This window comes from Chelonia mydas, chromosome 7 (assembly GCF_015237465.2).
Source record: "Chelonia mydas isolate rCheMyd1 chromosome 7, rCheMyd1.pri.v2, whole genome shotgun sequence".
In the NCBI taxonomy this organism is placed as follows: domain Eukaryota; kingdom Metazoa; phylum Chordata; order Testudines; family Cheloniidae; genus Chelonia; species Chelonia mydas.
In genome coordinates, this window is record NC_057853.1 from 977,444 (window position 1) to 1,084,077 (window position 106,634).

At 47.9% G+C, this 106,634-nt stretch overlaps 1 protein-coding gene across 5 annotated transcripts; it reads right to left on the reverse strand.

Moving 5' to 3' along the window:
• Positions 1 to 32,062: 32,062 nt before the first annotated feature.
• Positions 32,063 to 76,783, reverse strand: IHO1 (interactor of HORMAD1 1). 5 transcript variants are annotated; one of them, XM_043551870.1, is made up of 8 exons: positions 76,717 to 76,783; positions 59,260 to 59,328; positions 50,351 to 50,525; positions 45,285 to 45,442; positions 40,958 to 41,006; positions 39,681 to 39,768; positions 37,052 to 37,155; positions 32,063 to 32,202 (listed from the first exon to the last, which is right to left on the reverse strand). In XM_043551870.1, the coding sequence occupies exons 2-8, from the start codon at positions 59,313 to 59,315 to the stop codon at positions 32,143 to 32,145; spliced, it is 690 nt and encodes a 229-aa protein (XP_043407805.1). In that variant the 5' UTR covers positions 59,316 to 59,328; positions 76,717 to 76,783; the 3' UTR covers positions 32,063 to 32,142. The 5 variants fall into 5 exon arrangements, with proteins under 5 accessions (XP_043407805.1, XP_037759980.1, XP_043407803.1 ...); XM_037904052.2 differs by lacking the exon at positions 32,063 to 32,202 and adding an exon at positions 33,544 to 36,217; XM_043551868.1 differs by lacking the exons at positions 32,063 to 32,202; positions 50,351 to 50,525 and adding exons at positions 33,544 to 36,217; positions 58,417 to 58,514 and having other exon boundaries at positions 76,717 to 76,772.
• Between the last annotated feature and the right edge of the window lie 29,851 nt (positions 76,784 to 106,634).

A 106,634-nucleotide genomic window follows, 5' to 3' on the forward strand; every position in this document is an offset into this window, starting at 1 on the left:
TGCACAGAGGACCAGCTGGCGAACAGGGCTCCTGAGCGGCTGCTTGAGCCTTTCCTCTCACAGCCCAGCGAGCAGGACGGGTGCCCGTGGTGCCGAATGACAGAACTCTCATTCAGAGGCCCGCAGAGCTGGCGTTGCTTTCCTGCGGGCAGCGTGGGGGGACGCTCTGCTCCCTGTGCGTGTCCCGGCTCCGTCCCTCCAGGTGCCAGGCAACGTTACAGGGCTACCCGGAGTCCCACGTCCCAGACCCACGAGCTATGGAGGCAGAGTCCAGCAGGTGGAGCTGCTGGTGCAAGTCTCGCTCAATGCGCCAGCCGGCTGAGCGGTTATTACTTCACAGGTACATTCCAGTAGCACTCAGAGGCCCCCCCAGATCAGGGACGGGCAGTGGTTAGTGGGGTGCACCCCTGGCACCAGGTCTCTGCCCTGAGCAGACTGCAGTCTAAGACGGTCGGTAGCTCTCAACTTTCACACTCCAACAGTGGGTCAGCCTCGCCGATGGGGCAGCAGGCATGAGTGAGGATCAGACACGGCATGCTGGTGGGAGACATGTGGGCCACGCTCCCAAGGGGTTGGCTTAGCACTGGGGTTATCGATTAACAGTCCCAGGCCAGAAGGGAGCCCCGTGATCATCGAAGCTGGCCCCCTAGAGCAGATCTGTTAGGAAAACCTCCAGTCATGATTTTAAAATTGCCAGCGATGGAGAATCCACCACGAGCTCCTGTAAATTGTGCCAGTGGTTAGTTACTCACACTGTTCAAAATGTACGTCTGATTGCCAGTCTGAATGGGGTTCTACCTCTCTGCTGGACTGAAGAACCCATTCTCCCACATTTGTTCCCTGTGTAGGCACTTGCTGACCGTAACCTAATTGCCCCGGAACCTTCCCTTTGTTATGCTAAATAGCCTGAGCTCCAGCAGTCTCTCACCGTCAGGTAGCTTTTCTCATCCGTTCATTAGTCTCATGACTCTTCTGTGAACCCTCCCCAGTGCGTCAACAGCCTTCTGAACTGCGGGAACCAGAGCTCGCCCCAGGATTCCAGCAGCAGTCGCCCCAGCCCCAAGTACAGAGGGGAAAGCTCCAGCTCGAGATTGCCCTGGTCCTGCAGCCCAGGCTCCGCATGAGCTCTTTGGGCCACTGGGCACTCATGTTCAGCTGATTCTCTGCCTCTCAAAGGCCTGCCCTTGTGTGGGTGCCAATCAGGGGCTAGAAGCACTAGCCCTCTGCCTTGCTCTGGCCTTTCACGCACAGCGCGCACTGTTAAACAGGCTCAGTCCAGCAGCCCCACAAGGCAGGCTACAGACCCCTTCATTCATGCACTGATCCCCATGCCGGTGCAGCTCTGAGCGAGGCTGCTGCCGGCCAGACCGCCGTACGAGCATGCCTTCCCGGGGCTCACGGCTAGTTTCCAGGGAGGCCCCCTGTGACAGAATCACAGGTCTGATGCTCTGGAACTGCTCGGTATGAAGCCAGCCAGGACTCTGGGTAGCGTGCTCCCCTCAGGGCACTCTTTCCAGGACAAAAACCCTCCTTGGCTACAGCCTTCCCAGTCTGACCTTGGAGCATTCAGCATCCCTGTTCCCACCGCACCCTTCCCCTTGGTGGGGGCAGCCAGAGGGCCCTGCGCCCCAACTCCGCAGTCAGACGTGACTCTCAGCCAGCGCTGTAAAGCAGAAGGGTTTATGGGTCAACAGGAACACAGCGTCGCACAAAGCTTGTTAGCTCAGAAGTCAGTGACTTGCAGCAAAGTCCATCTTGGGGGGACCCCAGGCCAGACGCCCTGGACTCCCTGCTCCGAGTCCCAAACAGGAGACTGCCCAACTTCCAGTGACCCGACTTCAGACACCCCCATTGCCCCTCCTCCTGGTCTTTGTCTCACTTCCCTAACAAAGTGTCACCTGGTCACACCCCCTCCTCGGTCTCAGGTTACAAAGGGCATCGGCCATCGCCTACATGCAGGCAGCTAGAGCCGTGTCACCTGCCCCCGAGGGTCTCAGCAAAAGTCACACACCCTTATCCCCAATGCCTAGGCATTGGTGCAGTGCACAGGGAAACTGAGGCACCCACAGCATTTATGCAAAACAGTACGACTCACATACGACGTCACAAGGGGAACCCCTCACTTTGTCACACCAGCTGAGCCCTACTGGCACTCAGCCAGGCCCTCCTGCAGCTCCCCAGGCTGTGTGGGGTCACGGCCACCTTCCCAGAGCGCAGGCACCCACACTGAGCACTGCCAACCCCCAACCTTCCCAAATCATGGCTCAGAGCCCGGAAATGAGACTGGCCCCAAAGTCACGAGCTTTCAAACAAACTGATAGCCTCCTTTGGGCTAACCTCCTCTCCTCCCCAATGCCTGGGTGACAATGGCATTGGGGCTGGCTTCCCAAAAGTATCGGGAATGAGGCAGTTGTGGCCTGTGTCACGGGGGATCTCGCCAGGGACTGGCCCGAGGTCAGGCCCCGTTGGGCCAGGCGCTGTACAAACACTGGCTCGGAGGGGGTGAGGCTGCAATGCAGGAGCTGGATATGACGCACCAAACTCTTCTCAGCCAGGGGCCACCGAACTTCTGTCAGCTGGGAGCAGCCTTTAGCCCTTGCTGCACTGGGCAGGCTCCACACTGGTGCCCTCCTGGGGAAGGTACCACCCCGCGCCGGCCGGTGCCCAGCTCTGCCGTCACACCGTGGAGAATGAGGCTGCTGCTGAAAAGAACATCGGATGGCATCAATGTTCTGACCCTGTGGAGCTGTCCCACGTGGGGTCCCCTGTTCTCTTGCCACACTTGTCTACGCTGAGGTGAAAGACGTGCGGCTGGCCCGGGCTCACAGGCTTGGGCTGCAGGGCTATATAATTGCAGGGTAGTCGTTGGGGCTCAGGCTGGAGCTCAGGCTCCAGGGCCCCCAAAGGAGGGACAGTCTGAGAAGCCAGGCTCCAGCCCGAGCCCCAACACCTACACAGCAATTGTATAGCCCTGCAGCCCAAGCCCCACAAGCCCGAGCCAGCTGCAGATATTGCATGGCTGTGTAGATGTACATGTAACATCCTGCACCCTTCTTCATGGGCTCTAACTGTCACGGGGCCCCCGGGCGATGCTCTGGAACTGCTCCCGATGAAGCCGGGCAGGACTCTGGGGAAGTCTCCTTTCTGGGAGCAGCCTGTCTGCAGGACACACAGCTCACCCGGCTTCCACCTTCCTGGGTCTGACCTCGGAGCATTCAGCATCCTCTGCCCCTCTGTGCGCTTCCCCCAGTGAGTCCGCCCAGGCGGGGTCCTGGGGCAGCCAGAGGGTCCTGCCCCCCAACTCCGCAGTCAGACGCGACTCTCAGCCAGCCGGGAAAACAGAAGGTTTATTAGACGATAGGAACATGGTCTAACACAGAGCTTGTAGGTGCAGAGAACAGGACCCCTCAGCCGGGTCCATTTTGGGGCAGTGAGCAGTGACCCAGACAACCTCGTCTGGCCTTCACTCCATGTCTCCAGCCAGCCCCAAACTGAAACTCCCTCCAGCCCCTCCTCCTCTGGGCTTTGCCCCTTTCCCGGGCCAGGAGGTCACCTGACTCCTTTGTTCTCCAACCCTTCAGCTCTCACCTTGCAGGGGGGAAGAGCCCAGGCCATCAGCTGCCGGGAGACAGAGTGTCGGCCATTTATGTACCCTGGCCCTTTGCTCTGCAACAATTACACCCCCTTATCCCACCACCTAGAGACTTAAGAACTGCCTAGGGGAAACTGAGGCACCCCCACAGTATTCAGAGGAAACATTAAGAACAGTCCCGCTTCGTCACACTAACACTCTCAGTCTGTTCCACCCTGTTCTGAGAGTAACCGAATACAAAGAGTACAAGTCCAACAATAAAACAAATCTTAGCGGACACCCAAATCCTCTGCTAAACACGATGTTTGCACTATAAAATCATCTCCACACTAAAGGTGAGTCTACACTGGCAGAGTGACAGCACCGGCAGGTACAGCGCCGCTCAGAGCGCGCTGACGGGACACCGCTGTGGTGTGTTCACACTGGCAGCTGCCTCACAATAGCCTGTTCACACTTCGGGGCGGTGCACTCTGGGCAGCTGTCCCACAGAGCAGCTCTGCCGCTTCTGCCGCTAAGCCTTGTGGGAAGGCGGAGGGGGTCACCGGGCACCCTGCGTCCTGTCCCATTGCCCCGTGATGCATCGCTTCGCATCCCAGCAATCCCTGGGCCTCCGTCCGCATTTGGCGCCATCTTTCAACGGCCTGTGTACCGCGCCCTCTGCCTCTTCAGGCTGCGGGAATGGATCCCGCACTGCTGACCAATCTGCTGCCAGCTCTCACGAACACATCTGTGACTTGACTTGAACTGGGACCATATAGAACATCGTTGCAACCAAGGTCCCGTAGTGGCACTAAGTCTTGTATAAAGGGGGTCAAATAAGGTGTCTCAGACAAGGTGATGGTTGGCTGGTTAGGATGATGCTGTCTGTGTGTGGGTATCATTTTTATAGTTAAAGTTATGAATATTGGCTCTGTCCTGTCTGTATTTCAAACTTGTGCTCTGCTTCTGGGGGACACCCCAGACACGTTGGGGTCAGCTCTGCCTAGCCTGCTGGACGGCCCGTTAAGGACCATCAGCGACACAACTGACCCATGGAGAGAAGGCAGACACGCCTGGGGACTCGGCCAGGCGTGCAGGGACCTGCCTAGGGACAGAACTCTGAGGTGTTTCCAGGCCATGGGATGGGCAGCTTGTCCTTGGGACACAGAAAGCAGAGACCACACGGCAAGAGACTTTCAAAAGCTGCTGCAGCTCCTCCAGCTGGTCTTCAGTCCTGCTTCTGACCTCCGGAGGGACTTGGCGACCCTGAAGCTTTGACCCAAGGACTGAAAGACCCATCCCAGCTGGGGATGTTCTCCAGAGACTGGATTTGAACCTGCCGTTTATTCCATCCCTCCTGCAAGCCTGACCCAAGAACTTTGCCGTCACTGGACGTCATTGATTCCATTGAACCCGTTCTAGCTCTCGTCTCTGTCTTTTCCGTTTATGAACAAACCTTTAGATTTTAGACTCCAAGGGATTGGCAGCAGCGTGATTGGTGGGTAAGATCTGATTTGTGTATTGACCGGGGTCTGGGGCTTGGTCCTTTGGGATCGAGGGAACTGTTTTTCTTTTACTGGGGTATTGGTTTTCATAACCATCTGTCCCCATAACGAGTGGCCCTGGTGGGGATACTGGGAAACTGGGGTGTCTAAGGGAATTGCTCGTGTGACTTGGGGTTATCCAGTGGGGTGAGACCAAAGTCTGCTCTGTTTGGCTGGTTTGGTTTGCCTTGGTGGGCACAGAAACCCCAGCCCTGGGCTGTAACTGCCCTGCTTGAAGCAATGTGTCCTGAATTGGCACCTCTCCGTTGGGTCCTGCCAGAACCAGCATCATTACAACATCACGAGTGGCAGTGGAGTTATTCCTTAAACTACAAAGGCAAGAGGAGTTCGACATTGCTCTCGCCATGTGTACTAGCTACGACAGGAGATTGCTTGTGGCAGTCATGGAAGTGCTGACCACGGTGGAACGCTGCTTTTGGGCTCGGGAAACAAGCACTGCATGGTGGGATCACGTCGTGATGCACGTCTGGGATGACGAGCAGTGGCTGCAGAACCTTCGCATGAGGAAAGCCACATTCATGGGACTGCGTGAGGAGCTCGCCCAGCCCTGCAGTGCAAGGCCAGGAGAATGAGAGCTGCCCGGCCATTGGAGAAGCACGTGGCGATTGCACTGTGGAAGCTGGCGACTCCCGACTGCTACCGATCGGTTGCTAACCAGTTCAGAGTGGGAAAGTCGACAACTGGACTCATGTTGACAGAAGTGTGCAGGGCCATTAATCGTATCCTGCGCTGAAAGACTGTGACTCTGGGCAACGTGCGTGACACTGTGGCTGGCTTTGCACAAATGGGCTTCCCTAACTGCGGAGGGGTGATAGGTGGCATGCATATTCCAATTCTGGCACCAGACCACCTAGCCACCAAGTACATTAACTGCAAGGGGTATTTCTCTATGGTTCTCCAGGTGCTTTTGGATCACTGTGGGCATTTCATTAACATTAACGCAGGCTGGCCCAGAAAGGTGCAGGATGCACGCATCTTTCGGAACACTGGCCTGTTCAGGAAGCTGCAAGCTGGGACTTTCTTCCTGGACCAGAAGGTCAGCGTAGGGGAAGTCGAAATGCCCACTGTGATCCTGAGAGACCCTGCCTACCCCTTAATGCCATGGCTTATGAAGCCATACAGGGGCACCTTGACAGCAGCAAGGAGCAGTTCAACAACAGGCTGAGCAAGTGCAGAATGACTGTGGAGTGTGCTTTTGGCTGTTTAAAGGCCTGCTGGTGCTGCCTATATGGGAGGCTGGACCTGGCCAATGACAATATTCCTACAATTATAGCCGCATGCTGTACGCTCCATAATATTTGTGAAGTGAAGGGTGAAAGCTTCACTCAGGGCTGGACCGCAGAGGCTCAGGGCTTGGAGGCTGAATTTGAACAGCCAGAAGACAGGGCTATTAGAGGGGTGCAGTGCTGGGCCATAAGGATCAGCGCTGCAATTGAGCAGTTTCTGAGCACTCAGTGGCGTGGCCGTGTGCTCACCTCGGGAGTTAGAGCGCAGAACACTGCTTTACTGCCCAAAAACCTGCCAGTGCAGACAGGGCCTCACTCTTCACCTCCACGGGTCAGTAGCAGGGTTTGAACTCCTGGCCTTCAGTGCCACAGCAGAGAGCTCGTCCAGTGCATGAGTAATGGGTGGGAGAAAGCATGCGATATCCTGTGTGGCCCAGCCCACACCAGATACAGCCCACACCAGTGGCTTACACATGTGTTTGCAAGTCAGCAGTGGGACACTGAGGGCAGGGCTACGCTTGCAGATGTAGAGTTAAAGCAGCCTTCGGAGAGCGCAGTAGGGAAAGCGCTGCAGCCTGTCCACACTGACAGCTGCAAGCGCACGGGCGTGGCCACATGGGTGGCACTTGCAGCAGCATTGGGAGTCGTGCATTATGGGCAGCTATCCCAGCATGCAATTGACTGCAACGTGCTTTTCAAATGGGGGGGGAGGTGGGGTGGAGCGGAGTGTGTTGTGTGTAGGTGGGGGGAGAGAGAGTGGGTTTCTGGGGGGCTGAGAACATGTCAGCATGCTGTCTGGTAAATTCAGACAGCAGCAGACGCCCCCGCCCCTCTCTCTCTCACACACAGCATTCCACACGAATGGTTGCTTTGTCTCGGTGCCGGCTGTCAGAAACGGAGCTTTCAAAGGGCATATCCGCACTCCTAGGCGAGTTCAAAACAATGAGAACAGTGGTTTAGGGGATTATGGGACGTTTCCACAGGCTGATCGCAGTGCAGTAATGTTCACACTGACACCTGGGCGTTTCAGCCACTACGCAGCAAGTGTTAATCTTCTCGCCGAGGTGGAGTACCAGGCGTGCTCTACGTGCCTTGCCAGTGTGGACGGGGAGTGAGCTAGGGCACCCGGGGCTGCTTTAATGTGCTCTAACTCGCAAGTGTAGCCAAGCCCTGGGTAGCAGGATTCTGTTCCCGGTGCTGGGACCAGATTGTGGTGGTTACAGACAACAGAGTGAAATGTTAACAACCCCCTGGTTTGGGCCATCTGAGAGACTGAGACTCCCAGCTGGAAGAGTGAGAGTCTCCGCAGCGCTCTTAGCGTCCAAGCCATAGCAGACCCCACCTCCGATTGTGGTTTAACTGCTAACGGGTGATTTACAGAAGCTCCTGCTTTGCGATCTGCCACACAGTCTGACAGACTGTATAGCGACGTGGAGGAGACGTGGCTCCGGTAAGCTGGAGCCCTGGGCTCTGTGCCCAGCTCTGGCTGAGGTGACCTGGCACGAGCTCTTATCTGTGACACTGATGAATGACGGGGAGCCACTTCGCCACGAATAGTCCCTGGAAACGTGCTAAATACTTCTGCTAAACAAGGGTTGCACCGGGCGTTACTGGCAACAGGCTGAGGCCAGGTCTACACTACAGACCCCCGTTGGTGTAACGGTGTCACTCAGAGGTGTGAAAGATCCGCACAGTTACACCAACCAGCCCCTCCCCCATGCAGACGGCTTGACATCGGCGGCGGAGCGTCCCCAGGGACACGGCTCCCGCCTCGCGCCCAGGTGGCTGGCCGCACCGGTGGGAGAAGCTGTCCCCATTGGCATAGGGGCATCTTCCCGGCAGCAGTGCAGCTGACCAGGGCAGGGGTTTAAGTGTACACAAGCGAGTTGTATGGGCCCGTGGTGCCCGGGCTCCAGCAAATTCAGGGCTGGGTCTCCCCGCAGCCCCCTCCACCAAGCGTCTCCTCCCCCGGGCGTCCCTGCCCGCCCCGGGCGGCTGCCCCTGCAGCTCCACCCTGCGCTCCTCGCCGGGGACAGGCTCAGGCGGCGGCTGCCCCTGCAGAGGGAGGCGGGGAGGGGGCGCAGGGCAGCCCCCCACCCCAGCAGGCAACTTGTGGCTGGACCTCCTGAGCAGCAGCCTGGGGGGGCCTGGATGAGTGTCGTGCCGGGGGGGCCAGGATGGGGGTCCCTCTCCCTGTCCCCCTCCCTCAGAGCTTGCTGCTGCCGGTGGGAGAGGGCTGGGGGGATTCCCCCTCTCTGTACCCCCCACCCCAGCCCCGGGGCAGTCTGCCTGCTGCACCCCAAACTCCTCATCCCCGGCCCAGCCCCACACCCCCTCTCACACCCCCACCCCCTGTTCCAGCCCTGAGCCTGCACCCAGCACCCAAACCCCCTCCCAGAGCGAGAGACAGGTGTGTGTGTGGGGGGGGGGCAGGATGGGATGGGGGACTTGGACCTGTTCTGGGCACCACCAAAAATTATACAAACCTGCCGCCCCTGCTCACAGGAAGTTTCCCACAGTGGACGCAGAGCTCTGTGTGGCTCAACAGCTCGTCGCTCTTGCCCACGGAAGTTGGTCCAATAAAAGACATTCCCTCCCCCACCTTGTGTGTCTAATATCCTGGGACTGACATGGCCACAGCAACTCTGCAGAGTTCCCCCAAGGTCTGCGACCTTGGCTGTGAAGGGCACAAAAATAGCCTCGGGGATCATAGGACTGGCAGGGACCTTGAGAGATCTCTAGTCCAGTCCCCTGCACTCATGGCAGGACTAAGTATTATCTAGACCATCCCTGACAGGTGTTTGTCTCACTTGCTCTTAAAAATCTCCAATGATGGAGATTCTACAACCTCCCTGGGCAATTTATTCCAGTGCTTAACCACCCTGACAGGTAGGAAGTTTTTCCTAATGTCCAACCTAAACCGCCCTTCCTGCAATTTAAGCCCATTGCTTCTTGTCCTAGCCTCAGAGGTTAACGAGAACAATTTACCTCCCTCCTCCTTGTAAAAAACTTTTATGTACTTGTTTCAGAGTAACAGCCGTGTTAGTCTGTATTCGGAAAAAGAAAAGGAGTACTTGTGGCACCTTAGAGACTAACCAATTTATTTGAGCATAAGCTACAGCTCACTTCATCGGATGCATACGATGAAGTGAGCTGTAGCTCACAAAAGCTCATATGCTCAAATAAATTGGTTAGTCTCTAAGGTCCCACAAGTACTCCTTTTCTTTTTATGTACTTGAAAACTGTTATCACGTCCCCTCTGTCTTCTCTTCTCCAGACTAAACAAACCAAATTTTTTTATCCTTCCCTCATAGGTCATGTTTTCTAGACCTTTAATCATTTTTGTTGCTCTTGTCTGGACTTTCTCCAATTTGTCCACATCTTTCCTGAAATGTGGTGCCCAGCACTGGACACAATACTCCAGCTGAGGCATAATCACCGCGGAGTAGAGTTGTCATAAATATAAAGGGAAGGGTAAACACCTTTAAAATCCCTCCTGGCCAGAGGCCAAAAAGAAACAGCCAAATGCCGTTCAGTGGACCGAAGAGTGTCAGAAGGCCTTTAACCAGCTTAAAGCGACACTCACGTCTGACCCTGTGCTAAGGGCCCCAGACTTTGACAAACCATTCCTAGTAATCACAGATGCGTCCGAGCGTGGTGTGGGAGCAGTTTTAATGCAGGAAGGACTGGATCAAGAATTCCACCCTGTCGTGTTTCTCAGCAAGAAGCTGTCTGAGAGGGAAAGCAACTGGTCAGTCAGTGAAAAAGAATGTTACGCCATTGTCTACGCTCTGGAAAAGCTACGCCCATATGTTTGCGGACGGCGTTTCCACCTGCAAACCGACCATGCTGTGCTTCATACCGCCACGGGAAATAACAAAAATCTTATTTGGTGGAGTTTAGCTCTCCAAGATTTTGATTTCGACATCCAACACATTTCAGGAGCGTCTAACAAAGTGGCTGATGCACTCTCCCGTGAAAGTTTCCCAGAATCAACTGGTTAAAATCGTCCTTGAGATGTGGAAAATATTGTTAGTCTTTATGTACTTGGTAGTATATTTAGAGGTGCAAGTGTCTTATTAACTCTGTTTTCTCCTAGAGCTCCAGGAAGAAATCACAGCCAGCGTTTCACCCTAGCTGTGATTTGAGGGGTGTGTCACAAATATAAAGGGAAGGGTAAACACCTTTAAAATCCAGAGGATTTTAAACCTGGCCAGAGGAAAAACCCTTTCACCTGTAAAGGATTAAGAAGCTAGGATAACCTCGCTGGCACCTGACCAAAATGACCAATGAGGAGACAAGGGACTTTAAAAGCTGGAGGGGGCGAGAAACAAAGGTTCTCTCTGTCTGTGTGATGTTTTGCCAGGAACAGAAAGGGAATGGAGTCTTAGAACTTAGTAAGTAATCTAGCTAGATATGCGTTAGATTCTGTTTTGTTTAAATGGCTGAGAAAATAAGCTGTGCTGAATGGAAGGTATATTCCTGGTTTTGTGTCTTTTTGTAACTTAAGGTTTTGTCTAGAGGGATTCTCTATGTTTTGAATCTAATTACCCTGGAAGGTATTTACCAGCCTGATTTTACAGAGGTGATTCTTTTACTTTTTCTTCAGTTAAAATTCTTCTTTTAAGAACCTGATTGCTTTTTTCATTGTTCTTAAGATCCAAGGTTTTGGGTCTGTGTTCACCTATGCAAATTGGTGAGAATCATAGAATATCTGGGTTGGAAGGGACCTCAGGAGGTCATCGAGTCCAACCCCCTGCTCAAAGCAGGACCAATCCCCAATTTTTGCCCCAGATCCCTAAATGGCCCCCTCAAGGATTGAACTCATAACCCTGGGTTTAGCAGGCCAATGCTCAAACCACTGAGCTATCCCACCCCCCCCAGGGGTGATTTTTATCAAAGATTTTTATCAAGCCTTCCCCAGGAAAGGGGGTGTAAGGTTTGGGGAGGATTTTGGGGGGGAAAGACATTTCCAAGCGGGCTCTTTCCCTGTTAGATGCTTGGTGGTCGCAGCAATAAAGTCCAAAGGCAAAAGGTAAAATAGTTTGTACCTTGGGGAAGTTTTAACCTAAGCTGGTAAAAATAAGCTTAGGGGGTTTTCATGCAGGTCCCCACATCTGTACCCTAGAGTTCAGAATGGGGAAGGAACCTTGACAAGAGTGGAAGAATTACTTCTCGTGTCTTGCTTACAATACTCCTGCTGATACATCCCAGAATGATGCTTGCTTTTTTTGCAACAGCGTTACACTGTTGACTCATATTTAGCTTGTGATCCACTATGACTCCCAGATCCCTTTCCGCAGTACTCCTTCCTAGGCAGTCATTTCCCATTTTGTATGTGTGCAACTGATTGTTCCTTCCTAAATGGAGTACTTTGCATTTGTCCGTATTGAATTTCATCCTATTTACTTCAGACCATTTCTTCAGTTTGTCCAGATCATTTTGAATTTTAATCCTATTCTCCAAAGCACTTTGCAACCTCTCCCAGCTTGGTATTGTCCGCAAACTTTATAAGTGAACTTTCTGTGCCATTTTCTAAATCATTGATGAAGATATTGAACAGAACAGGACCCAGAACCGATCCCTGCAGGAGCCTACTCGTTATATCCTTCCAGCATGACTATGAGCCACTGATAACTACTCTCTGGGAATGATTTTCCAACCAGTTAGGCACAGACCTTATAGTAGCTCCATCCAGGTTGCATTTCCCTGGTTTGTTTATGAGAAGGTCATGCGAGACAGTATCAAAAGCCTTACTAAAGTCAAGATATACCACGTCTACCGCCTTCCCCCCTATCCACAAGACCCTGTCAAAGAAAGCTATCAGGTTGGTTTGACACAATTTGTTCTTGACAAATCCATGCTGACTGTTATTTATCACTTTATTATCTTCTAGTTCTTTGGAAATTGATTGCTTAATTATTTGCTCCATTATCTTTCCGGGTACAGAATTAAGCTGACTGGTCTGTAATTCCCTGGGTTGTCCTTATTTCCCTTTTTATAGATGGGCACTATATTTGCCCTTTTCCAGACTTTTGGAATGTCTCCCATCTTCCATGACTTTTCAAAGATAATCGCTAATGAGATTGAGATATCTGAGCCAAAGATAATGGCTCAGATATCTCCTCAGCCAGCTCCTTGAGTATTCTCAGATACATTTCATCAGGCCCTGGTGATTTGAAGACAGCTAACTTGTCTAAGTAATTTTTGACTTGTTCTTTCCCTATTTTAGACTCTGATCCTACCTCATTTTCACTGGCATTCGCTATGATGTCCAATCGCCACTAACCTTCTTGGTGAAATCTGAACAAGATAGAGCTTGTGGCGTAAGAGGCTTGCTGTTTGGTAGTGCACCTTCCACAAGGCTGCTGGTCAGTCTCTGTCTCTCTCAAATCTGGTGAAGACCACAGATTTTCACATCCCTGTGAGACAGTCCACAAATAAGGCCAAAGTCACAGTGCTTATGAGAGCTGGCAACCCTGATTAATGCGCTCCTGAAAACTGCCCTGGAGCATTGACTGCAGGGATTGACCCTGTCTGGGCAGCGGCAGGGGAGAGAGGAGCATAGCTGAGCAAAGCCCTTTCCATCTCTCATTTCTGTAGCCATGCCATGAGGTTCTCCTTGGCATCGGAAACGCGGGAGTGCTCTCCATTCCACAGGGCCCAGCCATGGGCCATGCACGTGGACGGGCAGCATGGCAATCAGTTCTGAGAGGCCGAAAAAGGAGGTAGAAGTGGCAAAGGCTAGACCCAGCCAGCAAAGAGAGCCCCACACCTAGGTTACTTTGCTGGGGGACATGCAGAACAATGCATAGATACACATCATTCATAGCATCATAGAATATTAGGGTTGGAAGGGACCTCAGGAGGTCATCTAGTCCAACCCCCTGCTCAAAGCAGGACCAATCCCCAACTAAATCATCCCAGCCAGGGCTTTGTCAAGCCGGGCCTTAAAAACCTCAAAGGAAGGAGATTCTACCACTTCCCTAGGTAACGCATTCCAGTGTTTCACCACCCTCCGAGTGAAAAAGTTTTTCCTAATATCCAACCTAAACCTCCCCCACTGCAACTTGAGACCATTACTCCTTGTTCTGTCATCTGCTACCACTGAGAACAGTCTAGATCCATCCTCTTTGGAACCCCCTTTCAGGTAGTTGAAAGCAGCTATCAAATCCCCCCTCATTCTTCTCTTCCGCAGACTAAACAATCCCAGTTCCCTCAGCCTCTCCTCATAAGTCATGTGTTCCAGCCCCCGAATCATTTTTGTTGCCCTCCGCTGGACTCTTTCCAATTTTTCCACATCCTTCTTGTAGTGTGGGGCCCAAAACTGGACACAGTACTCCAGATGAGGCCTCACCAATGTCGAATAGAGGGGAACGATCACATCCCTCGATCTGCTGGCAATGACCCTACTTATACATCCCAAAATGCCATTGGCCTTCTTGGCAACAAGGACACACTGTTGACTCATATCCAGCTTCTCGTCCACTGTCACTCCTAGGTCCTTTTCTGCCGAACGGCTGCCAAGCCATTCGGTCCCTAGTCTGTAGTGGTGCATGGGATTCTTCCGTCCTAGGTGCAGGACTCTGCACTTGTCCTTGCTGAACCTCATCAGATTTCTTTTGGCCCAATCCTCTAATTTGTCTAGCGCCCTCTGTCTCCTATCCCTACCCTCCAGCATATCTACCTCTCCTCCCAGTTTAGTGTCATGTGCAAACTTGCTGAGGGTGCAATCCACACCATCCTCCAGATCATTTATGAAGATATTGAACAAAACCGGCCCCAGGACTGACCCTTGGGGCACTCCACTTGAGCCATTGATCACTACCCGTTAAGCCCGACAATCTAGCCAACTTTCTATCCACCTTATAGTCCATTCATCCAGCCCATACTTCTTTAACTTGCTGGCAAGAATACTGTGGGAGACCGTGTCAAAAGCTTTGCTAGTCAAGGAACAACACGTCCACTGCTTTCCCCTCATCCACGGAGCCAGTTATCTCGTCAAAGAAGGCAATTAGATTAGTCAGGCATGACTTGCCCTTGGTGAACCAATGTTGCCTGTTCCTGATCACTTTCCTCTCTTCTAAGTGCTTCAGAATTGATTCCTTGAGGACCTGCTCCGTGATTTTTCCAGGGACTGAGGTGAGGCTGACTGGCCTGTAGTTCCCAGGATCCTCCTTCTTTCCTTTTTTAAAGACGGGCACTACATTAGCCTTTTTCCAGTCGTCCGGGACCTCCCCTGATTGCCAGGAGTTTTCAAAGATAATGGCCAACGGCTCTGCAATCACATCCGCCAACTCCTTTAGCACTCTCGGATGCAGCGCATCTGCAGCTGGGTGCCAGGCTGTTTGTAACCATGGAACAAGTTTAATTGAGCCCTCTGCAGTGAGAAATGAAGTTCACGCACTCCCACCCTTTGCAGACAGCTGCCTGCGTGCTTAGTAATCAATTGACAAACATTTGGGTCATCTCCAGTGATCCCTGCTAACAGCACAGCATTGAGTTGTCACTGGCCTGCTTTTCAGAGGCGCTGAGCAGGCCCAGCTCCCCCGGAGGACGGTGGGAATGACAGGTGCTCAGCTCTTCTGTCTTCTCTGCAGCAATTCACATTGTTTTTCCAGGTGTTCCACCTTCTCCCAGGACGCAGCCCCCTGGGCTTTGCAGGGACTGGTTTGTGTAGTCCTCTAGACTGGGACTGGATGGCCTCATACCAAGCACAGAACACCCTTGCTATAAAGAACCTGTCGGGTCCAAGCCTTTTGTTCATTATAGTGAAAAGACAATCAAAACGTCAGCCCCAGGCGGTGGGGGTGGGGTTGTCAGAGTGGGGGCTGGGATTCAGGGACCCGGTTCGGTTCATTACAGCCAAAGGGCACTATAGTGAAGGTGCACGGTAAGGCTCTAGCTTGTACTCTGGATTGCAAGGCAGAGTTTGGAGTCAGTTGCTGGGCTTTCCAGCACAGAGGCCGCGAGAACACGTGACCCAGGGGTTTCACCCCAGTGTGTAAGGGCAGGGGAGAAGAGGAAAAGTGGGAAATGGGGAAAAGCGGAGAAGTGGGAAAAGTTGGTAACATTTTCTTTACTTTCAATAGCAGAAAACTTTCTAAACCTGACAAACCTGACAAGGTTTCTTATTTTGTTTTCCTTTGTACAGACATTCTTAGCCCCCAAAATAACCGCACTGACATACATATTACCATGGAAACATAATACCAGTGTCACTTCAGCCGGCAATTAAACAATAGGCAAGTGAGGTCTCTGCAGATGCACGGCCCCAGTGAAGTTATCAGCTGCAGGTGTAGGTAGGAAGGAGGGCCAAACCTCAAAGTGATCCCACCCTGACCTCACAACGAGGTGCCCAGCAGGACCCCACCTCGGCAGCATTGCTGCTGCTAGTTACTAGCCCTCAGCCTCCCCTCTGACCCCCAAGATTCTGCCTTGTGTAACACCGACAGACCCCAGCCGCCAGTGAGTGGGATTGAACCTGGGATCTCTGGAGCTAAACGCAGGAGCCTCCACCGCATGAGCGAAGAGCCACATAGCGCAAAGCTCAGGCTGTAGCAGACCAGAGGGGTCAGGGCACCACTCCCAGGATGTGTGTGGGTTACACTTGCACCCTGACTCACCTCATGCACAGAGCCTCACAGGGCCACACCTTGGCAGGAGGGGAACGACTGCCAGCCCCACTGTGCTTAGCCACAGTGCCCCGCACAGGCAGCTGCAGCAAATGGGGCCAAAAAGCCGGAGGATGTGGACCTTAAAAAGCCCTCTCTGCTCACCGTCTGCCTGAGGGCAGCATTATGCCACTAGACTGACAAATAGGCACCACTGTTATTAGTCCAAAGCCTGGTGGTGAAGCCGTGTGAATAAACCTGGAGCTGAGCCCCACCAAACTCATCTCATACAGGGGCACCAAATCTCCATGAGATGGGACAGCTTGGAAGGCTAGTGAGCTGGGCGGGGTTCTGACTGGTGGCGTCGCGTGAAAGGCGACCTGTAGTGCATGAGCAAAAACTTCAAGCAGCCCGTCCGCCAAGAAGAGCTAGAGCTAATGTTGCACTTTCCAGAACCAGGCTGCTGTCTGGACAGAGGAGTCAATTGAATTAAGTCCTGACCTTTCTGGAGTGGCACAGGTACACAGGATACACGGGCAAAATGTTCCACATGCTACTCCATCTCCTTCAGACTCCCTCTGCCATCCAGTGCCCCACCTCTTCTTAAAGAGGGCACCTCCTTTAACCAAAGTGTAACAACAATAAAACAAATACTAATTCAACAGCCAAAGTCACTTCGAAACAGAATGTTCTGCAATACAAAATAATTCCACCAGTTACATTTATTCGACGGCTCCACGCTGATGTAAAAGTCGTACAGCTATATGTGCCCTCAAAGCATAAGAACCTAAGAACGGCCAGACTGGGTCAAAGCAACGGTCCATCTAGGCCAGTGTCCTGTCTCTGACAGAGACCAGTGCCAGAGCTTCAGAGGGTGTACAGGGGTGTACAGAACAAGGCAGCGGGAATGATCCACCAGGCTTCCCCTCCCGGCTTCTGGCAGTCAGAGTTTTAGCATGGCCTCAAGCATGGTGTTGCATCCCTGACTATCTTGGGGAATACCCATCGAGGGACCTGTCTTCCATGAACTTATCTAGTTCTTTTTTGAACCTAGTTATACTTCTGGCCTTCACAACTTCCCCTGGCAGTGAGTTCCACAGGTTAATTGTATGTTGTAAGAAAAAGTGCTTCCTCTTCTTTGTATTCAACCTGCTGCCTATTAATTTCATCAGGTGATCCTTGGTTGTTGTATTGCAGGAAAGGGTAAATAGCATTTCTCTCTTCAATTAACACACCAGTCATGATTTTATAGACCCCTATCATATCTCCCCTTAGTCGTCTCTTTTCCAAGATGAACACTCCCAGTCTTATTTATTTTTCCTTGTGTGGAAGCTGTTGATCATCTTTGTTGCCATTCTCTGAACCATTTCCAGTTCCACTATATTCTTTTAGAGATGGAGTGACCAGAACCAGACACAGTATTTAAGGTCTGGATACACCATGGATTTATATAGTGGCATTATGATATTTTCTGCCTTATTTTCAATCCCCGTCCTAATAATTCCTTACATTCCGTTTGCCTTTTAACCACTGCTATGCACTTTACATTATCCACCTTGAATTTCATCTGCCAGTTTGTTGCCCAGTCACCCAGTTTTGTGAGATCCCTTTGTAGTTCTTTGCAGTCAGCTTTGGATTTAACTATTTTAAATAATTTTGTATCATCTGCAAATGTTGTCACTTCACTGGTCACTCCCTTTTCCAGATCATTAATGAATACACTGAACAGCACAAGTCGCAATGCAGATCCTTGGGGGATCTGCTGTTTACCTCTCTCTATATTGTGAAAACCAAACATCTATTCCTACCCTTTGTTTCCTGTATCTTTTAACCAGTTACTGATCCATGAGAGGACCATCCCTCCTGTCCCATGACTACATAGTTTCCTGAAGAGCCTTTGGTGAGGGACCTTGTCAGAGGGTTTCTGAAAATCCAAGTACACAATATTGATTGGATCACCTTTGTCCACATGCTTATTGACCCCCCTCACAGAATTCTAGTAGAATGGTGAAGCAGGATTTCCCTTTACAAAAGCCACGTTGACTTCCCTAACAAATTATGTTCATCTCTGTGTTTGACAATTCTGTTCTTTACTATAGTTTCTGCCAATTTTCCCAGTACTGAAGTTAGGCTCACTGGCTTGTTTCAGCAATAGGTTACATACCATAGTTAGTAGTTCTGCAACTTCATAGCTGGGTTCCTTCAGAACTCAGGTTGGATATTAGGAAAAACTTTTTCACTAGGAGGGTGGTGAAACACTGGAATGCGTTACCTAGGGAGGTGGTGCAATCTCCTTCCTTAGAGGTTTTTATGGTCAGGCTTGACAAAGCCCTGGCTGGGATGATTTAGTTGGGGTTTGGTCCTGCTTTGAGCAGGGGGTTGGACTAGGTGACCTCCTGAGGTCCCTTCCCACCCTGATATTCTATGATTCTATGATTCTTGTGTGAATCCCATCTGGGCCTGGTGACTTATTACTGTTTAATTTATCAGTTTGTTCTAACACCTCTTCTATTGGTCAGTACTTCAGATTTGTCTCCCCAAAAGGATAGGTCTGATGTAGGATCTCCCCCACATCCTCTGCAGTGCAGACCAATGCAACAAATTAATTTGGCTTCTCTGCAATGGCCTTGTCTTCCTTGAGTGCTCCTTTAGCATCCTGGCTGTCTAGTGGCCCCAGTGCCTGTTTGGCAGGCTTCCTGTTTCTGATGTGCTTAAAAACATTCTTACCCTTTTGTGCTGCATCTTTTCTTTAGCAAGTTGCTTCTTTCTTGGCCTGCTGTATTATCCTCTTACACTCAACCTGCCAGAGTTTGTGCTCCTTCTTACTATCCTCACTAGGATCTGACTTTCACATTTTAAAGGATGCCTTTTGCCCCAGTGGCATCTATTACTCTGCTGTTTAGCCACGGTGGCACTCCTTTGGTCCTCTTATTGTCTTTCCTGGTTTAGGGTACACATTTCATCTGATCCTATATTATGGCATTTGTAAATAGTCCCTATGCTGCTTGCAGGCATTTAACCCTTTTGACAGCTCCTTTTAATCTCTATCTAACAAGGATCCTCATCTCTGTCTAGTTAAATGGTACGGCGATGGGGTGCTTTGTCACCATCCTGGTCAGGGGGTCAGTAGCGTATTTCTGCTGCAATGCTCTTTATTAACACATCAAATTTCTATCCATAGATTCTGTGGTTCAGTTTGTTTGATATAAATTGTTTACCATATTTGACTCTCTGCTTTCTTTAACATAATGCCACTCCCCCACCAGCACACCCGACTCTGTCATTCCTGTATATATTATACCCTGGTATGACCACAGCCCACTGATTATCCTAATTCCACCAAGTTTCTGTGACACCTGCTAAGCCACCCTGACCTCACCAGCCCCCGCGCACTCAGGGGGCTGGGGGCAAGGAGGCACCTGTTCCAAGAGAGCCCCTGCTAGAGCAGCCACTTGCACCATCACACGTGTTGGAACGCTGGCCTTCCTGTTAAATATGCGCAGCCCGGCAGGACAGACCAGCCGAGTCGAGTCCCTTGGAAGCCAGGAGATCCAGACTACATTGCTACAGTACCTTCCAGGCACGAGTTCATCCTTTGCCCCTTCTACTATTCATGTCATCCCAAGTAGCGAAAGAGCTGGCCTCACATCCAGGGCATTTGATGCATGTACCCAGCACATCTCCACGCATCAGTGTTTAACACCAGCTTGAAAGGAAAGTTTGTGAGCTCTCATCTCCACCGTGAGAGCTTTATGGGGGCGTTATTTGCCCTGCCATGCTATCGCCCTTTCATTGACTCTGAAGCCGACAGGCCCTCTCCTCACATGCAGCAAACACCTGGTATTTAGCTCAGTGATCAGAATATGGCAGCTTAGGGCAGGGCTACGCCACAAGTGAAGGTAGAGGAGTAGTACGGGCAGACACACCTGGGCCAGCTCTCACCTAGCGAGCACGGATAACACTGAGGACATGGTGGCAGGGATTTCACTGCAGGCTAGCCAGCCTGTAACGGAGTGGGGCGTAGGTGGTCTGGCCTAGAAGACACAGCTGGCTGGGGTCTGCACATCAGGGATGGTACTCGCTGAGCAGCAGTTGGAGGAATCGCAAGAGCCAGGTTTGGTAAACAGCGAGGCTGGGCTCAGAGAGCGGGGCTCAGAGACAGCGCCAGGCCTGGCGCAGAGAGCAGGGCTCAGAGATAGTGCCAGGCCAGAGTCAGGGGCAGAGTCAGGCTGAGATCAGGAGACAAGGTGAGGTCTGAAGTCACAGCAGAGCAAAGTCTATGTGGTTACCCAAACAGCTTCCTGGGCTAATCCCTGGGGTTACATAGGGCGCTTGGCCAGAGGGCTGAAAGACACGGTCACCCTGGGGCTTGTGGGCGGCACGTCCTGACGGTGCCACTGTGGGGCTGCCCGTGGCTTGGTGGGAACACTAGCTGGCCCCTGACCCTTATGTGCCCCAATACCAGCCTGGCAGGGACCCAGGGTATGGGCGTGTACTCAGGCAACTAGCCCACAGCACAATGGCTATGTGACTTTTGTTACCTGTACTAGCTAAATGGGTATCTAGCTAGCATTGCGGGATAGACTAGATGACAGTGGTCCCTTCTAAAGCTACGGTTCTATGACTCTATGCCTCCCTGCACTACAATTACACCTTCATTGGTGGTGTAGACATACCCTTAATCCCTGTGCATTGACAAATGGCTAGGACCAGGGTATTGCTGTTATTATCTAAGAGGAATTTCCTACCAGCAAATGAATGAACTCTACGGACTGGTCCAGTTATAGCACAGACTTGCCTTTAATCCAAATTTTTTGCTAGTCCTGGCCTTTCCTACTACAGTGATTTCATAGGTTGTTCCATCCCACAGTTCAAGATCACTTACAGCTTGTCAACACAGGAGTGAAATAATTTTTAATCCTTTTAGAGAATACATGGAAATTGGGATCCCAAACTTGGAGCTTAACAGTTTTATATACTTTATTCCCAACTACAGCAATCCTTTCTTTGTTTGTAGTTAGGACAAGGTTACAGAGCTGTGGGAAGGGGGGAAAAGGATCTTCCTTTTGACTAGCCAAGAGATGCACAAGAGAAAAAAGAGTGAAACTGAACAACCAGACCAGAGAATTAAGGTTATAGGCTAGTTAGTTCAACCCCAGTCCTGGGCAAAATCATGGGAAGGCCGATCTGGGATGCACTCAGTAAAGAAATAGAAGCTGGCAGCATAATTAACGCCAGTCAACATGGTTTTATGGCGAATCGGTCTTGTTAAACAAACCTGATTCTTTCTGAAGAAGATTGCGCATTTGGCTGAGACAGGTAACGGTGGTGGCCTAACAGACATCTATGAAACACTGCACTTCGTTGCACGTGAGAGTCTGATTAAAAAATTAGCACTACTGAAAATCAGTTATAGCATCTATAAGATGGGTTAAAAACTGGTAAATGGATAGATCTCAAAAAAGTAATTGTAAATGGAGAATCATCATCCAACTGAGTATTTCTGGTGGGGTCCCAGAGGGATCTGTTCTCAGCGATGTGGTATTCAAAATCTTTATCAGTAATCTAGAAGAAATCTTTATCAATAATCTAGAAGAAAATATAAATTCATTGCTGGTAAAGTTTGGAGATGACACTAAAATTGGTGGAGTGGTAAATATTGTTGGGGACAGGCCAGTTACACAGACCAACCTGGTTTACTTGGTCATGTGGGCTCATTTGAACAAAATGCATTTTAACATAACGAAATGCAAGGTCATACATCAAAGAACAAAGAATGCAGGTCACACTTACAAAATGGGGGACTGTATCCTGGAAAGCAGTGACACTGAAAACAACCTAGGGATCATGGCAGATAACCAGCTGAACATGAGCCCCCAGGGCCATGCTGTTGATAAGGGTGCTAACTCCAGCCTGATATACATAAACAGGGGAATACCACATAGCAGTAGGGAGGTGGCATTACCACTGTATATGATATTAGTTAGACCATTACTGGAATACTATGTCTAATTCTGGTGTTCACACTTCCAAAAAGGAATCAGAAGAGAGCTAAAGGATTGATTCAAAGTCGGGAAAACAGGCATTCGAGTGCGAGACTTGAGACGCTTGATCCAGTTAGTTTATCCAGGAGAAATCTGAAAAGGAGGCAACTTGATCATGGTCAACAAGAATCTACATAGTGTGATAGACCCAGGCCAGTTGGGTACAGCAGAGTAGCCCTATTGGGATCCAGGAAGTGGGCGGGCAAAGCTCGCCCACCGCTAAAGGATCCCCCCCCAGCCTAAGGGGGAGATCCACAGGACCTGGAGGCCAAAAATTACGGGGGACAACTAATGAAAAACAGGGACGGGAGTGCGGTCAAAGGGTCAAAAGAAGGGAACCGGACGGGGACACCGAGCAGAGAACCCCAGACAGCGCCCACTGCTCCTCAAAGGCCTCAAGGGAGTCGGTGGACGCCGCCCAGAGGAACTCTGCCTGGAGGCGTGAACGGACGGAGGATCGGAAATAGGCCCCGCAGTCGCAGGAGACTCCATCGGCCAACCTCCTCACCCTGGTTTTATAGATGGCCACTTTAGCCAGGGCCAGGAGGAGGTTGACCAGGAGGTCCCGCGACTTAGTGGGGCCACGGACAGGGAGTGCGTAGATAAGAAGGTGAGGAGAAAAGTGCAACCAAAACTTTAATAAAATATCGGTGAGGAGCCGGAATAGGGGCTGCAACCTGGCGCACTCCAGATAGACGTGCGCCAGGGTTTCCCTCACGCCGCAAAAGGGGCAGGTGTCCGGGATTGGGGTAAACCGCGCCAAGTACACACCCGTGCTCACGGCCCCGTGGAGGAGCCGCCAACTGATATCCCCGGCGGGCCGCGGGACTAAGGTGGAATAGAGGCTGGCCCACCGGGGCTCCTCACCCTCTAGAGGTGGCAGGAGGTCCCGCCACTTTGTGTCAGGGCGGGACGCGAGGGTGAGGACATGAAGGGTGTGGAGCACGAGCGTGTAGAGATGTTGTTTTGGCGCGGTCTGGAACCGGACCGGCTGCAGCTCGTGCAGCCGGCTCACGGTGAAGGGGCGGTACAGCAGAGTAGCCCTATTGGGATCCAGGAAGTGGGCGGGCAAAGCTCGCCCACCGCTAAAGGATCCCCCCCCAGCCTAAGGGGGAGATCCACAGGACCTGGAGGCCAAAAAATTACGGGGGACAACTAATGAAAAACAGGGACGGGAGTGCGGTCAAAGGGTCAAAAGAAGGGAACCGGACGGGGACACCGAGCAGAGAACCCCAGACAGCGCCCACCGCTCCTCAAAGGCCTCAAGGGAGTCGGTGGACGCCGCCCAGAGGAACTCTGCCTGGAGGCGTGAACGGACGGAGGATCGGAAATAGGCCCCGCAGTCGCAGGAGACTCCATCGGCCAACCTCCTCACCCTGGTTTTATAGATGGCCACTTTAGCCAGGGCCAGGAGGAGGTTGACCAGGAGGTCCCGCGACTTAGTGGGGCCACGGACAGGGAGTGCGTAGATAAGAAGGTGAGGAGAAAAGTGCAACCAAAACTTTAATAAAATATCGGTGAGGAGCCGGAATAGGGGCTGCAACCTGGCGCACTCCAGATAGACGTGCGCCAGGGTTTCCCTCACGCCGCAAAAGGGGCAGGTGTCCGCGATTGGGGTGAACCGCGCCAAGTACACACCCGTGCTCACGGCCCCGTGGAGGAGCCGCCAACTGATATCCCCGGCGGGCCGCGGGACTAAGGTGGAATAGAGGCTGGCCCACCGGGGCTCCTCACCCTCTAGAGGTGGCAGGAGGTCCCGCCACTTTGTGTCAGGGCGGGACGCGAGGGTGAGGACATGAAGGGTGTGGAGCACGAGCGTGTAGAGATGTTGTTTTGGCGCGGTCTGGAACCGGACCGGCTGCAGCTCGTGCAGCCGGCTCACGGTGAAGGGGCGGTACAGCAGAGTAGCCCTATTGGGATCCAGGAAGTGGGCGGGCAAAGCTCGCCCACCGCTAAAGGATCCCCCCCCAGCCTAAGGGGGAGATCCACAGGACCTGGAGGCCAAAAAATTACGGGGGACAACTAATGAAAAACAGGGACGGGAGTGCGGTCAAAGGGTCAAAAGAAGGGAACCGGACGGGGACACCGAGCAGAGAACCCCAGACAGCGCCCACCGCTCCTCAAAGGCCTCAAGGGAGTCGGTGGACGCCGCCCAGAGGAACTCTGCCTGGAGGCGTGAACGGACGGAGGATCGGAAATAGGCCCCGCAGTCGCAGGAGACTCCATCGGCCAACCTCCTCACCCTGGTTTTATAGATGGCCACTTTAGCCAGGGCCAGGAGGAGGTTGACCAGGAGGTCCCGCGACTTAGTGGGGCCACGGACAGGGAGTGCGTAGATAAGAAGGTGAGGAGAAAAGTGCAACCAAAACTTTAATAAAATATCGGTGAGGAGCCGGAATAGGGGCTGCAACCTGGCGCACTCCAGATAGACGTGCGCCAGGGTTTCCCTCACGCCGCAAAAGGGGCAGGTGTCCGCGATTGGGGTGAACCGCGCCAAGTACACACCCGTGCTCACGGCCCCGTGGAGGAGCCGCCAACTGATATCCCCGGCGGGCCGCGGGACTAAGGTGGAATAGAGGCTGGCCCACCGGGGCTCCTCACCCTCTAGAGGTGGCAGGAGGTCCCGCCACTTTGTGTCAGGGCGGGACGCGAGGGTGAGGACATAAAGGGTGTGGAGCACGAGCGTGTAGAGATGTTGTTTTGGCGCGGTCTGGAACCGGACCGGCTGCAGCTCGTGCAGCCGGCTCACGGTGAAGGGGCGGTACAGCAGAGTAGCCCTATTGGGATCCAGGAAGTGGGCGGGCAAAGCTCGCCCACCGCTAAAGGATCCCCCCCCAGCCTAAGGGGGAGATCCACAGGACCTGGAGGCCAAAAAATTACGGGGGACAACTAATGAAAAACAGGGACGGGAGTGCGGTCAAAGGGTCAAAAGAAGGGAACCGGACGGGGACACCGAGCAGAGAACCCCAGACAGCGCCCACTGCTCCTCAAAGGCTTCAAGGGAGTCGGTGGACGCCGCCCAGAGGAACTCTGCCTGGAGGCGTGAACGGACGGAGGATCGGAAATAGGCCCCGCAGTCGCAGGAGACTCCATCGGCCAACCTCCTCACCCTGGTTTTATAGATGGCCACTTTAGCCATGGCCAGGAGGAGGTTGACCAGGAGGTCCCGCGACTTAGTGGGGCCACGGACAGGGAGTGCGTAGATAAGAAGGTGAGGAGAAAAGTGCAACCAAAACTTTAATAAAATATCGGTGAGGAGCCGGAATAGGGGCTGCAACCTGGTGCACTCCAGATAGACGTGCGCCAGGGTTTCCCTCACGCCGCAAAAGGGGCAGGTGTCCGGGATTGGGGTAAACCGCGCCAAGTACACACCCGTGCTCACGGCCCCGTGGAGGAGCCGCCAACTGATATCCCCGGCGGGCCGCGGGACTAAGGTGGAATAGAGGCTGGCCCACCGGGGCTCCTCACCCTCTAGAGGTGGCAGGAGGTCCCGCCACTTTGTGTCAGGGCGGGACGCGAGGGTGAGGACATGAAGGGTGTGGAGCACGAGCGTGTAGAGATGTTGTTTTGGCGCGGTCTGGAACCGGACCGGCTGCAGCTCGTGCAGCCGGCTCACGGTGAAGGGGCGGTACAGCAGAGTAGCCCTATTGGGATCCAGGAAGTGGGCGGGCAAAGCTCGCCCACCGCTAAAGGATCCCCCCCCAGCCTAAGGGGGAGATCCACAGGACCTGGAGGCCAAAAAATTACGGGGGACAACTAATGAAAAACAGGGACGGGAGTGCGGTCAAAGGGTCAAAAGAAGGGAACCGGACGGGGACACCGAGCAGAGAACCCCAGACAGCGCCCACTGCTCCTCAAAGGCCTCAAGGGAGTCGGTGGACGCCGCCCAGAGGAACTCTGCCTGGAGGCGTGAACGGACGGAGGATCGGAAATAGGCCCCGCAGTCGCAGGAGACTCCATCGGCCAACCTCCTCACCCTGGTTTTATAGATGGCCACTTTAGCCATGGCCAGGAGGAGGTTGACCAGGAGGTCCCGCGACTTAGTGGGGCCACGGACAGGGAGTGCGTAGATAAGAAGGTGAGGAGAAAAGTGCAACCAAAACTTTAATAAAATATCGGTGAGGAGCCGGAATAGGGGCTGCAACCTGGCGCACTCCAGATAGACGTGCGCCAGGGTTTCCCTCACGCCGCAAAAGGGGCAGGTGTCCGGGATTGGGGTAAACCGCGCCAAGTACACACCCGTGCTCACGGCCCCGTGGAGGAGCCGCCAACTGATATCCCCGGCGGGCCGCGGGACTAAGGTGGAATAGAGGCTGGCCCACCGGGGCTCCTCACCCTCTAGAGGTGGCAGGAGGTCCCGCCACTTTGTGTCAGGGCGGGACGCGAGGGTGAGGACATGAAGGGTGTGGAGCACGAGCGTGTAGAGATGTTGTTTTGGCGCGGTCTGGAACCGGACCGGCTGCAGCTCGTGCAGCCGGCTCACGGTGAAGGGGCGGTACAGCAGAGTAGCCCTATTGGGATCCAGGAAGTGGGCGGGCAAAGCTCGCCCACCGCTAAAGGATCCCCCCCCAGCCTAAGGGGGAGATCCACAGGACCTGGAGGCCAAAAAATTACGGGGGACAACTAATGAAAAACAGGGATGGGAGTGCGGTCAAAGGGTCAAAAGAAGGGAACCGGACGGGGACACCGAGCAGAGAACCCCAGACAGCGCCCACTGCTCCTCAAAGGCCTCAAGGGAGTCGGTGGACGCCGCCCAGAGGAACTCTGCCTGGAGGCGTGAACGGACGGAGGATCGGAAATAGGCCCCGCAGTCGCAGGAGACTCCATCGGCCAACCTCCTCACCCTGGTTTTATAGATGGCCACTTTAGCCAGGGCCAGGAGGAGGTTGACCAGGAGGTCCCGCGACTTAGTGGGGCCACGGACAGGGAGTGCGTAGATAAGAAGGTGAGGAGAAAAGTGCAACCAAAACTTTAATAAAATATCGGTGAGGAGCCGGAATAGGGGCTGCAACCTGGCGCACTCCAGATAGACGTGCGCCAGGGTTTCCCTCACGCCGCAAAAGGGGCAGGTGTCCGGGATTGGGGTAAACCGCGCCAAGTACACACCCGTGCTCACGGCCCCGTGGAGGAGCCGCCAACTGATATCCCCGGCGGGCCGCGGGACTAAGGTGGAATAGAGGCTGGCCCACCGGGGCTCCTCACCCTCTAGAGGTGGCAGGAGGTCCCGCCACTTTGTGTCAGGGCGGGACGCGAGGGTGAGGACATGAAGGGTGTGGAGCACGAGCGTGTAGAGATGTTGTTTTGGCGCGGTCTGGAACCGGACCGGCTGCAGCTCGTGCAGCCGGCTCACGGTGAAGGGGCGGTACAGCAGAGTAGCAGAAGGCAGATATACTGCCCACTGGATTAACAGTTTTCTGTTCCCTGACTGACCAGAGCAGGGGCTGCTCCAGACTAATGAGAATACCTGACTCCAATTAACCTGCAAAGAGTCAGGTGGGGCCATTAAGCTAATGTGACCACCTGACTCTAATTAAGGCCCCTCTGATAATATAAAAGGGCTCACTCCAGTCAGGTAGGGGGAACCAAGGAGAGGAAGTGCGGCTGAAGGGCTGGTTAATGAAGACACCCTCAAGTCATTGGTAAGGGAGCCCTAAGGTAAGGGTGAAGAAGGGAGAAGCAGGAGAGCTGTAGGGAAGTGGCCCAGGGAAATATAGCAACTCTGGCAGTAACAGATTGGCTGCCAACAGCTGCTACCATTAGGGTCCCTGGGCCGGAACCCGGAGTAGGGGGTGGGGCCGGGTTTCCCCAACCCACCACTACAGAAACACCTCCTGGGAGGGGAAAACAGGCCCCTGTCAGGACAGGAGGCTAAACTGTTTTGGCATGAGGCCGTAGGAGCAACAGAGACTGTGGGAACTCTCTCACCAACCTCCATAACTGGATGATGATGAAAAGGGCTCAGTAGACTGTATCCCTGGCCCTAGAGAGAGAAGGGCTACGTGGAGGGTTGCAGTGAGCCTCTGAAGGAGCATAAACCGCCTGGCAGCGCGGGACCCACGGGGACAAGGTCGGAGCTCTGCCACAACAGGAAAGATACTGAATAGTAAACAGCGGTTTAATCTAGCAGGAAAAGACATGAGGCGCTCCAGTGGCTGGGAGTTGTAGGTAGACAAATTCAGAATAGTAATAAAACCCAATTTTTTAACTGAAGGCAATTAAACCATTGGAACAATGTAGCAAGGAATATGGTGGATTCTCTGTAGCTTGAAATCTTTAAATCCACACTAGGTATCTTTCTAACTCTGACAGAAATTATGGTCTTGATGCCAGATTTACTAGGTGAGGTTCTCTGGCCTCTTACGTAGGAAGTCAGACTAGTGGATTATAATGGTCCCTTCTATTTTTAAAGATCTATGAATAAAGAAAGGGATTTAAAAGTGAGAGGAAAAAATAGTAATAAACTGAAACCTAGACACTGATCTGTATAGAAATCCAGACACTGAGGGCTGAGAAAAAAGGGGGGAAAACCCTAAGATTTGCGCAAAGAAGTCAAAAGTATAAAATGAATGTTGAATTACAAAGACGACAACAACAAAAACCCGAAACAAACAAAACCAGACTCTAAAGAAACTAAAACATAGAGGAAAAAGTGAAAAACAAGAGTGAAGAATCTCCAAGGCGCCACTGCTGTGCAAAGGAGGGTAAAAAACCCACCATAGTAGAAATCATAGAAACATAGGGCTGGAAGGACCGTAGTAGGTCATCTAGCCCCTGAACTGAAGCAGGACTAAGTATAAGCCTGTGTACACGCTGAATTTTAATGATTGGTTAAAAACCCATCTGAAGTTTTCATACTGCAGAATGTAGTGCGGGATAAAGCTGCCTTTCTGTGTTCTCAGCCAGCAAGTCCATGCAGCCTCAGCCCTGCAGCTCAGCAAAGCTGTCTGCCAACTCAACTGCAGCGATGCAACAGAAGGCACGTCAAGCAATTCGTTCCACCCATTCATGCCTCCTGGGGAAGACTCATTTCCAGCACGTAGATGAATGAAATGTCACATTCCAAGATGCAGAGCACTCTTCCTATCGCAAAACAGAGCCTTGTCTGAGTAGTGATAATGCTGACTGACTCGAAAGCTGGTCCAGTAAAAGATATTCCCTCACCCACCTGTCTCTCTCAGAAGAGCTAAGAAATATGAGGAACAAGAGGAGATCTTGGCCCCACCTACCTCCACCTCGCATTCCTGCTCTGTCCCTGTGACTGTTGTTGTTTGTATTGCCGTAGCACCTAGGATCCCGTCATGGATGGGCCAGGACTGCACTGGGCACTGTACAGACACAGAACAAAAGATGTTCCCTGCCCCAGGGAGCTTACAACTTACAGTATAGGCCAAGAGACAACAGATGGATGCAGACAGACTGACGGGAGAGTACAAGGAAACAATGAGACCTATTGGTCAGCATGACAGGTAGTGGTTTCAGCAACCAGTGGCCTAACCTCTGTCAAGCTTTTTGTAGGCCTCATGGCAAAGGAGAGTTTTTAGGAGGGACTTCAAGAAGGATTGCTGATGTTTATGGGGAGCTCCTCCCAGGTGTGAGGGGAGCAGGAGAGAAAGCACAAAGATTCTTGTTTGAAAATGTAATCAGTGGGAGATGGAGGTTGGCAGCATGGGCCTATCAGAAGCAGGCGTTGGCCTCTCAGTAGTAAATGAGAGGTGATAGGTCAAGAAGGGCTTTGAAAATGAAGACGAGTAGCTCATGTTTGATGTGACAGAAAGGTGGAGCCTGCGGAGGAGTGCAAAGAGAGGGGTGACATGGTCAAAGAGACAGGAACAGAGAATGGTCTTCGCAGCAGCATTCTCAATAGAGATGCGTGGGGCAAGGCTGCATTTGTCAAGGCCAGAGAGAGGAATGTTGCAGTAAGTGGGACACACGATGATGAGTTTTAGCTGTGTGGATGGATAGGAGAGGGCATCTGTCTGGCCAGGTCTGTGCTAAAAAGTTAGGTCGACCCAGCTAGGTCACTTAGGAGTGTGAAAAATCCACCCCCCTTGAGCTACACGGTTAAGTTGACCTAACCCCCAGTGCAAACAGCACTAGGTCGACAGGAATTCTTCCATCAGCCTAGCTACCGCCTCTCAGGGAGGTGAATTAATCACAGCAATGGGAGAGCCCCTCCTGTCGCTGTCCTGCAGAGGTGGGCAAACTACAGCCCAGGGGCCACTTCTGGCCCTCCAGACATTTTAATCCGGCCCTCGAGCTCCCACTGGGAAGCGAGGTCTGGGGTTTGCCCCGCTCCGGCGCTCCAGCCAGGGAGCGGGGTTGGGGTCTTGCCCCACTCCACAAGGGTCCCGGAAGCAGCAGCACATCCCCCTTCTGGCTCCTACGCGTAGGGGCAGTCAGGGGGCTCTGCACGCTGCCCCCACCCCAAGCGCCACCCCCGCAGCTCCCATTGGCCGGGAACCTCAGACAATGGGAGCTGCAAGGGCGGTGCCTGCGCACAGGGCAGTGCACAGAGCCACCTGGTCGCACCTCTGCCTAGGAGCTGGAGGAGGGACATGCTCCTGTTTCTGGGAGCTGCGTGAGGTAAGCTGTGGGAGGTGCCCAGGGCCTGCCCCCCAACCTCCTCCTGTGCCCCAACCCTCTGCCCCACCCCTGATCCTCCTCCCGTCCTCCGAACCCCTCGGTCCCAGACTGGAGCACCCTCCTGCACCCCCATTCCTTATCCCCAGCCCCACCCCAGAGCCTGCACCCCCAGCCGGAGCCCTCACCCCCTCGTGCACCCCAACCCCAATTCCATGAGCATTCATGGCCCATCGTACAATTTTCATACCCAGATGTGGCCCTTGGGCCAAAAAGTTTGCCCACCCCGGCTGTAGGGAGTGTCTCTACTGACACGCTACAGCAGTGCAGCTGCACCGTTTCTTCTGGAGACGGAGCTAAGGATCACTGGATCACCGGTTAAGTCACCCCAGAGTAACCCTAAACGGCAAAGCTGTGCCCAATTGACAGATTGGGGATCGGCGACGAGGCTAATTAACCTATTAGCCCAGAAAGCAGGGAAGGCCCAGGAAGGAAGCCCTCAGTGGGAGACAGTCACATTGGAAGTTTTTATAATGGGGATGGGGAGAGCCATTGAACCAAACTGCAAACCCTGTCTATGATGGAAACCACTTCAAGCCAGGGGGTGCTGCCACACCCCCAGAACCAGCACCCCTGGCAGGAGGACACAGACTGGCAGGCTTCTGAGAGTCAGAGCTAGGAGAGCTCTCTCTCAGGGGGAAGATCCCTTCTGTCTCCCCCCTCCGTGGCAGAGTGAGCTAAGAGGCACAGGTGCTGACTTTGTCATTTCCTCGGGGGTGCTCAACCCCCGCTCTGCCCCCACTCCACCCCTTCCCGCAAGACCCCCACCCCACCTCTTCCTGCCCTCCCCTGCCTCTTCCCACCCTTGCTCCGCCCCCTCACCCGCCGCTGTATGGCGCTGAACAGCTGATCGCAGCGGGCAGGAGGCGCTGGGGAGGGGGGAGGAGCTGATTGGCAGGGCCACCGGTGGGTGCTCCAGCCCCAGAGCACCCAGGGAGTCGGCACCTGTGCGTATGTGCAATTACAGAGCTGCACCCATCTGTAAGGGCAATGGGGAGAATGCTGTAAATAAACTGCACAAGGTGTTTGACGAGCTCTCCGAGCGCTTCGTGGCTAGAGAAGAGAAAGGAGCAGAAGGGCTCTCTTGGCTCTGACTCTCAGAAGCCTGCCAATCTCTCTCATCCCCTTCCCAATCTATCCACTAGGTACAGCTTTGCCCCTCAGGGTTATTCCAGGGAAGTTTAATTGGTGATCCAGCGATCACACTGCTGCACTGAGGAGTAAATTCCACCTCCAGGTGCTACCTCTGATTGAGCTGGAGCATCGCCCCAGTGGTGTGTGAGGCCCCGAGTTCATACCTAGTGTCTGACCTGCACCAGTGCTGAGCACTGAGGAGCTGTGATGTGAATACAGCAAGTGCTGTGTAACGCTCAGGACACTGAGGAATGCAGCAAACACCCTCGATGATACTCACATGGTTTATAAAATGGCTCCAATCTCATTTCCTCCTCCAGCTACTGCAGTAGCCTTCCAAGCATGGCATCACTTCTCCAGGGGGATTTTAAATGGGTGGGAGCACCATTGGGAGGCCAGTGGTGTCACCTGAGGGCATATACAATTTGAGTATTGTCTAGGGTATTTATTGCATTATAATGCCACACTACGCACCAGAAAAATCACATTGACTCCGCAACCTTAATGTTCCTTTAATCATCCAAAAGTTAGGAAATGCCAGAATTAAGTTCGCCTGTGCCACCTTAATCCAGCCGCTTTGTGTCTGTGCATATGATACTGTTTTGAATTACACGATCACATCCTATTTATCCCACCGGACCTCTGCCTCATTCGGTACCCAGGACGGACCGTGCTCACTGCATGAGGGAGAGCTTTGCAGTGTGTCTGTTAGCTAATGACCCTCTTCTGTTTTTCAGATCTTGGGTGTGTGGAGATGCTGCAGCAGCAGGTGGACAGCAATGGCAATCCCTGTGTGTTTCTCAGGAGAATCCCTGAGGCAGAAAGGAAATGTCTTAATCTATGTTATTACAGTTATATTTTATTGTCCTTCTTGGGCCCTTTTAATCTGGGTGTTAGGGGTACCCTGCAGAGCTGAGAGCACCTGAGTACTACCTCTGATGCTGCCATACCTGGAGGAGGAAGATGTTGAGATGGAGATGACTGCAGCTTGACAGATGATAGTCAATGCTCCAGGAGTCAAAGCATCCCTGAAGAGTGCAGAAGCATTGTGGGATTACACTGGGAAGGTCAACTGAATTAGTGCAGCTGCTAAGCTAACACTTGGTGTCCACAGTGGCACCGCAGCAATGAAGATTAACCTCTTGATTGAGCACCACGTCGGCCTTACTCAGAGTAAACTGAGCCCTGTGGTAGTGCGACTGTCCGTTGGGTAGCAACAGTGTCTGTGGATGTGTGCACTCTGCCCCGTCGGTGTGACCTCACACGTATGGTGTGTGCTAACCCACGCTGAGCGGAGGTTGCCATTTCATTTCTGTATAAAATGGTGCCCTCCGTGTAGTAACCTCGCCTGTAGGGTGCGTATGGCCGTGGGGTATGCATTCCCACCCCACTGCAGCACTCACACCTTGGAGACTCGCTTAATCTTTTGTGTTGCTGTCACTCTCTGAGACTTGTTAGTTCCTCAGAGGATGCTGCCACACTGATTGAAAATGTCACCTGTCACGTTCACCAAAGAGCATTAACACAGAATCTTACGTTACAGAGTTATAAAAAGTGATGTTATCCCTCTTCGTTAAATATCAGACAAGCTGAATAAAACTAATTAACCCAATTATATCCTCTGTAGGAGACAAACTAGCTAAACAGCATCTGCCTGTTAACCCACAGCAATACAAGCATATGAGCCTATCCCCTGAAATCATTACACAGAAATTTGACATTCATGAAGAAATGGACTTGATAATCAAGTAATAGATAAACAAGGTCTTTTTATTTTGGAATGACAAAGTGAGGCCATTTATATTCATGACAGCAGATCTCTTTCCTAAATATTGAAGTGTTCCATTTGTCAGAGCAAACCTGATTCTGTGACCAAATAGAATAAAATTACTTTAAGTGATCAGAACTTAAACTCGAGACTGGATGTCTTTCTAAAGGAGCTGCTGTAGTTCCATCAAGCTATGAGCTTGAGGGAAGATTCTCCAGGTGGAATTCTATGGCCTGTGTTATGCTGGAGCTCAGAACTGGTGACCCTAATGGTCCCTTCTGACCTTAAAATCTATGAATTTGAAATCACCATTAATCAGAAATACGTAAGTCTTTTAAACAAAAACAGACAGATCCAATGGTTTTTCTTGGCATCTTGTTTTATGGGTGCCACCTTTCTAGGCTTTTCTTTGAGGCCCTAATACACTAGAAACACATAAGATGAAGATCTTGATTAGCTAAGAGATGCAGATGAGAAAAAAATGAGACTGAAACTGAAGAAAGTGACCAGAGAAATAAGCCTGAAAGGAGAAGAAATGCTATATTTGGTGAACACAACAAGATACTAGGGTTCTTTTTTCACTCAAAAGGTACATTTACCCAGAATAGGGCAAAAGACTTAGGGCTAATCTTAACTGTGTGAAGTCAATCATAAGAACTCCCATTCGTTTCAGTGGGACCAGGATTCGGGCCCTTAGCCATCTGAACCACTCTAAAGAGAAAGAATGAAAAACTGGAATTAAAGCCCCAGGCCACAGACACTGTATTACATGTCTTTAAAAGTTTAAAATAGATTCCACTTCTAGATATAGTAACAATAGACTCAGCTGTGTTTCTGTGCCCATAGCCTGCTAGCAGTGTTCTCGCTAGTGGAAATTTAGGCAAGCATCACAGACCCTCTTCTGCTAAGCAAAGATGACAGCAATTAGAAAACAATGGCATTTCTGTTAAGAGCAGGGAGACACCAAAATATAAAAATAAAAAAAGAGCACGTCAGCTTGCCCAGTTGAATGGGAATCCTTGCCCCAGACCTCATTTCTGGACAGAATACAGCAACATATTATCATTTACAATACACAAAGCTTGCTAATGACATTCCAATGTAATTTAGGTATGAGTACATCCTGTATATTGCCAGAGGGGGCTGCCATGTGTATGAAAAAGACTTGTCCCTCCATACAAGGCTCCAAGGTGCCATATGCTCAGTTATGTGCAATGTCTAAAGAGTGACAGAACTTGAGAAATTAAAAAGCCAACAGACCTAAAGAAAAAATGGATTGAACTAGCCACACTTCTGTTATACATCGGGAAAATCAAACAGAAAATGTCAATCAGAATAATCACTATCAAAAACTAAGGAGCAAAATGTTGTATTCTTTTGCTGGGCAGGGGCGAAAGAAAGACTTGACTTATTAGAAGCCATGGTGCTTGGGAGACTGAACCAGCTCATCTGGTTTTCACCCTTTATGTTACTCTCCCAGGGAGAGCAATCCCAGAAACAGAGAGTCCGTTTGGTATTGCAAATATCCTCTCTCCTCTTATTTTCCAATATTTCCTTCCTCTTGGCTGCAAGCCATTCCAGGTTTTCATGGGAGTGGAGCTCCGGCAAGGAGTTTTCTTTCTTTCTGTGTTGGGCCCTGCTTAGCTTTTGGTGACTGGGAGCTGAAGACCCTGGGCCAGAGTTCTCTGAATGAAGCATAACTGTATCTGTGGGAGAGTAATTTTTTCTGGAATCCTCCGACTCCATCCATCTGCTGGTCATTTTTTTTTTCAGACCACTGTCAGGACACTTGGAAAGGTCTCCTTTTTTCTTAGCAACGTACATTCGTTTCCTCACTGTTAATTTACTCCGGCGGGGTTTTTTGGACTTTTCTTTTTTTAGTCTGTTTCCTACAACTGTGATATGCATCATGTTGTCTGTGACAAAGTCTTCGTCTCTTTGTCCAGCCATATTGTTTTGTACAGGAGGGTGGCAAAGTTGGCTCTGATTTTGTTGTGAAAGAGTCACAATTTTGATTCCCTTAGAGTTTTTCCTGATTACCTTCCTCAGAGGTGTGGCTTGATATATTTCTTGAGTAAGCAGCTGATGTTTCTCATGACTATCCCCAAAAACATCAGTGTTGGAGCAGCAGGCACAAGGTGGATTGTTAGCAGGGGGTTGCTTTTCTAAAGCAGACTTCATCTCTTGTACAGTTATGTTTTCTTTGCCTCGTAAAGCTGTAGTAGTGAGACTGACCTCCCTTCCAGCAGCTGTGTTTAAATCACTCTTGTGTGTATCATCTTTAGCTATGTGATTCTTCATATGGGAATCTCCATGTCTATTTGCCATTGTCATGGTGCATGGCTGAGTCTGAAATGAACTCGTTCTGCAAACCCTCATGGTCTGATAGCACTGACAGCCTGTTTTCTCCTGACTGATGAGATAGAGGTTCTGTAATATATCTGGAGAGGTCTGGGATGCATTATCCTTTATGCAGCTGGGAAATCTGGAAGTGGAAATGAATGTCTGCAGTTCAGCTAAGATGCTGGGGAACGGTAGGTGATTTAACTGTTCACAGAGCTTCTGATGTTGCTTATTCTGCTGAGATGTTAGTAGTTCCAGACTCTCCTTCAGTAACTGTAAATTGTTTTTCACATCTAAAATCTCCATATCTTTCTGGGGAAAGCAGTCAGCAGAGTAGAAATATCAGGCAACAACCACTAAATACTCCAACAGTAACATTCAAATCAAAACTCCTTTAGTATTAAATCTTAGATGGCCCACTTAGCTTTCGTATCAACCCAAGTATCAGCAGTCTGGATATTTCCGTACAGAGCCATGTTTTCAAAAAGCGATATGGTGGTAACGTTTCTTCGGATGGGGTGAATTTCTAATTCACTGTGATGTCTCCCTATCGTCATGAAGACAACATACCACTTCTTTCTGTGGCTTATTGCTTGCCACAAACATATACTGCGGGGCCCTTCTGGGAATGCAGTTCCACCTATGCAGCTTAAAGTCTGACATTTCAATCTTGCACCTTTATGACAAGTCATATTTTGCTCCCCCTAAGTCCCTTGTTCTCTCCCTGAGGCCCTGTCTGACCTGACTTTCCATGAGAAGCACGCCCAACCCTCTTTATCGCACCAGCATTCTCCAAGCTGCCAGGAACCAGGCCCTTCTAGAGCACAGCTCCCATAGCATTGGGAAATGGGGCCACCACCACGCTGATGGCACTCTGAGAGTGGCACCTTCTATTCTGACGAACAAAAGATCATGATCAACACCCCAGCTTGGATCCCTGCAGGGCAGCGTAATGCACGATTACTAGATGGCAGAGTTAGCCTAGAATTAGCATTTTAATATACATATTTTCCTCTATTAGAATGGTAACTTTCATCTTCGTAACCTAGCACAGGAAGACAATCTAATATTTTGTTAATATTTTTTAGAGAAATGGGAGAAATTCAGGACCCAGATTCAGCACAACAGATGAATTTCTGAACTTACAGCTGCAAGCCTCCTCTCCATCTCCAGTAATATCTGCTCCATTTGGCTTTTGTCTGTTAGAGCATTCAGCACTGAGCCATAGTGGGACTGAGCAGTCTCTTGCACTAAACAAGGAAAGCAATAAAAACTGCATTTACTCTTTAATTTGTAAATATGAATAAAATACTGCTTGATTCTTCCCCGGGGGTTGTGAATGAAATGCTTTGCTGTGCTACACAATCATAGTGACTGACCAGCTGAAATCTTCTAGGTCATTAAGCTAGGAAATAAAGTAGTTTCCCCACACCACAATAATTAGTCTTAACATAATCACCACTATTACTAGTGCCTAATACATGCCAAAGCAAAGTAAGTGTGCAGATGAAAAATCCTATATAATCTTATACCAAAACTCCATTCTTCTCTATTGAACTAAAGTTTTCTAATCTAAACGCACTCCACAGGGAACTACAGCCTCACCTCACTTCCTGGAAAAATCATGGAGCAGGTCCTCAAGGAATCCATTTTGAAGCCCTTGGAGGAGAGGAAGGTGATCAGGAACAGTCAACATGGATTCACCAAGGGCAAGTCATTCCTGACTAATCAATTTGCCTTCTATGACGAGATAACTAGCTCTGTAGATATGGGGAAAGCAGTGGACGTGATATACTTCGACTTTAGGAAAGCTTTTGATACGGTCTCCCACAGTATTCTTGCCAGCAAGTTAAAGAAGTATGGATTGGATGAATGGACTATAAGGTGTACAGAAAGCTGGCTAGATTGTCGGGCTCTATGGGTAGTGATCAACGGCTCGATGTCTAGTTGGCAGCCGGTATCAAGCGGAGTGCCCCAAGGGTTGGTCCTGGGGCCGGTTTTGTTCAACAGCTTTATTAATGATCTGGATGATGGAATGGATTGCACCCTCAGCAGGTTCACGGATGACATTAAGCTGTGAGCAGAGATAGATATGCTGGAGGGTAGGGATAGGGTACAGAGTTACCTAGACAAATTGGAGGATTGGGCCAAAAGAAATCTGATTAGGTTCAACAAGGACAAGTGCAGAGTCCTGCACTTAGGGCGGAAGAATCCCATGCACTGCTACAGGCTGGGGACCGACTGGCTAAGCGACAGTTCTGCAGAAAAGGACCTGGGGATTACAGTGGATGAGAGGCTGGATATGAGTCAGCAGTGTGCCCTTGTTGCCAAGAAGGCTAACGGCATTTTGGTCTGTATAAGTAGGAGCATTGCCAACAGATCGAGGGATGTGATCGTTCCCCTCTATTCGACATTGGTGAGGCCTCATCTGGAGTACTGTGTCCAGTTTTGGGCCCCCCACTACAGAAAGAATGTGGACAAATTGGAGAGAGTCCAGCGGGGAGGCAACAAAAATGATTAGGGGGCTGCAGCACATGACTTATGAGGAGAGGCTGCGGGAATGGGATTATTTAGTCTGCAGAAGAGAAGAGTGAGGGGTGGATTTGATAGCAGCCTTCAACTACCTGAAGGGGGGTTCCAAAGAGGATGGAGCTCGGCTGTTCTCAGAGGTGGGAGATGACAGAAGAAGGAGTAATGGTCTCAAGTCACAGTGGGGGAGGTCTAGGCTGGATATTAGGAAACACTATTTCACTAGGAGGGTGGTGAAGCACTGAGATTACCTACAGAGATGGTGGAATCTCCATCCTTAGAAGTATTTAAGGCTCGGCTTGACAAAGCCCTGGTTGGGATGATTTAGTTGGGGTTGGTCTTGCTTTGAGCAGGGGGTTGGACTAGATGACCTCCTGAGGTCTCTTCCAACCCTGATCTTCTATGATTAGCTTGTAGCCCCTAGTGTCTTTAGCCCATAGACCCAAAGGTTTTCTCTCTCGCTTTTCCTAGGGTCATACTGTACTCACAGGCTACTGATTGGCTTTCTTGCTTTTTGCCTTTGCTTCTCCCATTGTTCTTGTCTGATCTCAGTTTCTGTGTTTTCTCACACACCTCTATCCTGTCACAACCCAGTGGAACCCTCTGCCCACCCAGTGCTAGTTTCTGGGCAGAGTCTAGGCCTTTGTTTAAAGTGTGGCCCCTTAACTGTCTCTTACAGCTGACTTAAATGAAGAGCTCGTACACACATCAGTTTGAACAATGTTTTAACTCAACCCATAACAAGGCTTCACCCAGTTCATGAAAATATATTGAAGAAAGTATGGACCTGTGGATGGTTAGGTCAAGAATTAACAATCAACCAGAGATTGGGCAACGAGTTCCTATGTTAAACAATAAGAAACTAAGAGGACTGTGCCAGTCTTCACCCTGTCTGTTTGCATGACATGTCCCTTTCCCTGACATATGGGTCATTAGTGCTCCCACTATCCAAATAACTATCATCATCTACACAGAACCAAAGATGTGCATAGTGGTTGTCTGTTTAAAAAAACAAACAAACAAAACATTTCAGAACTCTGCTTGACATAGCAACAAACAATGTGCAGGGATGGCAAATATTGGTAAGGGAATGAAGGTTCCAACAGCGAAAGAACATGAGTGTAGACAAACCCATGAGCTTACAGGGTGTGAGAGTGCACTACTAGTCTTATCTCTCAGCTTGGAGAAAACATTCAGCAGTTTGACAATGTCCTCTGCTATTAACAGAAATATAGCAAGTGCTTACAGGTCTTAGAAACGGCTTCCAAGCAATCCAAAATTGATTTGTTTCTTGAATCCAATCTTTCTTCAAACTTGTCGAAGCATGTTTGCAACTGCAAAAACCAAGACAAATAAGAAAATAAATGGTCTGTCATCTATTCACTTGCACTATAGTATTTGCAATAAATTGTGAAAACTGAATGGAATGGCATCAAAAAGGAGTATTTATTTATAGTTTAAAATATTGTAATTCAAAAAGGCAAATGTATTAAACTAAAAATAAAATTAATGCACTGCAATATTTCTAACTCTTTATTTTGGACTTTATAGCTAATTAATTCATTTAATTGTATTATCTATTGTCATGGTTCAGTCATATGTCATTTTGTATGTAATCAATGTGTGATTAATAGATTTAAATTGTAGGATTATAGGAGTATAAGACTGACAAGTATTTAGGAGTGATGTGTGTGTATTAGGTACGTAAGTAAAGTAAGGCTGTAATGCAAGGCCTACAGGTTAAGTCCTGTAAGATTTCAATTTAGCCAGACTAGGCCTCAAGCTTAAGGAGACTTGACATGAGTGGATGACGCAAGACTGACCCAATGCCAATAAAACCATAAGATTACTTTAAAAGATGTGCCAGTGTATCTGTCCAGACTGCAAGACACCTGATTGTAACATCACCGAAAATTCTGCTCTGACTGCAGGTTACCATGGGAACATGTTTACGTAAATGTTAATAAGATGTAAATAGGAAAAATGGGAACTAAGAGAACAACCTCTGGAAAGTAGGGCACGCCAAAATGTATGGGGTGTGGAAGCACAGATAGATAAAAGGTGGTTGAAACCCCCAGGCATAGTCAGAACAACAAGCAGTTCCCTGGAAGGGAGACGGTGGGAAGACTCCGAGAGAAGGCCTCAGAAGGAACTACCTTTCTATCATGACCGCCTGTTGAGAGACCCACCAGACTCTGTAATAGCTCTGGGTATGGGAGTATGAATATGGCATTGGCTATTGCTTGGGCTCTCTCAGGTTGCATAGATAGGTGTGTGCATGTCACTTATAATACAAACACGATGTTTTGCTTGTAAGTTTGTTTGTGGTCACTGTATTCATTCTGTGTGTGCTCTTAAGAGTCTCCCAATTTAAGAGAATTGTAAAGGGCAACTCACCCTATTGATCTGAAAACTGTAGTGTCACAGAAGCTGAGCTCATGCCCTAGGGACCCTACAGTTTAATGCAGAACCATCAATTCAATTTTAGATAAAGGCTACAATGTGGAATTTGGATTTACTTACCCCCTGAATGCTTTCTTTGACACTGGAAATAAAGGTGCTTAAAACTTCACTAAAATGGAAACACAGAGAGCATAAAATAGGTATGCAAACAATACTAAAACAATTAGAAATAAGAAAGGTTAGGGAAATCATGAGACATGAAACATTGCAAGACATAATGCAAAATAAGAGACTTTGTACTTCACCCCTTAAAATCACCTTACTTTCATTAGAAAAACCTCAGTGGCCTTGTCTCTAACAAAGATTTTTTAAAAATTCTCCCACTCAAGCTTTAGCACTGGTTAGGGTTACCAGATAGCAACTGCGAGAAAACAGGACAGGGGCTGGGGGATAATAGGTTCCTATATAAGAAAAAAATCCCCCAAAACAGGACTGTCCCTTTAAAAACGGGACATCTGATCACCCTAGCACTGGTACAACTCCAGAGATGCTAGCAATGGTGGGAACTGTAGACTGACTATTAGCATTTTTACCAATATGTTGTCAGCTCAGAATAGGACTACACGAGATGATGGTGAAATGCCTGCAGATGGTCTACACTAGAGCAGCAACAGTGCTAAAGCAATAGTAGGAAAATTTCAGAAAATCTTCAGTGTAGACAAGGCCAGTGTCAGGAAGAACTGTAACAGAGGGTAACAAAGGCCTTTCACCTGAATGACTGAATGTGTTTTCTGTAAATTAATCTACCTCTTTGATGTGTGCTAGCCAATCAGAATTCATATTCTTCTCATGATTAACCCATCAAGGGCAAAATGCAAAGATTGTTGCTAAGCAAAGAGCTACCTTGTCTCCCTTTCTGTGGATTCAGATCACTTTGGATTGATCATCTATGGACAAACTGCAGCATCCAAAAGGGCAGGGGAGGCAAAGTCTAATAACTTTTGGGTAGGTAGGTGCACTCTATTGCTAGGGAAAAGAGGAGGGTCCTTGTAATAGTCAAACTGGTGGGGATACAACTTGATACATCATCATATTTAACTTTACAATAGTGATGAATAATTACAATAAAAATTGTCTAATTCTTGGAGTGAGCTTTCCCTTGCAATATATACACAACTCTACATCACTTGCTGAAGTGCCTCATAAACCCTCCCCCTCCCTCCACTGAGAGGTTCAGCAAGGAGCCAACTCAGGTTGACAGGTGCAATGTTAAAACCTAAAATAGATTGGGTAGAATCATTACAGGCCTTCCTTTTTTTTGCCTAGTTATTTCTCTAACAAAAGTGATCTAGAAAGGTGATGAAAACATTGGTTCCCTTTGATAGCAAACTTCTCCTACTCCAATGAGAGCCTGAAGATCTGATTGCATACAATACACTCAAGTACAATTTAGAAAAGCTGGACGAGCACAAGTCCATGGGGCCAGAGGCACTGCATCCGAGAGTGCTAAAGGAGTTGGCGGATGTGCTTGCAGAGCCATTGGCCATTATCTTTGAAAACTCATGGCAATCGGAGGAGGTCCCAGACAACTGGAAAAAGGCTAATGTAGTGCCCATCTTTAAAAAAGGGAAGGAGGAGGATCCTGGGAACTACAGGCCAGTCAGCCTCACCTCAGTCCCTGGAAAAATCATGGAGCAGGTCCTCAAGGAATCAATTCTGAAGCACTTAGATGAGAGGAAAGTGATCAGGAACAGTCAGCATGGATTCACCAAGGGCAAGTCATGCCTGACTAATCTAATCGCCTTCTATGACGAGATAACCAGTTCTGTGGATGAAGGGACAGCAGTGGACGTGTTGTTCCTTGACTTTAGCAAAGCTTTTGACACGGTCTCCCACAGTATTCTTGCCAGCAAGTTAAAGAAGTATGGGCTGGATGAATGGACTATAAGGTGGATAGAAAGCTGGCTAGATTGTTGGGCTCAACGGGTAGTGATCAATGGCTCCATGTCTAGTTGGCAGCCGGTATCAAGTGGAGTGCCCCAAGGGTCGGTCCTGGGGCCGGTTTTGTTCAATATCTTCATAAATGATCCGGAGGATGGTGTGGATTGCACCCTCAGCAAGTTTGCAGATGGCACTAAACTGGGAGGAGAGGTAGATATGCTGGAGGGTAGGGATAGGATATAGAGGGACCTAGACAAATTGGAGGATTGGGCCAAAAGAAATCTGATGAGGTTCAACAAGGACAAGTGCAGAGTCCTGCACTTAGGATGGAAGAATCCAAAGCACCGCTACAGACTAGGGACCGAATGGCTCGGCAGCAGTTCTGCAGAAAAGGACCTAGGGGTTACAGTGGACGAGAAGCTGGATATGAGTCAACAGTGTGCCCTTGTTGCCAAGAAGGCCAATGGCATTTTGGGATGTATAAGTAGGGGCACTGCTAGCAGATCGAGGGACGTGATCGTTCCCCTCTATTCGACATTGGTGGGGCCTCATCTGGGAGTACTGTGTCTAGTTTTGGGCCCCACACTACAAGAAGGATGTGGAAAAATTGGAGAGAGTCCAGCGAAGGGCAACAAAAATGGTTAGGGGACTGGACCACATGACTTATGAAGAGAGGCTGAGGGAACTGGGATTGTTTAGTCTGCAGAAGAGAAGAATGAGGGGGGATTTGATAGCTGCTTTCAACTACCTGAAAGGGGGTTCCAAAGAGGATGGCTCTAGACTGTTCTCAGTGGTAGCAGATGACAGAACGAGGAGTAATGGTCTCAAGTTGCAGTGGGGAAGGTTTAGGTTGGATATTAGGAAACCCTATTTCACTGGGAGGGTGGTGAAGCACTGGGAGTGAAGTTACCTAGGGAGGTGGCTGAATCTCCTTCCTTTGAGGTTTTTAAGGTCAGGCTTGACAAAGCCCTGGCTGGGATGATTTAGTAGGGGATTGGTCCTGCTTTGAGCACGGGGTTGGACTAGATAACCTCCTGAGGTCCCTTCCAGCCCTGATATTCTATGATTATATAATTCTATGATTCCAGAAGGATAGTTACACTGATTGAGGGAAGGCTGGGTTTCAGGACACATTTTAGTACCATGGACATCCTAGAATGACTTGAAAACCATGACCTGAAAATGTTACCGTGGCCGTGATTTTGCCAAGTTCCTGAGTTTAAATAAGGCTGCAGGTCTATTGTGGGATCACTTCACTTTACAGATTACAACCCTTCTTTAAAACACTTGGACAGATACTGTACTTACCAGAACACATTCTCTCCTCTGAGAGAGACAATTACTTACCTGTAATTCAACTCACTGGCTGACTATAGCAAGAAGGAACTGACTAGAAGGTGCTGGCGGCTGAGGTAGTGACAGCTAGTACTGTGCAACTGGGCAATAAAGGGAAGGTTCATGCATTTTCCACCACTACCACTGTTTCAGAGTATCAAAAACTTTGAGCCAACGGTGTCTTGCACGGGGCGGTGTGACCCAAGAGTAATAATGCTGTGCAGATGGCATCTTTTAAAAAATGTTTTCTTTGGAACTTACGGAAAAACAAAACTGATTCACAGAACAAACAAAACAGGATTCAGAACTTTTGCTAAACATTTAAAATTCAATATTTGTACATCCCTTTATTCACATATATACACAATTCTTACTCTCACTTAATAGGAACTAGAATTTCAGATTTTGTATCATCAGAGACCTTTAAAAATATCTCAGAAGAAAGGCAGTAACATACACAACCTGATTTGATTAAAGGCTTTCCACAAAATGTAGTTCACCTAGGACTCATTTTTCATATTTTCTCATTTTTGTAAATGAAATACACAGAGCTAGGAACTATTTCACAGCCTTCGGAGAACTGGTCATCTTTCGTACTGGAGACTGAAACCCTTACTTTGCTCAACAAAACCTGATAGGATTAGCATGTACCTGAGCATCCTTAGTATATGACAAAGAGCTTATTAGGAAATGAAGGTGGTCTCAGCAGAAAATACAGCTCTAATAATCTTGCATACAAAATAAAAATGATATCGGTGTAAATGTTTAAATATGTAATTATATTCCTATTCAGTTCCACACAAATGTCCCCAGCAATCTCCTTTATTCTCTATGTAAATGCTGATGTAATGAGCTTTTTGATCACTCACAACACAATCCTTTGAATTGAGAGAAATATGGGTTTTCATGGAGAATCTGCATGGAATAGAATCTGCTGATAAGATAAAGAAAGATGAAGGAAAATTCAGATAAAATCTTTACAGTTCCTTATGGTTTATTGACAGAAGTGTTATATAAATCTACATTGTAAGTATAACACTCTCTCAGCATGTTACTTCTTCCAATCAGAGAACATCTATAAACTTTCCTGCAGAAATGTGCAGCTTGGTCATGTTACTGGTTGTTTTTGCCATGAGAATGCCAGCTGCCTTCATAATGGATTCTTGCATACCTGTCATGTTTGTCCTTTATTTTTTTCTTATTCACTTCAAACTGCTCCAAGACATTCTTGAGGTTTCCAACACCAAAATTAAACGAGCCCTTTTCCTTTTCATCACCACCAAACAATTGAGGTTTTGTCTGGTACTTCGTAAAAATACTGGGCTCACTCTGTTGTGTGAAAGAAAAAAATGACAATATTTAAGGTACAAAAATATTCAGAACATTCATTAGAAAAAAAATTCATGCACCAAGTTCTCGGCAGACCGTGGGGCACCACAGTGATTGGGTGTGACAGGCTGGATTGGACAGACAGATTAAGAATTTAATGAGATACTTGGTTCGCATGCAGTAGCTACATCAACTTCCTGCAGAAGGGAATGAAGGCTGGCTGTATTCCTAGCAGACTAAAGCAGGTGAAACTTTACTTAGATTTCAGAGTAGCAGCCGTGTTAGGCTGTATTCGCAAAAAGAAAAGGAGAACTTGTGGCACCTTAGAGAGACTAACAAATTTATTTGAGCATAACATCATTGCATCTGATGAAGTGAGCTGTAGCTCACGAAAGCTTATGCTCAAATAAATTTGTTAGTCTCTAAGGTGCCACAAGTACTCCTGTTTCTTTTTACTTAGATTGTACTTTATAAAAAGAAAGCTTCCCTTATTTTGCTCTGTGTAGTGCGCTGTATTGGTTGCTGTTGCCAAACACACCAGATATGTCCAGGAAAAAACATATGCTGTACTGCTGGATGGTAGAGGCTTGAAATGATGAAAGCACAGCAAGTTCAGAGGAGGAAAAGCAGTGAAAGAATTAAATTTCCCACAGTGAGATATGCTGTAAATTATTTAACTTAAATAGCTAATGCTGAGCTTCCTACTAAATGACAACATTTTGTTGGCATGTGTCAAGGTTCCTTCCACACTCTGAACTCTAGGGTACAGATGTGGGGACCTGCATGAAAACCCCCTAAGCTTATTTTTACCAGCTTAGGTTAAAACTTCCCCAAGGTACAAACTATTTTACCTTTTACCTTTTGGACTTTATTGCTGCCACCACCAAGCATCTAACAAATATATAATAGGGAAAGAGCCCGCTTGGAAACGTCTTTCCCCCCCAAAATCCTCCCAAACCCTACACCTCCTTTCCTGGGGAAGGCTTGATAAAAATCCTCACCAATTTGCATAGGTGAACACAGACCCAAAACCCTTGGATCTTAAGCACAATGAAAAAAACAATCAGTTTCTTAAAAGAAGAATTTTAATTGAAGTAAAAAAATCACCTCTGTAAAATCAGGATGGTAAATACCTTACATTGTAATCAGATTCAAAACATAGAGAATCCCTCTAGACAAAACCTTAAGTTACAAAAAGACACAAAACCAGGAATATACCTTCCATTCAGCACAGCTTATTTTCTCAGCCATTTAAACAAAACAGAATCTAACGCATATCTAGCTAGATTACTTATTAAGTTCTAAGACTCCATTCCTGTTCTGTTCCTGGCAAAAACAACACACAGACAGAGAGAACTTTTGTTTCTCCCCGCCTCCAGCTTTGAAAGTCTCTTGTCTCTTCATTGGTCATTTTGGTCAGATGCCAGCGAGATTATCCTAGCTTCTTAACCCTTTACAGGTGAAAGGGTTTTTCCTCTGGCCAGGAGGGATTTTAAAGGTGTTTACCCTTCCCTTTATATTTCTGACAGCATGTAATCACCACCACAATATTCTAGCATCATACACTGGAAGCCAGTTTTTAATATGGTTCAATATGGATTTGAGGACAAGATTTTTAGTGTTTAATATTTAAGCAGCAAAAACCTCCTTCTCATCCTACAAACTTTCCAAACACTATGCTGAGCAAAATGGAATCAACTTTCCCTTAAATTTTAATTTAATCTGAATGCAAATCACACCAAATTGCCCTTTTTCATCTTGAAGAGAGAATTTCCTTTTCCATGTTGTATGAAAAGCTACTGCAACAAACTGCAGAGGGGTCAGAAAGTCTAGAACTGAATTATTGCCATAGACCACAAAACTGGGACAATTACTCTTCTCTTATCTCTAACGACAAGTGTCCTTATTTTGATCCTTAGGTATGTACTAATAGTATAAGTGCTATTTGAGTATGAATAATACGATTGCATAGGATACTTCTATTATAAAAGCATGCGAGAAATAGCTAGAACATACAGGCTCGCTCTCTCTGAAAATCAATGACGTGTCTGCCATAATATAATGAACAGCAATGGGGTAAATACATTTTCAGTCTGTGGAAGTAAATCAGAACAACACTGGACATTGAGGTTGGTGTTCAACACATTGAAGTTGGTGATGGTCCTGCTTTACGCAGGGGGTTGGACTAGATGACCTCCTGAGGTCTCGTCCAACCCTAATTTTCTATGATTCTATGATTTAATCTTTCATGAATCCATCTCTCTTCCATGAAGCCTACTGAACAGAAAGACATCATTGTCCACAGAAGGAATAACTGATATTTTAGCTTAAATGTCTGGTCTAAATGCATTTATGTTTGGAATAATTTTACATTATTTTAGTAATTGAAACAAAAAGATCAAATAAAATACCTACCCCATTAACAGAGAATCTAACATAAATTACATGTTTTTAGCTGATCAGTCATATGCTTTTGTGACAGAGTGTATAAACCCCTCACTGAACAAGAGGGGGTTAAGGATCAACTCTGGACTCAGGAGGCCTCACCCCTCCACTTGTGCTCAGCATGCTCAGGTTGGAAGCAGGGCTTAAAAGGCAGCCAGACAGGGCTGGCAGTCAAGGGAGAAGGATGTGCTCTGGGAGCTCCAGTGAAGACGTGACCAGATCCCGCACCAAGCCAGGGAACAGGGAAGCTGCGGGCACCAGAGATTGGGACCAGGGCAGGAAGCCTGGAAGGAAGTGCTCCCCAGGGACAAAAGGAAGTATTTATTCACGCAACGCACAGTCAACCTGTGGAACTCTTTGCCAGAGGATGTGGTGAAGGCCAAGACTATAACAGAGTTCAAAAAAGAACTAGATAAATTCATGGAGGATAGGTCCATCAATGGCTATTAGCCAGGATGGGCAGGGATGGTGTCCCTAGCCCAGGAGTGGGCAAACTTTTTGGCCCAAGGGCCACATCTGAGTATGGAAATTGTATGGTGGGCAATGAATGCTCATGGAATTGGGAGTTGGGGTGCAGGAGGGCATGAGGGCTCCGGCTGGGGGTGCAGGCTTGGGGGGTGGGGCTGAGGATGAGGAGTTGGGGGTGCAGGAGAGTGCTCCGGGCTGAGACTGAGGGGTTTGGAGGGCAGGAGGGGGATCAGGGGTGGGGCAGAGGGTTGGGGCATGGGAGGGGGTTGAGGGGTAGGCTCCGGGCGGCGTTTACCTCAAGCAGCTCCCAGAAACAGTGGGCATGTCCCCTCTCCAGCTCCGATCCAGAGGCGCATCCAGGTGGCTCTGTGCGCTGCCCTGTGCACAGGCACCGCCCCTGCAGCTCCCATTGGCTGCAGTTCCCGGCCAATGGGAGCTACGGGGGTGGCGCTTGGGGTGGGGGCAGCATGCCGAGCCTCCTGGCTGCCCCTACACATAGGAGCCGGAGTGGGGATGTGCCGCTGCTTCCGGGACCCTTGCGGAGTGGGGCAAGACCCCAACCCCGCTCCCTGGCTGGAGCGCCGGAGCGGGGAAGGTCCTGACTCCGCTTCCCGGTGGGAGCTCGAGGAGTGGATTAAAACGTCTGGTGGGCCGGATGTGGCCCCCGGGCCGTAGTTTGCCCACCTCTGCCCTAGCCTGGGAATGAGCGACAGGGAATGGATCACTTGATAATTACCTGTTCATTCCCTCTGGGGCACCTGGCATTGGCCACTGTTGGCAGACAGGACACTGGGCTGGATGGACCTTTGGTCTGACCCAGTCTGGCCATTCTCATGTTTTTATGTACCTACCTAGATTCCACTGTCTACGATGCCAGCTTCTATGGTGCCAAAGCAGAGGAGTGCTTTGTCTAAGATTGTACTCCTCTCTTAACCCCATGCCTAGCAGACTTAGAGCTTCCCCTCCTGGCAGTCTGTTTCTTATGCCTCTTCTTAGGCACTCTGGACGGTGAGCAGTGTTGGGATTCAGGCACAATAGGAGGCGCACTCCTTACTGATCCTGCGGCACTTGGTGCTGAGTCTCACCAACCTGGCTCAGATGGAGGTCACAAGGCCGCCTCCATGAGTAGAAACTTTAGCCTGGCTTCATGATCTCTCTTTGTGTGAGACTTAAAGTCCCTGTAAATCTGACAATGCTTCCCTATATGACCTTCCCAAGGCACTTTAAACAACTTGAGTGGGGGTCGCTCACGGGCATAGCCTTATTGCAGAAAATTCAGGGCTTGAAGCCCTGTGACCCAGACATCCCTCAGCACTAGGAATCGACTGAAACCCTCAGATGGGGTAACACCTAACTAACTATACTGTAACACTGATACCTGTAATAACACAGTTCCAGCATCTTCCAGCTGCCAGATGCTGGGACTGGACACCAGGAGATGGATCAATTGATAATTGCCCTGTTCTGTTCATTCTCTTTGAAGCATCTGGGATGGGCCACTGCTGGAAGACAGGATACTGGGCTAAACAGACATTGGTCTGACCCATATGGCCATTCCTATATTCTTACTAAACTATTTACAACACAATACATGAGTACACACTCTACTGAGAGCACTTGAAAGCCAGATGAACAGTTCCAGTTCCCCCTCAGTTCCTCCTTACCACCCAGGGGCTGTCATGGTGGTAAGGAGGAACTGAGTGGGCTCGGGGTCAGCTGAGCCCTTTATACCAGCGCCACTGGTGCATGGCAGCAAAGGGTGTTCAAGTTGCCCTGACAGGTACCACTGAGGGAAAAATTTCTGGCGACTGTGTGTGTTCACACCAAGAGTGGAATGCACATGTGCAATCACTTGAAGAAGAAACTGTACAAACATTTAGGATGATATGAGCTCTACCCTGAAGAGCTTACAGTCTTTTGAATTAATTTTGAATTGTTAATACTTCCCCACAGGTAGTACAATGCTAGCTGAGAAATTCCAAGAGTCAAACTCACATCCTGAGAGTTCTGCTGGGAGCTTTTTTGTTGTCTTGACTGTGCACTGAATTCCAGGGGCACTGGTGCTGACTGTGAGTTCTCTGGACAGAACTGGGAACCAAAGAGGAACTGAGAGTCACTGAGGCTGGAGTAATCACTAGGAGCACTGCTCCGACTGGATGATTTATTAGTCCTGAAATAATGTAGAGCAGAAAGGGAATGAACCTCAAGCAAAAATCATGACTAAGTAATGAAATAGCAAACTATTTTAGCTTAATTCTGTAAGTCAGTTAACCTTCAAACTTTGTGTTACAGAAAAGAAGGAAGGATAGTTCTGTGGTTAGGGAACTTGCATGGGACTTGGGAGACCCAAGTTCAATTTCCTGCCCTCCACAGACTTCCTTTGTGCCCCTGGGCAAGTCATTTAGCCTCTCTGTGCCTCGATTGTATTTCATCTGTAAAATGGAAACAACAGTAATTCTCTATCTCATAAGGAGTGTTGCAAGAATAAATACCTCAAAAAATGGGAGGCAGAGTCTATGGTAATGATTCCGTAGGTAAATGGAGATTTGCCTGCGTGAGAGCAACGCTGTATTGTATGGCTCTCCACTTTCATTCTGCAGCCCACTTCAGAAAATTGCCACTCATGGTGACACCTGTTCTACCATCACTCAGTCCTGCACTGCTGGTTATTAAACACATCCTAATGGACTACCATTAGTCAGGGGCCTACAAACCACAGTTTGAGAGTCTCTCGTTTCCTGCTAAAAGCTGACAAACATTAATTGTTTACATTTACCCTGAATGAAGAATGGCTCTTATGCCCACCAGCTTCACAGAGACTTTACCCAACACCCAGCATAACAAAAGCATAATTCCATAGTCCCACACATTCTCCAGAAAACCTCATTCAGCCTCAAGTTATGGACACTGATGCCAGAAAGGTGTCACATATGCACCTGGACAGATAGACTTTTCCACACCTCCCTTTCCTTAATCTTGCAATGAATGGGGACACCCTTTTAAGGGGAATTCCTGAGGCAACCACTGATTAGGGAAACACTGTCAGTGCGGTTTCAACAGAAGCACCTTGCCAGGGAGTCGGAAGGAGCTGCTAAGAACACAAGGCTGGCATGAAGGAACAGGGCCTCCACATAGATGGAACTGGCCTCTTGTTGTTCTACTATGGGAATTACAGGGTTTGAAGGTGATACCTGTAGGCTGAATCCATGGGGAGTGACAGACTGATGAAGTGAGCTGTAGCTCACGAAAGCTTATGCTCAAATAAATTTGTTAGTCTCTAAGGTGCCACAAGTCCTCCTTTTCTTTTGGTGAATACAGACTAACACGGCTGCTACTCTGAGATCCTGTTCTGCATTTCTGATGGAAAAATTTATGAAAAGTCTCCATAAGGAGAATCTTGAAATTTCCTTCTCCTTTTCTCACACCTGTAGATTTTCCTGCAGGCAAGGCTAGGTAGGTGGGAGACAAGTGGACTATTTCAGACAGCACTAAATATTGCATAGTTAGACCAGATGCAATCAGGGCCAAAACTCCACTATAGCTAGTCCCAAGCCTGGCTGAAAGACGAGGAGTGTTGGAAGCCAGCTGTAAAACTTTGCCAAAGAAACCCATAAAATGAGTTCTTTATGCACCCTATATGAAAACTAGGGCATTCTTCAGAAACAAAGTATAGCATCCTCTTTTGAGTGTGACTGAGTGGACAGATGCGGTCAAAGAAGAAAGTCCAGAAAATAGGAATATAGGGACATTAACTAGAGAGAGTGCAGAATTTGCTTAGATGTGGATGAAAAGGAAAACGCAGATTGCCTGCATCCAAGAATCCAAATGGAAGGGAGCAAAGGCAAGAGATAAAGAGAAGGCTATAAGGTACTATACTATGGTACTTTGAATAAGAGAAATTGAATTGGTCTAGTTTTACAAAAAGTGATGTGGGAATGTATAGTGGTTGTGGATAAGACAAGTGACAGGCTAATTTTGGTGACAATGGTCCCCTACGTATTATATGTTCATAAGAATCCCAAGTGGGATGTATTGAACAAGAAAAAGAGGATTTCTGGGGAGAAATGGACACTGTTGTACAAAATGTGAGAAAGAAAGAATCATAATTGGAGCCAACCTTAATGGTCACATGAGGAAAGCTGATAAATACCTCAAAAGGTACCATGGCAGCCATGGATATGGACATAGGAACAAGGAAGGGAAAACTATCTTACAGTACACCCAGAAATATGATTTGGTAACTGTTAATACATTTTTCATTAAGAAGAAAATATCTGACTATCTAGAAGAGTGGTAGCATAAGGTTGCAGATAGATTACTTCCTGATAACTCAAGCTGAGCTGAAGAACATCAAAAACTGAACGGTCATACCAGTGGAAAGCTAGGCAACTCAACATAGAATGCTGGTTCTTGACTATGGATACATATTGTACATAGGAAGAAGACAGTCCAAAGCAGTAGAAAGAAAAGGAGGACTTGTGGCACCTTAGAGACTAACAAATTTATTGGAGCATAAGCTTTCGTGAGCTACAGCTCACTTCATCAGATGCAGTAGAGAAAACCTAGTGGTAAAAGCTTAATGAAGTTAGCAAGGAGATTACAACAGAATTATTGCAGAAAAACTCTTTAGAAGGGTTAAGAGAAGTTACAGAATCATATTGCAAGCAAAATTCAAGAATGTGCAATGAACCTGCTTGGTAAAAAATAAAAAAACAAAAAACAAAAGAGAGGCTTTTTCCCCAGTGAGATCTGGTGGTTGAATGAGACAGTACAAGAGGCTGTAAAGGAAAAGACAAAGTGTTTTAAACTTCAGCATGCAACACTGCAACAGCAGTATTTTCAGGACTATAAAAAAAAGTCAAAAAGCTTGAGGTGGTAGCCACTAAGGCTAACGCTATGGAAGGCTTTTATGCCTGTCTTAAAATGAAGGACAATAAAGAAATAGACAGACTGGCAAAGACCCATGAGAAGAGAACTAATGACATTGACCTCACCAAAGTCACTAAAGATTAAAGTGGAAATATGTTAATCAGTGAGATCCAGATTAAGGAAAGATGGAGAAATTATGTTGAAAGATTTATGAATGAAGGGAATCCAAGAGAACCATGCTGTAGGATAAAACCAAACCAGGATCTGGTGGCACCTGTTCTAGAAGTTGCAGAAACACTGAGCAATATGAAAAATAAGAAAACTCTTGGCCTTGATGGGCATACCAGCAGAAGTATGGAAGTGCCTGGAGCAAGTAGGCATGAATATATTGACACAACTGTTTAATTTCATCATGAGGACTGAGAAGATGCCTGATACCTGGAAAAAGAATACATTAGTACCAATCTTTAAGAGAAAAGGAGGCATAGAAAAAGACTGTGGTAACTTCCGCGGGCATTAAACTCATGAGCCACGTGATGAAGATATGAGAAAAAGTTATTGATAAGAGACTATGAAGAGAAGTAAAGGTCAGTGACAATCAGTTTGTATTTGTGCCAGACAAGTCAATAATGGATGTAATCTTTGTATTCACATAGCTTGTACACAAATGTAAATAAAAGAGGAAAATCCTGCACATAGTATTCATCAAAGTTGACAAGGCTTATGACCACATTCTGAGAGCAGTCATCTGGTGTTATATGGGAAGGAAAGTGGTCGCTGAAGACTATGTCAGACTTGTCCAGGACATATTTGAAGGTGTTGTTACCACAGTTAGAAGCCCATGCAGAGAAACTGAACAGTTTCTAGTAAGAGTCGGAATACGGCAAGGGTCAGCACTAAGCCCCTTTTTGTTCACATGCTCAATACACTTACAGAAAACATCCAGAGAGTGGCACCCTGGTGCATGCTTTTTGCAGATGATGTAGTGCTCATGGGGGATAGGAAAGAGGAAGTGAAAAAAGATTTAGAGAGATGAAGGTGTGTACTTGAATGAAATGGCATGAAAATAATCAGAAATAAAACTGTAGACTCAAAAGATACCTTGCAGGAAGACAAAGAGACTAAGTCTGGGGGGCCATGCACTACCAAAGGTACAGAAGTTCAGGTACCTCGGTTTGATAGGGCAGGATACTAGTGAACTCAATGACTAAAATATAAGCCGAACAGAAAAGGCATGGCCTAAATGGAGAGAAGTGAGTGGTGTGATCCGCAGCAGGTATTCTCCTATCAACTTGAGAAGTGAGATCTACAAGAGAATTAGGTCTGTACTTTTGGATGGCTTCGAATGCTGGGCACCGAGGAAGAGACAGGAGCAGATTTTGAATACAATAGAAATGGAAATGTTAAGACTGATGCTTGGAGCTATAAGAATGGACAACGTTGGGAACAAATGAATTAGGGGAAGTGTTAAGGTGGCACCAATTATAGAAAAGCTGAGGGAATCCAGGCTTAGATGGCTTGGGCATGTGAAAAGGAGATTGGAAGAATATATAGGAAACTGGGTGCTACAATCACAGGCATACCTTACACCTTAACTGGGTGTTACAATCACAGGCTCACCGCTATTCCTACCTACATGCCTCCAGCTTTCACCCTGACCACACCACACGATCCATCGTCTACAGCCAAGCTCTGCGATACAACCGCATTTGCTCCAACCCCTCAGACAGAGACAAACACCTACAAGATCTCTATCAAGCATTCTTACAACTACAATACCCACCTGCGGAAGTGAAGAAACAGATTGATAGAGCCAGAAGAGTTCCCAGAAGTCACCTACTACAGGACAGGCCTAACAAAGAAAATAACAGAACGCCACTAGCCGTCACCTTCAGCCCCCAACTAAAACCCCTCCAACGCATTATTAAGGATCTACAACCTATCCTGAAGGATGACCCAACACTCTCTCAAATCTTGGGAGAAAGGCCAGTCCTTCCCTACTGACAGCCCCCCAACCTGAAGCGAATACTCACCAACAACCACATACCACACAACAGAACCACTAGCCCAGGAACCTATCCTTGCAACAAAGCCCGTTGCCAACTGTGCCCACATATCTATTCAGGGGACACCATCACAGGGCCTAACAACATCAGCCACACTATCAGAGGCTCGTTCACCTGCACATCCACCAATGTGATATATGCCATCATGTGCCAGCAATGCCCCTCTGCCATGTACATTGGTCAAACTGGACAGTCTCTACGTAAAAGAATAATGGACACAAATCAGATGTCAAGAATTATAACATTCATAAACCAGTCGGAGAACACTTCAATCTCTCTGGTCACGCAATCACAGACATGAGGGTCGCTATCTTAAAGCAAAAAAACTTCAAATCCAGACTCCAGCGAGAAACTGCTGAATTGGAATTCATTTGCAAATTGGATACTATTAATTTGGGCTTGAATAGAGACTGGGAGTGGCTAAGTCATTATGCAAGGTAGCCTGTCTCCCTTTGTTTTTTTCCTGCAAACCCCCCCCCCCCCAAGACGTTCTGGTTAAACTTGGATTATTGCTGTGCACATTGTAAGATGAGCTGTTGCCAGCAGGAGAATGAGTTTGTGTGTGTGGTTTTTGGAGGGGTGTGTGTGGGGGGGGGGTGAGAAAACCTGGATTAGTGCTGGAGGTGACCCACCTTGATTATCATGCGCATTATAAAGAGGGGTTTCAAAGGGGGATGGGCTGTTGCCAGCAGGAGAGTGAGTTTGTATGTGTGTGTGGGGGCGGGGGGGGAAGGGTGAGAAAACCTGGATTTGTGCTGGAAATGGCTCTACTTGATGATCACTTTAGATAAGCTGTTGCCAGCGGGGGAGTGGGGTGGGAGGAAGTTTTGTTTCATGGTCTCTGTGTGTATATAATGTCTTCTGCAGTTTCCACGATATGCTATGCATCCGATGAAGTGAGCTGTAGCTCACGAAAGCTCATGCTCAAATAAACTGGTTAGTCTCTAAGGTGCCACAAGTACTCCTTTTCTTCTCACAATCACAGGCGCCAGCTTCCAACTTTCCTTAGGGGTGCTCAACCCCGACTCAGCCCCAGGCCCCACCCCTATTCCACCCCATCCCCCAAACCCTCACTTCGCCCTGCCTCTTCCTGCCTCCACTCTGCCCCAGGCCCCACCCCCCACTCCACCCCTTCCCCCAAGGCCCCACTCTGCCCTGCCCCTTCATGCCCAGTTCCACCCCCTCCCCAGAGTTCGCCCTATCCCCGCTCCTTCCCCTCCCTCCCAGCACTTCCTGCATGCGGCGGAAGAAGCTGATCCACTGTGAGCAAGAGGCACTGGGAGGGAGGGGGAGGAGTTGATCGGCAGGGCCTCCAGTGGACGTGAGGTGCTGGGGGGGGCAGGGACAGCAGCTTGGATACTACAGTGCAAATAAGTGATGGTCACATAAACACCACCCTATACGGGAAATCTACTGACTGCTATACTTACCTACATGCCTTCAGCTTTCATCCAGGACACATCACACCATCCATTGTCTACAGCCAAGCCCTAAGATACCACTGCATTTGCTCCAATCCCTCAGACAGAGACAATCACCTACAAGATCTTTATCAAGCATTCTTAAAACTACAATACCCACCTGGAGAAGTGAGGAAACAAAATGACAGAACGAGACAGGTATCCAGAAGTCACCTTCTACAGAACAGGCCCAACAAGGAAAATAACAGAACACCACTGGCCATCATGTACAGCCCCCAGCTAAAACCTCTCCAGCACATCATCAACAATCTACAAGACCTTGGGAAGCAGGCCAGTCCTCAGTTACAGAAAGCCCCCTAGCCTGAAGCAAATACTCACCAGAAACTACATATCACACCACCAACACACTAACCCAGGAACCAATCCCTGTAACAAACCCCGTTGTCTACTCTGTCCCCATATCTACTCTAGCGACACCATCTTAGGACCCAACCACATCAGCCACACCATCAGAGGCTCATTCACCTGCACATCTACTAATGTGATATATGCCATCATGTGCCAGCAATGCCCCTCTGCCATGTACATTGGCCAAACCAGACAGTCTCTACATAAAAGAATAAATGGACACAAATCAGACATCAGGAATGGTAACATACAAAAGCTAATAGGAGAATACTTCAATCTCCCTGGACATTCAACAACAGATTTAAAAGTAGCCATCCTTCAACAAAAAAACTTCAAAAACAGAATTCAAAGAGAAATTGCAGAGCTACAATTCATTTGCAAACTTAACACCATTAATTTGGGCTTGAATAGGGCCTGGGAGTGGCTGGCTCACTACAAAAGCTATTTTCCCTCTCTTGGTATTGACACCTCCTCATCAATTATTGGGAGTGGACCACATCCACCCTGACTGAATTGGCCTTGTCAACACTGGTTCTCCACTTGTAAGGTAACTCCCTTCTCTTCATGTGCCAGTATATTTATGCCTGTATCTGTAATTTTCACTCCAGGCATCTGAAGAAGTGGGTTTTTTACATATGAAAGCTTATGCCCAAATAAATGTATTAGTCATTAAGGTGCCACCGGACTCCTCGTGGTTTTTGTGGATACAGACTAACACGGCTACCCCTCTGATAGTGGAATGGAAAGTTCATCATCATATGATATGATTATATCATCTGGCTTTTTCTCAATTATAGAGCCGAAGTATTTATTGAACTCTTCTGCCTCACTGACAATTCTACCAATTCCATCTAGTAATGGATTAATACCATTATTAGTATTAATTTTGTTCTTAATATATTTAAACTCTTATGGTCCTTAACTCTACTGACCACGGATTTTCAACTTGTAAGAAATTGAGAAGGAAAGCAAAAGGACACAATTCAGAGCTTCCAATTTCTACCAACTTTTCTACATCTAGACTTTTCTGACGACATCACTCTTATCAATGAAGATGCCAACGGACCACAAAAATGCACAAATCAAGTAAAAGTAGTAATGGAGAAGATAGGTTTGAGATACAATGCAAAGAAATGTAAAGTCATATTAATGGGGACTATAGGGACAGAAATCAAAACTGAAGAGACTAATGAAGAAGTCAGAAAAATTACTGGACAAGGCACCCGCTCACAAATAATCTATAAAAGAAGACATCAGTGGCTGGGGCATGTGCTGAGAATGGAAAAAGACCGCTTACCAAATACTGCCCTCGAATGGAAGCCAGAAAACACATGAAGAAAGAGAGGAAGATAGTGAATAACATGGAAACGAACAGTTCTGAACGACATCAAGTACCTCAACATGAAATGGGAAGATTTGGAGAGAAGGGCAGTTGACAAGCAGGGATGGCAAATGTGGGTAGCCCAATGAACAGAAAAGCCCGGGATGGACTAAGGTCTAAGGTTGTACTTAATACGCTTCAAGATGTAATGCATAATGACAGGTTTCAGAGTAGCAGCCGTGTTAGTCTGTAGCTATAGCTGTTAGTCTGTAGCTGTAGCTCACGAAAGCTTATGCTCTAATAAATTTGTTAGTCTCTAAGGTGCCACAAGTACTGCTTTTCTTTTTTCAAGGTGTAAATAGCACAGAGGAAATCACAGATAAGACACACAAAGCCACCAATAATTTTATCTGGCAGTAAAACTTTTTCTTATGTGTTTTAATGTTTTCTCAAGTAAAATTAGAACACAGTATTACATCAGTGCTTCTGTAAGCACAGCTATTTTAGACTTTTTCATAAAGATCCTCAAATTCAGTAGCATAAGTCTAAGTTGTACTGATATATCACACCAAATAACAGTCATATCAGCTCCTTAACTGGAGAACTGCTAATGACCTCTGGAATAAACGTCAGGAAAATCAGGATGTCAGCAGACAATGTTTCCGGTTTATTTCACTTAGTTCTGCAAAGGGCAGTTTAAATAACTTTTACTGCAAATTAATGGGGTCAGGTACTCAATCTTTTAGCTAAATACAGCCAGTAGGCTATCATGATTATTTGAACATTATAAACATAACAACAAAACCCAAAACCACTTACCTTGTGGCTGTGGGAGTACTGAACATCTCTTTGATATTCCAGACATTAAAATTCATTTTTTATTCTTATCTATTAAAAATGAAGGAAAATACATTAGGATGGTCATCAATTAGCTTTTTTCCACTAACATGCAAGTATCTGCTGCATCCCGAGGACACAAATTTTAACAGCTATATCTCTGTCAAACTGTCAATGACGCATTGCAATAAGACATTCCCTCTAATTCAGGTTGTTGTGTTTTTTTTAAACCAGCATAGCCTTTCTTGACTGTGGATTTTTGGGCATCTCGTAAAATATTCTTAAACAATTCTCAATTATCGTTCACATTTTTCTGTTCAAGTTCTCTCCCACAGCTGATCTGGCTCATAATTGCTTTCAGCTTTGTAAAAATTGGCTCTTCAAGAGCACCAAGTATACACTTTATTTGTTTAGGATTTACATTTACATACAATAAATGTATTGAGCTGTGCTTAATTTGTAATCAAAGAGGTTCTAGGGCTCAAGCAAGTAGGGGCTGGGGCTAACTACTGTGGGTAAACATAAACATTCCCTGAATTAAAGTTTATCTTCACCTTCTGTAAAACTTTCAAACTCAACCAACTTGTGAGATACGTTAAACAAGCGTTCAAAGCAGAATTCTGATTTTAGAGCTGCAGCTTCAGCTGGGGTTTTGGAAGCCTCTGCTTATTTGTGTTTTGCCAGACATGGAGCACTGTGTAGATGAAGTCTGTAAGCTAAGGAGCCCTCAGGTTTTCTTGGAAGTTAACAAGCCTTGGGAGTCTTTCAAACCAAGTCTCTCTGCAGATGAATCACGTATGTCAAAAGGCACCACACTACTCACATACAGTACTGAGCTCTGTGCAGATAACAAGCGTATTGTGCTAAGCATCCAAGTTTGTCACCTCTATAAATGAAGCTGAAGCAACCCTATTTTCCAATCCATCCCAAACTCAATATGAATACTTTATTTTTATCTTATATTAATTTATTTTTAATTTCCCTTCTCAAAATCTCCATCACTGTAGGTCATGCCACTATTCTCACTGTTATCCAAGCTTCCAACCTAAGGGTACATCTACAATACAAAATTATTTCAAAATTATTCTATTCAAATTTTCGGAAGCTATTTTATACATTCGGTCTTCTGTGTCCCCACTAAAGCGCATGAGTTCGGCAGATTGCGTCCACAGTGCCAAGGCTCGCATCGAATGTCGGAGCGGTGCACTGTGAGTAGCTACCCCACAGTTCCCGCAGTCCCCGCCGCCCACTGGAATTCTGGGTTAAGCTCCCAGTGGGGCAAAAACATTCTTGTGGGTGTTTCTGGGTGTGTGTCGTCTTAAAGCTACAGCAGACAATCGTTTCGCGCCTTTTTGGCGTGCAGATGCCATACTGCTTTCAGCAGACGGTGCACCGCTGCTCTCCTGCTACTATGAATCCACCTCAACTCTGCTCAGCCATCGTGAACCGAGCAGCACAGCTTCCGCCGCCAACTCTGCTCTCCCGCTATTGCCACACTTCTGAGCTTCTCCATGTTGTCTGTCTTGGGCTCCCACCTCCGTGAAAGCTACAGAAGACAGCCATTTTCAGCCATTGTTCGGCTACCGTGAACCAAACAGCACAGCTTCCGCTGCCACTCTGCTCTCCTAAGTTTCGCGCCCTTTTTCCAGGATTACCCGTGCAGGCGCCATAGCCATGGAGCCTGATCAGATCTCTGCTGCAGTTTTGACCATTGTAAATACCTCGCCCATTATCCAGCAGTATGTGCAGTACCTGCAAAACCGGGCGAGGAAGCGACGACAGCGCGATTACTATACTGATGAGGACATGGACACAGACGGCACGGCATGTGGCAAGTGGGAGATCATGGTGCTGTTGGGCCAGGTTCATGCCGTGGAACGCTGATTCTGGGCCCGGGAAACAAGCACAGACTGGTGGGACCGCATAGTGTTGCGGGTATGGGATGATTCCCAGTGGCTGCAAAACTTTCGTATGCATAGGGACACTTTCATGGAACTTTGTGACTTGCTGTCCCCTGCCCTGAAGTGCAAAGACACCAAAATTAGAGCAGCCCTCACAGTTGAGAAGCGAGTGGCCATAGCCCACTGGAAGCTTGCAACGCCCGACAGCTACCGGTCAGTCGGGAATCAGTTTGGAGTGGGCAGATCTACTGTGGGGGCTGCTAGTAGCCAGCGCAATCATTGACCAGCTGCTATCAAGGGTAGTGACTTTGGGAAATGTGCAGACCATTGTGGATGGCTTTAACGCGCTGGGGTTCCCTAACTGCGGCGGGGCGATAGACGGAACGCATATCCCTATCTTGGCCCTGGAACACCGGGGCGGCCAGTACATAAACCGCAATGGGTATTTTTCCATGGTGCTGCAAGCACTGGTGGATCACAAGGGATGTTTCACCAACATCAAAGTGGGATGGCCGGGAAAGGTACATGACGCTCGCATCTTCAGGAACTCTGGTCTGTTTGAACAGCTGCAGGAAAGGACTTACTTCCCAGACCAGAAAATTACTGTTGGGGATGTTGAAATGCCTATAGTGATCCTCGGGGACCCAGCCTACCCTGTAATGCCATGGCTCATGAAGCCGTACACAGGCACTCTGGACAGTAGTAAGGAGCAGTTCAACTATAGGCTGAGCAAGTGCAGAATGGTGGTAGAATGTGCGTTTGGATGTTTGAAAGCGCGCTGGCGCAGTTTACTGACTTGGTTAGATCTCAGCACAACCAATATTCCAATTGTAATTGCTGCTTTTTGTGTGCTCCACAATATCTGTGAGAGTAAGGGGGAGACGTTTATAGCGGGGTGGGAGGTTGAGCCAACTCACCTGGCGGCCAGTTTCGCACAGCCAGACAACAGGGCGATTAGAAGAGTGCAGCAGGGTGTGCTGCACATCAGAGAAGCTTTGAAAGCCAGTTTCATGACTGGCCAGGGTACGGTGTGACAGTTGCGTTTGTTTCTCTTAAAGTTACCTGCCCCCTATATATATATATATATATGAAAGGAAATAAAGTCACAATTGTTTAAAAACCGTTCTTTATTATTTGTTGCACAAAACATTGAGAGAAATCAGAAGCTAGACGGGAGAGGGGGGGTATTGGGTTAGGGGGGAGGAGGAGGAGGGAAGGACAAGTCCAGAAACCAAATCTAAATTTAGGATATGCCAGCTTTCTGCTGCTTGTGCAATCCTCTGGGGTTGACTGTGTGGGTCCCCGTAGCCTCCCTGCCCTGTGTTCTTGGGCATCTGGGTGAGGAGGCTACGGAACTTGGGGAGGAGGCAGGGTGGTTATTCAGGAGCTGCAGCAGCAGCAGCCTGTGGTCTTGCTGCCTTTCCCACATTAGATCCACCATACAGCGGAGCTTGTCAGTTTGCTCCCCCATGAGCTTGACCATAGCATCCTGCATCTACTCTCATCGCGTGCGTCCCTCCTCTCTTCGTGTTCATGTAACGCTTATGTGACTCCGCAATTGTTTGCCTCCACACATTCAACTGGGCCCTATCAGTGCGGGAGGACTGCTTGAGCTCGGCAAACATGTCGTCCTGAGTTCGTTTTTTCCACCTTCTAATCTGGACCAGCCTCTGGGACGGAGTAGATAGGGGCCGCATTGAAACATTTGCACCTGCTGCAGGAGGAGAAAAAGGGAGGGTAGTATTTTAAAAGATACATTTTAGAGAACAAAGGGACACTGTTTCTCAGTGAAACAGGCAATTCATAGTACACAGCACATGTTCTTTCTGTTCAAGGTCACATTTTGCCTCTTATACTGAAGTGCCTGCCACTTTGGTGTGAGTAAGCCATTTCATGCGGCCAAGCAACAGAATTCAGCTTGCAGGCAGCCTGCAGGCTCTCTGGGATGATCGCTTCATACAACACCCTCCCTCCCACCCCCACACACACACCCCCCCACCCCCCCCGCAAGGCTCCAATGAGGCTCTGAGCAGGGATGAGCCCTTTAAACTAAACGCGAACAGCCCAGCACAGCTGGGTTTCCCCACTCCCCCCATGGCATGGCTTTGATCAAGCTCTCATTCACCAGAAGTGCCTTTTCCAGGGTCATGGTCCAGGAGCATGCTTTGGGCGTAGGGGGAGGCTACTGGCTCCAGCGTTAAGAATAGTTTCTGGCTAGCAGGGAAAACAGATTCTCCACTTGTCGCCTGTGCACTGTCCTCCTCCTCCTCTTCATCCTCCAAAAACTTATCCTCCTCGCTCCGTGCTACTCCCCCCTTGCAGGTGTCCACGGACAGTGGTGGGGTAGTGGTGTCGTCACCCGCCATAATTGCATGCAGCTCACAGTAGAAGCGGCATGTATGGGGCTGTGACCCAGAGCGCCAGTTTGCCTCTCTGGCTTTTTGGTACGCTTGCCTGAGCTCCTTGATTTTTGTACGACACTGTTCGGTGTCCCTGCAGTAGCTTCTTTCCGTTATGGCCCTGGACACTTTAGTGTACGTATTTGCGTTCCTTTTTTTGGAACGTAGTTCTGCCATAACAGATTCGTCTCCCCAACATGCAATGAGATCCAGTACCTCCCATTCGGACCATGCTGGAGCTCGTCTGTGAATCCGGGACTGTGTGGTCGCCTGTGATGGTGGACTGTGCTGATGGTCGCCTGTGATGGTGGTGACCAAACAGGAAATTCAAAAGTTCCTGGGGCTTTTACGGCCTACCTGGCTAGTGCATCGGAGTTCAGGTGTTGACCAGAGCAGTCACAAGGGAGCATGCTGGGATAGCTCCCGGAGGCCAATATCGTTGAATTACGTCCACAGTACCTGTAATCCGGAACTGCGATCTCGATTTAGCACTACTTCCACTTGCCGAGGTGGAGTACAGAAATCGGAGTAAAGAGCCCTTTAAATAAAAAAAACTGGTTTGGTCGTGTGGAAAGAACCAGTTTTTTTCGAGGTAACTCGGCTAATTCAGAAATAAACCGCATACTGTAGACCAGGCCTTAGTGTCAGTCAACTCCCTGCTCTCCTATCTCACTTCTATGGTGTCACCAAATCCTGTCAATTCTTTTTCTGTAACATCTTTAAAAATATATATTTCTTTCAATCCCCCTGGCTAAAATGCTTGTCAATGCTTTGCTCATCTCCAGGCTTGATTAATGCAATCTCCTCTTCTTGCATGTCTGCCTGTTCCCTCTGTCCCCTCCACTGTATTCAGAACACCACAGACAAAATACTCTTCCTCTTCTGCCATTTAGACCATATCACTCTTTTCTTCAAATATCTATAAACACTTCTAAAACCATAGACTATATCACCATTTCTATCACTGCAATATGAATGCACTGTAGAGAATAAAGAAGGTCCAAACAACTGGCCATTCAGTTCTCCATATTACTCAGTGTTACCATAAACCACTAATTCTGAGCACAAAACTAGTTCTTCATCTTGTCCTTGGTTTAGTTATGGGCTGTTATTTTGGATCTTCTGCTCACTTGGGAAACGCTGTGGCAAAGAGGTCTTATCAGAAGGCTCTGCCTGCTGCTGCGCCCTTGAATCTGTATCTGACTCTGCTAAATGTAGTGTGCTTGATGATGATGTTTGTGTTGGTTACTGTCAGGAGTCAGTATTTAAGATAGTGTGGCCCTATTCTATTGAGAGCTTTGTAAATTAATACCAGACCCACGATGCAGATCTAGCACTGGATGGAGAACCAGTGCAAGCTGCAAAGAACAGGCATTGTTTTTCTCCTTTGACTTTCCCTACTTAAGAAGCTAGGAGACCAATCCTCAGAAGAGGAGTAAATTACTCTGATCTCACTTCTGTGTGAACCTGGATTAACTCCGTTAATATAAATGGAAATACACTAGTGTCAGTGAGATCAGAAACTGGCATAAGAATCCCACTTTATGTATTGTATTTATATCCGGCAGTAGAGATCTTCAAATGTTTCTGCATGACATTTCTTTTTGTTTATTTGTGTCTCTATATAATTTTAAAGAGACATTATACCAAAAAAAAGGTAATTTGCTGATTTTTAATTTATATGCAGGCTATCAGAGAGCTAGGTTCCATGACAGCTGATTTTGTAATATTGAGGTACCTTCAGTTTGGATTAAAATACAGGTTTTTGAGAACTGAGGAATTCTATGTATAAAGACTATGCCACTAACATCCCCTGCATTTGTGAAGCCCAGTATATGCATGAGTTAATATAGTTAACTTGGCAGGTGCATTTGAAATGATCACGATTAAAGCTAGCTAAATATATTTTAAAATATAAATATATCCAACTATTTGTTCAAACAAAGAACTGAGCTTGTGTCAGCTGTGTAATCTCTCCTTTTGCATTCACTTTTTTGTGAACATTCTAGTGAATGAGTCACTGACTGGAATGGTGACAGGTTTCAGAGTGGTAGCCGTGTTAGTCTGTATCAGCAAAAAAACCAAGGAGTACTTGTTCGAGACTAACAACTTTATTTGGGCATAAGCTTTCATGGGCTAAAACCCACTTAATCGGATGCATGCAGTGGGTTTTAGCCCATGAAAGCTTATGCCCAAATAAATTTGTTAGTCTCGAAGGTGCCACAAGTACTCCTCGTTTTTTTACTGACTGGAATGCTCGTTAATAGGCTCTAACAATTCACAGTTTTTGAAAATATTAAGAATTGCTGAATGAAATCCTCTGGCCAGTTCATATAGGAGATCAGACTATATGATCATAAAAATCTATGAATTTATTAAGAGAACATTTGCAGAATATTGTTTTTAGTTTTAAAAAATGTCACGAGTTTTGCCCTGGAAACTAGCACTGATTGGGAAATGACTCCCCCCTTCATGAAAGTTTCACAAAAGCAAAATATTTTGTTTTTTTCTGTATTGTTACATTTTAACTGAAATCCCGAAGCACCAAATTGCTTGTTTTTTCAGCAACCCAAGTTTATTGCTTTTCTGACAAAACCAAATAAAAAAAAAAACCCACCATTTTTCCTCACTAAAATTTTCATTGTCAGAAAGCCATTTTCCACTGAAAAATGTTTTAAAAGAAAATTTCAGTCAGCTCTCTAATGAACATCTGATTCTGTGTCCAATCAAAATTAATCAACACCTCAAATATGGAGTATCTGGGGAAAAAAACTGCTTACAGTCTACAGGTCATAAATTATTCACAGAATATTCAGAGAATAATTTTCAATAATGAATACATTTTTGAGGAGCTGGCTGCACACAATTCACAAATAGAACAGGATAGATTCATTGAATAAATTACTGCTACAAATTATTTGCTCAGTTTTACTCAAGACATGGACCTTCTCATGGAATTTATGGGAATAATAAAGCTAGGTTTTCAGCTACACAATTTAAAATTGGCTTTGAGCCTTTAGATACATGAACTGAAAAAGACGATCATTTCTCCTGAAGCATTCATGTATTTACTATATTAGCTGAAAAAAATTGTACTAAGAGTAGTATTGAGTGCAAAATTATTTGCATCTCTTTACTGGATCATGACCCACTACAATGTTGCAAAGAGTGCGTGCCAAAATCCTGGAGAATACAGGATTCATTTGCAAGGTCAGTTAAAGCAGAATCACTCAAACTGGTGTTCTCTACATCTGTCTTTTACCCTGCTTCCAACTGGAAAGAGGAGAATATTGCCTAACGTGTCTCTAGAAGGCACAATACCTTAATTAGAAAGTGTACAAAGAACCATTCTAAAATCTTGTAAGAATATTGTGGCAAAGTTGCTACAACACCCCTGCTCCTGGCTGTGGCACTGCAGCCACTTTACCCTCAGTTTTCCCCACCTTCTTTTGGTCTACTTGAGCCACAAGAATGTCGTAGCCCTCAAGCCAGACGACTTTATGTGACCAGCCGCTTCCAGGGACAGAGTCCTTCTCAAAGTCCAACAAAAATATATAGATACACAAATCAACCCTAAAGCCCACCTGGGCTCAGCAAGCAGTCACCTCAGCCCAGATGTGACCCTGTTGCGGCTCCCTGCTTCAATCAATCCCTCAATCCAGGGGCTGGCTCACTTCTCCCCTTACTCGGGGTTTCATTTTTGATTGCCAGTAGTCCTGTTAGCGAATCTAAGATGACAATGGAGGTAGGTAGCACATCCTGTATCCAGTATAACGCCAACAGTATCAAGGTCCCCCCATCTCAGTCAGGCTTCCAGCTTGTCCCTGGAGAAGACTATCTGGTCTTTTTTCCCCCTCAGCCTTCTTTCCAGCTGCTTCCCCGAAAGAAGGCACTTCCCACCTTCTCTTCTCTGGTTCTGTTCCTTGACACTCCTGGTCTCCCTACTCTCCCTTCCCAGAGAATAACTATAGAATTTCTCCACACACACACCCCCATCAACTTTCTTCTTCTTGTATTTTATGGTTTAGCAAACTCACATTCCAAGTCTATAATCACCAGCTGCTGGATTTCATGATACATATCTGATATTTCATGATACTCTCTCTTTGTCCAATATTTTTAAATTAACATTGCTTTCTTAATGGTCCCTCATTTTTGTGATGCTCTTTCTAGATATTTTATAGTGTAAACATTGTCACTTTTAGGTTCCTGAGCTTGTCATACAAATTTCCCCTATTAATGTTATACTCTTTACGTTCCCAGAGGTGGTGACCAACCGTTTCTTAGACCATGCATGTCTCACACAGCCCATCTTTGTGTTTATTAAAGGCAAGTTACTGTGTTCGACACAGTATTCAGTAAGGATTCTGAGTAAAGCCACCTCACTCTTTCCATTGCGTTTTTGCAGTAAGTGAGCATTTTCAATTTCAAGGCCTACTTTATGAAATCTCTTTCCCCTGGTTTCTTTTGTACATACTTCCTGCCTCTCGGCTCTTAGTTCATTTTAATTAGGTTTTCAAACTCCTATGTACTTGGAAAGATCATTTGTTAAAATGTCAAAAAATATCATTTTTTCACAGCATTTCTTGCTACTTTGTCTGCCATCTTGTTTCCTGCTATCCTGATATGCGCTGAGATCTAGGCTATTTCAAGGTTTACTCCCATCTGTTCCAATTCTGTTGTTAGTAACAATATTTCATTAATTATATCATTTCTACTCTCTGTATTATCATTTTTGATTGCCAGTAGTCCTGTTAGTGAACCTAAGATGACAATGGAGGTAGGTAGCACATCCTGTATCCAGTATAATGCAACATTATCTCTGCTGGTTCAACCATCATAACCACTACAAAATTTGATCCTCTAATGGATTTCTTTATTCCAAGTGATGGGACACAGAATGCTGTACCCCACTCTCCAAGTTCTCATCTTTACACCAGTCTGTAAATATTTAGCAATGTTTGCTCCATTTATCACACATATCAATTTTCTATATTTAATACATTTAGCTCTCCTTTTAATTGCATTATGTGGTTCCACATTTATATCTGGGGGCTGATTTTCCTCCTATAATGCATTTTACCACTGTTGTATATGCTAATTTCTGTGGGTCTTTCATAGAATCATAGAAATGTAGGGCTGGAAGAGACCTCAAGAAGTCATCAAGTCCAATCCCGTGCACTGTTGCAGGACAAAATAAATCTAGACCATCCCTGGCAGGAGCTTGTCCAACCTGTTCTTTAAAACCTCCAGTGATGGGGATTTCACAACCTCCCATGGAAATCTGTTCCAATACTTAAGTATCCTTATAGTTGGAAAGTTTTCCTCAATATCTAACCTAAATCTCCCTTGCTGCAGATTAAGCCCATCACTTCTTGTCCTACCTTCAGTGGACACTAAGAACAACTGACGACCCTCCTGTTCATAACAGTCCTTAACACAGTGGTTCTCAACCTTGCCAGACTACTGTACCCCTTTCAGGAGTCTGATCTGTCTTGCATTCCCCAAGTTTCACTTCACTTAAAAACTACTGGCTTACAAAATCAGAGAAAAAAATACAAGTGTCACAGCACACTATTACTGAAATATTGCTAACTTTCTCATTTTTACTATATAATTATAAAATAAATCAACTGGAATACAAATATTGTAATTAGATTTCAGTATATAGTACATAAAGCAGTATAAACAAGTCATTGTATGAAATTTTAGTTTGTCCTGACTTCACTAGTGCTTTTTACGTAGCCTGTTGTAAAACTCATCTAGATGAGTTCATGTACCCCCTGGAAGACCTCTGCGTACCTGCAGGGATACGTGTACCCCTGGTTGAAAACCACTGCCTTAATATATTTGAAGACTGTTGTCAGGTCTGTCCTCAGTCCTCATCTCTCGAGACTAAACATGCCCAGGTTTTTTAATCTTTCCTCAAAGGTCAAGTTTTCTAAACCTTTGATCACTTTTGTTTCTCTCTTCTGGACTCTCTCCAGTTTGTCCACATCTTTCCTAAAGTGTGGTACCCATATTTGGGCACAGAACTCCATGTGAGGCCTCATCAGTACCAAGTAGAGTGGGACAATCACTTTCCACGTCTTACATATGACACTCAGGTTAATATACCCCAGAATATTAACCTTTTTTGCAACTGTATCACATTGTTGACACATACCAAATCTGTGATCCACTATATACCCCAGATCCTTTTCAGCACTACTACCACCTAGCCAGTTAATCCCCATTTTGTAGCATTTGAAAATTCCTTCCTAAGTGTAGTACTTTGCATTTGTCTTTATTGAATTTCATCTTGTTGAATTCAGACCAATTCTCTAATTTGTAATGGTCATTTTTGAATTCTAATCCCGTCCTCCAAAGTGCTTGCAACCTCTCCCATCTTGGTCTCATCTGCAAATATTATAAGCATACTCTCCACTCCATTATTCAAGTCATTAATGAAAATATAGACTAGTAGTAGACCCAAGACTGACCCCTTTGTGATCCAGCTAGATACGGCTTCCAAGCTTGATAGTGAACCTTGAAAACGACTCTTTGAGTACATCTCATAAAATGGGTATTCACCCACGAAAGCTTATGCTCCAATATGTCTTTTAGTCTATAAGGTGCCACAGGACTCTTTGCCGCTTTTACAGATCCAGACTAACAAGGCTACCCCTCTGATACTTTGAGTACAGTTTTTCCACCAGTTGTGCACCAGCCCTATAGTAATTTCATCGAGACCACATTGCCCTAGTTTGCTTATGAGAATGTCATGGGGGACTGTGTCAAAAACCTTACTGAAAACAAGATATATCATGTTTATTGCTTCCTCCCATCCACTAGATCAGTAACCCTGTCCAAGAAGGAAATTAGGTTGGTTTGGCATGATTTGTCCTTGATAAATCCATGCTGGCTATTCCTTATAACACTATTATCCTCTAGGTGCTTAGAAATTGACAATTTAATCATTTGTTCCAGTATCTTTCCAGGTATCGAAGTTCATCTGATTGGTCTGTAATTCCCTGGGTCCACTTTGTTCCCCTTTTTAAAGATAGGTGCTATGTTTTCCCTTCTCCCATGTTCTGGATCATGACTAAGGCTAAGGTTTTGTCACACATATTTTTAGTAAAAGTCACAGGCAGGCCATGGACAATAAAGAAAAATTCACAGAAGCCTGTGACCTATTCGTGAATTTCACTAAAAATATGCATGACAAAATGGGGAGCTGCAGACTTCCCGCACCATGCAGGGGGGCCTGGCTTGGAGCTGCAGGGTGTCTGCACCACCAGCGGCTCCATGCTCCAGGGCACCCCCGCCAACCGCAACAGCTCTGTGCTCTGGGGCCCCCACACCAACTGCAGTGGCCAGGAGCTGCAGAGCACCCCCACCGTCCACAGTGACTGGGAGCTCTTGGGGGCCCCCCTACTTACGGCAGCTGGGAGCTGCAGAGCATCCCTACCACCTGTGATAGCTGGAAGCTGCGGGGCACCCCCACAGCCTGCAGTGACTGGGACCTCCCAGGGGCCCCACTAATCGCAGTGGCCAGGAGCGGCAGAGCACCCCCGTCAGTCTCAGCGACTGGGAGTTCCCAGGAGCCCCGCTGCTCATGGCGGCCAGGAGCTCAGGGTCTCCCTGCCACCTTGGAACACCAGGCACCCCTGCCACTCTCTGAGGCTGGGAGCTCAGGCCCCTGCAGTTCCCAGTCATCAGAGGTAGCGGGGGACCCTACAGCTCCCAGGCGTCTGGGGCTCAAGTCATGAAGGTCTCTGGAAGTCACGGATTTCATGACCTCCATAACAAAATCATAGCCCTAGTCATGACCCATCCTCAGGAATTCTCAAAGATAACTGCTAATGGTTCTGATTGCTTCAGATAGTTCCTTAAATACCCAACAGTGAATTTCATCCTCCTGCCAACTTGAATATATCTAATTTATCTATATGTTCTTTACCCTATTCTTTCTCTATTTTAGCTTGCACTCCTTCCCCATTGTTGTTAATTGTGTTAAGTATCTGATCACCATTAACATTTTTAGTGAAAAATGAAGCAAAGGCATTAAAACACTTCAGCTTTCTTGATGTCATCAGTTACTAGCTCTCTTTTCCCACTAGGTAGAGAGAGGATCTACACTTTCTTTTGTCTTTCTCTTGCTCCTAATGTATATAAAGAACCTCTTCTTTTTATCTTTTATGTCTCTTGTTAGGGATAACTCACTTTGTGCTTTAGACTTTCTGATTTTATCTCTACATGCTTATGCTATACTTTTGTACTCCTCTCAGCAATTTGTACGTGTCCACTTTTTATAGGACTCCTTTTTCATTTTTAGCTCATTAAAGAGCTCCTGTTAGAGCCATATTGGCCTCTTATAGGAAGAATAGTCTTTCCTTTGCATTGGGACAGTTTGCAGTTGTGTCTTTAATATTGTCTCCTAGAGAAACTGCCAGCTCTCCTGAACTCCTTTTTCTCTTAAGTTTTTCTTCCCATTGGACCTTATCTACCAGTTCTCTGAGTTTGTTAAAGTCTGCTTTTTTGAAGTCCATTATCTTTATTCTTCTGCTCTCACTTTCTTTCCTTAGTATAGTGAAATCTATAATTGCATAATCACTTTCACCCAAATTGCCTTCCACATTGAGATTTGCTACCAATTAAGTAAAAAACGACTGGGTCCTGGTAAGGTCCTCCACTTTCTGGACCAAAGAGTTGTTTTCAATACAACCCAAGGACTTACTGGAAATTTTGTGCTTTGCCCGATTGCTGCCTAGGTAGTTAAAGTCCCCTATTACTACCAGACTTGTTTTTGATGTTGAACTAAATGCTTGGCATCTATACTCAAAGACTGGTCTTATTAATACTCTATAAATTATTACCATTGCTTTCTTATCTGCACCAGAAGAGGTTCCAGCAATATTTTTAAATAGACTGTAAATACTGAAGATAAATGTAAAGATGAAAGCAATGTGATCCTTTCACGTTACCATGCTATCAAATGTCAGGAATTTCTAGCTTTTAACTATGCCTATTTGCTGTCCACATAGACCATTTACAATCATTTTTATATTTTCCTTTAATATCATTCCTTAAGAACTGAAAATTTAAAGATCGACATTTCCCCATTCCGCACCTTTCCTATATGCTTCGTTAATTTGCTTTTTAGCTACTTTCTGGTTTCTGTTTTTAGCCCATAGGGCAGTCATCTGTAAACAATAAAATGGCTATTCCTGCACTCATCCTTTTCAACAGATAGTTTATCATTATGCTGAATAAGGTAGAGCTGATGACATTCCCCTGTGGGCTGCAATTTGTGAATGTATATATGCTAAAGTAGGCTTTCCTTACTCTGACCTGCATAGTTCTTTTACGTGAGAAATCCTTTATCCAGCTATATGTTCTTCCTTTTATGCTTATTGCTATTTTATGCAATAAGCTCTCTCTCCATAAGATATCATAAGCTTTTACAATATCTAAGAAAGCTACTATCAGATGGTCTTTATTTCTCATACTTTTTTGGCTTCTGTCTCTACTCTTACTATATGATCAGATGTATTCCTTCCCCTCCTGAACTCACTTTGCACATTGTCTTAATTTTCCCTTTACATATATTTGCTAGCACTTCACCGGGGGTGGGGATATATGGTTTTGTCAAAAAAAAAAAAAAATCGAATATCCTATTGTTACCCTATCTGGAAGGGTTTCTCTTTTAAATGCAACTAGCACAACCGTTGATATCTTTCTTTCCCCTATTCTTGCAAATTAATGGTTAACATATAGTATCTTATCCCTTATGCTTTGCTTCACTTCATCTTCAGTCATTTTGATTAGCACCCCATATACAATTTCTTTTGTCTCCATCAGATGCTTAGGCAGTTGACAGCTTACTTTCACTTCTCCTGGCATTTTAATCTTTGTTTGTCCACTTGTTCCTTGCTTTTACATTCAATTAACAGATCACCTCCTTGCAGCATTCTAGCTCTTTCAATGACTCCAGCACATTTAAAAATCCACTCTGCCACTTTCAGAGAGTTTACATTCCCTATCTTCACACCCTTGAGTAATGAGTATTGAATTATTATAATAGTTTGATTTTACTCTTTTCTCATTCCTGTCTTTCTGCTTACTGTTTCTTCTTCTAGCTCTGGCATGTCTACACTTTTCTTTTTCCTAACATATGACCCTCTGCTATCTTTTTTATCATTTTCTAGACTGGTTTCAGTATTCTCCATTATATTTTCCAGCCCCCTAGTTATAATTCAGCAAGTCCCACTCAAACTCCCACCCTTTCATCTGAACTTTCTTTATTTATAGTACCCACCCACCTCCTTCTCCAGTTGGGATTCATGTTCAGTTAAGTCTGGCCCACCCTCCAGGTGCAGCCACAGAGAATAATAATTATACTAACTGGCCCCACAGATGTATATTAAACCATTCATGACCTGTGTGGAGTACACACCCCATCACAATATGCATTATGAAAGTACTGAATTTGCAGTCCTATTAGAATAAACTGAACAAGCTAATAAGGCAGAGAAACTACAAGAAAGAGCCCAGGCCTAAATTTACCAAGAAATGAGAACCACTGCAGATTCTATTGGAATTCTATATATTTGCACATCAATGAATGGCTGTTAAACACAGGTGTATATATAGGGTGACCAGATGTACCGATTTTATAGGGACAGTCCCGATTTTTGGGTCTTTTTCTTATATAGGCTCCTATTACCCCCCACCTCCTGTCCCAATTTTTCCACACTTGCTGTCTGGTCACCCTAGGTACATATAGCTAGATTACCTCAGAGTTAGATTATTTATTTGAATAGAATGGCTGCACAGATGTGTTCTTAAATCTAAAGTGTCACAGGTTCAAGAAAAAGCAAGTGTTTATTAAAATATAACATAATACCAAACCTCTGTTTATTTGCTTGTTTATAGCCCTCTCACTGTTGTCAAATCTCATGATTTTATTGTGAGTTTCTCAATATATGGTGTTTTTCTTAAAGCCTCAACTCCTGGAGACACTTAAATATATGAGACTAACAAAAAAACCCAAGTTTCTAGCCCTCATGGTTGCAAAGGAAATATTGAAATTTGACCTATGTGCACCCTGTAAGGTTCAAAAACAGAAGGCAAATGAAAAGAGCTCAAGATATAGTCTTTAAAATCTTCATGATTGATTTTTTTAAAAAGTATTACAGCTCATGATTGGTTTCAGAGTAACAGCCGTGTTAGTCTGTATTCACAAAGAGAAAAGGAGTACTTGTGGCACCTTAGAGACTAACCAATTTATCTGAGCATAAGCTTCGTGAGCTACAGCTCACTTCATTGGATGCATACTCATGATTGTTGAATGCCTGAAGCTGCCAATACTGCATTCTGGAAACATATTCATAGATTTTAAGGCAATAAATGACCATTATGATAATCTAGTCTGACTTGAACTTCTGCATAACATAGGCCATATTGGTGCTGCATGATATATTTCAGGATCAGCTGAACCCCTACATTTTCTCTTACTCACACACACACTTTATATCACAACAATCCTTTCCGCTGTTGGATTTCCGCCTCCCCCCCGGCCCTTCACCAGGATCTACTCCAGCTCTGCAATACTTGGATCCATCTTGTTTAAGCTAAAAATCAATCCTCACCCCACAACAGGCTTCAAACATACAGCTTTCACAGTGGGCACAAGTAATGTGAGTGCATAAAAGACACTACCTTGTGTACTTTCTCTCAAACAGTTTACAGTGCCAAATTCATCCCTGCTATATACAACTGTAGTATACTTATAGCAGGAATTACTTTAACCCCTTTATATAGAAAGGACCTCAAATATCACTCTTAGAACCAACCATACATTATCGTGTGGTGACCACTAAGTGCCAGACTGGGAATCCAAGGAACCAGAAAACCAGCTGCAGATGTGTATAGTAAAGTAGATCAAGGTATACATTAAACATTAGCAGAAAGAAAAAGTATTGCCAAGTTACTAAAACAAAAATTCCATTTTTAATTACATTTATACTGTTAAATTTTACAATGCCTAACAACTGTTAGGCTCCGCTCTGTACTAAACCAGCGTGATACCTTGTCTTTTGTCATGCTTCAGTTAAGAACATTAAAGTAACAGTTAGTATAATAAAATGGTTATTTACTTCAAAATAATGAGGTATTTGAAAACGTTCCAAAAACACATGGATTGGTAAAGCCTTTGCCCTAAAGAGATTCTGCCAGGCAAGCAGCCCTTTTATCCTTGTACTTTTTACTATTTGATAATCAAAGGAATAATGGCAGTCTACCCCTGCAATAAATGCAAGCAATGTCACAGCTATACATAGGCTAATGAGACAGTTGATTGATTTACCATGTTACCCTAAAACTTTCTGACACAAACATCCCACCCGTTAAAAGAAAGGGGCCACAAGTCCTCCTTTTCTTTTTGCGAATACAGACCAACACGGCTACTCTGAAACCAACCAGTTAACATAACTGCAGCTCTCTCAGGGTTTTGATCACTTGTGCGGGTTTTGTTTCTTTGCATTTTAAATGACGAAGCTGCTCAGGAGGTCAGTGGCCTTTGCTCCCAGTGGGTTCCAGCAGTTTCCAACACACCCGGCATTGCTTGTTTGCGACACTAAACAATGCACGGTGCGCGTGCCGCGCCAGGCCCGTGTCACTCCGGCTTTCCACGCCCCTCCCCGTGACAGCTACGGGACGAAGCTCTGGTGCTTACACGCGCCTGGGTGCCAAACACGTCCAGACTGGGAAGAACGGGCCTCTCCCTCTGACGCCCCGAGACCGCAGAGGGAGGAGTCCACGGACCTCAGCTCCTGGGGGCGGGGGCCGTCGCTCTGTTCTGCCTTTGTACAGCGCCGAGCCCTGACGCCCGGGCGCTACCACCAGACACAGACGAGGTGACGCACCGGGGAGCCTGGGGCCCAGATCCCGGGGACGGGGCGTGACACCCGGGGATCCGGAGAAGGAAAGTGCCGCCGACACGGGCCGCTGCAGCCCGGAGCTCAGCCAGCCGCAGACCGCCGGGCAGGCCCCGCCGCCGCCAGGGGAGCGGCGATGGAGGGGCGGCGCGGGCCCCCAGCGCTGGGGGGCTCCCGGGGGGGGAAGCCGCTTGGGCTGGGATTTGGGGGCCGCCTCACCTCAGGGGCGGCAGCGGCCGGCGCGCGCCTCCCTCAGCGCGGGGCGCCAACCGCCGCTGGCAGCGCGCCCAACGCTGCGCGCGAGACCCCCTCCCCCCCCCCCGCGCGCCGGGAGCCCCGCCCCCACTGAGACCCCCCTCCCCCGCCCCGCTCGCCGGGAGCCCCGCCCCCCCAGAGACCCTCCCCTCCCCCACCCCGCGCGCCGGGAGCCCCGCCCCCCCACAGACCCTCCCCTCCCCCGCCCCGCGCGCCGGGAGCCCCGCCCCCACTGAGACCCCCCCTCCCCCGCCCCGCGCGCCGGGAGCCCCGCCCCCACTGAGACCCCCCCTCCCCCGCCCCGCGCGCCGGGAGCCCCGCCCCCCCAGAGACCCTCCCCTCCCCCACCCCGCGCGCCGGGAGCCCCGCCCCCACAGAGACCCCCCCGCCCCGCGCGTCGCGAGCCCCGCCCCCCAGAGACCCCCCGCCCCGCGCCCGGGGAGCCCCAGCCCCCCCAGAGACCCCCACCCCCGCCCCGCACGCCGGGAGCCCCGCCCCCCAGAGACCCTCCCCTCCCCCGCACGCCGGGAGCCCCGCCCCCCCAGAGACCCCCCCCTCCCCCGCCCTCGATTACAGACCTAAAAGTGGCCATTCTTCAACAAAAAAACTTCAAAGACGGACTCCAAGGAGAGGCTGCTGCATTGGAAGTAATTTGCAAACTGGACACCATTACGTTAGGCTTGAGGAGAGACTGGGAGTGGGCGGGTCATTACACAAGTGAAACTGTGTCCCCCTGTTTATTCCCCCCCACGCTTCCTCAGACGCTCCTGTCAACTGCTGGAAATGGCCCAGCTTGATTATCAGGACCAACGGTTCCCCCCCCCCCCCCCGCTGGCTATAGCTCACCTCACCTGGTCACTCCGTTACCGTGTGTGTGGTGACACCCATTGTTTCATGGTCTGTGTCTATAAATCGCCCCACTGTATTTTCCACTGAGTGCATCCGATGAAGTGAGCTGTAGCTCACGAAAGCTTATGCTCAAATAAATGGGTTAGTCTCTAAGGTGCCACAAGTCCTCCTTTTCTTTTCGCGAATACAGACTAACACGGCTGCTCCTCTGATACAAGAAAACAGAGACACCTGTAATCCTAAAGATGCCCTGCATCATTTTTCTTCTACTGAGGAATGCTGAATGGAACAAAAATGTTTCTAATGCAACTTTTAGTTAGTACATAAAAGCCTTATTCTTCCCTTGATCTTTGTACATACCTCCCATTGGCATCCATGGGAGACCTGCTGTGCATCCAGGGGAGCATATGACGCTATTTAGTATCAGCTGAGGAGTCATAATTACAAATGTAGCTTGGCGCACTCTTCAGGAGGAACTCTGAGGTCTCTGCTTCAGTTTAAGGCATTTCCAGTGCGATTATGAAATGATTTGCACACGCTTTGTGCCTCGCCAGTCTATTGTTTTAAGTTATGCGGAGCACTTCCCACCCTGGATGTGGCTGTGGCAATTCTGGTTTGTCTGCTGGTTTGTGCAAGTTCTCTGCTGAATCTCTAGGGCCCCAATAAATGAGATTGTATATTTTCATGGGGCTTATAGAGGAAAGGAAAATGTCGATAAGATGGACATTTCCTTAATTATAGTTTTGACAGCTAACTCAGTTCTGGTCTCCCTCCCTCCCTGATCCGTAGCACAGCTGCTCTGAGGTTAATGAGGCTTCCAAGCTCTGGCTTGTAGCACTGCTTATATCTGTAGCAGCAGACTGTGCATAGAATCATAGAATCACAGACTATCAGGGTTGGAAGGGACCTCAGGAGGTATCTAGTCCAACCCCCTGCTCAAAGCAGGACCAATCCCCAATTAAATCATCCCAGCCAGGGCTTTGTCAAGCCTGACCTTAAAAATATCTAAGGAAGCAGATTCCACCACCTCCCTAGGTAACGCATTCCAGTGTTTCAGCACCCTCCCAGTGAAACAGTTTTTCCTAATATCCAACCTAAACCTCCCCCACTGCAACTTGAGACCATTACTCCTTGTCCTGTCATCCGCTACCACTGAGAACAGTCTAGAGCCATCCTCTTTGGAACCCCCTTTCAGGTAGTTGAAAGCAGCTATCAAATCTCCCCTCATTCTTCTCTTCCGTAGACTAAACATCCCCAGTTCCCTCAGCCTCTCCTCATAAGTCATGTGTTCCAGTCCCCTAATCATTTTTGTTGCCCTTCGCTGGACTCTCTCCAATTTTTCCACATCCTTCTTGTAGTGTGGGGCCCAAAACTGGACACCGTACTCCAGATGAGGCCTCACCAGTGTCAAATAGAGGGGAACGATCACGTCCCTCGATCTGCTGGCAATGCCCCTACTTATATATCCCAAAATGCCATTGGCCTTCTTGGCTACAAGGGCACACTGTTGACTCATATCCAGCTTCTCGTCCACTGTCACCCCTAGGTCCTTTTCCGCAGAACTGCTGCCTAGCCATTCGGTCCCTAGTCTGTAGCGGTGCATGGGATTCTACCGTCCTAAGTGCAGGACTCTGCACTTGTCCTTGTTGAACCTCATCAGATTTCTTTTGGCCCAATCCTCCAATTTGTCTAGGTCCCTCTGTATCCTATCCCTACCCTCCAGCATATCTACCTCTCATCCCAGTTTAGTATCATCTGCAAACTTGCTGAGGGTGCAATCCACACCATCCTCCAGATCATTTATGAAGATACTGAACAAAACCGGCCCCAGGACCGACCCTTGGGGCACTCCGCTTGATACTGGCTGCCAACTAGACATGGAGCCATTGATCACTACCCGTTGAGCCCGACAATCTACCCAACTTTCTTCCTACCTTATAGTGCATTCATCCAGCCCATACTTCTTTAACTTGCTGGCAAGAATACTGTGGGAGACAGTGTCAAAAGCTTTGCTAAAGTCAAGGAACAACACGTCCACTGCTTTCCCTTCATCCACAGAGCCAGTTATCTCATCAGAGAAGGCAATTAGATTAGTCAGGCATGACTTGCCCTTGGTGAATCCATGCTGACTGTTCCTGATCACTTTCCTCTCATCTAAGTGCTTCAGAATTGATTCCTTGAGGACCTGCTCCATGATTTTTCCGGGGACTGAGGTGAGGCTGACTGGCCTGTAGTTCCCAGGATCCTCCTTCTTCCCTTTTTTAAAGACGGGCACTACATTAGCCTTTTTCCAGTCGTCCGGGACTTTCCCCGATCACCATGAGTTTTCAAAGATAATGACCAATGGCTCTGCAATCACATCCGCCGACTCCTTTAGCACTCTCGGATGCAGTGCCTCTGGCCCCATGGACTTGTGCACGTCCAACTTTTCTAAATAGTCCCGAATCACTTCTTTCTCTACAGAGGGCTGGTCCCCTCCTCCCCATGCTGTGCTGCCCAGTGCAGTAGTCTGGGAGCTGACCTTGTTCGTGAAGATAGAGGCAAAAAAAGCATTGAGTACGTTAGTTTTTTCCACATCCTCGGTCACTAGGTTGCCTCCCTCATTGAATAAGGGGCCCACGCTTTCCTTGACTTTCTTCTTGTTGCTAACATACCTGAAGAAACCCTTCTTGTTACTCTTAACATCTCTTGCTAGCTGCAACTCCAGGTGTGATTTGGCCTTCCTGATTTCACTCCTGCATGCCCGAGCAATATTTTTATACTCTTCCCTGGTCATTTGTCCAATCTTCCACTTCTTGTAAGCTTCTTTTTTGTGTTTAAGATCAGCAAGGATTTCACTGTTAAGCCAAGCTGGTCGCCTGCCATATTTACTATTCTTTCTACACATCGGGATGGTTTGTCCCTGTAACCTCAATAAGGATTCTTTAAAATACAGCCAGCTCTCCTGGACTCCTTTCCCCCTCATGTTATTCTCCCAGGGGATCTTGCCCATCAGTTCCCTGAGGGAGTCAAAGTCTGCTTTTCTGAAGTCCAGGGTCCGTATTCTGCTGCTTTCCTTTCTTCCTTGTGTCAGGATCCTGAACTAGACCATCTCATGGTCACTGCCTCCCAGGTTCCCATCCACTTTTGCTTCCCCTACTAATTCTTCCCGGTTTGTGAGCAGCAGGTCAAGAAGAGCTCTGCCCCTAGTTGGTTCCTCCAGCCCTTGCACCAGGAAATTGTCCCCTACATTTTCCAAAAACTTCCTGGATTGTCTGTGCTCCACTGTATTGCTCTCCCAGCAGATATCAGGTGGAAGTCTCCCATGAGATGTAATGTAAGGGAGCGAGGCCAGATGCAGAGAGCCCGTCATTTAGTAAAACCTAGAAGAATGTGCCAGAATGTTTTATACAGTCCATGTTCTCTAGCACAGGGGGTCCCAAACTTCATTGCACCGCAACCCCCTTCTGACAACAAAAATTACTACATGACCCCAGGAGGGGGGGACCGAAGTCTGAGCCTGCTCAAGCCCCACTGCCCAGGGGTTGGGGTGGGAGCTAAAGCCTGAGCCCGACCGCTCTGGGCAGGGGGGCCAAAGCTGAAGCTCAAAGGCGTCAGCCCCAGGCAGGGGGCCAGCAACCTGAGCCCCACCACCCAGGGCTGAAGCCCTCCGGCTTTGGCTTTGGCTTTGGCTCTGGGCAGTGGAGCTCGGGCTTCAGCCCCAGGCCCCAGCAAGTCTAAGCCAGCCTTGGCGACCCCATTCAAAGGGGGTCACAACCCACTTTGGGGTCCCAACCCACAGTTTGAGAACCACTCATTTCCTCACAGCGCATCTGATTCCATTACAAATTTACATGCACTTTTCAATGTATAAATGGTATTCAAGCTTGTTTACAGGCCACAATTATTTTAAAACCAGGTGAGAAAAAGATCTCTCTCTGTCCATCTTGAGATAGTCCACAAAGAAGTCAGCACGTCAGTCCATGGTGGCTGTCTGCTCTTCCCCCCTACTAGGGAGCATTCTGATCTTGGAGCCTTAGTGGTGAGATTGAGAAATCCAGACTTTTCAGGAAAGATCAAATTCCCATTCAACCCCCTCCACAGGCCCAGCTCCACTGAGGAGTGTTGCTGGGTGACAAGGCCCTGTTCTAGTTCTCCTGCAGGTGGGTCTTCAAATGCCATGTGCGTACACAGATGGCTTGCAACAGCTACGGCCAGCACTGAATAACGCCCCTTGCGACTCTACCTCTGCTTACCACAATGACGGGTAAAGGGCAGCGGGTTCCTAATCTTTGCTGGCAAATGACCAAATATGAACCTCCAACTCTGACTCATGCAAAGTAGCACTTTTTGCTTCCTCTAGCGCAGTAGGTTGGTTTGCCCTATACGGCAATTTACATATTTTCTTAACAATTTTTAATGAGGCATTCCTGGGATATTTGGTATTTTTGCATTTTCACATCTTCAGAAGTGGTCTCTGCTTGCAGAACTGGGGCTTTTCTGCACCGGGAAATTGACCAGCTGAACTAACACAGTATAATTTTTAGAATTCTTCGAGGGTGTCAGCAAGCATGTGGCCAAGAGCGATCCAGCTGGCCTGGTGCACTTGGCACGGTCCCACCTCACAGGCTCTTAAGCAAAGTAAGCGGTCATGGTAGTGCCCTAGCAGTACATTTGGAGGCCCCCTGCAAGAGAACCTAGAGGGGCCCCTTTCCATTAATAATATTCCATTACCAATGTAATCAGAGTATGCAAATAATAACTATAGAAATCCACAGCTAGTCATTGGCTGCAAATACCTTTGAAGCTAACTAACTAACTAGCCTGTCACATTTTACTCTTGTCGGTGGATAATGACTAGGAAAAAGTACAAGTGTTTTTCTTACCTTGAAAAGAAAAGGAGTATTAGTGGCACCTTAGAGACTAACCAATTTATTTGAGCATAAGCTTTCGTGAGCTGTTGCATCCAATGAAGTGAGCTGTAGCTCACGAAAGCTTATGCTCAAATAAATTGGTTAGTCTCTAAGGTGCCACAAGTCCTCCTGTTCTTTTTGCGAATACAGACTAACACAGCTGCTACTCTGAAACCTTTCTTATCTTGGTTATGCTGAGTGCCAGAGTGCTCTGTTGATGAATTCTTCTATCATGTCCTTGAAGTCCAGTGTCTTGCAAATGTCACTGTCTATGGACACTGCAGCCCATCCTCCCAAAAGTTCTGAGACTTGGTAGACCTCAAATAAGTTTTTATTAACTTAAGCTTTGAGAAGCTTCTTTCTGCAGACGCCCCAGGGATTGGAGCTGTGAGAAACATGCCTACAGCAATACATGTGTTTGGGTTCACCGTGGACAAACCACTTCTGAAAACCCAGTCTCAAGTGCATCCACAGGCTTCAGCAAAACACCAGACAGACTCTGGGTTCAAAAGCTAACTAGATCAGTTCATGGAGGACAAGTCCATCAATGGCTACTAGCCAAGATGGTCAGGGATCCAACCCCAACCTCTTATCCTGCCTTCTCTCTCTCACACTCATACCCCCCTTGTTTACTCTTTCTCATCATAATACAATAACAAGAGGACATCCAACTCAGCTGAAAGGCAATGCATATATTGAATTGAAATGCAACCTTTCAGGCTCCCCCTGGGGCAAGGCCCTCCCTGCTGTAGTGATCTCGACTGGAGCTTTGGAGCCTGGCAGTCCCTCCAGTAAATAATACCAATCCTTACTGAGTCGGTTTGGTTTTCCAATCAAAGAGCATCATACCAACCGTGCACCTAATTGTAAACAGGTACCTGCAACCATAAAGCAGAAAGGCGAGAGCTCACCCAGCAGGGAATACACCATCTCTAAGGAACAGAGTAGGGGGGAGGGCCAATCAGTCTTGGCTAGGGAATGTACCATTTCTGTAGGGAACACAGTGTACGTGTCTAAGGACTTCAACCATGAGGCATCCTCTCTTATTCTGTTTACTTTACATCTGTAGAATCACTTTGAGCATGCAAAGGGCCATATAAATGCCAAGTATCCCATAACTGCACCATAGTTAGTCTGCTCTGCATCAGTCAAAATAGCCTTGAAAATAGAGACTGGATCTGATGTCCCCCTGCAGCTGCAGGGTTCACAGTGTGGGTTGCTACAGCACTGAGGCATGGGATAAGAGGGAAGGTCCTCTCATGGATCAGTAGCTGGTTAAAAGATGGGGAACAAAGGGTAGGAATCAATGGTCAGTTTTCACAGTGGAGAGAGGTAAATAGTGGGGTCCTCCAAGGATCTGTACTGGGGCCAGTGCTGTTCAACATATTCAGAAATGATCTGGGAAAAGGGGTAAACAGTGAAGTGGCAAAGTGTGCAGATGATACAAAATTACTCAAGATAGTTAAGTCCAAAGCAGACTGCAAAGAGCTACAAAGGGATCTCACAAAACGGGGTGACTGGGCAACAAAATGGCAGATGAAATTCAATGTGGATAAATGCAAAGTAATGCACATTGGAAAACATCATCCCAACTATACATATAAATTAAATTAGCTGTTACCACTCAAGAGAGAGCTCTGGGAGTCACCGTGGACAGTGCTCTGACAACACCTGCTCAATGGGCAGCGGCAGTCAAGAAGCGAACAGAATGTTAGGAACCGTTAGGAAGGGACAGAGAAGAAGACAGAAAATATCATAATCCCACTGTATAAATCCATGGTATGTCCACACCTGCAGTTCTTGTCCTTCCATCTCAAAAAAGATATATTAGAATTGGGAAAACAGAAGGGCAACAAAAACGATGAGGGCTCTGGAACAGCGTCCACACATGGAGGGATTAAAAACACGGGGATTGTTCAATTCAGAAAAGAGACGACTAAGGGGGGATATGATCGAGGTCTATCAAACCATGACTGGTGTGGGGAAAGCGAAGAGGGAAGTGTTATTTACCCCTTCACATGACACAAGAACCAAGGGTCATCCAATGACATTAATAGGTACCAGGTTTAAAACAAACATAAGGAAGTATTTCTTCACACAACGCACAATCAGCCTGTGGAACTCATTGCCAGGGCAAGTTGTGACGGTCCTTTATCTAAGGTCCCCATTGGCCCAGCCAGTCCTTCCACATGAGCTGGGCTGGAATTGGTTCCTGCAAATCCCAAGCATTCCCCAGGGACTCCTAGAACATTCTAGTTCTAGATGTGAGCTCAGCTCAGACTTGTGTCCCTGTGCATGGTAGTCACTAGATGTGAGGTCAGGGAAGGAAGATGGAGAAAACAAGGATTGCTATTTTCCTTTGCGTTTTTCTTTCAGGTCTTGGTATTTTTAGTCTTTCACCAACCAGCTAGGCAGTTACAGATATGTGGCAATGCTGACGAGACAACCTGAAATGCCTTTGATCCAAGCAGGCAAATTCTCTTGTCTCATACAAAGACATCTCACTCGGTCAGGACTCTGCCTGTTTTCCATAGGTTGATAAAAAGTAACCAGCATTCTGTCCTTTCTTTCACGTAATGGACATGTCCCATCTGACACTTATTATCCTTACCCTCAAACAGAGACAGCCCTCCTGTCGGAAAACCCTTTGGGGCGCTTTACAGAAGACGTTCGCCACTCCTGACAAACGGCCTCCGGAGCAGGCACCTGTTCTCTCGACTATAAAGTCACTTCTGTTATCACCATCCGTTTGTACCATGGTACCGCCTAGAGCCTCCCTCAGCCAAGATCTCTGACTAGGTATTATACAAACACACAGTAGGAGACAGTCCATCCTCCAAAGAGCTTAAAGCATACCTACACCCAGAGGTGAAAGTAAGCCGGGACCGGCTTTCCGGGACGGCAATTTAAAGCCCTGGGGTAGCGGCGGCGGGGCTCTGGCGGGGATTTAAAGGGCCCCGGAGCGCCAGCTGCAGCTATTGCCCTGGCCCTTTAAATCCTGCCGGAGCCCTGCTGCCTGAGCCCTGGGGTAGCGGTGGCGGGGCTCCGGAAGGGATTTAAGGGGCTCGAGGCGGTAGCTGCGGCTGGAGCCCCAGGGCCCTTTAAATCGCCCCCGAGCCCTGGGGCTCCCAGCCGCCTCTGCAGCTGGTAGCTTGGGGGTTATTTAAAGGGCCCCTGGCTCCCAGCCACCACTACGGCAGCTGGAGCCCCGGGCCCTTTAAATCCAGATTTCAAGGCCCCGGGGATTTAAGGCCCTGCCTCTTCCGGTTAAGGCCACGCCTCTTACGATTGAGGCCATGCCCCCTGCTCAGGACTCGGGCGTACCGATAAGTCCTCTAACTTACTTTCACCCCTGCCTACACCAGACAGACAGCGTGTGGAAGAAAGGAGGATTCTGCTCATTTTGCAGGTGTAGCTCTGAACCCAGAGAGATTAAGTGGTTTACGCAGGGTATCACAGAACACATGGCAAAGCCAGGAACTGCCTCTGAATCTCCTGAGCACACAAACCGGCCTTTGTCCTTTTATTATTGAATGCGTTATTTTGCGTCTATTGCTTTGTCTGCAGGCCCATTATGTACACTTCAAAAATAGCACCAGCTATCTGTCCAACAATGGGCAGCAGCAGTTACCTCATCTCAGCCAGCCTGAGTTGCCAGATGGAGAAAACCTCCATTGCCAACTTTTTAGCACTTGCGTGCCTAGGTAGACACCTAAGTAAGTGGCCTGATTTCCAGAAGTGCTGAGCAACCACCACTGGAATTTGTTTCTGTAAGAGCCACAAGTGCTCAACATCTGGGAATTAGGCTCCAAAACCCGGTAGGTAGTCTGAATATGAATTTAGGTCTTTAGCTTTAGGCAACCGGCCCAGAGCTTTAGCCCAGGGTGGGCAAATGCCTGACTAAAACTATCAACTGTGTATGATGCCTTGAATGTCAACAAAGTTGAGTCCAAGTGGGCATAAGTTCCACAGCTGAGAACACTCAGCTTCCAGACCAGAGTGAAGAATTCACTTCGTCCCAAACACCTCAAGGTGCAGAGGAAGAGAATCACTCTGCTAGATTGCCGGGACCCAAACCATACTGGGCTTTCCTTTGTATACATGAAAATAAACACTTTGAATTGCAACAGAAACCAGGGGAGGTGCCAAGGAAACATACAGAGGAGCAGCCGTGTTAGTCTGTATCCTCAGAAAGAACAGGAGGACTTGTGGCACCTTCGAGACTAACCAATTTATTGGAGCATAAGCTTTCCTGTGTTTTCCACAGCATGCATATGGTGAAGTGAGCTGTAGCTCACGAAAGCTTATGCTCAGATAAATGTGTTAGTTTCTCTACGGTGCCACAAGCCCTCCTGTTCTTTATACAGAGGAGAGGTGTGGTGTTCGGGAAGCAGGGCGCAGGCAGATCCTGTACTAGCTGAAGCCACGGGCAGAGCGCATTGCAGTAGCCTGGCCTGGAGGAGACGAGAGGCGTGGATAAACAGTAGTGTTCGCCAGTACATGTATATTAGGCGTATAGAGAGCACATTCATGGACATCAAGTGCAAACTATAGTACACATTATACATATGTATATCAAGTGTTGAAGTTATGTTAACTCAATGGATTGCGCTCTCCCCACGATTCTGTTCACCCATGTCAAGTATCCCACATCTTTGCAAAGCCGAAGTCAGCTTTGACATTAGAAAATTGGAAGCCTGTTGCAATCAAGTTACATGAACATTGTGTCGAAGTCCTGTTGGAAAGTACCTTCAGGTACGTCTACGCAGTGAGCAGCAGCCACGGCAGAGAGTCTCAGGACCCAGGCTGACAGTCTCGGCCTTGTGGGGCTGGTACTACAGTGCTAAAAATAGCTGTGTAGACATGGCTCAGGCTGGAACTTGGGTGCTGAAGCCTGGTGGGCTGTGTGATGTACCCTTCACAGCGCATCAGCCCTGGGAATGCAGTGTCTAAGCGAGAGAGCAGGAAAGTGCAGAACACAACATGCTAAGGAACTGCTACAAACTGAGCTGGGTTGAGTGAGGTAGAGAGAGTTCTGTAACTTGTAAAACCATACTATAAATATGGCTAGTTTAAATGCTTATTTCCGAAATAGAGAAGGTGAATATGCTGTGAGATAAGCATTGCTTCTCAGAGGGTGTGCATGCTCCTTTCATAGGCTCCTGCTTTTTCTTTAGTTAATACATTTGGCTAAGATCAATTATTTGGTCTCTTGAACATTTTTAAGGATGAGCCATGACTATAGTCAAACAATCGGCTGTACCTTTTAGTCAATAATTGGCAAGCCAGCGGCATAAGCCAAGCATTAGTCAAACCAACTTGGCATGAGGTCTGTTGCCCAATTCAGCAGTCATTGATTATTAATCATTTCTAGTTAATTCAGATTCAAAGAGCTGGGGGATTGCAGGGCTCTAGTCCCAGAATCAGACACGGCAGAATCCAAGGTAGCGAGTTCAATGTCTGGCTGGGAGCCCTGGTGCGCGCAACAATGACACGCTGAGGGAAAGCAAAGCTTTAGCCACTTGCATTAGCACGATTAACAGCAGCTCCAAAGCCCAGGGGTACAGCAGTCAGACAAAGCTACTGTGCCCTCCCGTGCCAGTCGGTGCATATACCCCCACCCCTCTTTGGTGGTAGAGACAAAGCACCTGCTCTGTCCCTGGCATGCCAAGCAAGTCGGATGGTCCAGATCCTCCCTTTACATGGTGTTCTGGCCTATCGTAGGGCCTGGGGTTGTCATGAATATTCATTCAAATGCCCAGGCCTCCCTTGATCATGTCTAACTTCCTCACCCTGTTGGGGTGTCCTTATCCTGCAGGTTAGTACTTTAATGATCTTACCTTATTATCATATGCATCAATTTGCTGCCAAGGCAGGTTCGTGGTTAAGCATCTGCCAACGTTTCTGTCCTATAATATCCAAGCCTCGTATCAGTTCAGTGTGCCTGTGGTTACTACTTGGCATCATTGTGTCCCAGTTCCCAGTTCCCCAAAACCCAAGGTAACCGTGAGGCCATTGCTCTGTGCCAAAACTCATGGGCCTCGAAGCCTGACACAGCTGCTCAAGCTCATGCCTTGCAGGAGACAGGCCTGTAGGTTCCTGCTCAGTAAAATGAAATGTTAAAGCTAGTGCCTTGGGCTACAGGTCGTGACCTGCTCGTTTGGATTCATTCGGGAGAGTGATCTCCTGGAGGTTGGACACTGGGGGTCATGGGTCCAAAGTACCTTTGCAGCAGGCTAGCCTAGGGGGTTAGGCTGGAGGGGCACCCTGAAAATTGAAGGGCCCAGGAACAGTTAACTGCAGCCAGAGGGGGACCTCAACAGATCACTCAGCATCTAGGGTGGGGAGAGGAGTTGAAAGAAGAAGAAACCAGATATCATAGGTATAACAGAGACCTGGTGGAATAGTAGTCATGACTGGGCTACAGGTATTGAAGGGTATGTGCTGTTTAGGAAAGACCGAAATAAAGGTAAAGGTGGTGGAGTAGCACTGTATATCAATGATAAGATAGAATGTAAAGAAATAAGAAGCGATGAAATGGGTATGACTGAGTCTGTCTGGGCAAAAATTAAATTGGGGAAGAAAACTATTAGAGCCTCCCCTGGGATAGTGCTTGGGGTGTGCTATAGACCGCCGGGATCTAATTTGGATATGGATAGAGCCCTTTTTAATGTTTTTAATAAAGTAAATACTAATGGAAACTGTGTGATCATGGGAGACTTTAACTTCCCAGATATAGACTGGAGGACGAGTGCTAGTAATAATAATAGGGCTCAGATTTTCCTAGATGCGATAGCTGATGGATTCCTTCAGCAAGTAGTTGCTGAACCGACTAGGGGGGATGCCATTTTAGATTTGGTCTTGGTGAGTAATGAGGACCTCATAGAGGAAATGGTTGTAGGGGATAATCTTGGCTCAAGTGATCATGAGCTAATTCAGTTCAAACTGAATGGAAGGATTAACAAAAATAAATCTGCGACTAGGGTTTTTGATTTCAAAAGGGCTGACTTTCAAAAATTAAGGAAATTAGTTAGGGAAGTGGATTGGACTGAAGAATTTATGGGTTTAAAGGTAGAGCAGGCCTGGGATTATTTTAAATTAAAGCTGCAGAAGCTATCGGAAGCCTGCATCCCAAGAAAGGGGAAAAAATTCATAGGCAGGAGTTGTAGACCTAGCTGGATGAGCAAGCATCTTAGAGAGGTAATTAAGAAAAAGCAGAAAGCATATAGGGAGTGGAAGAAGGGAGGGATCAGTAAGGCAAGCTACCTTATTGAGGTCAGAATATGTAGGGATAAAGTGAGACAGGCTAAAAGTCAAGTAGAGTTGGACCTTGCAAAGGGAATTAAAACCAATAGTAAAAGGTTCTATAGTCATATAAATAGGAAGAAAACAAAGAAAGAGGAAGTGGGACCGCTAAACACTGAGGATGGAGTGGAGGTCAAGGATAATCTAGGCATGGCCCAATATCTAAACAAATACTTTGCCTCAGTCTTTAATAAGACTAAAGAGGATCTTAGGGTTAATGGTAGCATGATAAATGGGAATGAGGATATGGAGGTAGACATCACCATATCTGAGGTAGAAGCGAAACTCAAACAGCTTAATGGGACTAAATCGGGGGGCCCAGATAATCTTCATCCAAGAATATTAAAGGAATTGGCACAAGAAATTGCAAGCCCATTAGCAAGAATTTTTAATGAATCTGTAAACTCAGGGGTTGTACCGTATGATTGGAGAATTGCTAACATAGTTCCTATTTTTAAGAAAGGGAAAAAAAGTGATCCAAGTAATTATAGGCCTGTTAGTTTGACATCTGTAGTATGCAAGGTCTTGGAAAAAATTTTGAAGGAGAAGGTAGTTAAGGACATTGAAGTCAATGGTAAATGGGACAAAATACAACATGGTTTTACAAAAGGTAGATCGTGCCAAACCAACCTGATCTCCTTCTTTGAGAAAGTAACAGATTTTTTAGATAAAGGAAACGCAGTGGATCTAATTTACTTAGATTTTAGTAAGGCGTTTGATACGGTGCCACATGGGGAATTATTAGTTAAATTGGATAAGATGGGCATCAATAGGAAAATTGAAAGGTGGATAGGGAATTGGTTAAAGGGGAGACTACAACGGGTCCTACTGAAAGGTGAACTGTCAAGTTGGAGGGAGGTTACCAGTGGAGTTCCTCAGGGATCGGTTTTGGGACCAATCTTATTTAATCTTTTTATTACTGACCTGGGCACAAAAAGTGGGAGTGTGCTAATAAAGTTTGCAGATGATACAAAGCTGGGAGGTATTGCTAATTTAGAGAAGGATAGGGATACCCTACAGGAGGATCTGGATGACCTTGTAAACTGGAGTAATAGGAATAGGATGAAATTTAATAGTGAGAAGTGTAAGGTCATGCATTTAGGGATTAATAACAAGAATTTTAGTTATAAGCTAGGGACGCATCAACTAGAAGTAACGGAGGAGGAAAAGGACCTTGGAGTATTGGTTGATCATAGGATGACTATGAGCTGCCAATGTGATATGGCTGTGAAAAAAGCTAATGTCGTCTTGGGATGCATCAGGAGAGGTATTTCCAGTAGGGATAAGGAGGTCTTAGTACCGTTATATAAGGCACTGGTGAGACCTCACCTGGAGTACTGTGTGCAGTTCTGGTCTCCCATGTTTAAGAAGGATGAATTCAAACTGGAACAGGTACAGAGAAGGGCTACTAGGATGATCCGAGGAATGGAAAACTTGTCTTATGAAAGGAGACTCAGGGAGCTTGGCTTGTTTAGCCTAACTAAAAGAAGGTTGAGGGGAGATATGATTGCTCTCTATAAATATATCAGAGGGATAAATACCAGAGAGGGAGAGGAATTATTTAAACTCAGTACCAATGTGGACACAAGAACAAATGGATATAAACTGGCCACTAGGAAATTTAGATTAGAAATTAGACGAAGGTTTCTAACCATCAGAGGAGTGAAGTTTTGGAATAGCCTTCCGAGGGAAGTAGTGGGGGCAAAAGATCTATCTTGCTTTAAGATTAAACTCGATAAGTTTATGGAGGAGATGGTATGATGGGATAACATGGCTTTGGTAATTAAATATTCATAGTAAATAGGCCCAATGGCCTGTGATGGGTTTTAGATGGGGTAAGATCCAAGTTACCCGGGAAAGAATTTTCTGTAGTATCTGGCTGATGAATCTTGCCCATATGCTCAGGGTTTAGCTGATCGCCATATTTGGGGTCGGGAAGGAATTTTCCTCCAGGGCAGATTGGAAGGCCCTGGAGGTTTTTCGCCTTCCTCTGTAGCATGGGGCACGGATCACTTGCTGGAGGATTCTCTGCTCCTTGAGGTCTTTAAACTACAATTTGAGGACTTCAATAGCACAGATATAGGTGTGAGGTTTTTTTGTGGGAGTGGTGGGTGAAATTCTGTGGCCTGCGTTGTGCAGGAGGTCAGACTAGATGATCATAATGGTCCCTTCTGACCTAAATATCTATGAATCTATGAATCTATGAAGAGGGTCAGGTTTCTCAGGGACAGGCAGCAGAACCCGGATAAAGCCCAGAAGGCCTGGCGCCCAGCCCCCACTGGTCCAACCCACTGAAACCCACTCCCCTCCCAGAGCCAGGAACAGAACCTTTGTTCTCCAGTGTTCTTCAACCCTCCCCTTTCCGGTCTCGCTGGGTTTGCTGAACAAAGTGTTTCCGCCCTCCCCACCTGTGAAATGCCTCACAGAGCGTCAGGTCATCTCCCCGGGCTCCTGCCTCCCTCTCCCACCCTGCTTCCGCCTTGCTTCCACCCTCCCCACCCATGAAATGCCTCACAGAGCATCAGGGAATCTCCCCGGGCTCCTGCCTCCCTCTCCCACCCTGCTTCCGCCTTGCTTCCGCCCTCCCGACCCGTGAAATGCCTCACAGAGCGTCAGGGAATCTCCCCGGGCTCCTGCCTCCCTCTCCCACCCTGCTTCCGCCTTGCTTCCACCCTCCCCACCCATGAAATGCCTCACAGAGCGTCAGGTCATTCCCCCGGGGCTCCTGCCTCCCTCTCCCACCCTGCTTCCGCCTTGCTTCCGCCCTCCCCACCCGTGAAATGCCTCACAGAGCGTCAGGTCATCTCCCCGGGCTCCTGCCTCCCTCTCCCACCCTGCTTCCACCTTGCTTCCGGCCTCCCCACCCGTGAAATGCCTCACAGAGCGTCAGGTCATCCCCCCGGGCTCCTGCCTCCCTCTGCCACCCTGCTTCCGCCTTGCTTCCGCCCTCCCCACCCGTGAAATGCCTCACAGAGAGTCAGGTCATCTCCCCGGGCTCCTGCCTCCCTCTCCCACCCTGCTTCCACCTTGCTTCCGGCCTCCCCACCCGTGAAATGCCTCACAGAGCGTCAGGTCATCTCCCCAGGGCTCCTGCCTCCCTCTCCCACCCTGCTTCCGCCTTGCTTCCGCCCTCCCCACCTGTGAAATGCCTCACAGAGCGTCAGGTCATCTCCCCGGGCTCCTGCCTCCCTCTCCCACCCTGCTTCCTCCTTGCTTCCGGCCTCCCCACCCGTGAAATGCCTCACAGAGCGTCAGGTCATCCCCCCGGGCTCCTGCCTCCCTCTGCCACCCTGCTTCCGCCTTGCTTCCGCCCTCCCCACCCGTGAAATGCCTCACAGAGAGTCAGGTCATCTCCCTGGGCTCCTGCCTCCCTCTCCCACCCTGCTTCCGCCTTGCTTCCGGCCTCCCCACCCGTGAAATGCCTCACAGAGCGTCAGGTCATCTCCCCGGGGCTCCTGCCTCCCTCTCCCACCCTGCTTCCGCCTTGCTTCCGCCCTCCCCACCTGTGAAATGCCTCACAGAGCGTCAGGGAATCTCCCCGGGCTCCTGCCTCCCTCTCCCACCCTGCTTCCTCCTTGCTTCCGGCCTCCCCACCCGTGAAATGCCTCACAGAGCGTCAGGTCATCTCCCCGGGCTCCTGCCTCCCTCTCCCACCCTGCTTCCGCCTTGCTTCCGGCCTCCCCACCCATGAAATGCCTCACAGAGCGTCAGGTCATCTCCCCGGGCTCCTGCCTCCCTCTGCCACCCTGCTTCCGCCTTGCTTCCGCCCTCCCCACCCGTGAAATGCCTCACAGAGCGTCAGGTCATCCCCCCGGGCTCCTGCCTCCCTCTGCCACCCTGCTTCCGCCTTGCTTCCGCCCTCCCCACCCGTGAAATGCCTCACAGAGCGTCAGGTCATCTCCCCGGGCTCCTGCCTCCCTCTGCCACCCTGCTTCCGCCTTGCTTCCGCCCTCCCCACCCGTGAAATGCCTCACAGAGCGTCAGGTCATCTCCCCGGGCTACTGCCTCCCTCTCCCACCCTGCTTCCGCTTTGCTTCCGGCCTCCCCACCCATGAAATGCCTCACAGAGCATCAGGTCATCCCCCCGGGCTCCTGCCTCCCTCTCCCACCCTGCTTCCGCTTTGCTTCCGGCCTCCCCACCCGTGAAATGCCTCACAGAGCGTCAGGTCATCTCCCCGGGCTCCTGCCTCCCTCTCCCACCCTGCTTCCTCCTTGCTTCCGGCCTCCCCACCTTTTAAACGTTCATCCTGCGTGTGGTTATTGCAAAGCCCACCGCAGAAAGAGACAGCGCAAGTGGGGAAAAAAGAGACCAGCCAGGGCCCAGGGTAAGAACTGCCCTTTAAAGATGGATGATGTTACCCCCGCAGCACTGCAAGAGCTGGAGACACTCCCCACTTTCCTGAAGACGTGGTTGCCAAGCAACAAAAATGCCAACTCTTCTTCTGACCCTAGCCACTAACTAAGGTGAAACACGGGTTTTTCCTGCCCTAAGCTAAAGGCTACACAGAGCCATGGACGCGGCCGTGGGTTAATTTAATTAACACAACCAAGGGGGCAAATACCTTAATAGGGATTTTAATCAATTCGTGCTAAAGTTTTAAATAAAAAAAGGTTAAAAAAACCTGCCTAATTAAATGTTTAATGATTTTGTTTAGCTTTTTTCGTTTTCTAAAATGCAGTGCCTTACTGCCTTTACGATCTTACTGCCTTATCTTGCATAGGTGGGAAATACAATTTTGGCACCATTCATCTTTAATGGCAAGTGTGTCCTGTACGCCACGTTGCCTGTGTCACGGGACTATTGTAATTTTACTTTTTTGGTTGTGATAAAAATCAATTTTGCCCTCACAGTTATTAAAAGTATTATTAACATGAGTGGCAGCCGCATGATTTTAAGATGGTGATGGGGCCATAGGCAGCATAACACCAGTTTAATTATTTCTGAAAAGCTCTAAAAGTCTTGGTTATAAACATATGTAGATGTATTTCTGCCTCAGTGAAGAATTCAGTTGCAAACACAGAAGTTTTATTCGTAATGAAAAGCTTTTTGTTCAAAGGAAACAAAAAAACTGTAGGGGAAACCTGAACATCAGTGGAAAAGTAATTAACAAAACCATATTTTAGTTTAGATTTTTATAAAACCTTGTTTATACCTTTATTAAATATAAAAATATAGTTGTAAGTATGTTATGGCCAAAGTGTTTAAACATTGAACCGTCTGGTTATGCTGCTGAACGTTGAAGCCAATCAAACAAATTTCACTAGCACAAGGAAATGTCATAGAAGTTTATTACTCTCAAAGGATTGACATGAACCTGCATTTAAACTTCACTTTGCTTTACCTCTTGTACTATCTTTTTGTGCTATGCTACAAAATGTATTGGTCGTTCAGGTTCGTGCTTTAGAATACTTAACCGTGTAAGTGTTACCACTGACAAACAAACTCGAAAAGACTTGGGTAAAACTTCTGTTGCTGATGCTACAGCTAAACGAGAGTGCTAGGGGGAGCAATGCCTTTGCTCAGCATGGAGGGGGGTAACTAGTGGTGTCCCCCAGGGGTCTGTATTGCGACCAATCCTATTCAACTTACTCAAAAATGATCTGGAGAAAGGGGGAAACAGTGAGGTGGCAAAGTTTGCAGATGATCCTAAACTGCTCAAGATAGTCAAGACCAGAGCAGACTGTGAAGAACTTCAAAAAGATCTCACAAAACTAAGTGACTGGGCAACAAAATGGCAAATGAAACGTAATGTGGATAAATGTAAAGTAATGCACATTGGAAAAAATAACCCCAACTATACATACAATATGATGGGGGCTAATTTAGCTACAACTAATCAGGAGAAAGATCTCGGCGTCATCATGGATAGTTCTCTGAAGACGTCCGTGCAGTGGCAGTCAAAAAAGCTAACGGGATGTTAGGAATCATTAAAAAAGGGATAGAGAATAAGATGGAGAATATCTTATTGCCCTTATATAAATCCACGGTACGCCCACATCTTGAATACTGCGTACAGATGTGGTCCCCTCATCTCAAAAAAGATATACTGGCATTAGAAAAGGTTCAGAGAAGGGCAACTAATATGATGAGGGGTTTGGAACGGGTCCCATTGAGGAGCGAGTAGAGAGGCTAGGACTTTTCACCTTGGAAAAGAGGAGACTAAGGGGGGAGATGACAGAGGTCTATGCATATACCTGTGGTTTTAAATCTCTCTTTGGAATATGGCTAAATTTGTTTTTGTGTGAAAGCAAAGGTATTGTAGTGTGTGTCTTTGTTAATACAGCAACACTGTATCAGGGAGGTACATGAGACTCAGTGGCTGGGCTAGAGACTATCCACTATCTGGTGTCTTTTGAACCAGGAGACTCCAACATTGAGATGGAATTAGCGGTCACATGTCAGGATTATTTGGCTCAGGAATCATAGAATAACAGAGTTGGAAGGGACCTCTGGAGGCCATCTAGTCCAACCCCCTGCCCAGAGCAGGACCAATCCCAACTGAACCATCCCAGCCAGGGCTTTGTCAAGCCTGACCTTAAAAACTTCTAAGGAAGGGGATTCCACCACCTCCCTAGGTAACGCATTCCAGTATTTCTCCACCCTCCTAGTGAAAAAGTTTTTCCTCATATCCAACCGAAACCTCCCCCACTGCAACTTGAGACCATTACTCCTTGTTCTGTCATCTGCTACCACTGAGAACAGTCTAGATCCATCCTCTTTGGAACCCCCTTTCAGGTAGTTGAAAGCAGCTATCAAATCCCCCCTCATTCTTCTCTTCCGTAGACTAAACAATCCCAGTTCCCTCAGCCTCTCCTCATAACTCATGTGTTCCAATCCCCCAATCATTTTTGTTGCCCTTCGCTGGACTCTCTCCAATTTTTTCACATCCTTCTTGTAGTGGGGCCCAAAACTGGACACAGTACTCCAGATGAGGCCTCACCAGTGTCGAATAGAGGGGAACGATCACGTCCCTCGATGTGCTGGCAATGCCCCTACTTATACAGCCCAAAATGAAATTGGCCTTCTTGGCAACAAGGGCACACTGTCGACTCATATCCAGCTTCTCGTCCACTGTAACCCCTAGGTCCTTTTCCGCAGAACTGCTCCCGAGCCATTCGGTCCCTAGTCTGTAGCGGTGCATGGGATTCTTCTGTCCTAAGTGCAGGACTCTGCACTTGTCCTTGTTGAACCTCATCAGATTTCTTTTGGCCCAATCCTCCAATTTGTCTAGGTCCCTCTGTATCCTATCCCTACCCTCCAGCATATCTACCTCTCCTCCCAGTTTAGTGTCATCTGCAAACTTGCTGAGGGTGCAATCCACACCATCCTCCAGATCATTTATGAAGATATTGAACAAAACCTGCCCCAGGACCGACCCTTGGGGCACTCCGCTTGATACTGGCTGCCAACTAGACATGGAGCCATTGATCACTACCCGTTGAGCCCGACAATCTACCCAACTTTCTTCCTACCTTATAGTGCATCCATCCAACCCATACTTCTTTAACTTGCTGGCAAGAATACTGTGGGAGGCCGTGTCAAAAGCTTTGCTAAAGTCGAGGAATAACACGTCCACTGCTTTCCCTTCATCCACAGAACCAGTTATCTCATCATAGAAGGCAATTAGATTAGTCAGGCATGACTTGCCCTTGGTGAATCCATGCTGACTGTTCCTGATCACTTTCCTCTCATCTAAGTGCTTCAGAATTGATTCCTTGAGGACCTGCTCCATGATTTTTCCGGGGACTGAGGTGAGGCTGACCGGCCTGGAGTTCCCAGGATCCTCCTTCTTCCCTTTTTTAAAGATGGGCACTACATTAGCCTTTTTCCAATCTTCTGGGACTTCACCCGATCGCCATGAGTTTTCAAAGATAATGTCTACTTGCGACAGAGCTGGTATGGAAAATCTAAAAAGACACTATTTTTATTTGAGCATAAGCTTTCGTGAGCTACAGCTCACTTCATCGGATGTATGCATGCATCCGATGAAGTGAGCTGTAGCTCACGAAAGCTTATGCTCAAATAAATTGGTTAGTCGCTAAGGTGCCACAAGTCCTGTTCTTTTTGCGGATACAGACTAACACGGCTGCTCCTCTGAAAACTTACTATTTTAAGCATCAGGCAGCAGAAACCGTCTGTATAATTCATGACATTGAAGGCCTAGCTACTGAAGAATGGTGCACAGTGTATGATATCCATAACGTTGTTACACTATTTAACTAAAACACAACGAAAACTCAATGAATTAATCACAGAAAATAATAAGAAAGGAAAGAAAATCGTGCAGGCAGAGAAATTACTTGCTCTGCTTGTGAGCGTTATGTTAACTACAACAACTAGCTCATTATGGAATATCAGAAAAAGGAAGCTGCCTGCTCTTATTAATGATAAGCAATTAGCTAAATGGCCTAGTCCACAGCGTATAACAAAGGTGGTTGTAAACTGGCAATGCATTAACTCATGTAAACCAATTCCGCTTCGCACAATGTTATCATTTGGGGCCAGTGGCCCTGCATCCTAATTGAGATACATGTTATTCCAAACAATCCTGCTTGGTGTCAGACACAACGTATGTTCCCTTTATGGTCTCTGTACCCACACTAAAAGAACAGGAGGACTTGTGGCACCTTAGAGACTAACCAATTTATTTGAGCATAAGCTTTCGTGGGCTACAGCTCACTTCATCCTGACACTGCACCAGCTGATAAGTTGGCTACCGTCCATTCGGTAGGTTGCCTGGAAGACAGCATCGATAAGGAACGTATCACTCAGCAACACAAACCTGAAGGGCACCACGCTTGGCCTGTTGTTCAGGATGCCAATATGTACGTAAACGCGATGGGTTTGGCGTCGAGCCCGCAGCGTATGGCCATGTGGGCCTGGACCAATATAATGAGAAAGGAAAGTTAGGGGCTCCTGCCCTGTGAAATTTACCAGCCAGCAACAACCATTAGTCTGGGTGACCTGTCCTGTCACAGGTTTACTCACCAGCGTGGCGCCCCCCGCTGGTTATCTCGGGGGATTAGCTCGGCTAGCCGGCGTGCCCTCTCCTGGTGGTACCTTGCCCATTGTCGTCACCACCTGCAGATCCGCCTCTGTCCAAGTACTGCAGCGTCCTCTTCCTGACTCGGCCCTCCAGCCATGTCACTGTCCGTGGTTTTCCCCCTTTCGGGGAGGGGGGGAAGTATCTCCCAGTCCAGTCACTTCCCCAGTGGCGAGTGGGAGGGGCCCAGGCCTGCCCACTACTCTGGGTCCCAGCCCAGAGACTCTGTAGCTAGCATCCTCCTGTTGCACCTCAGATTCCTCTTACTGCTGCTATGTATCCCTGGCCAGGTCCCCATGGCCCCAGCAGCCGGCCAGGAGCTCCTCCCGCTCCCCCGGTCCCTGCCATCAGTTGCTCAGTCCAAGGCACGCAGGTCTCTCCCCCTGCTAGAGACACAGTCCTCACTCCTTGAGCTCCTGGCAGCAAAATGAACCGGCAGCTCTTTTTATAGGGGCCCCGACTGGCTGCTCCTCACAGCTTCTCTTGGGTTGGTTGCTCCCTTCACAGCCTCCCTAGGCTGCTTCCTTGCCAGTGTGGAGTCCCCCATCACGTAACAATTAATTATAAGAAATGTATGCATGGAGACCTCACTTGTGATGTCACTACTCCAAAGCTCTGTTTTACTCCTCACGGTCATAACCTGGTGGGTCCCATTATACTAATGCCTGTCCCAGTTTAAGGAGTAATCGTTTTACCTGTATTCATTCTATATTGCTGATAAAGCAGTTTGCTAAAACAGCACAAGTCTATGACACTCATGGGATTAATACACACTCTGTGCGGGTGTGTTGTGCTCTCCTCACAGTTCTGTTCGCCCGGGTCAGTATCCCACAACCGTCTGCAAAGCAGAAGTCAGCGCTGGCACTAGAAAACTCAGAGCCCAGTACATGAATGTGGTGTCCACGTACGGGGAGGGAGGACTTCCACGACTCATCAATCCTGGGAACATAGTATTCAAAAGAGAGAGAAGAAAAGTACAGAACAAAACAACAAGTGAAGGGTCTGTTACAAAGTGGTGGGTTGGATTTTAGTGATGGAGAGACAGTTTTGTAACTTATAAAACCTTATTATAAATATAACTAGTTTAAATGCATATTTCCGAAGCACACGTGTGAGGTGACTATGCTGCGAGGTACGAACTGCTCCTGGAAGTGGGGGTACATAGGTCTCCTTTTCCTATTGTACAGTTTTGTCTTTGGCTAAGTTCCGTTATTTGCTCTCTTGAACATTTTTAAGAACGAATCATGAGTGTAGTCAAACAATTGGCTATGCCTTTAGTCAACAGTAGTATCTCTTTGAGAATTACACAAAGGACAAACGCTGAACCCCTCGGTCAGATTTCCCAGCAGGTTCTTTGTATGGAAGGCCTTTGAGGAGCACAGCTAAACAGATGAGGTGCCTTCTTCACCTGCTGCATACCTCAGGACAGTGCTTAATTTGTGCCAGGGCTTGCTCAGCCCTGGCACCTCTGGGCCTGGCGGGTCAGAGCCCCGGCTCCTCTGGGCTTGCTGCGTCAGTCATGAATGTAAACTAATTGTCTGAGCCCCGGCCCCTCTTTCATTACACGCTAATCACTGCATCGGGAACTTGTTCACAGCACTCGCTCCGGCTGGAACAGCCTCCCACCTAGGTGCTGAGCTAGGGGCGCTGGGGGGGCTTGAAGCAGTAACACCAACCCAAATACACGTCTTCCGCCTTCAGCACCCCCACTATAAAATTGTTCTGGCACCACTCGCCTCCCAGTTAACGTCCGCCAAGCTCCTTTTCTCCTTTCCTTCCTTCCCTGGGGCACGCCAGCCTGAACTCCCCTGACCTGTACAAGGCCTGAGACTGTACACACAGGCCTGGCTTCACTACCCCCAAAGGCAAAGGAAGGGCCCCATCGCCTCCTTGAGCCTCGTTCAATTCCCATTTGGGCCTGAGCGGATGCGCACTTCGGGGCAGGGCCAGCTGCAGGTCTGGCCCTGCTCAGCATGGCCCAGCCAGGGGCACTGTCGGCACTTTAGCACTGAACTGATGAAGAACAGCAAAGAATTAAAGCATCAAAGCGAAGCCGGTCTGTGCCTTGCGAACACACCAGTGCTCAGGGATCTCAGGAACGCCTGCTAGGGAAGGCCCTTTGGTTGCGTGGCAGGGAGGGCTGCTGGGAGGTACCGAAGGCTGTGACCAGCTACGCCCCCAGCATCAGATTTCACACACCAGGGAAAGCTGATCAGCTGGGGCTAAATTTTCAGTAACTCCTGACTTAAGAGCCTGAGTCCATTGACTTTCAATCCGACTGCAGCTCCCACATGCCTAAGGCTTCTGGAAGGATGTAAGGCTTTTGGGGGCTGGAACCTGCTACCTGCACGGATTTTCAGAGCGCTACTCAGAGGTGCGCCAGTGCGGGGAGGCCTGGCTTGCTTTGCCAGGGCAGGGATGGGAAGAGAAGTTCACAGCTTGGCCCGCTAGTTATTTTATAACCTATCTGGTTCCCCTAGAGACGGAAATACTCCTGCTAAGTTCAGCACAAAGGGTTGTGGTACAAGTGTGAGTTTGCTGTAATTTCCATAGAGAGGAAGGCTTGGCACTTTGGATGGTTCTGAAATTCAGAAAAAATCAGACAGCCTCTCTCACCACTGGCTTTGTTGCATCGCCTTGTCTAGCCTGTGCTGTAGGACTGGTCACACAGAGGCTTCCGACCTCGGGGTACCACATTGGCAGGAGGAGGGAGGGATTCGTACTTAGGAAGATGACGAACTCAAAATGTTGCTGGGCCTAGCACAGTGCATGTCGAAAGTGGGAGAGCTTCCGCTACTGCCCCTCCTGAGCCCTCCTTCCTGGCCTGCAGCCCCTCGCGCTGTTCCAGGCCTGCCCCGCACACACCTCTCTGCCAACGCACCTTGACCGCTCGACCCCCCCGATTGTGCCAGGCTGTGTGTTGGTTTAGACATATGGAAAAACAGCCACTAAGAGTAAACTGAAACCTCCAGACTCATTCCACTTGGACTGAAACAAAAATGGATCCAGCTCGCCAAACTCCCTCACCTACTCCCCCCGGCAGAAGCTGCCTTTGTTTGCTGAGAATAGGAGCACTGGTGTAAAGCCCTTCTTCCGAGTCAGAGGCATACTGTGACCCTCTGGCCTTGGCAAGCTGCCAGTACATTTTGTGGGCTGCTGGAGTATTGCTTAATGACTAATTAGGAGCTTCCCCGTTGATGCCTCATTCTAGCACATCAATGGTTTCTATGGCAACTTCAGAAGCAGCTGCAGGAGTGACTTACCCAGGTATCACAAAGAGCCTGTTCCCCACCTCCGGGGGGATTCCTCCAGAGAGTGAGGAGAGGGACCAGGCGCCATGTCAGGCAAGGACCTTTCCCTGGGATTTCAATCACGAAGCGGACACAGGACAGGCGAGAGGTGATGAGACAACAGCGAGAGCCCTTCACTCTCTCCAGCCCTTTTCATCTGGGGATCTGAAAGCACTTTGCAAACTCTTCATCCATTCTGAGGCTAGAGGGAACCATTGTGACCAGCTGGTCTGAGCTCATCATTTCTGGCCGAGCTACAGCAGATCCAGTAGAAAGACAGCGTCTCCACGGAAAGACCTCCAAGGATGGAGAATCCACCCCTCCCAAGGAAAGCTGTTCCAATGCTTAATTACCAGCACTTACATTGTGCCTCATTTCTAGACTGAATTTGTCTAGCTACAGCTTCCAACTCCTGGACCTTGTTATGCCTTTCTCTCCTAGATTGACCTGCTGCTTACTGTCATCTCTCTCTCCTGGCTTTGTCTGCCTGTTCTCCAGCTCTGCAGGGGACACAGAGCACCCCCCAGCACATTGGAAAGTCAGCACCTGAGCATGGGGTGGGAGACCAAGGCGAAGGCGCTTGGAGGCCGAAGAGCTGACGGGTGCACACGAGACGGCCCGCGGGGTCAGAGGTGCAGTTAGCCCAGGAACGAACGTTTAAGCACATTCATACCACTATCGCTGCGTCCACACTAGGGGCAACTGTCCTGGTATCAGCCCTATGGGCCAGGTCAAAGCAACACCCCGTTGAGCATAGCCATGTCCTCAGGCTGCCTCAGAGAAAGCAGAGCAGCCTGGCCATCGACCCTGCACGAGACCGAGGGCTGCTGATTGCTGTGTAGCTGGTCAACCAGCCCGTCGGCCGGGGAAGCGCGTCCTGCCTCGCACAGGAACACCAGCAGCTGCGGGGCTGATATTTGCTCTGGTGACACCCCCAGGTGTTGTGCTCTTGACTCTCCTGGGCCCCTCGTCTTTTGTCTCTGGAGATGTGGTCAAACTCCGTTCGGGTCACCACCGTGCGTGTGCGTCTGGCTCAGTGCAGGCCCTGGGGACAGCTCAGAGCGTCTGGCAAGGCTCAGCGCAGGACAGCCGGGGCGAGCGGAGGTGGACGTGCTTCGGCCGAGCTAGCTGGGTACCGGACTCAGCAAATGGGGGTCAGTCTGGACTGAGGGGGGGTCAGCAGAGCTGTGTCTGGGCTGGGGCCCCAGGGTGGCATAGCCAGGATGGGCTGCACAGCTGAAGTGCACAGTGTGATCTGGAGTGCAGGCCAGGGCCATGAGTCTGTCTGTCCTAAGACTCAAACCCAGCCCTTCCATGTCCAGAAAGGGTCACAAGAGGCAGTGTGGGGGGAGAGGTGTCAGTTTCTAATGCGGGGGGGGTCCATGTCTAATGACACAGCATTGCACTATTGCTCTGGCAGAAGCCGTGCTCACTGGCACTGCAGGAATGAGCTCAAATAGCTAGAAACAAATTGCTAATATTTGCTCAGGTGCAGGAAGGTTAAATTCCCGCCCATGCGACAAACCTTCCTCTGCAGGCAGGAAAGCAGCTGGGCGAAGGCAGGATTTTTTCCATTCTCTCCTGGGACGGGAGGAGAGCAGATTGCAGAAGAGGAAGAGAGCGGGGTTTACTGCAAACCCTTAGAAAACGGCACCCAGACCAGGAGCAGCTGGGCAGGGACAGAACTACAACTGCCCACACTACCTGCAGGGGGCACTCACACCTCCCCAGGCTCTTCCCTCTCGAGTGCCGGGACGGTGGTTTGGGAGCAGCCCGTGGCCCTACGCCTGGGGGAGTATGGAATGGGCTCGAGCCGATGTCCTCACTGAGGGGGGGAAAGTCAGCCAGATAAAGTGCCTCGTGGCAGAGGGAGAGACACAGCCGTGCAGGGGAGAGGGCGGCTGCCCCACTGGGACCAGCCCGTGGTGGGGTGAGGCTGAAGAAATCAGTGGCTCTGGGGTTCCCCTCACTCACCTGGGGATTTCCACACCAGTTTCACATTAGCTGCAAGCAGAAGCATGTTGTGATGTTACACCCCATATTCTTTATGGAAATATGGTTACGATATGGTATGGCTAAGATCTACTCTATGCAAGATGGCTCCTGTGCGGCGTCATTGGAAAGGGGATGATTTACAGAATGTGTTCTCCAGCGTGCATGCCTTGGAGATGTACCTGCTGTACCTGAAGCTGGGAATATTGACCACGTCTCTGTATTTCAAACGGGCTATGCTGGATGAGGCCGAACAATGTTAGTGGCTTATGGAGGAAATGCACACAAGCATAAGGGTCACCCCAGGAACTGTGTGTAAAATAGAAACCTCTCAGAGACAGCTCGACACAATGGGAATTGCTTGACCCAGATCTCAGAAAAAAGCTTTCCAGCACGTGGGGGGAGGATATAAAAGAGGGACCATGACAACATGAGGGGGCCTCACTCTCCTTACAACAACACACCTGAAAACACCCGAGGAACAAAGACTGAACTGTGGGAAGTGCTGGTCCCAGGCAAAGAGCTTGAGCCTGTATATGAAAACCTGGGAAAGCCAAGGCAGCCTGAGCCATAAGACTCCGCCAGCCTGTTTATCGCTCAGGGTGGGAATTTGTTAATTTGTACCCTGACTGTCAAGTGCGTTAAGGTCAGTCTGCAGCTTTTGTTTCATTTGCTCCGTGATCGGCTTTGTTCTGTTTGCTACCCCCCGTTACTGCTTAACAGCTGCCTTTAATATATTTCTTTTGTTTATTATTGAACCCAGTTTCTGCCATTTCTAACAGGGGAGTAAGAAGTGTGCGCACCTCTCCCCACGTTGAGGGAGGGGGCGAATTTCATAATAGATCTGTGGGTCTGCCCTCCAAGGGAGGTGGACATCTGAGGCTGGAGCAAGTCCCTGAAGCTGCGTCTTCCCAGAGCTGATCTGCGGTTGGGTGGGGCCCTGCCTGTGTGCTGGAGGAGGCTTTAATCGCTGGGCTCAGCAAGACAGGCTAACGAGGGCCCAGGCTGGCAGAACAGGTAGACTCAGGGGTATCTCAGCACATCAGGGGGCTTCCCAAAGGGTCCAACCCGTCACACACGTCACCAGCAGCTTTCCAGGAATATGGAGCCCCGCAGGAGTCAGGTGGCTGCCCACTAGCCTGTGCGGTTTATCCTCGAGAACAAAGGCCCTGCCTTACCATCCAAACACCCTTGGGGCCGGGGCAGCACTGCAACTCTTGGTATGAAAACCTCGTGCTGCAGGCCACCAACCTGCTGGGCACCATGGCCGGGAGCAGGGGGCTGGCATGGTGCCCCAGCGGCGGCTAGGGGTGCCACTCCTTTCCGGGGGCGGCCCGATGTCCCGGGGGGAGGCTTCGCAGCAGGCACGCGCAGACGGTGCCTGTATCATTTTTGTATCTGAAGTTATAATTATTGGCTCTATACCTGGATTTCAAATGTTGGCCCGGGGGGTACCGCCCACGGGGTAGCACCCAGCACGTCTCGGAGGGACTGTTCAAATTAAGTAGCTCATCAAGAAACACTTGGCTGACAACGGACCAGGGGAGACGCCCATCTGCACTGCGCGGACTCTCACGTAAACTGCTGTCTGGAGTGCAGGTAATGGCTTCCTGCAGTGATTGAGCAAAATGGGGCATAAACATGTGACCTGCCCATGTGACCCCAAAACACCATCTTGGTGCTGTAATTTTCCACAGTAGGAACAATGGGTTTCCCTCCACATGGCAAAAGCTATAAAAGGCCCTGGAAACCCCTCCACTTTGTCTTCAGTCCTGCTTCTTACCTCTGGAGGAACTTTGCTACAAACTGAAGCTCTGAACCAGGGACTGAAAGACCCATCCCAGCTGGGGATGTTCTCCAGAGACTTGATTTGAACCTGCCGTTTATTCCATCACTGCTACAAGCCTGAACCAAGAACTTTGCCATTGTATTGCCTTTAACCAATTTTAACTCTCACCTTCCTTCCTTCCTATAAATAAACCTTTAGATACTAAAGGATTGGCATCAGCATGATTTTTGGGTAAGTTATATATTGACCTGGGTGTGTGGCAGATCCTTTGGGATCAGGAGAAGCTTTTATTTGATGAGATTGGTTGTAAAGAATCACTCATCTTTAAATCCAGTTTTTAGTGGTAATACAAGGACTGGGATGCCTAAGGAAACTGCTTTTATAACTTCTTGTTAGCCAGCGTGGTGAAACAGAAGTTTACTTTTGTGGTTAGTTTGGTATATCCTATGGGAGATTAGCCACCAGTCTCGGGGTGTCTCTGCCCCATTACTCAGCAGTTCATCCTGAATTTGGCACCCTCAGTTGTGACTCACTGAGGTCCGGTCAGAGGTGGCGTTTGGCATTTGTTGTAATTCACCATCAGGAATGTGCCAGCTGAGATTCACAGCACCCATAAGGGCTGAGTGACACAGACGTACTTGGTACTGCTTAGGCCAGATGGCGTTTCTGAACTGCCTGTTCCTTGTGGTGGAATCTCAGGGCCTGGTCCCCTCTCAGTAAC

Excerpts from the sequence above, each read along its gene's own strand:
- IHO1 (XM_037904052.2), bottom strand. The coding sequence starts at position 59,315 with ATGAATTTTAATGTCTGGAATATCAAAGAGATGTTCAGTACTCCCACA. Across the intron at positions 50,526-59,259 it reads AGTACTCCCACAGCCACAAG|GACTAATAAATCATCCAGTC; the intron begins GTAAGTGGTTTT and ends ACATTATTTCAG. Across the intron at positions 39,769-40,957 it reads TCAAAGAAAGCATTCAGGGG|TTGCAAACATGCTTCGACAA; the intron begins GTAAGTAAATCC and ends TGGTTTTTGCAG.